This window comes from Pseudonaja textilis, chromosome Z (genome assembly GCF_049901715.1).
Source record: "Pseudonaja textilis isolate UNSWEBS1 chromosome Z, rPseTex1.2, whole genome shotgun sequence".
NCBI lineage: Eukaryota > Metazoa > Chordata > Lepidosauria > Squamata > Elapidae > Pseudonaja > Pseudonaja textilis.
In genome coordinates, this window is record NC_142008.1 from 75,753,868 (window position 1) to 75,898,046 (window position 144,179).

Sequence of the window (144,179 nt, forward strand, 5' to 3'; positions counted from 1 at the left end):
GGCCTCAAATTAAAAAAAAGAAAAATGTGCCATTGCCACTAGACAGGTGGACTTTCTGGGTTATAAAATTGACGCCTCAGGCATTCACCCCCTGGAGTCCAAGGTTAAGGCAATTCACGAGGCACCCACTCCAACCTCCAAAGCGGAACTACAGGCCTTCTTGGGGCTCTTGAATTTTTACGCATTGTTCCTGCCCCATAAAGCATCTGTGGCGGAACCCCTGCACAGACTTTTGGATAAAAAATCACCTTGGCATTGGGGTCACAAGGAAGACTCAGCTTTTCGCGCAGTCAAATCACTACTCACGTCGGAGGCGGTCCTTATTCAGTTTGACCCCAACCTTCCATTAGTGCTAGCAGCAGACGCATCCCCTTTTGGAATTGGGGCAGTGTTAAGCCACAGGTTCCCCAATGGCTCCGAGGCACCCATCGCTTTTTTTTCCAGGACGCTCTCTGCAACAGAGCGCAACTATAGCCAAATCGATAAGGAAGCTTTAGCAGCTGTCGCAGCTGTGAAGAAATTCCATGAATTTCTTTTTGGCCACTTTTTCGAGCTGGTCACGGATCATAAGCCTCTCCTGGGCCTACTCGCAGGTGACAAACAGACCCCTCAAGTCCTGTCTCCTAGAATGACGAGGTGGACTCTTTTCCTAGCGGCATACTCGTATAGACTCGTACACCGTCCAGGTAAAACATTGTCTCACGCAGACGCCCTCAGCCGCTGCCCCCTGCCGGCTCCAGCTGAGGATCCTGCCCCAGTCCACGCTATTTTTGAGGTCAACCAACTGGACCTCCCCATCACTGCCCTAGACATTGCTGTCAAATCCAAGGCAGACAAAACGATCGCCCAGGTACTGGACTGGGTGAGGAGGGGCTGGCCGGGCAGTGATGTTGAAACCAAATTCACGCCTTTTAAGACCCGCCTACAGGAGTTATCCAGTTTGCAGGGATGTTTGCTGTAGGGCACACGAGTGGTCATCCCGACCTCACTGCGTACCCGAGTTCTGGAGGCGCTGCACGAGGGCCACCCTGGCATCGTTAGGATGAAGGCATTAGCGCGGCTACCGTATGGTGGCCGGGCCTCGACGATGACATCATCAGATGGGTAAGCTCCTGCCATCCCTGCCAGGAATCCCGTCCATCCTCCAATTGCCACACCCACCAAGTGGGAAAGCGCCAGCGCACCTTGGTCCAGGATCCACATCGACCTAGCGGGCCCGATGCACGGCAAAATGTTCCTGGTGGTCGTGGACTCTTACTCTAAGTGGATTGATGTAGCACAACTATCCACAACCACCACGCAAGCGGTTACCAAGGTATTAACTCGCCTGTTCGTAACGCACGGGCTTCCAGACTCAATTGTTTCCGACAATGGCCCCCAGTTCGCATCGGCCGAGTTCAGTCGCTTCGCTGCCAACCTGGGCATCCACCACATCTTCACGGCTCCCTTTCATCCTGCCAGTAACGGATTGGCAGAAAGAGCCGTTAGGACCACCAAAGAAGCCCTAGTTAGGTTCAGCAAGGAAGACTGGCACCACAGACTCTCCCGTTTCTTGCTGAGCCAGCACTCAACCCCGTGCACAGTCACTAATAAGTCCCCGGCTGAACTCCTGATGGGTAGACGCCTGCGGACTGTATTGGACAGGCTTCACCCACGTTACTGCCCTGACTCTCCCCTCGCTTCCACGTCGGGGGTTAGGCATTTTGTCTTACAGGAACCCGTGTTCGCGAGGAACTTCGCTGGAGACCCTCTGTGGATCCCGGGCGAGATCGTGGCCATCACCGGGCCCAGGTCGTATCGAGTCAGACTGGAGGATGGCCGGGTCTGGAGAAGGCACCTGGATCAGCTGCGGAGACGCCAAGGCACTCACATCAGCAGTGACTCATGGTTGCAGACCGGTGCGAGGCTCCAGCATCAACCCCACATCAGCACCAATCCTGGGGACCTGTTAATGCCTGCAGCCGAGTCGGAAAGCTCGGACACGAATCATGACCACCAGATGGCCGACCAGTCCGAACCAGCCAACGGAAGCACGTCCCCAATAACCAGTCCTACAAGTCCTGAACCGGCACTGACCGAGGAACACGCTCGTGACATCCCACCGGTCCCACCTTCCCTTGCAGACTCTGAACTACCAGACAACTCCCCAGAGTTGCGCCGCTCTGGGCGCCAGCACAAGCCTCCCGCGTATCTTAAAGACTATGCGTGTTCGCATCTGGGGGGAAGGGGTGTTATGTCCCTGGAACATGGAGAAGTTCCCACCCAGGTCCGTTCGTGCTGCGGGGGCGGTTGCCCCCTCTCATTGGTCGGTTCTCCCCAGCAGCCAGCTATAAAAGCAGGCTGCGGGGTCCGACCAGTTGCTGATCGCTGCGAGCCAGTTCCAGGCTTGGCAAGCACGTTCAGTCCTTTATTATTCTAATAAAGTATTTGTTGCATCCATGCCCTGGTTCAGCCTCTCATTTCCCGAACCTAACACCTGCTATCGAGTTGCCATGGGCAGGAGGGGGGAGAATTTGTGCAGCAGCACAGCAGCCATGACCAGAGGCACATTCCACGCATACTTTTCTCAAGACTGTATCCCAGAGGCGTGATCTCTACAGCCCGCGAAGGTGCTCTATTGGAGAATTATTTATGACACACCCTGAAGGGAGGAGGGAAACAGAGTCATAGTTGAGCTGTAAATTACATGAGGTAGAGCTGACTTACTTGGGTATGTTGCTTCTAATAAATAGTTTTTTTGAAAATTGGCTTGAAGCTCATGGTTTACTTAGGGCATCCATCAGAACCCTGACACCTAAAACCACTTGTAGTCAATGACTCCAAGAATCCACAAACTCTTAACATCTTAACCAACTTACTTCCAGTTGTGTGAAAGACAAACAAGAAATCTTTGGTTATCGTTCTCACCTTTGAGGACCTGTTCTTTTAACATTTTGCCTTGGAAGTGGGAATGTATTCATGAAAATGTCTGCAGGTGTCCATGAGTCCACAGTTACAATCTCATATATGAGGAAAATAAGGATACTATCCAAAGTTTACTGGATTGCTTTTTCTGGAAGATGGAGAAAAGAGCCATCTCATTTCTGGCAGAATAAGCTGATACCATCACCATCAATTTTTACTGCAAACTTGCCACTTATGTAAGGTAAGAATTCTACATGTTTGTGTTTTTACACTAGTTAGAATTCGTGAAAAAATTGTGAACAGCTGCTCAGAATATTTGTAAGTATAGTAATATTTGTAGGTTGAATTTTGATCATCATAAATGAAGTATTTCAGCAGTTTGCCAAATCTTATGGCACATTACGTTATGTATAGTAATTTACCCAATGTTACTACAATACAATTTAAATAAAACTGACAAAAAATAAGCTCAGACTGTAGATGCACAGGAGTGGGATCCAACCGGTGTAACTACTGGTTCAGTGATTTACAATTTGCTGTGCATATGTGTGTGTGAATCATCGTCAGCTTGCTGCCTGGACAGCTTAGCAGTGCTGTGCGTGGGTGCACAGCGGTTGAAAATGCACTTTTTTCCTGCTTTTTCAACTGCAGCTGTGCTGCGCAAAGCAGCTGAAGTTGAAAAACCAGGAAATAAAGGTCAGGTAAGAGCCTGGGCAGGCCAAAACAGCAGCAGACAGAACCGGTTCTATGTCTGTTGCTTTTCAGAGCTACCGGTTCTACGGTGCTGGACAGAATTGGTAGAATCCCACCCTTGTATGAACAGCCAAGAAAATGAACCCAAATTGGAACTGCCTCCTTGAAATTTAACTTGAAAAACAATTTAATTCCAAATGAACCGTTTTATGTCTTTGAGAAACAAGTTACTTTTAGAATCTAAACATTACATGTAGGAATCAGAAAAGTATTAATTTATAAATAATTGTGAAATGAAATGCAGCTGAATGAACATGAAGAAATCTCATTGATTGGAGAGGTGAACAAGGACAATGTTTTTTCATTGATAAATATTTGAAGATATCTTGCATTAAAATGCTAATGATTCAGAAAGAGTTACTTGGAACTCCATACCATAGTACACAAGAAAGCCTGATATTCAGAGTGCTGTTTGTGAATAGTGGAAGTCTAATAACAAGATCTATTGAAACATATTTATAAAGTTACTTTTTAAAATCTGGAATGAGTGGTGAAAGTTCATAGAGAATCCAGACATTTCAAAAGGCATGAATTGTACAAATTTTGGAAGATAAAATCCTGAAGTTGTTGGAATCTTCCTCAGAATTTCTCACACCGATGGAGCTAAACACATGTAGACCTTGTATTCATATTGGATTTATATACTGCTTCTCCAATGCTTGCTGCATCACTCAGTCTGATTTAAGAAAATGATTTTGATCTTAGCAACAGGATTTTTGTTGATTAATGCTCCCTGTTTTTGCCTTTTATATGCAACACTAATCAACATAATATATATAAATGGATATTTTATGGAGCAAATAGTCCTGAATGGAAGAACTCCAAGTATTAAAAAGAGTCATTAAAAACCAACAATACTATGTTATACTATTTTTATATCTAGTAAAATTCTTGAATATAGCTTTGCTCATTCGTCTTGGAAAATTTTAACATTTCTAAAGAATTTCTAGTGCTCCTTAAATCATTTGTTATGTTTTTCCTCATATCCCATTTATGTACTGTGTCATTTTCCCAAAATCGAAATAAGGTTATTTTTACCAATGCTTTCCTTGATTTTGTTAGAGTTTTAAATAACCTGTTTTTATTGTGAAGATAATCTGATATGACTTGGTAAAGTATTGTGTTTTCTTTAAGCAAACAAGTAAATTGGCAAAAGCGAGGAAGACTTGGCAAGATAGGCTATATAAATTCCCTTATTTTAACTATACAGCATTAAATGATTCTATTTATATGTATCCTCAATTCACTTCACGAGAACTTACTTCCTAATAAACTCAGTTGTTATAATTTTTAAATATGCATCTCTGGAATTATATGTCACTGATTTACTTTTGCCCATACTCTTTACTTGAATCACTGTTGAGGCTTTGGAAGGCAGATTTGAATTTAATTGACTTTGCTGATATAATGCACAATGTTAAAGGCATTGTTCTGACCCAAGCCTCAAACCAAACAATGATAAATGCAAAACCATTTTAATGCTTCTCTGTGAATTCTGTTCATTCACAGTAAAAACGCTATTAAAACTAATTATCCCAGATAAGAACAAGCCTTGCCAAGGTTATGCAAGGCTGCCAAGAACACTAGATTAAATTGCAAGGAAATATTCAAAACCAAAAGTCTCCAAACACAAACCAGGATAGTACAAACTTCCACAAGACTTGAAGTGCAAGAACTTCTTTGCTTCCTGCAAAGAATCTCACCTTTGAGAGCTGGCTTTTATCCACTAAGGGAAGGGCCATCACCTTGCAGCTTTACTCCCAACTCCGTGCTGCTGCAGCTGCTCTTTCCTTTGAGCAGTCCTGCGTGCACGTGCGCTGAGCACAGGCTCCGTGGGGTCCTCTGCATCACTGCTGCCAGCCTCCATAAGTTCTGAAGGTAGCACTTTTCTCTCTGACAGTCCTGGCCCTATCCCTGCATCACACGCAGGCCCCTCATACGAGTCCTGAATCAAATATGGTCTGAAGCAAATCTGACAAGTGCCAAATTTGAAGTCTATAAATTTATATAGGATGCAGTTTAAGGAAGTATTTATTAAAAGTAAATAACAATCTCTCACTTTACTTCAAAGAATTTTGTTATCTATTATTTTTGCTGAGGAAAACAGTTAATCCCCAATAAATTTTATAAAAATGTGCAAAATTACAGCAGATTCTCGGTAAGGCTAAGATGGCATAGCTTGGAGTTCTGTAAAAATATATATCCCCAATTCTTATTCATGCCTTTGCTGGAAAAAACACAACACAAAAAAGAGTAGTATCACAGAATCTGTGATCATCTGGGGTGTGGCACAAAAGCAACAAAGTCACAAAAGTAGGTAAATCATCGGCTGGAGAAAAAACTCTTCCAAGAACAGTCTTTAAAGGGAAGAAATTCAGTCTAAACCCAAAGTAAATATAAATTATAAATAAAAACCAACACAAACCACACTGCAGCAATTAACGAGACAGAGCAAGGTAAGGGCAGGATAAGGATAATTGCAGGATAATTGTTATCCAAAAGATAACAAAACACACACAGTTGGGACGCCAGAACCCAGATAAGCCTTGAGAAATAGAGATAATGCACGCTTTGCTTCCAGCAACTTTGCTGTGCGTAGTTTGCCTTTTTAAACAGTTTTCCCAGCTGCAGCTAAGAAAGGGGATCAAGGCCCTTTCCTCCCCTGTAAACCACATAACTCACATTGTTCCCTTCTCTGTTCCTCCCTGTGTGCCCTAGGATGAAGAGGGGGTGGCCCTGGGTCTTCCTCTGAATGCCCAGCCAGACTGTGCCCTTCCCCAGTTTCTTCCACAGCCACCAGATCCACACTCCCACTCCCTGTCAGCTACTCAACCTCCCCCTCGGAATCAGATTCTAACAGAGGCATGACAGAATCGTAGAACTAGAAAGGACCATGGAAATTTTCAGAGTGCTTGCAGTGTGACTACTATTGTGAGACAACCCAGGAGCAAAACACAGAACACAGAGGCTTTGTCTTTTAATAGTGGTTTATGTACAAGACAGCTATATACATACATATACACGGTAGGCAAATACCTGGCAAGTAATCAATCTTCTTCACTTTTCACGGAGAATCACAATGGAGACACAACACATGGAGACGAAGAGATACACCCTCTCATGGCCTCCTACATATAGATAGCTTCTTAAAGTGGTAAAACCCTGTGGACCCATCCTTAGTCTTAAAGCAGCAATAACTATGCTGATTCATTCTCATTGCAACAGCCATACAGCAGCTGGTCAGCTATTAAATTTCAATACCTTGCCAGAAATCTTCTAGCCAGGCCCCTACCCCTCTGCCCCCCCCAAGACAGGAGTCTTTATCACACCCCAAATCATCCAATCTTTCTTGAAAATCTCCAGCAATAGAGTACCAACAACTCCAGGAACCAGGCTGTTCCATTGACCAATTGTTCTCAGTTTCAGGAAATTTCTCCTTAGTTTCAGATTGGAGCTCCACCTGATGAGATATCATCCATTGCTTCTTGTTCTGCTATCAGTTGCTTTGAAGAATAAATCATTCTTCTCCATGTCAGCCTTTCAAGTATTGGGAAATGGCTATCATGACACCCAAGCCTTCTCTTTAATAAGCTTAACATACCTAGTTCCACTAGCTCTCCTTATCTTCTGTGTTGCTCTTCTCTGCATTCTTTCCAGGGTCTTAGCATCTTTTTCACATGGTCTGGATATAATATTGCTAGTGCAGTATAGAGCAGTTGTGATCTTAATGCTGTTTTCCTGTTGATGCAGCCTAGAACTGCACTGACTTTTTTGGCCATTGAAGCAAACTGCTCACTCATACTTAAGCAGTGGTCCATCAGGACATCTAGATCCCTGTCACTGGAACTACTGTTGAGCCAGGTATTGACTATTCTATAATTGTGCCTTTGGTTTATCCTACCTAAGAGCAGAACCTTATTGTTCTTACCATTGAACTGCATCTTGTTGGTTAGGATTCAGTGATCAAGTCTGTTAATACCCTTCTAAATCTCAAGTCTGCCTTCCAAAGGCTTAGCAATACTCTCCAGCTTAGTATCATCCACAAATTTGATAAGCACCTCTTCAATCCCCTCCTGTAGGCTTTTTATGAAGTTGTTGAAGTGTACAAGATAGAACCCTGAGGGACTTAAACTTGGTGAAAGGTAGAAAGTCTAATATTTATGTGTCAGTAGATCTCTAGGAATTGGTGGTCTGTTTAACTTATTCCACTCTTAAACTATGGTTGTTGCCTGAGATCAGGAAGGACAATATTAGAACATGGAGCCATGAAAGCAGTGTAGATTTAAGGGTTCCAGATATTTTCATTGTGTCATTAATCCTAAAATATTACACATGAAATCCATATTTTGCAATTAAACATAGAAGGCTTAAGTAGAAATAAATATGAGTACCTAAGGGGCCTGGCCATAGATAATAGGATAGATGTTACAACACTACAAGAAATTCAGTTGACTGATGAGGAACAGATTAAAGCCTGAGGGAAGATCCCAGGATAAAAATAGTAGTTGACATAAAATCTAATGTTCATGGCTCCATAATGTATTTCTATCACAATATTAAAGAATAAAGGATTATTAATTGTTTCCAAAAATATAACATCGAAAATATCACTATTGAAATATCAGGAATAATGATCATGGCAAGTTACAAACCTCCCAGGAGTAAGCCTACCACTGCCAACCCTGGACCACCAAGGAGTATATACAGATGATTTTAATAGTCACCATGCTGGGGATATAACAACAAGAATGAGACTGGGGAAACATTAGCAAATAGGATAGAGCAGAATAAGATTCACCTAACTTATGATGTCAAAGATTTGAAAAACCTCCGTTCTGCAAGATGACAAAATGAAACAGCTCCAATACCAGGTTTGAAGACTAGATTTAAAAAATATCCGATAAGTTTATGGTCAACCGCTTTTCCATTGCTACTAAGTTAATTGTATGGATATGTCAATATATTTGCAAGGGATTAAGCTCATCAAAAGAATTCATATTATTTTTTATTAATCAAACGAGGTTAATATATGAATTGGAGTATCTGTGGTAGGAGAATGGAAAGGAAAAAGTCTCCTTATGCAGGATGGTTGGAGCACACTATTTTTAGACTTGAGGTACTACCACTATGAAACACAACAAACAGAACTAATTAGAGAAGAACATGATTTATGAAGAATTTATCAATCCAGGTAGTCCTCTCTTAATGATTATTCATTTAGTGACAGTTCAAAAGTTCGATGATACTGAACAAAGGAATTACAACCTATGCGCAGTTACAGCTGCTGCCAGCCTTCATTGCAGTAACTTTACAAGTGGCTGCAGGTATGTTGCAACTCCTCTCACTTACTTTTCCCTCTACCCATCTATGCCCTTAAATGCTGAAGAAGTTGCAATGGCACAGCACAAAGTTGCTATGTCTCTCTGAGAGCCAAATTCCCAGGAAGCCTTCACAACAGCTGCCCACATGAAGTTTGGAGTGTCAGGGTAGATTTAAGAGCTGATCAGCTGATGCAACGATGGGAATGAGTCAGAAGGTTTTTTTAACCTTTAAGAGCCTGTACAATAATAAGAGGCCCTGTTATTGTGTCTCTCTCTTGCTGTGTGTTCTTCCCTGCTGTAATTGCTGCTGCTTCTTTGACCTCTGCCTATAGCACACATTATATAATATATATTCTTTTGTAGATAAAACCACTATTTATTACAAACCTCTATTTGATATTATTCTCCTGGATTGTCTCACATAATAAAGCTATGCATACTCTGACACTAAACTCCTGGAAGTTTCCAAGGGTGTGAAGGAACCATCACATCCCCCATGAAACTCTGAAGGCCTGGGAAACTGCAGCCCAGGGCAGGGCTGGAGCATTGAAGATGTTTTTGTGGTGAAAAGAAGAGAGATTTGTCCCTTCCCTTTCCCAAGGCTCTGAAGCTCTCTCAAGGCTACACAGAACACCCACAATTCCAAAAGGAAAAGTTTCAGCTGCCTTTCATTCTCCTTTTTCTTATTCTTCCCCTTCCCTTTTCTCTTTTCTTCTCCACTTCCCCCTTCTCCTCCTCCTCCTCCTCTTCCTCTTGGCACACCTTATAATCTTGATGGTTTTAAGAAGTTTCACTGTGACTTTTGTGAGTTAAAACCATCAAGCACATATTCTTAGAGGAGATTAGTTTCATGGGACCATTTCTACTTCCATAGGAACCAAGATAGTGATACCTTAGCAGATTCTAGTTAACACAGATAATCTCAATTATTATATGGGTTGATGTATAAGAACTCAAGATTCAAATTATGCAAAGTAATGATAAATTTTATTTTAAAAAATTGACATACTCAATAATGCCATTCATTTTCCACATTTGTACCTTACATTGCAGTGCCCATATTTTATCTTCTGGCTTAAATTAATATTAGAAACGTGCAATTTAATGCAATTATTGCAAGAGCAATAAAATATGCCTACTTTCTCCTGCCCCTACAGGTAGTCCTCAAGTTAGAATATTTATTCAGTGACTGTTTGAAGTTGTGATGGCGTTGAACAAAGAGACATCACTGGTCCTTGAAATTCCAGCCATTGCAGTACTCTCCATGAACAAAATCAGACTCTTGGCATCAGAAAGGTGACAAGTTATTTGGATAAACCTTCCTCTTGGCCTTTCTTTGCATTTACCATACCCTCCTTTTCCCTTTACTTGCTTACATCTACCAACATTCTTCTTTGCCTCCCTGTGCTTCTAACCTAGGCATGGACCCACCAACACTTTCATTCCTGGCCTCCCTGAGCTTGTGTTATATTGTAACATTCCTTTCCCCAAGTCATTCATAGCCTATATGGGGCTTTCCAGGCCCTCCTTACCTGGAACTTTTGGATTCCCTCAATTCCTTACTTAACAACCTGGGTGTTATGACAATTGGGATTGGCTAGGTTGCCATCGCTCGGTGATGTTATCACATGATGTCATATTTTACGACCCCATCACTGAGTGATAGCAATACTGGTCCCAACTGCTATCACTGGGGACTACTATTATAGGTTTTTACAAAGCATCTAAGTCATTTTTCTCAAATTGCTCAATGTTTGGGTTAGGACTAGTTATATCCCCCAGGGCATCATTGTTAGTTTCCTATTCCTGATATGGAAATTGTGCTAATGTTCTGGCCTTAAATCAGCAAATTTTAAGTATGGTAACTGAAGTATTTAAGCTTCAGTTGACTTCTTAAGTAAATCAAACAGAAGTCTACACAAGGTGGCAGGCTTGTTTCTTTTTTTCTTTACTTAATACAGCTTGTCCTACTTGTTTCAATAGGAATAGTGAACTTTGTATGTTGTCCAATATATTATTTTGAAAACTTTTATTCCTTTAATGAATGGAAAAAAATATTAAAAATCATATTTCAGAAAAATTTTCAAACAACAAAATTCTCCCCTCCCTTACTGCAATTCAGTAATGAAAAAATATTCTATTGAAAGATCAACATTAAGATAATTTCATATTGAATTAATCTATTTAAAGTTCATTTTACAAAATTAAATGCATTAAATATATTTAATTTCTTAAATATATAAGAAAATTAGTGTTTGAACTACATATTAAATATTTGCCATCTAAAAAATAACTTCAGCACATCTTTCCAATCTGTCAACAAAAAGCCAGTCCATAGTTAAAGAATGACCACAAATCATCAATCCACAAATGTCAGATTTTAGTTCTCGTACAGAAGATTTTTTCCACTGAAGTAAAATTCTTTGGGTATTTCTTTTTTACAAAAATGATAAAAACATTCAAAGTTTGAGGCATAGAGCAATGTCATATGAACATATTTCAATCTTATCTTTACAATATCTTAGAAGGATTAAAGTAAAAACAGGATCATGATGGAATAGTACAAAATATGTAAATTATGACCCATCCAAAATATTATTACCCATCCAAAATATACTTCTGATATATCAAAATTTAAAACCAATTCCATTGTTCATCTGTTTTCAATGGATTATACAGAAAGTTTATCAAACTCATTCAGATCGATTTAATAATGAGATCTTATCAATTTTGGTAAGGAAAACTGTTAACCATGAGTGGCATTAAATATCTTCCATGTACAACAATAGTTGGTGCTCAGCTCCAGCTACCTTAATGTCCCAAATATCCTTTGGTTGTTCAGCAAAACAAGCCAAAGACCATTGCTTGTAACTGATCCACAAAAATAGGAGATATCAAACTTTTTTCTGTTAAAATCCATAACTGCTAACAGTAATCCATTATGGGTGCTTTGTAGCTTACTAAAGGTGATGAAGTCAGAATTCAACATATATTGTAGCTAGGCATTTTCTCTAATATTTGAATACTTTTTCTTGACTCATTTTTTCTTTTTTCCTTTATATATATATATTCCTTCTAGGAAAGATAATGTAGATTTGTTCTTGCCAAAGATCTGAATTGAAATTTTTGAAATGAAACCAAGATTCACATATTGCCATTTCTGCTACAAACAGGACTATCTATTAAATAATTTGTTAGTAAAGTTGAAACTTGAGTGTGTCCATATAGCCAAAAAATATTTTGGTTAACAGCTTCTCATGGCAATAATTATACTTGTCATGCCCTTGTCACCGAGCAGTTGACAGGGAGTGGGAGTTTGGCTCCGTTGGCTGTGGAAGAAACTAGGGAAGGGCAAAGTCTGCCTGGGTAGAACAGGGGAGAGATAGAGCAAGGGAGAGGGGATTCAGAGGAGGACCCAGGCCCATCCCTTCTTCATCCTAGAGCACACAGGGAGGAACGGAGAAGGGAGCAACGTGAGTTGCATGGTTTACGGGGGAGGAAAGGGCCCTGATACCCTTGATTAATTGCAACTGGGAACACAGTGTTTAAAAAGGGAAGCTGTGCACAGCAAGTTGTTGGGAGCAAATCATGAATTATCTGGTTGTGTTGAAGCTTATCTGAGTTCCTGGCATCTTCCCAACTGTGTGTGTTTTGCTGTGCTTTCCAGTCTGCAATTCCTTCTCCTGCCTGTCAAGTTAATTACTGCAGCCTGGTTTGTTTGTTTTTTTAGTTATAGTTTGTATGTACTTTGTTTTCAGACTGAATTTCCTCCACTTAAAGACTGTTCCTGGGACAGTTTTTCTCCAGCCAAAGGTAACCTGGACATTGGGGGCAAAGTTGGACATAATAAAGGGACTCTTTTTGCTTATTTGACCGTGTTGCCTTTGTGCCACACCTCAGATCATCACAATACTTGACTGAGGTTTACCTTTTACAAAATAATTGCAATTGATTTTCTCAGAACTGAAGCTAAAACAAAAAACTAATAAAAAATCTGTCCATATATTGCCCTGCTGCTTACAGTCAATTCTCCCAAATATTGAAAAATCAGTCATGTTAGTTCAGTGTTATGACCAAGGCTTCCTGAGACAGTAATAATCACACACTGTTCCCAAAACCCTTTTTTTATTTCAACGGCTGTGAATTATATGCATTCACAGCATGTAATGAGTCCCAAACAGTTTATAAATAGTTCAGCAGAAGTCTGCCACAGTCTTTCAGGATAAGGCTGATAAGCACCCACCTATATGCCCCTTGAAATGTTGTTAATGACTAATTGCCAATTAGCTGTACAAGGTCAAACAGAGCACAAAGTCAACATGGAGCTTCAGATTTTAAACCAACCAGCACGAACAAAGTTGCTTCCTGCAAAGGCTCATGTCCCTTTGCTCCTCCTTTATGTTCCCCTTATGGGAGGGGGAGATCATCTCCAAGCCTTACTCTTTTGTCTTGCCTTCTGGCAGCTCTGCACAAGAGTGCACTGGGAACGGGTTCCCCCTATTCCTCTGCTTCACTGATGTCAGATTCTGGTGGTTCCGGAGTCCGCACATAACTCTCAGATAGCCCTGGTCCCATCTTTGTGTCAGACGCAGATGCCTCATCCAATCCTTCCCCAGACTTTAGGACTGGCCCATGTTCCTCCCCACTGTCCAACTCTGTTACCAGGTCCGCAGGCCACTGGCAGATCATAACACTTTGGAATTCTGGGAGTTGAGGTCCACTAATCTTAAACTTGCCAAGTTTGAAGACCCTTGGTCTAGTGTAGGAGTCAGCAACCTTAAACACTTGAAGATCCATTTGGACCCATTTCCCACAGAAAATACTGGAAGCCACAAAACTCTTTCAACATCTAAAATGAAAATAGCACTGACTGGTAAAACTTATCATTTTTACCTTTATGCTTTGTATAAAAAAACCATGGTGTGTTGCATTTATGAAACTGCTATGGAAAAAATGACTTTTTGTTTCTGTATGCATGATCCAACTCATCCTGGGAACCTTTTTTTTGAACTATTACCATCCAGCAGACGGTACAGGATAATAAAAACAAGGACAAATAGGCTGAAAAAAAGCTTCAATTCCAAAGCAGTAACTCTATTGAATTCTACTGTACAGTGCAATATTAATGCAATATCAGGGTTTTCATTTCAGTGTATAGAATGTGAAGGATGTGTGTTTGTGTTTATTCATAGTCATATGTACACTGAAGATGGCATTTGATTTTGTTTTATGAGGTGCAATGACAACAAACTAAACTAAACTAAACTAAACTTTGAGGGCAAGATAGTAGCGGCACCATACCTTCCCTGCTTGATTGAATGAGATGGAATGATATGATGGGATGAAGTCAGTTCCAAAAGTAGCCTGGCATTATGTCGCGCAGAGCTTTATAGCTGATAACCAACACCTTGATTTGGACCTAGAAGCAAACTGGCACCGACTGCAGCTCATGGAGCAAAGATGTTATATGTGTCCTTCTTTGGGTCCCCAGTAGGATTTGCATGGCTGAATTCTGCACCAGCTGAAGCTTCCACTTTCCATCTTTAGCTTGAATAAGTCATAAAGGAAGCATGTTACAATGTCACCAAGATAATTCTGGAATTTTTGAAATTAGCTTCAACAAATGAAAAATCAATACCGTAGAAAAATTATATATGATAAAAATCTTTAAATATGATGCAACAGTAAAGAACTGTTTAGGTTCTTTAACAATCTAATACCGGTGGTTTTTCACAGTAATTCTGGGAGTTTCTCATAGCAATCTGTGGCTTTAAACCTCTCTCTATTTTAAGCTTAAGTTTACATATTACAGTTAACAAAGGAATAATGTAATAATGTCACTCCAACAAATGAGAGAGAGAGAGCAGAGACAGGGAGAAAAAGTAAATCTTCAAAAGAAAGAACAATCCATGATTACAATGACCAACATGTATTTTCAGAAAGAATCCAGTATCACCATAATGATACCCAAGACAATGAAGTGAAAGCATCTAGCTACTAGAATTGTCTGGCAAAATTTTATTTTAACCTCTGTATTGCCAAATTAATGTTTTATTAATTACTGGTTTTTGCAAAACTGTATATAATTAGTTTCCAAACAAGGTGGGTGAGAACTGTTTTTACTTTATTATCAAGAGAAGATTATAGCATAAGGATGACAATGAACTTTAGTAGGCAAATATCATTTAAATCATCTAAGTAACAAAACATGGAATTTTAAAAGGCAGCTGAAGAAGATAATGAAATTATTACAGTACCATCATTAACATTATTAAAAAACTAAGACCTAGGTTCAGTCCAAATAAATGTGACGTATTGAATTAGAACTCACAAGATTAAAGCATAGTGGGAACATCCCATTTACCATAATAGGCAATCAAATTCCCTGAGCCCCTTAGACACTTTCCTCTTCTGAAGCAGTTGCAGTGTGCTCAGATATAGCAATCACTATGAAAAGCTGTCAAGAAAAAAATCTAAAAAATTAAACTACAGATCTTATGGAATGTTTATAGATTATATTTTAAAATTACTAAACAGAAATAAAAAGGAAAGTAAATAATAGATTACCGGTAACTCAAGTTGCTAAAAAAGAAAGCAAGAAGAAGAAAGTTTATGAGTCCAAAAATAATCAAGGCTCTGTAATCCGGGAAGAAGGCGGAGCGTCCTTGCTGACAAACTGTAGATCGCAACCCTCTGCGGCTATGCTCCATGCTGTTTCATTGGAGAGCCCTGATCATTACGATTAGGGGATGAAGCTGCCTTGGAGGGGCGGCGGGGTAAGGGGAAGCTGCAAGCCAGATTGAGGGGAGCTGCATCTCCCCTCCTGGGCTTGGTCTTTTTCTCACCGAAGACGACTGCAGCAGTGGTTTAAAATGGCCACCCTGAAGAGGAGGACTCAGCTGGATTAAACTTTGTGCAGGAGAGAAGAAAGAGGTGGATAACATCTGAACCGGGACAACTGGGCAATACGATTAAACAAAAGTACCCTGGGATTAAGGTAACATGGAATTTTTAAGAAAAGAAAAGTGAGCAGCGAAATTACAAAGGGACAGGAAAAAAAATAAGAAAATATTTTTGACAGCTAAGCGGGGCTTTGAACCAGGAAAGGAAGAAGCTGGAACTAAAGATTTAACTAAATTGGACTAAAATATTTTGGCAATAAACAGGCATAAAATAAAGCTGGACTTAAGATTGTCAAAAAATAATAATAATAAAGTTTACAAATTGGAGACTGGACTGTGCTGGAATATTGAGGTTCGAAAAACCTTAAACAAAAAAATAGGGGGAAAAGGTGAGGACTTTGTATAATGGAGAGTGCCACCTCTTGACAAAAACTTGAGCTGAAACAAAAGGGAAAGCATCCTGTTTCTGAATGAACTTGTGTGGATATAATACTAAAGAAATATTGAAACAAAGTAAGAATCTTAGCAAGTGAAAGCAAACCAGAATAAAGAAAAAAGCAAGGAAAGACTGACTGTGGGATTGATTGATGTTTTTGGTATAGACCCTGGGCTGGAATAATTGAGAAAATTGAAAGAAGAAAGAAGGAAAGTAAAAGTGGTTTTTTTGTGGACTTTTAACGATAAAAAAATACAAGAGTATTTATGTAATGATGATATCTTTTCGGGAATTAAAAATGGAACTTAAAAATATGAGAGAATTACTATAGGAAAGAGGCGAATCACTTTGCTCTGTGTTAGAAAAAATGGAAATGGCGATTGAAGAACAAGAAAGAGCTTCAGAGGAGGAGGAGTCGACTCAAGGAGAAGACATTTTAAATAGACAATTAATACAAAGAACACTACAAAGAAGTGGGGAAGGAAGGAAGGTTTAAAAGTTGACATTTAAGAAGGCAATCAAAAGGGGGAATACCTGTGAAGTCGGGAAAGGCAGAAAGACCCAGCAGAAAAGGGGAAAGGAAGATATTAAGAAAGAGAGGGATATAAACTGGAATGAGAAAAGATATGGGGAAAAGAGGGGGAAGAGAAGCAGTAAGAAACAGGTGCATGAAATAAAGAAATACGGAAATAGTAAAATGTTGAAAATAAATTGTTTTTTCAGATATAATGGCTGATGAATTAAAAAAGGGATTCTGCAGGGTGACAAGGGGTAATAAGAATATTTCTGCAATTAAAAATATTTAGGAAATAGGGTAATATAGATATTGATAACTATTATTAAAAAATCAAGGGAGGAAAATATGCTGCGGAATCCAAATGAAAAGATGTAATGATTATTATTGTAACTTCTTAAAAATAATGGTTTATTGGGAACCAAGATAGGGAATAAAGGTATATTTTAATCATTGAGGTGTCACACTCAAAGCAGTAAAAGGGGGGAAACCTATACTTGTTTTTTTCTTTAGTGTTAAAATTTGTATTAATCTAGAATTTATAAAAAGAATGTGTAATGGAAAGGAAATATGACAGACTAACAAACCAACTAAATTAATAAGTTAATATAGAATATTAAAAGCAAGGAGACATTGGTAACCTTTTTTATCATCATCATCATCATCATTATTATTATTATTAGGCAAACACATTGTTTATCTTTATTTTTAAAATAAATATTAAAGGATTATATTTGAAATAATTGAAATGAAGCAAAAAGATGTTTTGATTGAGATTAATGAAAGAGGCTAGAATTAATGTGTTTGTTTCTCTGCTTGCTGAAAATTTGGAATGGAAAAGGTAATAATAGAATTAAGTATGCATATATGAATGTATAATTGCTGTCATATTTGTATGTAAAGATGATGACCTGGAACTATGTTGTCCACTAAAAAGAGATTTTTGTTTTTAATGTGAAAAACTGAATAAAATTTGTTAAAAAAAGGCTCTGTAATCCAAAATAAAGTATATAGTTGAATTTACTAAGAAAGGGAAACAATATCCAAAAACCTTGCTCTGCAACATTTGAGATGCAGAAAACTTGAAAATCAAAACCAGAATAGCAAGTTGCAAACAAATCAGATTTATCTACAAATCACCCTGAATAGACTCAATAGGTAAACAGTGGAGTTCAAAGAAAGCAGTCTGTTATTCTTTAAGACAATTACTTCAGTGTCATCACTATACTTACACTTAGTGGAGTGGCTTCCTAGTAAAATGGACTGTAAGCAAATCCTACTGACATTCAGGAAGTCTAAAATTCCAACATGCTTTTTAAGTTGTATATTTCATAATATTTCCACAGCATTTATTTTGTGAAACACAGATCTCACTTTTTGAATCACGGCATCAAGATGCTGCCAAAATGAGAATCAAGGAGTGCATGCTAATGCCACTAGTTACAAAGATAATAAACTAACCCTATCCTTGGGAGAAGCTTATTCAGACAAACAATTTCAGGCAGAGAGAAGAGAGATTACAGCTGAACTTCTGGAAGCAGAATTAACAGGCACTTTTGGAACCTTGCCAAGCTATGAACAGAAAATTTTACTGAAAAGTTAGAGGATCTTATGCAACTTGAATCACTGTACACAAGACATCTGCACCACAAATTGACCTGGTCTTTGTGCCCTGTACAGATGGCTACAAAAGCAGTACTAATACTATTACTCTTCAACACCCCTCAAAGATAGGCAACTAGAAAGACAACTAGTTTGTGTCACGGAAGATTTGAATACACCACCAGGGAATGCAAATTAATTCACACATATTGCAGAGATTCAGGATAAAAATGTACTTGATTCCACCTTCACTTAAAGGGAAATTGGATATCTACAATAGGCTGTTCTACTGCGGCAGTGGGCAATGCAGGAGCTGTCAGATATAAACCCCAATATTTCCCAAAAGCACCTATATCAAAATTTTTGTCTGCCCAAACTGAATGATATTCAAGTAATACTACTTCAATGTCTTTCATTTCTCAGAACATAGTATGGTGGAAATTCAGAAGTAGAGATCCTTCATTTTTGTCATATATCTGCAGCATTGTTTTTTCCCCCAGGAAACATGATTGCTTTTACTTTTTTGTTACATTGCCACAGTGTCTGATTAGTTCTTCTCCATTCATGCTAAGTGAAAATCTCGGCAACCAGCAATAATCATCAACCGTTAGAGAGGGACTGGACAAGTCTTTTTATTCAGTAATAATAAATGAAAGAGAAGAATAAGGGCATTTGTATAATAAATGCCTAGCTAGAAGCAGTTATCTGAAAGCTCAAACTAACACTGTACCTTGTTTCTTGTATTTTTCCAGTGATAACTTTGTTTAGGGTTGAAAAGAATAAAATTTCCCTTCTTACTTACAAAATATACTACTGATTCTTTTGTTATTATCTATTTTGAGTCATCCTGAAAGACATGAATGCTTCTAAAAATTGTGTTTACATTTTGTTTTTGTTTTAGGCATGGTCTCTTTTTAATTTTTGAACCTGTTCACTTTTGAGTTAATCAGTTAAAAGATTGATTTAGGAATTGTTTAGTCTCCAAATCATTCATCCTGATCTAGTAATTAGGTCAGAATCTCTGATTACTATGATGCTTTTCCCAAGATTAAAGTTACCCATTTTCTTTTCTTAAATTGTCTTGTTACTTCATGATAAATGAATTAATATATTCATTTAAAATGAAAGGCTAGCACCTTGAAAAATATTCATTGAATAAAAATCTAGGTCCTGTACATGATATGAGATAGGATTCTGATATTTCTCATCAAATTTAATCCTAAATATGATTCCTATCAAGCTGAGTTTTATGATTAACAGCTGTGATGTTAGTCTATTACCATGTAAAGATTTTTTACCACCTAAATTGCATGTAATTCTGCAATAATTTAAATTGATACTCAATTTAATTTCTGCTGTGAAAATCTGCTCTGGTATATGGTATATATAAAAGCCTCAAGTTGGTCAAGAACGTATGAACACAATTATATAAAATAGCTATGGATATAGTTATTTTATACAACTGTGTTCTTATGTTCTTGACCAGCTTGAGGCTATCTTAAGTTGAAGAAGTTGAAGTTAGCAAGTTGAAGAAGTTGAAGTTAGCAATTCTCCAATTTTCATCTTTCAATTTCTCTCAGTTATAATTATTAGAAATAATATGTTCAATCTTAATTATAGTTGTAGAACAGTATAAGAAAGATGGGGTACAATTTAAAACACTTAAAAACATTAAAATAAAATTACAGTTAAAAACATAAAAACACAGAGACTATTTTAGTATGAAATAGATACAAACTCTTGATTTTGGTTAATGTATTTTTATATGCACATGTGTGCATTTAAAATAAATACATAAAGGAATAATATATTTGTTACTTTTGTATCTTTACAGAGATGTGTATTGTTATTGCATTATTATTCTATATTGTTACAGATTACCTATCTCTTTACAGCTGAGATATTAAGGAGACTTCTTTCTGAGTTACTCTGCTCACTTAGCTAAATGCTATGCCCTCTCTTATCTGAAATTCCCTAAGCAGCATTTCTTCCTCCTGTCTCCCCAAAAAATTTCCAAATACCATTACATCATGTAAGTCAAAACTCGTAATTTGGAATGGAATGCCCAATATTAAAAATGACGGCTGGCATTATCAGTCCTTTCATCAACTTCTGGAACAGGCTATATATTAAAAATGAGTGGCTTCAGCAGTTCATGAAAACATTACACAACTTTGGCAGTTTGTTAGCTCGCAGAAGGGGAATGCTGTTTGCCATTTTTAATAACACACAGCCCATTTGTAAATATGTTTTTTATAAATCAATGATTTATAATGATATAAATCATTATAAATCATATAATGACTGCCTGTGTTTAACGATAACTCAACAAATCAATACAGATGATATTCAAGTCTTAAATTATGATCTACCTTTCTAATATTTAATTGTTCATAAAAGCATTCACAGTACATTTAGAATGATGATTATTCAAAGCACATACCAATGCAGACAATGATTCAGAAACTTTATATGTGCTCACATACTGTATCTGGAACAAGTTGCTAAATCAAAAAATGTTTTAATAAAATATTCTGCCATTTTGCAGTTGTAAATAATCTACTGCTTTTTCACTAATCTGTATCTGTACTTCTTAACATTGATACTCATTTTGTTACATAGGGTCCAGTGTTCAAGAAGAGGATCTCAGCCTGGACAATGATCTAAGAAAGATCTGAACCCAGAGAAGAGATAAGGGTAGAGAAAGCATCTCAGAAAGGACATACACCAGAAAATACACCAGAAACACCAGAAAATGAAGGCAGAGGGTGGGGAAAATGTTTTCATACTTGCAAGGTTTGTACAGTAAATTTATAATAAAAATAGTATGAATATTCTTGATTTGGTTTTCTATCTGGGACTCCTAGAAGGAAAGACATAATTCAAACTCTTCTTACAGTAATTCAGATGGTTTAAAAACATAATTGGTAATAAATTAATCCAAAAATATTAATGCCCAAATAACTCAATTTACAAAAAAAGGATTTATCTGTACTTTTCAAACTGGGATTATCCCAGATTGTAAATCTGTAATTTTGCTTTTATTCCAATATCTTTTTGTTATGTTGCACAAACATCAATAAAGGAATAGAACTATTGTTAAACCTGGAAACATGCCACTGCCATGGTATAAAAGAGCTCATAACAAATCAATCATGCCCCCCATTTTAACATGATTATTTGGATTTAATCTATCTATCTGTCTGCCTATCTGTCTGTCTGTCTGCCTGTCTGTCTATCTATCTATTTATCATCTATCTATCTATCTAATATATGTATGTATGTATGTATGTATACACACACACACACACACACGTAATAAAACTGAAAATCAGAAAATTAAAACTCTCATAATTGCAATTTACTTGAAAAAATTTTATGGGTTGATTCTTCCCATAAAAATAATCTTAATATATTATCAATCTTCTTAAAATATCATAAAGTAATTAAAGTTATAAATTGTATATACAGGTTGTCCTTTGTTAGCAACCATTTGTTAAGTGACGATTACTGAACAAGGACATTTAGCTGACCCTTGAAGTTGCGGCTATGTTGCAGTGTCCCTAAAGTCATGTGATAGAATGTGGATGCTTGGTAAACAGCTCACATGATAGTTGCAGTGTCCCATGGTCACATGATCAACATTTGTGTCCTTCACTGTCAGATTCCAACAAGCAAAATCAATGACAAAACTGGCAGAAGTCCTAAAAGAGCTGTCATGTGACATTGCTCTAACAACAGTACAGGCTTCATGAAAGAACTGCAGTTAGAACTGCTGGAACTACTGTTGTCACCAGTAGTGGTTTGCTTGTTAAAATTTTTTAATAACTGGTTCTCTGGCTGGGTAGGTGTGGCCGGTTGATCATGTGACTGGGTAGGTGACATCACTCATCACACCCAGCCCTGCCTCTTCACCACTCGCCTCAAAGGCAGAGGTAGAATTCAGCCAGTTGGGACTAATCCTACCACTAGCTGGTCCTGCCCCTGCCCATTTTTTTCGCTGTTTTTAGGCCATTTTTCGGGGCCAGCTAGTGGTGGGATTTGCCAGTTCGCCGAACTGCACAGAAGAACCAGCAGCAAAACCGGCAGCAGCCAACATCTAGTTGTCATATGACATCACACTTTACGACTATGTTGCTTAGCAACAGAGTTCCTGGTCCCTATTATTATTATTATTATTAACTCAGAACCAACTGTACAGCAATTTTAATTTACAGACAGTGTGAAGTATGATGAAGCAGCAGCAAAGATTGCAAACCTGGCATATAAACACTGAATAGATCTTCCAATTTTTAAGGCAAAGGAATGAAGTCCTTTGTGTATGTGGGAAATGGGCTGGGTTTTTTATCTAAATAGTTATTGTTTATAATTATTTATTAAAATTTTATCCCTTAAATATTGTTATTGAAATGTTAAATACAAAGGTGCTTTGTATTTGCTTTACTAATCCTACAATATGTAGAACTTAGTACAGTATCAGGTACAAGAAATCAGGAACCAGCATTATTCAAATGAGCACATGCTTATTCCATGCTGATGACGTGGTTGACCCCTCCCTCAGGCTCAGCCTGGTTATCTATTATATAACGTATAATTAAATAGCTTAAATATTCAGGGATAGCTTAATACCCATGCAATTGTAACTAGAGTAGTTCTGTGTCCTATTTTACAAAGCATAAGACCTTCATTTGAAGAGTTCTTCAGTCTAAGTGTAATTTAAAAATAAAGGAACAATTAAAGAAAAGGAGAACTTGGCTCTCAAAGCTCTGACAGTAAATTGTGTAGACACAGAGTACTTGATTACTCATTTCTCCTCTGTTGAGATGTATTTTGTCTTGAAATAATTATAGTGATTAATTTTAAAATTATAGCAACATATTAGTATATGTTGATATAATTAACATATACAAATTGAAATGAAATTATATATGTTTTTTGAGACGGGGTGCAGTGATGCATTTCTCCTTTTCTCAGAAAAAAAGTAAATAGAAAAAAGCCACTTTAAGACTTGGCACAACAGAAAGGATATATTAATGTATAAATCTCACAAGGTATGTTACAAGATATTTTGGGGAAAGTGTCTCAAGGGAAGGATTGAAAGAAATATGAAAATGAAGATTACAACTCAATGTATTCCTCAGCTAGCAATATTTAAGCTGCTTGAATTTTAGAGCAAATGCAGAATTCCTTTTTAAGAAAGACACAAACAATATAATATACTATCTGAGCTCTTGATTTGAGTAATTCTCAAGAAATTGAACATAAAAAATTACTTAATCTTTTAAATAGATTCTGAAGTCAATAAAATCTTATCTCTTTATACAGATACTTTCACCTGATGGTAAGAAAAGCTGAAGTAAGTAAGTTATATAGCTAAGCCAGAATTATTTAGAGTATGGGTGGCCAACTTGTGTTGTCACATTGCAGTCACGTGACATACCACAACTGTTTTCCCCTTTGTGGAGCTGGGGTGGATGTGACCTGCCTGTGATGCATCCAACCCACGGACCGCCAGTTTGGTACCCCTGATTTAGAGGTTACTTCAATCTCTAATGATTCTGAGCTGTTTACAACAAAATGTTCCAATCTCTAAGAGTAGAGATATCCTTTATTTATTTTTTTAAAAACTGTCTCAAAATTAAGTTCTCTAGAATTTGTGAAAATGCAAACTCTAAGTTATTCATAACATGAACAGTCACACTGACAAAAGTTCACACGAGAACCAATTCAAATTACTTAAAAGCAAGCAAGGTGTAGTGATAAAGACACTGAACTCAATGTAGAATACTATGAAAACCATGTTCAGGTCTGTTCTCAGCTATGGAGACTCACTGCCAATCCAATCAACAGGCCTCATAGCCACTACCTCCAGAACTTCGGCCTTTGTTAGATACTGTTGGAAGAAATATTCTTCTGGGTTCAGTTCCAAATAGGAAAGAAAGACACCGGAAACATGTTTGGAAAGTGGACAGGATCACATGCCTTAGGTGAAGAAAGAAGGAAAAGGGCTGAGATGCTGAGAGTCCCTTAGTTATATAACCTCTGTTGGGTCCTACCTTAGTGTTTCCTGTTCCTGTGCAAGAAATGTATCCCATTGGCTGTCAGACTCCCAGGGGCGGGGTGGGGTAGGCTTTGTCTGGACCACATGGCTTCACCTGAGTGCTGGCTGATGCAATCTACCCAGGCCAGGTGGTGACATGAGCCTTTGTTATATAGAATACTCTGGCCCACACATTAACAAAGGTGGGAGTGAACTTCTGCTTTTGAGTTTCTACTTCTCTTTTTAGGGGAAATATTCTGCCTTTTAAATATTTCCTAGGATATTTCATTTTTCTAGGAGATGGGTGGGTGCTAACTTCCTACACTACAAATCATCTGATTGGTGTGCCAGATATTTCTTTATAGCCTACTATTATTTTTAATAAATTCTTAATTTATTATCAGTGTTGCTTTTTTCTCTGCAAGTTGTGCAGGCTTGCTTTACGCTTTACTTATTTACTATATATCCATGGACATCATGCACTCAGGAGCTTGTTATATGTCAAAAGCTAGCAACACTTGCCCTTTTCTCTTTTTCCATGCATAATCATTAACTACATAATTTGTTTGATTTAGTAGTCCCCCCAGAGTAAATAGCCTACTTCCTCTATTGAATGCATCCTAGGAGGCCCAAATCAAACTCATCCAGAATAAAGCCCATAACTATTATACAATAAATGATCATGAAAAAGGTTCATCCTGTTGAAAAATGCTTCTTTTCAGCAAAGCAAGCTCTGCAGCAATCTTGCCTCATTCCAGGATTCAAAAAAACTTCTAAAGCAAGCAATAATTTTAGCCAATCCTTCCTTTGTGCATTAAATACAAGAAAATGAACTTCAATTTTATTAGAATTAAATTTCTTAAGATTCCACCCCCCCCCATACTTTTTCTTTTCCCTTGGTTTTGAGATCAACACAGAGAAGAAACTATGAATACCAGTGACCAGTACAGTAGTAGGGAGGCTTACCCAGTTCTTAAATGTATTTTAGCAGTGTGAAACTAAAGTAATATTGATTTGTGTAACTGGCTTTTGAAGTATTCTGGGCTGCTCTTGCTTATTCTGAGTAACTGCTGCTACAGAATAAGGATATAGCCCTGCAAGCATAGCTTAGATTTTTTACTTTATTTCTTAGTTCTTTATTTAAGAAATAGACAATTTCTCCTCAAAATCAATTTATTATCATAGTGGCTTTTCTTAGGAAAAAAAGTAAAGCTTGGAAACAAAGTATTGAATACGTTTTCACATGTGAAAAATCAAAATTAAACTCTGTCTCTCTCACACAGACACACAAAGCAGACATTGAGGTTGAGACAAGAATAGTTGGGCTTCTGTTTTCAAGCCTGATTATTCATGATGTAAAATGATGAAAAGAATAATAATAAAATCCCCCTCCTGCTTTCTTTTATATGCTACAGCATTTTGTTATGATTAATTGGTGCTGTCAACTTGTACTCAGCCAGCTGTTATAAAATTGTCTGTGGGTGCTCTGTGCCTGCTCATTTATCCTGTGCAGTAAAAGGCATCCATTATGATAAATTGTGATGCTATCAGGAGTGTGTTGGCCACCTGCTTTATCTAAGCTATCCAGGGAAAAGTTTCTCTTACCTGAGCTCCTGGAAGCTCCTAAAAGCTAGGTAAGGAGGTAGGGTACACAGCAGTTTGTTCAAGAGAGATAGTTAAAGTAAATAAAATAAAACAGAGTTCCATTGATCAAGAAGTGTTCCAAAAATATAGAGAGGAATTAAAGAAGCGGACAGAACGTAAAAAAGAAGAGTGGCGGATTTGGCCAGAAGGCGGGGGAAAAAAGAAAGGCAAGAAAGGGGCATTCCACCAGCTGCCCCACCCCCAAGGCCCGAGTTCTGGGAGGCCACCCTAATCCCGTCCTGGCAGTGCTTGCCGGTAGCATCAGGCTGCACTATCTTTTCCCTGGAGCGTCCGGGGATATCTCCTCCTGCTCCTGCTCCTCTTCAAACCAGGCTTGGGAGGAGGAACGCAGGAAACAATGGCACTCCGAGCTGAGTGGTGGCGGTGGCTTCTTATATGTCCGCGGAGGAAGGGGGTGGAGCAGGAGGGTTGGATTTTGTGCAGACCGAGATGCTTGGCAGCCCAAGTTCCCGCTCAGGACTTCATACGGTAGAGCGAAGATCGGTTCTCCACTAGCGAGAGTGCCGAATAAAAGATCTGACAGAGGCTGCTCTGAAAGGGCCTCATGCGCGTTGCCTTCGCCTCAGACTGCCGGCTGTGTTGCCTCGTGCTGCCGAAATATTCGGGATGGAGCGTCGTGCCTTGCGATTGGCCCAACTTTTCCTCTTTGTGCTATGGGGTAAGTACCTAACGCTACAGTTCCCGGGTTATATCTATCGTATTGTCAAGGAGACTCTTGAAAGGAACATTTGGCTACGCTCGTGAATAGTATGCTCAAGGTACGCTTGAAAGGCATGATTTGCTTTGCAGTAAGTCCTTTAGGAGGAAAAAAGCAAACAAAAACCAAGCCGGAGTTTATCAGAAAACTCACTTTGTTTCTCTAAAGACTGATTATGAAATAGCAAATCAATAATATAGCTAAAAGTTTGATATTATTCAGGAGCAGGAAGGAAAAACCAGGTTTTGAGGGAGACAACCACTCTCCTAGCATCTTGCTTGAAGCCCCTATCGGCAGTGTTTATACACAGCCACAAGCCCAATTCTCAAATGCTAGAAGATTTGTAGGTTGATAAGCTTAGTGTGAAGAGGACCATCTATTTTTTGGATGCCCTTTATACTATGATTTATCTTGGCTTCCTGTGAAGAACAATTACAGATCTTATGAGTTTCTGAAACCAGAGGTATGAATTACTTTTAATGAGTAAGGACCCCATTTTAAATTATTTTAGAACCTGAGAGCTGCAAAGTGAATTTGGCCTCATTATGCATGTTTCTGTGCTCAGATTATTTTGGTTTTCTTGGGTCCTTTTAAATATAATTTGTTTATTTTGGCGTTTGCAGTCTTTTGAATGTGGTTCCTACTCATAATGGCACTAAATGCTGCATTCAGTGTTTTACATTTGTGGTTGTAGCTGCTCCAAAGGCTGCAAAAGAGAAATTTGGGGCCACATGCAGTTCTAGGATCATATATTTCCCACCCTTTCCCAAAGAGATTCAGCAGGATCACTTTGGGTGTTGTGGAAAAAAAAAAAGATAAACTTCATTTTGCCCCACTGTGTGCAGTCTGCAGCAATTTTCTTAGCACATAAGATTTCAATCCACTTCATCACATGAAGGGTATAAGTAGCATATTTTTAAGAGTAACTGATTTACATACATGTAACAGTGAAGCTGTATCTGTTATACACAGTTACATACTATGTTGACTAGCTCAATGAGATCAGTATGCTTGGAAATCCAGCTGTTACCTGACCCCAGTAGTATCTCTGCATTGGAACATTGTGTGTGAGAGAGAGATGATTAACATTTCATTTCATAATAGAAATATTTTAAGTTTGAAAGAAGGAATTTTCAAATACAATCCATTCCCCCTTTTCCTTGTGAGAGCAAACATCTGTTGCAAAAATAATTTCCTTGCAAATGAGACTTTGTTTAGTCCAGATTTTCGCCTCTCCTTATCTTCTCCATTCTCTATTATTAGTTAGCTCCAGTCGGAGATTTTTGTTTTCACCTAAAAACTTGATAATGATGTAACTATCATGGAGTGGACTCCTCTGCCATATAGCAGATGTTGAGCAAGGCAAACCTGAAACATAATAAAATGAAATATGAATTTAAATAAACTTGCAGATACTAGGATACATCTATAATAGGTTTAAATAGGTATTGAAGAACATAATCATCAATTTACTTTAAAAAAATATTTGTGATATGGAAATGACAGTCACATATCTAAAGCCATAGGGAACTGCCTACAATATGGTAATTAAGACTAAAAGGTCACAAGTAGAGTTTGGGTAATTGTTGGTTGGAATGCGAGCCACTTGAATGAATGAATAAATAAATAAATAAAATAAATAAATAAATCTTGAGTTGGATAAGCATCATGATGCTTATAGCCATCAGTATATGAACATTTCCTTCCTGGAGTGGGTTGCTGAATTTTTAAATTTCATTTTATTTATTTAGAACAGGTTGCTTTAGTGGAAACATTCAAAATGAAGAGCTGGCCTTTAGCCACTTGACATCTTTATACTGTAGAAAAAATCTTTGAAAATAAAAATAGAAGGTAGGCAAAAGACAATGTTTTGCTCTGAAACATGCTTAGCTACCAAAAAAGAAAACTCAAAGAAGGAATAGATGCTGTTGCCAGTCAGTGTGACATAGGAAGATTTTCATATAGTAGTCAGGCAAGCAAGGAGGACCCTGGATTACATGAAGCAGTAAATGTGAGATGGTACCAAGGAAACAGGAATATCAATGGGAAAGGCTGGGAGGCGATCTGGGATAAAGGAGGAGGATGCAGGTTTTAGAAAAATAATAAGATAGTTCAGTGGAAGTATTAGAGAACTTGAAGAAATGTAGTAGTGCATGAATGAGACTGAGTTTTAATACTGGTTCCTGAATGTAATAATAGATAAAATGAACTGAGTGAGAGAGACTGAATTTGGGAAGGGGAAAAAAGGAGTGAAGGTCATAATTATATATTGAATTTTTCTTTTAATGCCAGTAAGACATATATATATTTACAAAGCCAATAAACAAATATATATTCAGGGATTTAGGAAAATCTGTTTTTTTCCCTCCAACTTTTTATTTGGATTCCATTAGATGTTTTGCAGGAGTTGAAGAAGGATTGATGATTCTTCAGAAGATTATCTGACTTCAACCACACCATTCTGCCTTTCTATGAAATTTGTGCTTTCTGACTGGATTTTACAGCCCTCTAACAAATGGATTTTTTGAATAATGTTATATTACTTTCAAAAAGATAGATATTCCCAAACATTCTAGAAAATCTATCAATTTAGCAAATGAATTTAGAAATATGTAGAGATCTAAAATTAATAATACTCCATTTGCATATTTTGCCTGTTTTACCCCAGTTCTTAATTTAGATCTGTTAATAGACTATGCACGGGATACAATAACTTCCAGAGATATTCTGAACAAATAGGGCTTTAGGGTGGCTTCTGCCCTTGGCTGTCTTTTGTGTCCTGATCAGTGCACACTTGAGGACTTCATAGCAATGGAATTAATTAAATTAATGGAATGGAATTAAAATGGAATTAATTTTGCTAGTTGGATGAGATCTGTGTAACTTGTACATATTTTAATTTTGTATTTTATATTTTATGTCATATGACAATGTCATATTCATATGCCTTATTTTAATTGTGATGCTTCTGACAGGAATAAACAAGCAAAATGAAACCTTTTAAGTACAGATACACCATGCATCATCACACAACAGTGAGACTTAACTAAAAAAAAGTTACCTTCTCAGGAAAGTTATTGGCTAAGTTGGAAGGGGACTAAGACATTTAGGTGCTGACAATTGGTCGCCTCCACTTTGCTCCCAATCACTCACTTCAGCTTATGCAGCTTTTCTCTTCCACTGGACCTCCTCTAGTGATTCTCAGTGGACAATGGGTCCCTGACCTTCCAGCCCCAGCCCTTCGTTCCAAGGAGGAGACAGGACTCTGGGCAAAAAGGGAACCAGTGGAACTCCATCACTGTGGAGATGGAGCCAAGACTGCTCCATCAGATCACATTGGATCCTGACTGTAATCTGAAGGACGCTTCCATTCTGGCCCGTCTTCCTTTTGCTGCTGTGGCTGCTATAGACAGCTTACAGAGCTGGGCCGGTGCCTTTCACCAAGACATAGTAACAGGAAATGGCAAAGGAAGGAGGGAAGTGTTTGTCACCACCAATGTTCAATCCAGGAAACCCCAGAGACCATTCCTCTCTAGAACTGTATGCAAGCAACTAGCCACACTATTGACTCTCTCCAGCAAGGAGGAGCCCTGAAATGGGCAAGCCTGACATGGAGCTTGAGAAGGGGAAGATGATTCCCAAGTCCGTTGCAGACAAAGACCCTTTGACAAATCCTGGGAAGCAGTAGTAAAGTGATTTTTAAATGCAAGTGCCTCCTTTTTCTCCTCATACTGGATTTATAATTAGGTCTTGTTCCCTCCAAAGTCCTTCCAGACAATTTGCTTTGAAGAAAAACAAAACAGGGAGCAATCCAGTATTTTGTGTCAAACTTCTAAGTAATACATCCCCAGTAACAAGAAGTCAAATGTAGGCATATTCTTCAAAGATCATTTTATTAGGAATATATCAAATTGGCAAGGTCTTGGTGTAAATCCGGAAAATAATAAGAATAAGAAATGGCTACACTAAGACATGGCTACTACACCTATGCCAGTTTCAGGGTCGACATTCTGGATATATCCAGGATTGGAAGGAAACCTTGTTTTAGGACTAGATCAGGGATGCAAAACCCTGGAGCATTGCTAGAGCGCACACAGAAGCAATTTCCTTCCATAATGCTTTGCTGAGATTTAGAGAGCCTCTGAATTTTTTCTGGGTAGAAAGTTAGGCTGAAGCCTGCCCTGCTTGCCTCAGGCTTTGCTCTCCCCTAGCAGCATGAGTGCCAAATGGATCCCCAAATGTAGCAACAATGGCTTGCTGCAATTTAAAGGTAGGAAAACTCTCCTAATTGAAGCACCCCTCCATGGCCCTTGCAATCGCTTCTGCACGCCACTGCAACTGCCACCAGTTGCCTGGCGCACTTCCCCTTAGCCCCCCTGTTATGGTGCACTTTTCCATAGCCTACTGCTGATTGTTCACTCCTGCCCGCAGCAGATTGGCTGGCAGCTTCTTGTCCCATGCAGTGAAAGACCCGGGTCAAACAATGCCTGAAGGAATAGGCTGTGCTGAAGAGTTGAAAGTGGAGGATCAGGGGGGCATTGGTTATGGAAAATCACCGGGGGAGGGATAGTGAAGGGGGAAAGTTGGCTGTGAATCAGCTGGGGGCAAAATGGTGTGGCCAATGGTTGGCGCATAAATGTTCCATTCTGGTTGGAAGAGGCTAGGGTAACAATTGTTTCTTAATAGTAATACTACAGTCATATACAGCTTCACAGTGCTTTACAGCCCTCTAAGCAGTTTACAGAGTCAGCATATTACCCCAAACAACCTGGGTCCTCATTTTACTAACCTCCGAAAGATGGAAGTCTGAGTCAACCTGCATTTGTCTGAACCCAGAAGAGGAAGTGTATATTATAAAATATATAATAGAAGCCTGTTATAGGAAAAGATTTTCCTTATTTATAATGAATTCTCTCACTTTTCTTTAATCTCTGTACTTGCATTAGTTTAGAATTTAATCTGTCCTGGTTCTGTTAATTTAATTACAAAATTTAAATATGATATAATTCATCAGATTCACCAAAAACTATTTTCGGGACAAGAATAGATGAAAGTGTTTTTTGCAGCCATGGAGCAGTTTTCTTTACCACTTGAGTAATTATATAGCCTGCATACTTATTAAGCTTTACACTGAAAAACTATCATATCATGGGTTATTTCCATCGACATTTCAGGTTTTTTCTCCCTAGAGAGTAATCATTATAATAGGAACTCCCATATTAAAAGGACATATGTGATATGGCTTGGTAGTTCATACAAGCAAAGATTTCTTACAGAAAATACAAAAATAATTTTGTTATATGAATGATCAAACTTATTTCCTTTACCGTAAGAGAGGTGAGGTAAACATAGGGCAAATAGTGAAAGTCTGTAAATGAACAGAATAATGTAATCCCTTACATTTCCAGAAATGGTTAGAAATAGTGACAATTCTTTTTAAGTACTTACTAAGCATGTTTATAAATACAGTATCACTAGGTTTGGATAGTGATATGAATTTAAAGAATCTGTTCCAAATTTTGCATTTTGGTGAAATATGGAAAGTTTCATTATAACTTCTTGAATGGAAGGGTCCAGAAGCATATATTAATAGATGCATACTGATATTGTTATAAATACTTGTTTCTACAGATGATTATTGTAGAAAAATATAGCAAAATTAAAATATCAAAATGAAATGGCTAATGACAAATGTAGAGAAAATGACTTTCAAACTTGCAGAAATTTAAGAATAGAGGCTCAAAAGTATTAAATTTTTATGGGCATGAGAAATATTTTTTTTAAATTTTTGTCAGATTTTCTTAATCTTTTCTAAATAGTTAGCACTTTAATATTTTCATCATTTTCATTGTGGCTTAAAACTTGTGTGTTATGTATAGTTCTATTTTTATTTAACTGGGGCTTTAAAAATGAAAATATCTTCAAAAGGCATTTGCATATGTTTAGTCAAAACTGGATGTGTGCATGAAATGGAACATGTGTTTTGTTTCAAACTTACAGGTTTCAAAAGTTACATTCAAAAATTTTGTCTGCTTATTTACAGTATTTATTTTATCAAAGTTCTAGGCCATAAACAAGTTAAAAGCTTAAATCGAATAAAGCTAAACACATTTGGTAACAAATCTCCTCAAAGTAAATATATATAGTACAGAAAACCAAGTTTTGTAATTTAATGATAAATTGGATTTTGCAGTTTAGGACTGATAATCTCAATTTAGCCTTCCTTGGACTAGCAGTCATTTGCTCTATTGACTGAGCCAACTAAACAACCTTCCTTCTCCTGGACAAAACACCAAAAACTGGCCCAAATTGAGGCTGGTGCGCTTAAGACTGTCAGAAAAATCCTGTACCAAAATTAGGGTCTTGGCTATTGCTGGATGAGTGCATATTAACAGGCTTAGTTTTCTTTTTCCTGGGAGCAGTGTCATCTTCTAGACTGCAAGTAGATCATCAGCATGGACAATCATCACTTAATTTTGGATCATATAGACTGGCAAATAGAAATGCTTTTCTGCTCAGGAGTTTTAGCTATTGCATGATTCCCATATGAAGTTGGGTGGCCAAGATTTCCCCATCTCCAAGATTTTCCAATCTTTTCTGGAGTTCACCTGAGGTTTTCTTTGTCAATGTAAGAAAAGAACTAACAGTAGGAGCTGCGCCCCTATGTCTCTCTCTCTCTCTCTCTCCCTCTATGTATTTGAGAATTTTATTGCAAAAAGAATGACAAGTTTGCATTCCAAGGATAGGATAGGAAGTAGTAGTGAGGAGTAGTATGACTAAGTGGATTCCCCCTGTTATGCTCAATATGTGTTATTCCAGAAGTCATTTAAACAATGCATTGAAACAAGATGCAGTTCTACAGTGGGGACATCCTGAAAGATTAGGTGTTAAATTAATTGGTGTTTCATTTGTTGATTCATTCATTTCATTTGGTATTTCATGTGATGTTGATCTAGTGTTTCACATTCTGGTAGAAATAATCAGATATCTTGTGATACTTCTCTGTGAAATCTCTGGTAGCATTTTGCTGTTTGTTCAGCTAAAATTTGTGCTGACCATCTTAAGACCAAGATTTTTGTACACGTAGTTTTTTTTTATAGCTGATGCCAATAAACTACCCCTGAATGGGTACCATTCAATTATTAAGTTCACTTGATTGTCTAGACATCTAATTCTCAGTTACACAATTGATGACAGCACTCCTGGCAGCAGTTGCATAAGTCATGTCAAACAGTATATCGAGGCCACCATACCACCATATGCTGCATCCTTAAATGCTGCATCCTTCCTCAACCCTCAGCCACCATGATGCCAGCTGGTAGTCTTATTGATGATTCGGAAAGCAGGCATGGCCTCCTTCCCTTAAACAGTAAACTTTGACACTGTCTTCCTCTGATAAACTGGTCTTATTCTCACAATTATGACTTGCTCAGATGTGTGGGGATATGGTTTAAGGACTGAGCCTACCTAGCCTCAGCTGGATAGAGAAGGAGATTAGCCCGAAAGGAAAAAGAAAAAGAATGCTTGCTTGTGTATCTACCAAATGGGAGAACTGTCTACTTATACTCAAAGTGAATTGGAGGAATTCATTTCCTCAGATAAGTAAACAGGCTTTATTTGATTAGGGATAGAGAATTGGTTTTTTTTTTAGGTTAAATGTTATTTTAAATTAAAAAGAGAGCTGGTTTGAAAGAGAGTAGAACATGATTATGTATTGGGATGTGGGATTTATCCAGAGGTGGTATTCAGCAGGTTCTTACCAGTTCTGGAGAACCGATAGTGGAAATTTTGAGTAGTTCAGAGAACCGGCAAATACCAGCTCTGACTAGCCCTGCCCCCTTCTATTCTTTGCCTCCCAAGTCCCAGCTGACTGGCTGGGTCTTCTTTTGTTGCCCTGCACAGGAGAATGGAGCTGGAAAGCAGGTTAATGGAGTGGGGAGGGAATGGAGATTTTGCAGTATCCTTCCTCTGCCACGCCTACCAAGCCATGCCCACCAAGCCACGTCACGCCTATCAAGCCACGCCCACAGAATCAGTAGTAAAACGTTTTGAAGCCTACCACTGGATTTATCCTATCTATTTTTCTTTCTCACTAAATCTATCACCCAATCTAATAAACCAGTTTAGCATAACATAGTTTCTTAGAATTCCACTTTAATTTAGGGCCTTTTCAGAATAACCACATTTTAAAATCACCTTAAATCATGCATTTAGGAAGCAAATATTCTGACCTTATAAATGATCAGTGCTGCATAGAATATCCATTATCGGTCTTTGTTATTGAGAGTTAGTGGGAAAAGGGATAAACCCAAGAAGCAGTCAGAGTAATAATAGTAATAATAATGGTTTATTGATTGATTAGTCTTGTGACCTATATTATGTACACAGTACATAGTGTAATTTTAGAATAATATACCGTGTTTCTCATATAATAAGTCTGGGTCTTATTTTTTTTTTGAGCCCCGAAAAAATGACTAGGCCGTCTTTTTGGGGGTCACTTAATTTCCCCCCCCCCTTGCATCTTCGGGCGGGTGGGCGGTGATGGCTTGGATGTTGACCTCGGCGTTGGTGGGGCGCTTCATATTGGGGTCAACGCAGGCAGCACCATATCCGGCTGTGCAACAAAAGTACTTCCTAACGGCAAGCCCCCCCCCATTCCCCCCATTTTGCATGTTTTAATATAGGCCTTAATTTGGGGGGAGGGGCTTAATTTCATTTCATGCCTATAAAACATGCTGGGACTTCCTATTGGGGGAGGCCATATTGTTGGAGAAACAGAGTACATAGGAGAAGATAAAAATAAAATACAAATATGTTAATACAAAGAGACAGTAATCAGAAAAATGAACCTCCCTTACAGGATACTCCAGTTAGTTCAATATATAGATGATAAGTATTAAGCCTATTGGGAGCATATAGTTGACAGTCAAACAAACTATGAGAATATTTTCAATGCCCGGGGTATTGCATATGCAAGTTCTTTCAAAATATGGCAGATGATAGAAGCAGCCATATTTGGCCATAATTCATAATTTGCTCTAGAAGTGGCCTTTCTTAAAGATTGCATCAGATTCAATGACAGGTACTTTTCAGGTTGAAAAATAGTTTTATTTTCAGCCAACCAATTTAGGGATATGTTTTTACCCAATATCTGTTTGAACACTAATGTGTGGGATTTTCTGTTTAAAAATTTTCTTTGCTTGGGAGGCCATTGACAGTAAATGTCAGGAGAAAACCCCATGTTGTGAAATAACTGAACAGGAATTGATCCTTGAATTGGGCTGGACCATATTTATCTGTTCTGTGAAGGTTATTTTGTAAAGTTAGCAAAGCATATATACAAAGGGGAAATAAATATGAAAGTTTAAACTCAAGACTTTATCACTTTGTATATACAAAGTTTTCCTGCAGTTTTACCCAATTTGATGGCTCTCAAATGTGTTGGACTGAATTTTTTATAAGGACCTCTCAACCTGGCATCAGGTTGGGTAGCATTATTTTATAAGACCTTTCCTTCTGAAAAATGTTCTAATGTGCCTTGAAAAATGAGTCTGATGAAAAAATTATTGGGTGTAAACTGGCTGTATATTCAGTTTACACATTATTTATTTACTAAATTTATATGCCACTCTTTTTTGCAATTAGAGGAAACTGTGTGGCTTTAAAATGTAATAAAACAGATATAAAACAACTATATACTGGTAGTTTATATATATATTTTCTGTGGTGATATATTTTGGCAGTTGAATATTTTACTTTTACCCAATTGTCATCATATCATTGAATTTACTGATATTCATTTGGATATGTCAGATAAAGTAATCACTATTTTTCCTCTTATTACTACAGATAGTCCTTGACTTGCAACAGTTTATTTAGTGACATTGTAAAAAATGAATTATGACCATTTTTCACACATTCAACCATTGCAAAATCCCCATGGTCATGTAATCAAATTCAGGTGCTTGGCAACTGTCTTATACAGGTGAAACTTGAAAAATTAGAATGTCATGCAAAAGTTCATTTATTTCAGTAATGCAACTTAAAAGTTGAAACTAATATATGAGATAGACTCATTACATGCAAAGCAAGATAGTTCAAGCCATGATTTGTCATAATTGAGATGATTATGGCTTACACCTCATGAAAACCCCAAATCCACAATCTCAGAAAATTAGAATATTGCGAAAAGGTTCAATATTCTAGGCTCAAAGTGTCCCACTCTAATCAGCTAATTAAGCCATAACACCTGCAAAGGGTTCCTGAGCCTTTAAATGGTCTCTCAGTCTGGTTCAGTAGGAAGCATAATCATGGGAAAGACTGCTGACCTGATAGTTGTGCAGAAAACCATCATTGATACCCTCCATAAGGAGGGAAAGCCTCAAAAGGTAATTGCAAAAGAAGTTGGATAGTCCCAAAGTGCTTTATCAAAGCACATTAATAGAAAGTTATGTGGAAGGGAAAAGTGTGGAAGAAAAAGGTGCACAAACAGCAGGGATGACCGCAGCCTGGAGAGGATGATCAGGAAAAGGCCATTCAAAAATGTTGGGGATTTTCACAAGGAGTGGACTGAGGCTGGAGTCAGTGCATCAAGAGCCACAACATACAGAAGGATCCTGGACATGGGCTTCAAATTTCGTATTCCTTTTGTCAAAGCACTCCTGAACAATAAATAGTGTCAGAAGCGTCTTACCTGGGCTAAAGAAAAACAGAACTGGTCTGTTGCTCAGTGGTCCAAAATCCTCTTTTCTGATGAGAGCTACTTTTGCATCTCATTTGGAAACCAAGGACCCAGAGTCTGGAGGAAGAATGGAGAGGCACACACTGCAAGATGCTTGAAGTCCAGTGTGAAGTTTCCACAGTCTGTGTTGATTTGGGGAGCCATGTCATCTGCTGGTTTTGGTCCACTGTGCTTCATTAAGTCCAGGGTCAACGCAGCCATCTACCAGGAGATTTTGGAGCACTTCATGCTTCCTTCCGCAGACAAGTTTTATGGGGATGCTGACTTCATTTTCCAGCAGGATTTGGCACCTGTGCACACTGCCAAAAGCACCAAAACCTGGTTCAATGACCGTGGGATTACTGTGCTTGATTGGCCAGCAAACTCGCCTGACCTGAACCCCATAGAGAAGCTATGGGGCATTGCCAAGAGAAAGATAAGAGACATGAGACAGAACAATGCAGAAGAGCTGAGGCAGTAATTGCTGCAAAAGGGGCCCAAACTAAGTACTGAATTCATATGCATGCTTATACTTTTCAGAGGTCCGATATTGTTCTATGTACAATCCTTGTTTTATTGATTGCATGTAATATTCTAATTGTGGATTTGAGATTGTGGGTTTGGGGTTTTCATGAGCTGTAAGCCATAATCATCACAATTATGACAAATCACGGCTTGATCTATCTTGCTTTGCATGTAATGAATCTATCTCGCATATTAGTTTCACCTTTTAAGTTGCATTATTGAAATAAATGAACTTTTGCATGATATTCTAATTTTTTGAGTTTCACCTGTATTTATCACAGTTGCTGTGTCCCAGGGTCATGTGATCCCGTTTTGCCATATTCATATCCAAGTCAATGGGGGAAGCCAACCGTATTACTAACTTAATTTCAGTGATTCACTTAACAACTGTGATAAAAGTTGTAAAATGGAATATAACTCACTTAACAAATGTTTCACTTAGCAGCATAAATTTTGAGCTCAGTTATGGTCATGAGTCGAGCATTAGCTGTATATTGTTTAAAGATTTTATGGTTTCTTTAACAAAAGAAAGAAAAGATTGACAATTGCCATAAAACAGTAAACAAGACTCAGAAAAGATAGCAAGACCTTAAGGATTTCTTTTAACTTATTGCCTGCCAATCTATTTAGGAGCAGCAATGGATTAAGAAAAGCCAGTTTGGTTTATTCATTAGGCACAGAGGTATCTGGGTGGCCTTGAGCTATTCTTTCTCAGTCCTAGAAAGCAGGCAGTGGTGAACCACTTCTAAAATCTTGCCAAGAAAACGACAAGGACTTGTCCAAGCAATCTCCAGGAGACAACACTGACTTGAAGGTGTGCATGTTCACAAACACACAGATGCACACACACACACGGACACACACGGATTATGTAGATATAAACTATCCACAATTCCTGATGTGCTAAATTCATTAGTGAAAAAAAAGTTTTGCTCCTATAATTGCCAAAAGAATGGAATTTCCTCCAATCCTGTTGTTAAATCTGCAGACTGTCTCCCATGGAAAGAAATGACTGATATCTTCATTGGCTACTTTTTTTCATATCCTTTTTCTGAAGCCCACTTTCAAGCTGAACACAAAAGTAATACTTTAAGAAATTGTCTTAATGAGAACACTTGGTTTTCAATCATATGAATTGTTAAGAATAATGTTAATTAGTATTTCTTTTTTAAAGTATCCATGGCCATTTTTTAAGATTGAAGTCTGCATATTCTAGGAGTTTTTATTTGATTCTTTCAGTAAGACTATTTTTAATGCATTTCCTGTTATTTGTACTATTAAGACTATTTTATTTTTCCACACAAAAAATACCTAAGAAATATCATGGGACTTCCAGTTTGAGCTTCTTTGGCGACAGACCGAAATCTGCAATCGTGCACGGTTTTGATCCATACTTGCTGCCAGAGTGCCCTGAGCCGGCTGGATTCGGGGCAAAGGCACTGCGTAGAGGTGGTGAAGAGGGGGGAAACCACCAGCAGGGTCGAGAAGAGCCGCATCTCTCCTCCCCAGCTGGCCATTACTCCCTTTCCCAAAGGCGGTTGCAGCGGTGGTCAGAAATGGCCACCTCAAAGAAGTACTCGACTGGAAAAGAGGAAAATAAAAAGAGAAAGTTTTGGTTGACCGGGTTGAACTGAGAAAGCAATAACATAAGATACCCTGGAATTTGAACTATAAAGAATAACATTGTTCCCAAAGAAGATTTTGAAGCAGTGAAGGAGAGAAGGAAGGGAAAGAATTTGGCTTTTTTTTTCTTTCCTTCCTCATATTGACAGCTAAGAGATTTAAGTAAGAAACTGACAAAAATTTACTTTGACATCAATAGGCATTCAAACTGAAAATAAAATGTCAAAGGGATAACAAAGACTTTCGGATGTTCAAAAATCCTTAAAAGAAGGAAAGGAGAGTAAAGGAAAAAATAAAAGGGCGGGATCTAGAAAAATGGAGGAGACTGCCTGGAAGTAAAAGGAATTTACAATGAAACTTCAACAAGATTCCTAAAAGATACTTTCTAACTGAAACTTTGTAACAAGATAATAGAACCCCAGGAAGAGAAAGTGGAAAAAAGAAGCAAGAAGAAACAGTTTTGGATTATTTGGATTACTTGGTGATTTTTGGATTTTTGGTTATTGGATTTAAATGACTAAAAACAATTGGGTGATTGTTTAAAAGTGTTAAAAGTGGCATCACTCTTGGAAGAACTGAAAATGGAACTTAAAAAACAGAAAGAAGATGCACAAGAAGGAAGAAGGGTTTTTGGCTTCATATTTCAATTTTTAGAAATGGAGATCTGGAACTATGAGAAACACAAGAAACGCTTGTAGAACAAGAAGGTTGGGACAAAGCAGAAGCCATCTTTAATGACCAAGTAATTTTATGTGGGGAAAAAAGGAAAGGGGGGAAAGAGAGTGAAAAGTTTAAGATTTGAAAAAACAACCCAAAAAAAGAATAGTTTGAAAAGTAATTACAATACTAGGAAGAAACAGAAGAGAGGATTACAGAAGAGAGAATTAGAATTAGAGAGACAAGGGGTCCAAAAGGGAGGGGGGAAGAAGAGAGGGAAGAAGGAAAGGAAGAGAAATTATGAAGGACAGAAACAAGATATAGAGAAACAGGGAAAATGTACAAGGATTAAAGGTATAAGCCTATTTAGAAGACATAGAGATAATGGGTGAAAATTTAATTGAAAGAGGGATTCTGCAAAGGTACATAAGATAGTATTGTTATATTAGAAATAGAAATAAACTTAGAAGATATGAAACAAGTGTGATTAAAATGATCGATAAAATACTTATTGTAATGGAATAGAATGTTAATAAATAAATGAAATAAAGAGAATGAGAGAATGAAATTAGAAGAGGATGGGAACATTTTAATTATTATTAATGATTTATAAAAATTTAAGTGAAGAGAAATATGAAAGAAATATGGAAAAAATTATGGAAATATTAAAAGTGTTCCTGAGGAAGTATGATATTCAATTGAAAAGAAATGTTAAAGATGTTAAAGATTGTAACTAACAATGATAGAGCTGAATTGAAATAGAATAAGTGTTTTATTTACTATTGTTATATATATTTTTTCTCTTTAAGAACATAGTGTGTATTTTAAGAATGTACCAAGCAGAATTCGATTTGAAGTTATGTGTTATATTGAATGTTGTAATTGTAAAGGTATAAATTAAAGTTTAAATAAGAGTTGAATGGGCAAAATTAAAAGATACAAAGGTGTCATACTCCAATCAGTAACTACAGGGGAAAATTTGTTTAATGAGAAAAGAAAATATGAAATTGAAACAAGACAGACAAAAGTATAAATATAATGATTAGACAGACATTGAAACAGAAAAAGATATATAATTGAATTTAGATAGGTATGAGATAATTAAAAACAAAGTTAAGAAAACTAGGGGAGGAGAAAAATTACAGAGAAAATGTTAAAATAGTAATAAGATATGGAACAGAACACAAAGACGAATATGAAATTTGAGTTTGTGTCTGTACAGGATCAAGCTATTCTCAAAAAAAGATGTTTTATATGTATGATGTTTTGTGAAAACCAAAATAAAATTTATATTAAAAAAAAAATCATGATCCCAGTACATAAATATAATATAAAGAAAGAGTAAATTAAATCAAATGAGGAAATGTCTCATGTACATCAATTGAGAAATCAGGTCAAAACCTTACCTGTAATGAATAAAGCCAAGCCCTTTGTAATTAAAAACAGTATTTAAAAAAAAATTTTTAGAGAGTTTCTGGAGAAGAAGTTTAAACCCTTAAGAAAAAGTTATAAAGATTGGAGATTGCCTATTTCGTGTCCTTGCCAAATGTTCTTCAGAAAACAGAGCTCTCTTTAGGATTCTAATGAGTTTGTTGATATGGGAGAAGACAGTCTTTAAATTGATCTCTAGTGGTTCACATTTTATATCTCATATGGTATCTTAATCAACAGCTTGAATTGTGTCCTAAAATAGAGTGGATACCAGTGAAGATGTTACAGCATAAAAATTGCACAGTGTTTGAAAGGCAGCCATTTCCAAATGCTCTTTTAGAAGTACTATGGAATACATAATCTAAAAATTAGTGTCTAGGTTCGTTTACTGCACCATACTATAATATGATTTGTTGAGTCTTATAATTAAGATAACAGCAGGGGTGGGATTCTGCCAGTTTGCACCTATTCGCTAGAACTAGTTGTTAACATTCTAAGCAGTTTGCAGAACTGGTTGTTAGAAGAAATTACTGGCCTAATCCTGTAAGGAAGGCAGGAAGGAAACATTCTGGTGTTGCTTACAGAAACTGCTTCTCCATTAACCCTTATTACATTCTTGGCAGTACTAGACTTCCTGTCTCAGGAGCCTCTCTGGAGTTTTCTTTCCCTCTTTTGCTGGTACTTTGCTTGTGTGGAGTGACCATTCAAAGTTACAATGGCACTGAAAAAAGTGACTTATGATCCTTTTTCACACTTACGACTGTTGCAGCATCCCCACAGTCATGAGAGGCCAGGCGAGGTGATGCATGCCTCAATGTGATATTGAGTTGGCCACGCCCAGCAATAACATGACCACCAAGCCACATCCACCCAGTCACATGACCACCAAGCCATGGCCACCAACTAAGCCACACACACAGAACTTGTTAAAAAATTCGAATCCCACTCCGGATAACAGTATTTAATTATCATCAATAGACTGATCTTCCATAAAAGTCTGTAATATCTGTAATCTAGTTCTTGGCTTTCATGGAAGTTGAATGCATTTCTGTTTCAGTTTCTACAAACAGTGAGAAAAATCCTGGGTGAACCAATGAAATAGGGCATCTTTATATATACTGAGTGCTTCTGTGTCTTGTCCTAATCGCACAACCCTGGAGTTTTTTATGACTGTTATCCTTACTGCTAGCTATCATTTGGAGACATCTTTGCTCAACCTAAACATTTCAGTGGGATTGTTTGGAAAAGAAGAATTATATTTTTTTTTCATATTCTATAATTTTTATCAAATTGTTTAATGTTTGTCTTTCTCTTTTACAGTTCCTCATGTGAATAGGACTCTCTGCAATGTTTTTTTTGTTCAGAGATTCTTTATATACCCTTTTCTGCTGCCTTAATAAAAATTAAAGGACTCAGGTAAAAAAATGAGATGGAAATAAAACTGACTAAGGCAGAGGAAGCCACAATCAAAAGATGAAAGGCAGAGTGTCTATACCAAAATAGCTCTTCAGTATTAAAATATTTTCTATGGAGTATCTTGGTAAATTATTCTGTTTTTATTTTCCTTTTCTAATACCTGTAAAAGAGGTCTGAAGTAAAATTTTGGATCCTGGAGATAAAAGATAATGCAGAGTAGAAAGACTAACACTACCTTCCATAATTTTATTCTTATCTGTCCCTCATCTATTTCGTTGTGTCATTGAGTCAGATAATAGTCAGAGAATATTTGACCACACAAAGATGGAAAAATAGAAAACCAGTGAAGTTAATAATATAAGAACAATTTTCCAACGACTTCCAGCAGAGTTTCTTAAGATAAAAAAATAGTATATGGAAAAACTAAATCACGTTGCCATACAATATATACGCTGCATGTATTCACCCCATCACAAGTACCCAATATAAATAATCCTCTTCTAATGACTGGCATGTTTAATGACCAAAATTATGATAGTGATAAAAGAATAGCTTTATGACCGATTGCAGTCCTCCCCAGTCAAGATTTGAACATTTTGTAACTGATGGGCATTCATGTCAACCTCAGCATCCCACAGTTGAGTGATTGTCATTTGCATGCTTCCTAGGTGGTTTCTGACAAGCAGAGTCAATAGAGAAACTTGCTGCAAAATCATATGACGAGTTTTAATCATATGATGTCTTTCATCACTTAGTGATGAAATTGCTGGTTCTAACTGAAGGCTACCTGTATGTGCATCCCCAGATTCAAGGGCTAGATATAGCTGATTTATATTTATGCATTTAACTTTAAGCCAACTAAGTATGATATTTTGAATCAACTAATGATTTTTGTGTGTGTTAGCTAATAAGCTATAATTTCATTACTGGAGATACTAAAAAGCTTTGTCAGATCTATTATTTACAGTAAATGAAAAGAGCTGGCATATTTAACTGCAAAAATAAATCTTCACTAACTTAAATTCATGCCTCACTCTCATCTAAGGAATTTTAGCAATTTCTTTAATCTCACTCTATTCATTTTACTTATATGTTTTCATAGCAGTCTAAATAAAACAGTTTAGTGGTCTAATGCAAAGAAATATATTTTTGATAGAAAAAGTGAAGTGAATAGTACAGATAGTCCTCAGTTTAAAACAGTTCATTTAGTGACCATTTGAAGTTACAACAGCTCTGAAAAAAGTGACTTTTGACTATTTTTCACACTTAGGATTGTTAGCATCCCCATGATCACATAATTTACATTTGGATGCTTGACAACTGGTTCAAATTTATAATGTGTACAGCGTCCCTGAGTCATGCAATCTCCTTTTGCAAGCTTCTGACAAGCAAAGTCAATGCAAAAGCCAGATTCATTTAACAACCGTATTACTAATTTAAAAACTGCAATGATTCACTTAACAAATATGGCAAGAAAAGTCGTAAAATGGGACAAAACTTAGCAAATGTATCATTTAGCAACATAAATTTTGCAAGATGGATAAGTTAATGGTATTACTATGCTGTGATATGTTTACTAAGATTATTAGTATGACTTTGGTTATTGTTGTATCTTTACTTAAAATTAACTGCCCAGACAACACGCTGTTCCGATAGACATGGCATTTTTTATGTTCTTTAAAAGGAAAATGTATCAGTAAAACATATATTTTAAAAAAGGAACATTGACCAGCAGCTAAAAATATCTCTGATCTGGAGCCTCATTGAGAAATGAACAACACCAGTTCCATTGGAAAGGAGCAAAAATCATTGGCCATACCAACACCTGCCACACTTGTGAATTTAGATCTCATGCAGTTTGCAAACCGAGCAAATAGATCAACAGATGATGCTGTTAATATGGCTCTGCATTACATCCTACAACACCTAGAATCTCCAAATACCTATGCAAGGGTTCTCTTTGTAGACTTTAGTTCACCATTCAATACCATCATTCCAGACATTCTTCTAACTAAACTAAACCAGCTAGTGGTAACTGAACATAGTTGTAAGTGGATCATAAACTTCCTAACAGACAGGAAGCAGCAGGTGAAACTAGGCAGAATAACATCTGATACCTGCACAATTAGCACAGCTCCCTTCCCCAAGGCTATGTTTTCTCCTCTTTTCCCTATCTACCAATGACTGCATCTCAAACGAACCATCTGTTAAAATACTGAAGTTTGCAGATGATACAACAGTGATTGTCTCATTTGAGACAATGACGAATCCGCATACAGATGGGAGATTGTACAACTTGCCTCGTGGTGGTAGCCGGAACTGGAACTGAACACACTCAAAACCATAGAAATGGTGGTAGACTTTAAGAGAAACCCTCCTATATTACTATCTCCTGCAATACTAGACAACACAGAGACCTTCAAATTTCTAGGTTCTATCATATCACAAGACCTAAAATGGAGACCTAATATAAAAAATGTCATTAAAAAGCACAACAAAGTATGTTCTTTCTGTACCAACTCAAAAAGCTCAAACTGCCCAAGGAGCTGCTGATACAATTCTACAGGGGAATTATTGAATCTGTCATCTGCACCTCTATAACTGTCTGGTTTGGTTCTGCAACCCAACAAGACAGACACAGACTTCAGAGGATAACAAGGATTGCAGAAAAAACAATTACTACCAACCTGTCTTTCATTAAGGACCTGTATACTGTATGAGTCAAAAAGAGGGCTGTGAAAATATTTACAGACCCCTCACATCCTGGACATAAACTGTTTCAACTCCTACCCTCAAAATGACGCTATAGAGCACTGCACACCAGAACAACTAGACAGAAGGACAGTTTTTCTCCCTTTGCCATCACTGCTAAACAAATAATTCCCTCAACACTGTCCAACTATTTACAAAGTCTGCATTACTATTATTATTAATCTTCTCATCACTCCTTATCACCCATCCCCTCTCCCTTGTGACTGTATGATTGTAACTTTGTAGCTTGTATTCTTATGATTTATATTGAATGTTTCCTATGATTTGATTACTTATTGTACCTATGACTATTATTAAGCGTTGTACCTGATGATTCTTGACTCTTGACAAATGTATCTTTTATGTACACTGAGAGCATTTGCACCAAGACAAATTCCTTGTGTGTCCAATAAAGAATTCTGTTCTATTCTGTTCCATTCCGTTCTGTTCCGTTCTTTATTGAAGCCTGGTATTCTACTAAAGGAGCAATTAACAAGCATACTGATTTAGATCCAATATGTGAATATGTAAGAATCCAGATTATTCAAATAACCATTCAACAAAAGAACCAATCAGCTGCTCAGAATTTAAATATAGCTCCTAACAAATAACCAGTCATACAACCAACTGACCACACTGGCACACAAGACATATATATTCTAAAAAAGAATAGAGCAAGAAAATCCTGTCCATTTTCTGGTAAGAAAATGTTCAGAAACTACATTAAAACAAGTTTGGAGAGCAAAATATTGCCAAAATCTAAAGCCCGAGTTAAAAGTATTTTCAATTATTTATTTTTTAATACTGTATAATATTCATTGCACTGTACTTATTTTTACTCACTTATATTTATTTTAGAAACTCTTTAGTACCAGGAAATAATTGTGAAAACTGGTGCTCTGAAAATCATGAAGGATGATCATGCTTGAGATGAAAAGAAAATGTTTGAAGATCGTATGGTATAATAAGCAGAATTCAAATTTCAGGTTCATTTAGTTAATGGCAATATTATAGATAACATTTATTTTCCCCTACAAAAATGAAAACAATAACCTTTCTTCAATATCTTCCCCTCCTTCCTCAAATTTGAAAATCTTGCTAGAGTGCCAAATCCTCTTGCCTTTGCGGTCAATGTTACGTTCTATGCTTGAAGCCAAAGAAAATGACCATCTAGAAAAACATTTAAATTTTCATATGCAGTATTTCTGGAAAAACAGTTATTGTCTGTGGTCCTTCTGTCAAACAGACGTTATATCACATCTAGTTATAGTTGTAATACTATAGAAATAGTAGTTGTTTTGTATTGTTCCAGATATAGTAACCTGTGGATATTTGATGCTTTGTTTATTTTCATTCTTAATGCTTAGTGGCAATAGCACTTAGACTTATATACCACTTCACATTTGCTTTACAGCCCTCTCTGACCTATTTACAGAATCAGCATATTGGCCCCACCAATCTGGGTCCCCATTTTACTGACCTTGGAAGGATGGAAGGCTGAGTCAATCTTAGCCTGGTGAGATTTGAACTGACAAATTGTAGGCAATTCTATATTAAACAACTTTATTGTAAACCAGATTACCAAATTTGAAACAATTAAATGCTACCAATTGTTTTTAGTAGTAATATTTCTTTATTGTTAGTTTCAATCAAAACAGTTAAACAACGAGTTTTCATATGTATGATAATATGTCCTGTCCATTATAAATGGACTTAAAAATATTTTCGAACAAATAATAAGAAATGTATGGTTTTAATATATAATAGTATCCCATGCAGTTAAATGCTGTTTTGGTATTAAATCCTGATGGTTTCAAGACTTAATATACTTTAATTGGCTGAATACGTCTGTATGTGTATGTATATCTGTATATCTGTATACATACACACACTGTATAATAAAGGACAAGATTTGTAAGAAAGTCATTAGCAGAGAAAGATTGGACCAGCCAAGCTCCAGAGTTTTGTGAAATACAAATTTATCCCTTAGATTAAGGGATCCAGATCTTATTTTGCTTTCTTGTTTTAGCCTCCAACCAGGAAAATCTAGATCTTTAATTTCAGTTTTTGATATCAGTTTTTATCTTAATTTCTTCTCCCCTAATTTCTCAAAAACAGACACACTCACACTCACAACATGATGAGCACATAACAACTGTTAAAATTAATAAGGAATAGCAACTTAACGAGAAATTAGAAACAGAAATAATCACAAGGGTATTCTTAATTTTCTATTTCTCTGGAAAACTAGTTGGCTTGTTCAGCGGTCGCCAACCCATGGGCAGTGAGAAAATTTTGGTGGGCCGCAGAGAAATCTCACCCCCAGAGCACCCCACAAAGCAATTAATCCAGGCTGCGCAGAAACACAAGGCTGCACCGCCCACATGGCCTCCCACTCACTCCTTACCTGGTAAACTTGCCTGGTAAATTGCTATTTTTCCTTTTTCCGACCATCATCTGTTCTGCTGTGCCAGGAGATTTACATTAGCTAGGAAGCAGGAAATGGCTGAATTTCTTGCTTTCTAGCTAGTTGTTAGATCTTCGGCTCAGCACAGCTGAACCTCCTTTAGCACTGAAGGTTTGCTTGCAAGCAAACTCAGGGCAGACCACGGCAAGCAAATTTGAGAGACTGAGCTAGCCCATGGCATATAGATAGATCACTGAATGATTCTGTGAGCAACTCTGCCTGCTTTGCCTGATTTTGGGTAAAAGTTGCTCTTTTTTATAAAAAAAATCAATATATAAATATTTATAATATTTACATACAAGCCATGCCAAGCCAATCACATGACTACCAAGCCACACCCACAAATTAGGCCACACCCACAAAACTGGTTAGTGGTCCCTGGGATCTAAAATTATGAGTTTGGTGGTCCCTGACGTCCAAAAGGTTGGTGATCCCTAGGCTAGTTTATTGAGAGTTAATTGAAGGATCTGGGAGCAATGAATTTATGAGGTTAGTAGGGGATAGAAAAAGAACAGCCAAATTTTCTGGCATCTTCCTAATCCCTGCAACGCCATGCAATGTGAATTATGATATATATCATTTTGGAAGGGCAGGAGTATGTAGATAGCCCTAACCTCCAAAGAGAGAATATTGTAGAGGGCGGGAAGCACAGCTGAAAAACTATTCTCCTGGACTTTGCCAGCCAAAATTGTTTGGTAAACAATATCCAAAATAGACGTCTTTTTCTGGGTGGGTTAGTTCTCTCAGGATGAGATAGCTTTTCAGATACCCTAGATCCCATGTCAATACTGACTTTAAAAGTAATGACCAACTTTGAATTGGACCTGAAAGCAATCTGGTAGCCAGTACAGCTTTTGTAACCACTGTGTCGAATCTTGCACCTGAAGAGCCTTCAGAACTGTCCGTGCTGCTGCATTCTGTTGTAATGGTAGCCCTTGTAGAGGGAATTGCAGTTTTACAGTTGACTGTTACTGGGGAGGGGAGAAAATATGTGGAATATCCAATGAAGGTCCCTTCATCATAGATCTAGACTAACTCTTGCTATTTGGCTTTTTCCCAACGGGGTTTTGTAAATTAGTGAGCATAGTTTATTATTCATTAACCTTGAGTATTAGTGTTAAACTTGGAGTTGTCAAATTCCATTCAAATTTTTTTTTTCAAAAGAGGATGCCAAGGCTTGGATTTTCCGAACTCCCATATTTCTCCTGATTTTCTTCACTTGTAAAAACCATATTAAACTTATATTGCATCTTAGCCACATCTTTGTCCCAGGTAAAGAAAGGAGACTCTTTAACAACTCATCTATTGATAATTGGACTGAACAATCAGATTTGATTCTGGCAAGGCATTGCCTGAATATATTCAGGTCTATGTAGTTCTTAGTAGTGGTTTCCTGCCACTACTTTGTAATAAATCCATCCTTCATAGTTATAGAACTCCTGGATTTGAACATGAATTCATGGTACTATATGAGCACACCAACTAGATCAGCCGAACATAGTTTAATCCAGCATTTTGCTCCTCATAACATAATATTGTAGAACATAATTCTTCTGTTGTACAATATTCACAAACAGTAGGTGGAGATAATCTCTTCTAGTATCATCTTCTCTGGTAAGTGGTTTTTGGAGACATGTTATATCCAACCAGAACGGAGTCTCTAAGACTAATAATCCTTGCTATATCTTTTGTTAGAAAAAAATATCCAGTCCTTTAAAGCTGTTCAAGTTAGTAGCTATTGCTCCTTTGTCCCAGAGTTTTGAGAAAAGAGGGGAAACTCCAGTAAAGTGTAATACTCCCAGCAATACATACTGCTTTTACCACCACAAGGATTAAAAATGAAATGCTAAGATTCCTAGAAGCATGTGCTTTCCAGCTACCTTATTTTCTATCCTTTAATGAAACTGAGGTACATACAGTTGCCTTGTACATTGATCCATTGGTTTACATCATCAGATTTATTTTCTTTACTGTTCCATTTCATTATTTTCATTGTTTCCTTGTTCTTGGATGACTAACTCCCTATTACTCACATATTTGTGCAAATTACATGTTCATTGCAATATATTAAAAATGGCTTCTGTTTATAAGGTAAAGATAAAGGTTCCCTTCACACATATGTGCTAGTCGTTGCTGGCTCATCTTCGTTACAAAGCTGAAGAGCCAGTGCTGTCCAAAGACGGCTCCATGGTCATGTGGCCGGCATGACTAAATGCCGAAGGGGCATGGAACACTGTTATCTTCCCACCAAAGTGGTCCCTATTTTTCTACTTGCATTTTTACATGTTTTCGAATTGCTAGGTTGACAGAAGCAGGGACAAGTAATGGGAGCTCACTTCATTATGCAGTGCTAGGGATTCAAACTGCCAACCTTTCTGATTGACAAGCTCAGCATCTTAGCTACTGAGCCACCCCGTCATTTTTATACCAGCATCCTTGTTTCATCTCATGTTAATTATTCTACTCTGAATTTCATTTGTTTTGTTTCTTTTGCCTTATCATACTACATTAGTATTGTTTTCCCAACTGTTTTCACAACAAGCAGATTTGCTTTCAAAAGTCAAATAATATCAGATCATTATTTAATGAACAAAACAAATCTTCTAGACAGAACACAGTTATTTTTATTTTTAAATAAATGAGTGCATTGTTTTATTATAGTGAAATAATTACCTTTGTATATTTTAAAAAAATCAATGGAAGTTATTCTTTGTTTTCTTTTTCTTTTTGGAACATGAGTGAACAATTTATAGCACATAAGATACATAGTTTATGAAGTATGAAGCAGCAGTTTCTTCCAAGAGATTTTTTCCAAAGATCAGGAATGTATGGATGCATAAATCATTATTGGCACTTTCTTCTGTCTTCTGTCTAAAAATTATTTCATAAATCTAGCTTTCCTTCATGTATCTCTGACAACTGTGAGAGCAAATCAAGCACCAAAGGGCTAAACAATGTGACACATAAAATACATACTGAACATTTTGTCTTTAGAGTTTTTATTTTTTACTGTAAAAAGTAAGCATGTTAATTTTGATCTGACAAGTCCTTCCTGCATCAGGAGAAACTTAATTTCTTTTGTCCTAACATATTTGATTGTTCATATTTATCTCCTTAGCAAGAATACATTTTTAAAAATCTCATATTTGATCTTAATATGTAATCTCTTACATATTAAAACATGTTTAATTTGGTTGCTGAATTAACCAATTCTAGGATTGCAAAAAGCAGCAGTTGCAAAATAAATAAATAAATAAAAAATCAATGCATAAAATGGTGTTGGATGTCACAACACATTAAGCTACAGAAAATGAATAAAATTTAACTTTAATGAAGGTACATTCTTACAATCCTTTGGAAACTGCCTTTTCCAAATTCCATGAGGTTTGACGGAAGCTTGATAAATTGTTATGGTTTTTGACAGCTCTGACTCAAAAGGCTGACATGCATCTCAATATAAGTTGAGATACCCTCAATTGTATAATCTGATGTATAATCAGTAGCATTCTTATACTGTCCTCTACACATAACTGAATGCTTACCCATTAAGTTCATGGAAATAGGAATCCTGCTAGCTTAAAGTTCTTATCTTTTTAGAGGGCATGCTTGTTTATTTCTGGTTGATACTAATTTCATTTTTGTTAGGCTATTTGGCATTGGGCTAAATATTGTATCTTCCAGCGCATTTCACTAGTTTGATACCATAGATATTTTGTGGGTTGGAACCAGCTGGGTGCACATAGTTCTCCTTAAAATCTGTACGATTTAGATTTAAAACGATGTCATTAGATGATTAGTTTAATGTATTTTACAGTAATATTTTAGAATAATAGCATTCTAATATATACTTCCTTTATTTTTTTCCCCAGCTAATAGCCTAATAACAATTGGATTATCAGGTAAGAAGCTTGGTATTTTCTATCTGTATTATTCTTTTTCATTGTTTCTCTTTTTAAAAAGGCAGTCCTTAAAAGATTGATTTCTGACACCTTTATTCAAAGTATATATATTACACATAACTAGAATAAAATATAAAAAACATGATGCTGCTGGGAATTAAATTTCAATATTTACAAGGACTGCCTCATATATGACTGTTTGGAGAAAAATCAGAGAAAAATGAGAAAAATCAACACAATTTTATAAGTTGCAGTAACTTTCATTTTTCTTTGAATATTTAGCTTAATAAATTGATACTGTATTTCTCTAAGGAAAATATATTCAGCAGCAATATTTTAAATGAATAGTGGTCAATTTTCTTCATGCAGATTTTATATTTGCTTAACTGAGGTGTAAATAAATAAATAAAACTCTGAAGTGATAGTCAAACTGACTAAGCAGATGCTTTTATTATAGACACAAAGCAAGTATCTCTCAGCAAATCCTATCTCAGGTCCTGGCATCTGCAGAGGTGGTATTCAGAGGGTTCTGACCAGTTCTGGAAAACTGGTAGTGGAAATTTTGAGTAGTTTGGAGAATCGGCAAATACCACCTCTGACTGGAGATTTTACAGTATCCTTCTCCTGCCATGCTCACCAAGCCACGCCCACAGAATTGGTAGTAAAGAAAATTTGAATCCCACTACTGGGCATCTGCTATTAATTCCTATGAGAAAATAGAAATATGTAGCAAAAAGGAGAAAAAAAAAAGCAGCACTGGATACTACCATGTTTCCCCCCCCAAATAAGACCTATTTAGAAAATAAAAAATAAGGTAAGTGCAATTAAGCTTAGTTAGTTCCTTTATCTTTATCTTTATACATATACTTGTCTAAGTTTGAAGTTATCTTATTATAATAAATTATGTCCAACAAGGCTATTCAAATAACTGTGCCCTACAAGGCTGCTCAAGTTGCTGTAAGTATTGCTGCTCAACTGTGCTATTCATTCGCACAATACTCATGCTGTCAACACAGATGATCAGGTTGTGTTAGAGTGGCCTGGGAAACACTCACAGCATCCCTACTCCAACAAGAGTCATCTCAAAATTCGGGCTCTCAGTTCATTCCAGTCTTCTCTTTATACGCAACTTGTTTACTCAAAATCCATGTATATAGTATGTATTCCCCCAGCCATGTCAGGAACTTTACATCCTCACTGTTTGTTCCAAGACTCCATTACATTCCATACACCCACTGTACTTGTTATGACCAACAATAAATCATTCATACATATACTCAACATCTTTCCTTATCAATAGTGCACACATTCCAGCAATGTGAATTTCCCAGTGAGTTCATGAAAAGCCTAACTATAGTTGTATTACTGGTTATCTATATTTATAACTTATATTTGTGATATATTCATAACATATAACATAAAATATGTTACAGCTGCACTGGCAGCAGACGGAGACAGAGGCCCAGGGGGAAGGCAGGCAATCCAGACGTGCCACATAGACTGTGGCAAAACTAAGAATTGATGGTCTGGAACAGGCAAGCTGGCCATGGGAGGCTTAACTTTGCGCAGTGGCATCAGTAGCAGAGACAGAGGCACGTGTGTGTGTGAAAGCAGGTGATCAGAACATGCTGCATGTGCTGCAGAAAAACCAAGAGTTGATGGGCCCGGCTAGCTGGCTGTGGGAGGCTTGCCTTCGTGTCTCTTGGCTTCCTTGCTGCCCACACGGAGCGTCAGGATTGTCTGTCTTGCCCCCCCCATGCCTTTGCCTCCATCTGATGTCACCACCGCCACACAAAGATGAGCCTCCTGCAGCTGCCTGCTGGCTCAAGCCCATTGATTCTCAGCTTTCAGTGTCTGGATTGCTTGCCTTTCCTCCTGTACCTCTGCCTTCATCTGCTGCCGGTACTGCTAAGATGAGCCTCCTGCTGTGCCTGCCCACTCCGGCCCACTGACTTTCAGCTTTCCCGTGGCCAGTGGTGGGATTCAAAATTTTTAACTACCAGTTCTGTGGGCATGGCAGGGGAAGGATGCTGTAAAGTCTCCAGTCAGAAGTGGTATTTGCCGGTTCTCTGAACCACTCAAAATTTCTGCTACCAGTTCTCCAGAACTGGTCAGAACCTGCTGAATGCCATCTCTGCCTGTGGCCCACATGGTGCATCCAGATCGGGTGCCTCCCCCTCTGTCTGCTGCTTGGGTAATCAACTCACCTGCATTATGTGGCCTGCACAGTCTTCTGAGAGACTGGTGGGCTGTAGCTGCTGCCGGACACCATCACCTCTTATTCACATGCTGGGGTTGGCGCACCCAGCCAGGCTAATCACCTTGATATTGTGTTTCCCTGAAAATAAGCCCTAATGCGTCTTTTGGAGCAAAAGAAAATATAAAACCAAGTCTTACTTGGGGGGAAACATAGTATCTGTCAAAATCTAATCCCTTTTCTTGATTAATCATCCATACCTCAGGTCCCATCAGTGCACAGATTAAGTTACAATTTCTTACAGTTTTCATTTAGTTCTTTATTTCTTGCTACAAAAGATTCTAGTGAATACAGCTTGACTGAGAAAAGATAAACACGGTCAAACCTGGTTAGTATATTCCTTGGCTGTAGACTATGGGCCTTAGAATAGACTGGGAAGTTGAAAAAAAAATCTCAAAGTAAACTACTTTCTAACTCTTAACCCTAAAAGCTGTATTCAGCCTGACAGAAACTTTATTTGTTATTTAATACCTGTTGTTCCTATATGACAAATCTAAATTTATTTGGATCAATCACACTTTAATATAATATTTAGTATAATAAAAATGATGCTTTTGTGAAGAAACCAAATGATATATAATATATATAATATATATATATATATATATATATATATATATATATATATATATATATATATATATATATATATATATATATATATATATATATATATATATACATACATACACATACTCCTAGAGTAATGAACTTACTTCAGTGATGCTTAAATAATATTAATATTAAAAACAATGGGAAATGGAATGTAAAATTTATTGTTAAACATTGTGGTTGTTAATGAGTCTCCTGTGACAATACTCGATTTTATAATTATTATTATTATATTTTGCTGTGATCATTAACAAATCACCCATGGTTGTTAAGCAAGACATAATATGACCACAATTTGTGACTTCCTTCCAGCTTCCCCATTGACTTGATTTTTGCCTGGTTGGGAAGGTCACAAATAGTAATCAGCTGCCATGGTTGGAAATCCAGACTGGCTGCCAACATCCAGATTGCTATCCTATGATTTCAGGGAGCAATAGAATGATTCTAAGTGTGAGGACTGGTTGTAAGTCATTTTTCTATACTGTCATAATTTGAACAGTTGTTAAACAAATAATAAATAAGCGAAGATCTCCTGTAAAAGTTTTAGGGCTTCACAATATCTAGCTAATGTCATGTCTAAGGTATAAGATATGTGAGCATTCCAGGAATTACATCCACTGCAAATCAGACCTCTGAGGCAATCCGATTCCTCAAAGAACAATTTTTATTGGAAATACCATCCTGCTACAATCTGGTGAAAAGCCAGTTCTGAATCTTCCTGGGCTTTTCACAACCTTAAAAGAAAAAGTTTCCAGTCTTTTCAAAACAATAAATCACATTGTTCAATCTGAATACTAGCTGGTTGCTTGGTTACAACTCTCTCCTCCTCCTGGGGTTGGCCAGCTGCTGGAATGCCTCTGATTTACCAGAGAGCTATTCTATTTTGTCTACCAAATTCCTTCTATTACTCCCCCCTTCATCTCCATACTGTGTCAGCCCAAAATTTAGCTACGGGCCTGACAAGATATTTAATAGTTAAATAGTCTACTTTGATTGGAACTTTGTTTTGATGTATATATTTATAAATCTTCACGTTTTTCCAAAGTGGGCCATAATCATGTTTTGTTGCTGACTTGTTTGTCAACTGACTTTTGTTGATCAGAACTTTTCTGTTTTCTAGGTGCACAACAGCAGATCATCTGCAATGAATCCTTCATGCTACAGAACTTGCCAGTGTGTGGAAAATCCTTTGAAGAGATGATGCACAAAGTGGATTCTACAAAATGGTGCAATCTTACAGAGTTTATACTGTAAGCTTCTGACTGAATTTATATAGTAAGATTTATAATTTGATGTGGGAAAATACTCGCTATCAAAAATGATTATAATATAGCCTTAATTGCACAAAGCACAAGCTATTAGAATGTGTGGAACTTCTAGATGCAATAACAATAGCAATAGCTCTTACACTTATATAAAAGTGTGGTTTACAAACTCAACATATTTCCACCAACAATCTGGGTCCTCATTTTACTGACCTCAGAAAGATAGAAGACTGAGTCAACTCTGAGCCAGTCAGGATCAAACTTCAGGCTATGGGCAGAGTTAGCCTGCAGTACTGCATTCTAACCACTGTACTACCACAACTCTACCACATGTCTGCTCAGAGATAAGCCCCTTTGACTATAGCTTAGGAACTGTTGAAGGAACTATAGCACTAGTTCTGGCATATCTGCTCAGCAGTTTTCTATTCAGCTGTTCCCTTTTCCTGACTTATGAACCTATAGCAAAACCTCTCCATTATGTACAACCATTCTGTATTATATTTTGGGTTTTGGTTAAATTTAACAAGAAATGGTATATGCTAATACTTTAAGGAACAATACAAATGATCAGAATTTTCAGAAGAATAGCCTGAATAAATAGTTGGAAACTGGCTTACCATTGCATATGGATCTGATTTACCAAAGTTTATCTGACTTCAGCTACAACCAGAGGGACTTATCTCTGAGTCACCTCTTTCCTGTAATAATTCTCTCATATTTTTAAGTTCCATTTTTTTATTCTCAAAGAGATATCATCATTACACACTCTTATATTTTAGGATTGTTAAAGTCCACAAAGAAAAACACGTTTACTTTCCTTCTTTCTTCTTTCAGTTTTCTAAAGTTCTCAGTTATTCCAGCCCAGGGTCTATACCAAAAACATCAATCAATCCCACAGTCAGTCTTTCCTTGCTTTTTCCTTTATTCTGGTTCTGCTTTCACTTTCTAAGATTCTTCGTTTCAATATTTCTTTAATGTTATATCCATCCAAGTTCAAGTTTCCGTTTTGTTTGAGCTCAAGTTTTTGTCAAAAGGTGGCACTCTCTATTATACAAAGTCTTCACCTTTTTCCCCTATTTTTTTATTTAGGATTTTTTGAACTTCAATATTCCAGCACAGTCCAGTCTCCAATTTGTAAACTTTATTATTATTATTTTTTGACAATCTTAAGTCCAGCTTTATTTTATGCCTGTTTATTGCCAAAATATTTTAGTCCAATTTAGTTAAATCTTTAGTTCCAGCTTCTTCCTTTCCCGGTTCGAAGCCCCACTTAGCTGTCAAAAATATATATATTTTTTTTCCTGTCCCTTTGTAATTTTGCTGTTCACTTTTCTTTTCTTAAAAATTCCATATTACCTTAATCCCAGGGTACTTTTGTTTAGTCGTATTGCCCAGTTGTCCTGGTTCAGATGTTATCCACCTCTTTCTTCCCTCCTGCACAAATCTTAATCCAGCTGAATCCTCCTCTTCGGGGTGGCTATTTTAAACCACCGCTGCAGTCATCTTTGGTGGGAAAAAGACCAAGCCCAGTTGGGGAGATGTGGCTCCCCTCAACCTGGCTTGTGCCTTCCCTTTACTCCGCCGCCCCTCCAAGGCAGCTTCAGCCTCTAATCATAATGATCGGGGCTCTCCAACGAAAGACCATGGACCATAGCCGCAGAGAGTCACGATCTATGGTCTGTCAGTGAGGAGGCTCCGCCTTCTTCCTGAATTTGGACATAGTTTTTTGTGCTATCTATTAGGAACAGATCCAAAACCTTTAATGAAAGAGCGTTATTAGGCTCCTAGAGATCTTTGATGGATTAATTGTAAGTAGGAAGCAAAGAGATTCAACTGACCAACTTTTGGTAAGATAAGAATTGGAAAAATGAGCTTGAACACCAAAAGCAATAAAAGAGACTGTAATAAAATATGTGCCATTGGCTCAGCAGCAGTCTACTAAAAGAATATTATTAAATCAACATCAAGGTGTGGAACTAAATCTTACACTATGTATGGCAGAAGATGGTTTATAAAAGTTATTGAAATAGTAGTGGGAAATTTAATTTATTATCCTGTATATCCAGACCAAGGAATCTGTTTAATTTCTTGCAGAGTTCTATGAAAGTTGAGTAGTATTTGAAAACCAGATTGAGGTCACAGAAAAAAGATCTTTTTCCAAGAGGAAATGAATCTATATGTTAAAGTGAGTTGAACCAGTAACTTTCCTCCAAGTTTTCTCTCAAGAAAATTTTTACAAAGTTCTAGCCAAAGTTGCAACCAAGAAAATGCATTTAGGGTAGAGTAAGGAACTCTGGAAAAATTCTACTGATATTGATTGAATTGCTTCTATGTATGATGAATCACAGAATAAAAATAAGCACAAAGTTGACTCCAAGTAACAGTAAGCCCAGCAATTTGCATTAAATATTTAAAGTAAAGATTAAACTACAGCTGATAAATTTGATGTGCTGGCAGACTTTGGAAGCCAGCCTATATGATATACACAGAAGACTGAAAGAAATTTATGCATTTAAATCCCTTTACCTATTTGACTGGGAAGTTGATAATTTTCCTCTTATACTAGTAGTATCTCTTCATGAAAACTAAGAAAAAAAGTACGAATAGATCTTAATGAAGTTTGCTTAATTGATTTATAGGGTAACTCTGGGTGACTTACATTTACATGTAATTTAAAAGATAAAAAGTTAAGAACAAACATTAAAACCAAAGACACATGGCAGAGGGCAGGGGCGGAGTGTGGGGGAGGTGGGATCTTTTATTACTGAATCAACGACCTCCATTGCACTTAAGGCCTCCACTGGGGCCTTAAGCCAGCTGGCAAAACAACATCTTTAGGACATTACGAAAAGATAGGAGGACTGGGGGTAAGGTGTTCCAGAGGGCAGGAGCAACAGCAGAGAAGGCCCTCCTCATGGACACTGCCAATGAAAATAATTGGGCTGATGGGACCTTTAGCATGCATCCACTGATGGCCAGAGTGGTACGGGCCAATCCCAGTGGCATGAGACAGTCCCTCAAGTAATTTAGACCCATGCCATAAAGAGCTTTAAAAGTGATCACCGACACGTTGAATTGCACCTGTAAGCAGATTGGTAACCAAGGCAGCTCATGAAATAGTGATGTGACAGGTGCTATTCTTGTGCCCCCGCCAATAACTATGCTGCTACACTCTGCACCAACTGTAGCTTCTGAATGGTCTTTAAGGGTAGCCCCATGTAGAGTGCATTACAATAGTTCAGTCATGAGAGACTGAAGTCATGAGTCATTAGAGACTGAACAATTGAGCACAGGGAATCCTTATCCAGGAAAGGCCACAAATGGAGCACAACACAAAGTTGTGCTCCAGTGGTCAAACAGGAATCATAAGCCCAGGAGAACCCCCAAGTTGCAGACCAGATCTTTCTGGAGCAGTACCACCCCATCCAGAGTCATAGATGACAAAGTCCCAGATCCTGGAGCCCTGTGTATCCAAAGCCATTCAGTCATATCAAGGTTCAGTTGAAATATGTTCTCCCTCATTTAGGCCTCCCCAGCCTCCAGGCATTGTGTGGGCAGCAGCCACAGCATCACTTGGGTAACCAAGAGTGGAAATATATAGTGTACAATATATACCTCGACCTGTGGTGATGGATGATCTCACCCAGCATGTTCATATGGTGTTGAATAAAAGAGTGGAGAAAGTACTGAGCCCTACAGTATACTACAGAGTAGCAGCTGAGGGCTGTACCTCTCACTCCCTATCAATACTGATTTATAGGGAGAAAGGAGCTAAGCCAGCGCAGAACTGTGCCATCCATCTCCATCCCCTGTACCAAAAGGATATCATGGCCAATGGTATTGAAAGTATCTGAGAGGTCAAGGAGAGTAAGAATGGCTCCACTAGCCTATGTCACTTTTGCCAGAGATCACCAACAAGCATGACCAATGCCGTTTCCATCCCATAACTATGAATTCTGACTAAAAGGTGTCCAGATAGTCTATTTCATCCAGGATCCTTTGCAACTGCCAGGTCACCACCTTTTCATTGATTGATTGATTAGCCCTTGGGCCATATCAAAGTGCAGAGTTCTAAAACAAATTATTACTAAAATTTGATAAAAGCAATTTAAAATGGAATTGGAATAAAATATGAATTAAAATGAAATATGATATATTTTTTTTATTTTGAATATAAATAATACAATCGTAATACATATAAATCTAAATACAAAAAAGGAAAAAAATACAAATAGTACAGAGCACTGCCCTGAAACCTCCCCCCCCCTTATATTTCTTAAATAACTTAAACAATTTAAAGATATACAATATATTCCAATTGTGCCCTTACCCTTCCAAAACAACATATATTCTTGAGTAGGTTTATTCCCTTTGCCTTCCACCAACACTGGTTTTATAAAATCCTCCCATATTTCATTATACAGTAATTGTTTACTTTAATCATCTCTTTTAAAAATTTAATTTCTATTGTTAACTTATCATTTGTTTCCATACTCCCAATTTCATTATACCATTCATTTCTTTAAATATCCCAATTTCATCTCCAATATTTAGCCATCACTAATCTAGCTGCCACTATCAAATTTACAATCAATTCCTTTTTCATTTCACCAGCAACAGTAATGTGATCCTTGGTGACATATCTAAATTTACATTCAAAGTGCTCTAATTTCCCTAAAAACCATGTCCCATACTTTTTGTGCACTATCATAATCCCACCTCATATCTTTATATGTTCCAACCTCTTTCTCACACTTCCAACAAATATTTGTATATTTAATATCTATTTGATTTAATTTACATAGTGTTAAGTACCAGCTCCATATCACTTCATATCCATTTTCCTTAACTGTAACTGACATATTCTTACATACTTTTCTATTCCAAATATTTTTCCAGTCATTATCATATATTTCTCCTAAATCTGATTCCCAAATTAATTTTAAATCTTTTGTCTGCTCTTCTAATTCAGTTAATATTCTATATACTTTCCCAATTCTTTCTTTACCTATATATTCTTAATTCACCTCATATTTTTTATAATCATTTCAAATTTTGTTAACTCTATCTTTCTCCTTGAATCTTTCTTCCATTTTTTTATCCATTTCTCTAATTGTATTAAATTCAACCAATTTAATTTAATATCTGATAAAACATTCTTTAGTTGTGTTACATTTTTTATCTTGTTGTCTAGCCTTCCCATTTATGTCACCCCTGCAATCTATCCCAATCAGTCCCATATACGCAGATCTCACATTTGCTTAAGTCCTGTGCTGTGTTAAATGTTATTTTCAAATTCTGGCCACACATAAGGTAAGTTTTTTTGATATGGGGATCACAACGGGTCATTCATTTGACCAAGGTACCTGTCTCCCACTCTCTTATACAGGCAACAGTCAAATAGGATGTGAGCCAGGTCTTCTTCCTCTGCTGTTCGACAAATGCAGAGATGTCCGTTGTAGGATATAGAATGGAATCTCCCATATCTGACCATTGTGTTAAGCTGTTTGAATCTCGCTTGCGGAAATATCTCCGTAAGATGTTTTGGTAGTTGTAACTTCAAATAGCTGTCTATTTGAGTAGTTTGTTTGTGTTTGCTCAGCCATTTCAAGCTATCCACCTTACTAGGGATAGCTATATCATTTTGTGTTTCTATATCCTTAATTCTTTGGGTAGCTCTTTTTTTAAATCATTCTCTTGTTATACAAGATACAAGAAGGTCACAGCTTCTTACAAAATTTGTTAGTTTGGTGATCCAGGAGATTTATGGTTGTAATTTTATTTGCTCTAGGAGACATAACTTGAGGAGTCTATCAGTCTCCATTTCATTGACTTGTTCCAGTAGCTATATGGTCTAATTTTGGATAGTGCATGAATTGTGTGAATTCCCAATTCAGCTCTAACTGCTTGAGCAGATGTTCTTAAAACTACACCCAAAATACATCTCAAATACTGGGACTGTGTTGGTTCTAGTACTGTGGTTGAGTATAGACCCCAAACCTCTGCTCCATACAAGAACATAAGGGTAATTGTATACTTTAATTAATGGGACTAGGGATCCTGGATAACTATGGTTTTTTAATTTAAGCAGTAAATTCAAAATGAACTTTTGGTCTAAGTGTACTCAGTTGATGATGGCAAGCCCAAGATCCAGTCTTGGAAAAAGTTATGCCTAAATATACAAAGGTGCTAACCTGTTCAATTGGTTCACTGTCTAATTGCCATCTATATCTCCGATGATGTTTTCCAAACCTCATGATTTTTTATTTAGATTTACTAATGGTTAGGGAGTTATCCTGACAATAAGAACTGAATCTTCTTAATAGCCTATATAATCTTACTTGTGAATGCGATAATAAAATCATATCATCATATCATCAGCATAGAGCAATGTTAGAGTATGTATTTAGGGTGACAGTGAATTACATGTCTCAGAATCGGCTACACACAGGTCATACCATCATGTTAGCTCCTAATAAATCTGTTGTAAATTTTGAAGCTTGGCTTGAAGCTCATGATTTAATTAGGGCCACTTTGGCAATTAGTTGGTTCAAGACAAAGCAGCTATCCATGGTGGGTTGGCTTTGCCTAAAATCTGCTTGTTCTTCTGCAAGGATATGGTTTTCCTCTAACCAGATTTCAATTCTATTTAAAAGGAACGTAGCATATATATTTTTGCTACAATGTCTATCAGACTGATGGGCCTATAATTACTAGGATTCTTTTTATTTCCTTTTTTATATATGGAGACAACTATTGCCACCTTCCACCCATTTGGTATGTGGCAGGTGTTATTTATGTGTGTAAAAAGACCTGCTGATATTGGACCACACCAATTGGGGAATTTCTTAAATAATTTTGCTGGTAAAACTTTATTGATTTTTAAGCTTTTAATGATGGATTGTATCTCCTTTTCCAAGACTGGGGGCCAAGGGGGAGGAATTCTAGAGTTTACTAAATCATTGCTTAAAGACAGGTTCTCTACAGGTTCCATGGAAGTAAACAAACACTGATAATCTCCCAGTCATCAGCAGAGATTGGTATATCAAATGCAGATCTCTGTTCCTTTAGGACACTTGCTACAGAGTGCTAAAATATTACTGAGTTATGACTTTTGGCAGCCAACTGAAATTCTGACTAGATTGAAATGGCAAAACTTTTTTCTTTAATTTTATATTGTTTTAATATTCCCTTTGAAGTCTTTATTCTTGGAAGTCTCTAGCTGTGGCAGCAGTTTGTTGGGCTGCAAGTTAGGAGAAGTGGATTAAACCTTAGAAATGCACTAGTAGTGAACAATGGTTGTTGATTAGAGCTCATCTTTCTCAAGGGCAGCAGAGTTAACTGGATTCAAACTGTTCAAAATTCAGGTTTTAAAGTGATAGTGTCCTCTTGGGAAAAGCAATCCAGAAGTGGAATAGCTTTTTCTAAGCATAATACCTGTTATAGGAAGAATTGAGAAGGATCTCAGAAAAGGCTTCATTTTAAGAAGCATGCTAGAGACATGTAGCTTGCTTAAAAGCCAGCAAAATTCACCTGCAGTCCTTTCTGGCTGGCAGCCATTAACTGTATGGATACGTGCATGGAAATAAAGTGTAGGATTATCTAGAAATAAAAAACTAAAACATACAAAAAAATTTGTGTCACTGTCATCTAAATCATTGTGTTTATGAAAATATGAATAACTGCAATGAATAATAGTAATTAAGATTGATAAAAATTGGGGGACTAACAACAGTCCTTGACTAACAACAGTTCATTTAGTGACCATTCAAAGTTACAATGGTACAGAAAAAGTGACCTATGGCCATTTTTCACACTTATGCTTGTTGCAGCATCCCCTGGTCACATGATCAAAATCCGGGTGCTTGGCAACTGACTCACATGTATGTGGACTGCAGTGTCCCAAGGTCATGTGAACACCTTTTGCAACCTTTTGACAAGCAAAGTCAATGGGGAAAACAGACTCACTTAAGAACTGTGTTACTAATTTAACAACTGCAGTGATTCATTTAACAAATGTGGCAAGAAAAGTTGTAAAATGGGGCAAAACTCACTTAACAACTATCTTGCTTAGCAACATAAATTTTGGAGTCAATTGTGGTCTTAAGTTGAGATTATTAGCAGTGATGGTTTCAGAAACTATTTTTAGGCCGAATCGATTATAACAAAACAATAACAGTTTGAATGTGCCAAATGTTAGCTTTAAAGCTTGTTAGCACCTGTTTTCTCCTGTCCTACTTCACATATAAGAGTTATGAAATACTATTGACCTCATGAAAACTGTTAGGTACTTATCTCTTCTATTTTGCCTCTTATGACTTTTAATGACAGAAAGTTTAGTATAGATAGATTATAAATAATTTATTATTTATAGAATGTACTTGATTGAAATATATAAATTTTCTGCAAACTAGGCTGCAGAAAATTTTTGGAATTTATATAATGATGCAGTTTTATTTTTGAAGAAAAAGGTTTTCTTTAGAGTATATAGGCTCATAAAAAAACTAGTATCTATGAATATTTAAACTCAAGAAAGTAATTTTATATAAGATGCTTAAAAATAGTTGACTGATTATTATGTGCCATCAAGTTATTGTTGATTGTTAGCAACCATACTGATAGATTGACTCCATAAAATTTAAATATTGGATTATTTGTATTACCATTTTCTTCGGGTATTTGCTCTGATACGATTTTGTTACATTGAAAAAAATGTTCCCTATCTCCAAAATTAAATATTAATTTCTATTTTATCCTAAAATGCAATCCTGTCACAGGTTTCTGTATTACTCTATGATGATGTCAATATGACATGTACAATATGACAATGTTGTGCAGATGATCCCCACAGTACCGTAGATTCCTACAAACCATCTCTATTGATTCATAAGGCACCTTTATTAAAAGCCAGTCATGTTTGCTGAAAACCCTCAAGATTTATTCAGCAGCTTTTGAACTAGACACCATTTTTCTTCCAGCTCTTTCAGTTCACTGCTCTTTAATAATTTTTAGGGGATAGCTTTTTTTAGTCTGCTCTGCTGTAATAGAAGTGAATCTTATGAGGCTTACAGTGGTTAATAGTCCACAAAAGCTAATGCCATAATAAATACATTATCTTTAAGCTGCCTGAGATACTTCATTGCTTTTAATCCATGTGTTATCAGCCAGCAACTTTTTCTCTTGCTGAGAAAGGGGGGGAAAGTTACAACCTTCACATGTGACTTTTGTTTTCACTACCAGAATTTAGGAACAGTTGCAAAATTACTAGAAAAGAAGTCTTGCAGTGATAGCTGTCAAATACTGTGAGTCATCTGAAGGTTTTGGGAAATGAGAAAACTTCCCCACAGGCTACTATGGGAGATTTTCTAGATATTATCTATTTTTAATGCAGCAGTTGTTCCATCTTTGGCCCAGTACTCTTCAATAACTTCAGAAATTACTTAGATGAAGAAATTGAAGGTGAAATCATTAAATTTGCAGATGACACAGAGCTGGCAGGAATAGCCAACATCCCAGAAGACAAGCTCAGGATTCAAAAAGATCTTGGCAGACTTGAACAACGGGCCCCATCCAACAAAATGAAATTTAATATGGAGAAAAGCAAAGTTTTACACTTTGGCAGGAAAAACCAAAGGTACAAATATAGATTAGGTGAAGCTTGGCTCAAAAACAATAACAGTGTTGGAGTCCTAGTAGAGTAGAGGGAAGAACAAGAAACAGTGGATAGAAACAAATCAAGGAGAGAAGAAACTTTTTAACAGTGAGAATAATTAACCAGTGCAACAGCTTGCCATCAGAAGTTGGGGTGCTTCATCACTGGAGGTTTTTAAGAAGAGACTGAACAATCACTGATCTGAAATGATACAGGGTCTCCTGCTTGAGCAGGGTTGGACTAGAAGACCTTGAAGGTTCCTTCCAGCTCTATTCTGATTGACTGAAAACTCAAATTTTATACTTTTAACTGATAAGTCATAGTATTGTTATTTAGTTAGCCACAGATAACCATCAATGAAAGCTAAATTTACATCAAAAGCCAGGTATGCAATAATCTAGCCCACCCTGCCTGCTTAAATGCAAACAAAAACCTAGCTGATAGATTAAAAATTCAGATACATTCTTTTTTCTATGTCCATCATGTTCTCCTAAGCTAATCAAACTGAATACCCTACCTGACAGAGTTGAAAACATACAATCACTCACTCACTCAATAGAAGAATGCTTAGCAACACGTTTTAAAACAACTATACAAGCAAGCCTAATTTCTCGTGAAAAAAAAATACAGCACAGATAAGTGAGTACCTATCAGCTCAAAATCAAATCCCACAACAACCACAACCACTACCTCTACTACAGTCACAACTACAACCAAAATAACCACCAAACCACAGCCATAAGCAATTACTATCCCTTCAAATAATTCCACAAATAATATCTCCTTACTCATCAGAGACACCATGGAACGTGAAAAGAAACGTCCAAATGCCATCTTATTTGGTCTCGAAGACACCAACGAATCAGATGACATCACCAAAGTTCATGATATAAGCAACTCTAATACAACAAACATCTCTCCTGAAGATATCACTGAAATAACCAGAGATGGCCATGGGTACAAATACAATGACAGCTCTGTGGCCTCAAGATTTTGTAGAGTTGTATGCAAAAGAATCCAGCAAACGCATATTCATTCAGACAATAAATGCCATTGCAAAAACTAATCCCAACCACAAAAAACTTCGCTCAAGACCAGACTTTTCCATACTGCAAAGAATCCGCTCCCATGAACTCCGTGCAGAACTCAAAAACCATCTAGACAATGGAGAAAAGGATCTATACATTGACTACAGAGCTGATTGCATCAAAAGAAAGCCACACAACCCACAACTCCACATCCAACCCCACTCCATCCAGTCCAACATCATTCAAAACTAGGCATGCACGCCCCTAACTACCTCTATTCCAACCACAACTGGCCTTAAATGCAAGCTACTCAATGCAAGAAGCCTTGTAAATAAAATACCCGAATTTCTCCTCTTACTAAATTAGGCTAAATTCGACATTGTATTTATCTGTGAAACATGGCTCAATGCATCTCTCCCTGACTCCATTACCACAGTAAGAGATTATCATTTTTACCGATCAGATCATGAAATCCATAGAGGAGGTGGTGTTGCTATCTTTTATAAAAAGTCCCTACATCTAAAAAACATCCAAGTTACCCAGGAGCTTGCTATTCCTGAGACCATTGTCTGCGAACTGTCCTTAAATATCACATTTCGGTTCTTACTATGTTATAGAGCCCCTGATTATGACATCGAACATGTAAATAAGATAAATACACTACTAACATGGGCAGCATCCTACCCACACACTTTTATCTTTCTTGGTGACTTCAATGTACCTCATATTAACTGGACCCTTAACGAATGTACAACTGAACCCACACATGCAACCTTCTACAATGTAGTAACAAATCTGGGCCTAGAAGAACTAGTAATCAACAACTCTAGACTTAACAACTTCCTCGATCTCATCTTCTGCAATAGTTTGAATTCAATTTACAGAATACAAATTAAAGAACCCTTTTCCAACAGTGACCACAACATGATTGACTTTTGTCTCAATATATGTCCACACAAAAATCACAACGATGAAATCCCCAATTATAACTTCAGAAAAGGCAACTATGATCTTGTAAACAACGATCTCTCATCCTTGATTGGCAATTTCTAGTCTCTGGATGCAATACTGTTGAAGACCATTACAACATATTTTTACTTGAAGTCAAAAGAATCATCAAACTATATGTACCATTAACATCTTCCGAAACCAGAAAAAACAAATTACCCAAAACAATAAGGAAGCTTCAATCTGAAAAGAAATAACTTCGGCAGAAAAACAAATCTGGTCATGTTGCCAACTTCAAAAGCCGATGCAAAAATGTATGCCACCAGATAAAAACTGAATGCACCAATTATCACATGAAACAAGAAGAAAACCTTCTATGCACCAATTCCACCCGCGCTTTCTACAATTTTATAAACAACAAACTAAAAGATTCAAGGTCCATCCCACCCCTGAAAGGACCTAATGGTAAAGACTGCAATGACGACACTATTAAGCCAACTTCTTTAACACCTTCTTTGGCTCAGTATTTGTAAAAAGCAATGGATCATGCCCAGTATTTCCTAGTCAAACCACAGACAACTACAATGATCTAATACATATCAATTTTACAGAAGACATTGTTGAAAAAGCACTGCGCAATATAAAACCATCTCTATCTATTGGACCAGATGGAATATATGCCTACTTCTTAAAAAGAACTACCCACTGCCATAGCTGAACCTCTAAGCATAATCTTTGAAAAATCTTTCAGGACCAGCTCCTTGCTAAAACTATGGTCACAAGCCACAGTCATCCCCATCTTCGAAAAGGGAGACCCCAGCCTAGTTGAAGATTACAGACCAATCTCTTAATGCTTTGTCACCTGTAAAGTCATTGAATCAATTATTAACCAATCCATCAACCTTCACTTAGAAACAAACAACCTACTCTCTAATAGACAATTTAGTTTTAGGAAAAAACTATCATGTAATCTGCAACTCTTACACTGCAAAAATATATGGACTACACAACTCGATCAGGGTAAAGCAGTAGACGCAATCTACATAGACTTCTGTAAAGCCTTTGATTCAGTGGTACACGACAAACTACTCCTAAAACTAAAATCTTATGGTATCTCTGGACACCTGCATAACTGGATAGAAGCATTCCTGTCAAACAGACAACAAATGGTCAAAATTGGGAGCGTCCTATCAAATTCTGTACCTGTCAACAGTGGTGTCCCCCAAGGCAGTGTTCTAGGACCAACTCTTTTCATACTCTACGTAAATGACTTCTGTGATCATATTAAGAGCAACTGTGTTCTCTTCGCTGATGATGTAAAGCTATTCCACACTACAGACAATACTGGTACCCTTCAAAAGACCTCGACTATATATCAGAATGGTCAAACAAATGTCAACTTCAAATCTCAACAAATAAATGATCTGTCCTACATATTGGCAAAAAAAATATATCAGAAAATAAAATACAGGCTGAATAATAAAGACCTTGTTGATGATCCAATTATCATCTTGTTGATGATCTGTCAAGGATCTTGGAGTACTCATCTCAAATGACCTAAGTGCTAGAGCCCACTGTAACTACATAGCCAAAAAGGTGTTAAGAGTTGTTAACCTAAACTTATGTAGCTTTTTCTCTGGTAATATTACACTACTAACTAGAGCATACAAACCTTTTGCTAGACCAATACTCAAATACAGCTCATCAGTCTGGGACTCACATTACATATCTGATATTAATACAGTTGAGAAAGTCCAGAAATATTTCACAAGAAGAGTTCTCTACTCCTCTACTTGTTGCATAATACATTATGCTACCAAACTCGAAATTCTAGACCTAGAAAACCTAGAACTATGCTGCCTTCGGTCCGTTCTAAGTATAGTATATAAAATCATACATTGCAATGTCCTACCTGTCAATGAATACTTCAGCTTCAACCATAACAACACTAGAGCAAACAATAGATACAAACTCAAGATTAATCACACCAAACTTGATTGCAGGAAATACGACTTCAGCAACAGAGTGGTCAATGTCTGGAATACTCTACCTGATTCTGTGGTTTCTTCCCCAAACCCCCAAAACTTTAACCTTAGACTGTCTACTATTGACCTCACCCCTTTCCTAAGAGGTCTTTAGGGGGCATGCATAAGCGCACCAATGTGCCTACCATCCCTGTCCTATTGTTTCTTTTATTTTTTTTTATTTTTCTTATATGTATCCATGTATTCATAACTATGTTTTTAACTTATACCTTTTATCTTGTAAGCAATTGATAAATAAAAATAAATAAATAAAAATAAAATAAATAAAAAGATATCACTTGTTTCAGTTGAATTCAGTGTACTGTTTGCAACCAAACTAGAGCTCACAGATAGAAAATTACTTAAACTATTTTCCCACTGCTGAGCTCTATTTTTCCACAGAAAGAAAGCCTTCCTTTTATCCTTAGCATCATTTGTTTGTATCCCACTTTTATTATTTTTACAAATAGCTTGAAGCAGAAAGCTAATCCAACACACCTTCCTCCTATTTTTCCCACAAGTGGACTGAGAGTGACTGGCCTAAGGTCATCCAGCTGATTTTCATGGCTAAGGCAGAACTAGAACTCACAATCTCCAGCTTTTTACCCTGGAGTCTTTATTGGCTCTTTAATTTGGAAAAGATTAAGAAAAGTGATTGGTAGATTCCCCCAGTTTAATTATCCTCCCAACAAGTGTTTCCCACTGGTGGAAAAACAGTCACCAATTTTGCTCATGTGTGGTAGGTTTAGAGGAGAGTAAGCAGGTGTCTGGAAAACTGCATGTCTTGGAAGATGGTGCAAGTTATCCAATTACCAGGATGTGCAGAATCCTTCCTTGCACTGTCCGGAATCCTTGCTTGAGGGAAATAGGTAGTCTAGAACTCAAAATATAAACAAACAAACAAGTAAATAATGCAGGCATAGAAATGGCACATCAGGTGAAAAACAACTGATAACTGAGTTCCATTTTGAAGTTGTGCTGCAACTAGTGAGTCCAGTGCTATCTTGGTGGACAGAAAGACCTTGAAAGATAGCCACAGGGCAAGAATACAGTAAACAAAATAAAGCCATCCTCCCCAGTATTAAAACTACCGGTAATAAAAATATAAATATATGCAAAAAGCTTGTTAGCAGAAGCAGTAAAAAAAACTTATACTCAGTGGTGATAGAAACTAACGTGGTGATAGAAACTAGCTGGCAGTACCTGGTTCTCTTCTCCAATTTAAATCAAGTATTTTATGCTCTAGAATAATTGCTCTCAAGATAGCATTAATCCTGCTGTGTAAACATAAATTTAATGATTTTTTGAAATGACACTAAGCCTATTTTCATGACAAACCATGGAAACCAGTTCCCAGCATCTGGAAGGAAAAGGGCATCCTTCCAGTGGCATAAAGTGGCCAATTGTTGTTGGGTGAAGTTGTATTATATAACTATATTGTTAATAAAGCCTGCTAGATTGTAACTACTGCCAAATTGTCTCAAATATACTTTAGGTTGATGTAGGCTGTGAACCAGAGGCAATATAATGAGACCATAAGTCAAAGAAAATGTTACCAGGTTGTGTTGTTGCATTGAAAAAAATAAGCCCTATATTAGAAAACATAGATAAGCCCTATATTAGAAAACATAGTTTAAAAATTCATTAGCTAAACACTTCTTAAATGAAAAAAATACTAATGCCTCCCTCCTTTAGTGGTTAAACATTTCTGCAGAAAGACACAACTTTTTGCCATACACATATTATTTCCCCTCCATAGTCTGAGTTAAATTTGGAAACTATTAATGTTATTTTATACTTTCATTAGTTTATAATGATGAAAAATAAATTATATATGCCTGGGCAAAAGATAAGTCTTTTAGTTACCAAAGAATGATACAGCTGAATGGCTGTTCTGCTTTTTTTCTGATCACTTGATATTTTCTAAGAAAGAAAGGAAACGATAAATATTTTCCAGGTGGTTGCTCTCAATCTTTAAAAGTACTGAAAAGCCATTTAATCCAGAAGATGACAAATTTGCTGAGGTGAAACAGAGTGGTTTTATATAGGAACTCTGAGGAAGGTCATATTTTTGGACATTTCAGTTCAATTCTCTTTGCACTAAAAGATAAAAATAGCCGAAGTTTCAAACCATTTTCCTAACGAAACTGGAATAAGCTGCTATTTTTAGTACTTGCCAGATACTTTATTTTGTACAGGGGCAAAATGATATATTAACTTTTATTTTATTATGTTTTAGAAGAATATATTTGTACTGTACAATAAGAAAGTTTTAGCACCAGATAAGGGGAAATCAAAGTTAGGAATGTTCCAATAAGGAAATACTTTTTCTTGGACAATTTTAATTGGTGTTTGCTTTAACTTTTAACTTCCATTGTAAGTATATCTAAAATTCTTTAAACTGAAGAAAATTTATTGAAAGAATTTAATGACAAATATTCTTATTGATCTAAGAATAAATTCTGCCCGAAGAACCTATTGCCAAATAAATATAATTAAATGTGAAATGTTGGTGAAATTCATTCTGTAAGAAATCTGTTAAATACTGCCTTGACTTACCATGCTGCATAGTTAATACTAAAATGGTTTGTAGTAGGTGTGGATTAAGAGATATACGGAAATTGAAGTGAGAGCTATATTATTGAATTAATATTATTCTGTGTGTCTAATGGTTACTTAATTTTTGTTACTTTTGTATTCAAATTTTCAGGAATAATTTTGCTTTCATTAATTGAGGAGTATTATTCTCTATTAATTATCAATGAAGTATTATTAATGGAGAAGTAGCTTATGCCTTTTGTCTTACATGAATCCTAAGTACACTAAATTAATTTAATCCATATCACAAAAGGAGGAAAGAAATATAATTTGAATTGCTTAAAGTCAGAATGGTTGGTAATGAATGTTTTAAACAGAAATATAAAAGGTTTTTTTTAAATAAAAAACTTATGAACTAATTTCATGATCTTAAACTTCTGGTAGCTTAAAAATGATTAAGTTTCATTTTCAAAATGTAGGACTCCTACCTCTGGAACACTGAAAGTAAAAATGTTTAGTTACATTAGGTTGATTTGCGGGATATTATGATTTCATTCCATGAGAAAAGAAATCAGCCGAAGATTGTACATTAAATTCTGTTTTGTCCTAGCTGGTAAAATTCTTCAGTACTATGGAAAAGTATTTAGGATGTTGATTGATTTTATGATAAGTACTGTAAGCTGGAAAGTACAATAAATATTTGAGTCAAATTAGACAATTGTGAATTGTAAAGTACAATTATAAATAGATTAGAAACAAACATTCTTCTTCCTAGGCCTATTATTGCAGCTGTTTCTGGCTTTTCAGAGTAATTTTGAATGTCCAAGCAGTTCTCTAAGCACAAGAAAACAGTGTATTTTTCATCCCCAAGTACCCCTTCATGAAATGCATTTAAAATTATTTACATTCTCTTGGTTAAAACTTATTATATTTCTTTCTACCCAATTTGCATAGCTATTATTTAGCAGTATAGCATATAGAGTATATATGCTAATACTTAACAATGTTCTTTAAAATTTCTCTTTTTAAAAAATACTATTTTCGGTTGTAAACTTAGGAATTGGAAGGCAAGTTCATTTATTCCCCCCTTTTTTTAAAAAAAGGAGCTTATGCATTTTCTCAGTAGCAGTGGTTTCTACTGCTCCTGGGAATTTAGTGCCCTTTATCATTATTCTCTGGCTAACAGCCAGCTGCCATATCCTGTTAATTTTTTTCTGCCTTTCTTTAGGAAGTGCCTACTGTTGAGAAACACATCACATAGGAAAGCACATTGCTCTTTTAGTGTGTTTTTTCACATCATGGTTAGAAATTGTGAGATTTAAAAAATGTAGTCAGACTGTCTGGGTCCAATTCCAAAGAGGATAATCATAGCCATAAATTGGAAAAAACTAAAATAGCTGATATACTTGATAATGTTCCCTTTGGAATTTGAGTTGTAATGGATTTTTTTCATCAATTCGTCTTTAAACTGATGTGGGACATGCTTATGCTTGAATAAAGCTAGTAAGCTTGCTCTACTTTTGGAATTATTTTTAGGTGCTACAATAATAATGATACTTCTCTCTTAAAAGATGTAACTGATTGAATTAAACTGTTATGGTGCTGAATATATAAATAAAAAATTCCATGTTATGTGGATAAGAGGTGGCTTGTTTGTGATTAGAGAGTAAATATTTTATTTCAACTTTTACATGCCTCTATTTTATTATCCCATACTAATTGCTTACTAATAGAGTTCTCAATTGCAGTGTACGTAACAACTGAGTATAGTTTAAAAGTGAAAGGAATATTACAGAAATCATCTGGGGTTATGGAATTAGATGAAGTTATGATTTAGAGCCATCCTTCAGGTTTTGAAAGATAGTTTTCAGGAGTTCATTTATGATGGCACCCATATAAAATTCATAGGAATTAACTGAGGCATGGTTTTAATCTATAAGCAGTTCTCATATAGTAGGGGGAAATTTATGAAAAGCTGTAACCACAGAGGTAAATATCTAATGATATAGTTTAGTGCATTCAAAGGTACTATTTTAGAAATTCTTTAAAAATCTGAAGAATTTCAGGTTCATTATTTCCATATTGCTTATTGCCTGAAAGACTCTATTATGAAGCAGAAACCAAAACAATTATAGCATGCGATTTTAAGTGATCTTGAATGTCCACAAATACCCCAAATTAGCAAATGTTTAAAAAGTGGTATCACTACCATCACCTCCCCTCCTCCTCACTTCCCTACTACTACTAAATATCACCACCACCACTCTTCCCTACTACTACTCTCTTCCCTACTACTCTCCTCCTCTCTTCCCCTCCTCCTCTCTTCCCTACTACTACTAAGTATCACCACCACCACCTCCCCTCCTCTCTTCCCTACCCCTACTAATTCTTTTCTTAATTTTCCAGGTATTTGTCTATCTTTTTTTCTTTGTCTGCCTGCCTGCCTGCCTGCCTGCCTGCTTGTCTGTATGTCTAATATCCATTATTTTGTTACTACACCCCCCCACACACACACACATGGAGAAAGAATTACAATAAATTGAGTTTTTAAATATTAAATAATTAGCTTATAATTGAAACCAATATCATACAACCAATATTTTGGGTGAGTGATAGTAGTTATTTTTGTAATGTTCAATTTAATGTGTTATGTTTATAATGTTTACATTCTAAATTGAAATTAAGAGTTATCATTTTTTCAGTTCTTTATTTTCAATACTTCAAGCTATCTGAGTAATAGAATGTTGATAAGCTTTAATTATATGGAGATCATATACCTACATATTAACATATCACTGTACTGAAACAAAGAAAGTTCATTCCTGCTAGGAATGTAAGTCACCTAACAGTTATTTGGGTTGAAAATATATAAACTAGGACAGACATTTTAATACTATGCCTTTAAGAGAATACTAAAACTGTAATTGGGTGTGGTTTCTCAAACGGCCATAAGATGGAGCCAGAAATCTGGGTTGTTTAGTCTCAGTCTCTCTGTTCCTTTCTGTTGGAGAGAGTTGCCGTTCCTCCTAATGACTGTTACTAATAGTTGATGTAAGTCTGTTACTGAACTGTTTTTTGATACTGGACTTTGATATTTGGATTATCCCTGAACTGAAAACTGACTGCCCTACCTGTGAATGACTTGGAATGCTTATCTTGGACTGTGCTTAAACGTTTATTGGAAGTAAAAACCTACATTTACTGTACAGTGTATCTGTGTGCTGTGTGTGTGTTATTCAACATTACTCTCACTACGTCTCCCTGTATGCACTCATTCTCCTAACGGGGAATTACCTCAACACTGGTTATAGGCCCAGGCCATACCAGGCTCAGATAACTGAGAGTTAGTGTGAATGCACAGTACTGTATACAGACAGATGTTTACTGTTTAATTGTGGTTTACTGTCCTGGTAAAGATGGCACAAGACACTTCAACAAGCCTATCACTGATAACCCTGTTGGATGGAACAAACTATGTTTCCTGGTCTATGAAATGCAGTCTACTTCTGTGTAGAGAAGGGTTATGGACTGTAGTTCAAGATCCACTGGATGTAAATGCTTGGGATCCAGAAAATGAGGACTGTTGTAGAGCGGCGGCAGATATGAGACGGACACAGGCTCGACTTTTAAAGGCTTTATTCACTTGAATAAAGGGTTGCTGCAGCTGCCGGAGTAACTGGCAGTCAACTGGCGGCAACAGCTGATGCCGTTTGACAGCTCCTTTTATAGCCGGCTGTCAAACGGCATCAGCCAATGGGAGCGGTCGGCGCTTCCGCACGGGCGGCGGACCGGAGTGAGGACTGCCGTCAGTCTATGAACACAACACTCCTTTCCCCTGGCCAGGAGCATGCGTAGTCCTGCAGCCGGGTAGGCCGCCTTCGCTCACGGCTGGATCGCCGCAGTCCTGGGGACTCGCTTGCTTGCAAGGAGTCTCTTGCCTCTGGGGTTTCGCTTGAAGCTGCAGGAGGTCGACGTTGGTCTTCTGACGCCCTTGCTCAAGTGTCCGGCTGCTGACCAGGTAGGTCCCTCTGATCAGCTTGCCACGGGAACGGCTTGCGGTTTGGCGGGTAGACCAGATAATCTGTCGGGGAACCATTCGCAATTGCTGGGTAGACCGGTTTGCTCGGCGGGTAGGCCTCAGCATTTGGCTGGTAGACTGGTGCATCTGGCGGGCCCTGGGAGTCAACGGCAGCTCTTTCCCAACATCTTCTTAGCTGGTTTATGTGCCGGTGCCATACTCGACCGTCCTCCAGGGGGATCCTGTAGGACTTGGGCCCTGTAATTGAAACTATTTGCCCTGGCATCCATAGAGGGTTCTCTGCATAATTCCTGGCATAAACCAGGTCTTGCAGGGTGAATCCCCTGGCATGGCTGTCAGAGCCTAGAGGGGTGCCAGGGGCATAATGGGGGTGCAACGTGTCCAGTGTGATCCTAAGGCGTCTGCCCATTAAAAGTTCTGCAGGGGACTTGGTGGTGGTGGTGCATGGAGTTGTATGCTGGGTGAGCAAGTAAGTGGACAGTTTGGAGTGCCAATCTACTTGGCCAAACCTTACCAAGGCTTCCTTTACAGACCTAACAGCCCTCTCAGCCATCCCATTGCTTGCAGGGTGAAATGGGACAGTGAGGGCATGCCTTATGCCCAGGTTGGCTGCGAAAACTTCAAACTCACAAGAGGTGAACTGGGGGCCATTATCAGATATCAAAGTGTCAGGGAGGCCATGCGTGACAAACAGTCTGGTCAGGGCTCTTGTGACAGCCAGCGTAGTTGTGGAGGGAAGCAAGGCTATGTCAATCCATTTAGAGAACGAGTCTACTATGACTAAAAAAGTCCGCCCGTGCACTGGGCCAGCCAGGTCAATATGCAGTTGGGACCAAGGGGCCCCAGCATCTTCCCACTGGGTAGGGGCAGCTGCTGGTGGTGCTGATCTAGTCGCCTGGCATGGCTGGCACGTGCTTACCCAGTTGGAGATTCGGGCATCCATGCCTGGCCACCACACGTAGCTGTGGGCCAGAGCCTTCATTCTTACGATGCCTGGGTGGCCTTCGTGCAGGGCTTTTAAAATTGGCTCCTGTAGTGTAGTGGGGATGACCACTCTTGTTCCCCATAGTAAGCAACCCTGTAGTGAAGATAACTCTTGCCTGCGGATCTTGAATGGTATCAATTCAGGGATGCACTGAATTGCAGGCCACCCCCTCCCCACCCAGTCCAGGACTTGGGAGATTACCTTGTCCCTTCTGGAGTGGGCAACAATATCCTCGGCTGAGATGGACAGGTTGAGTTCGTTGCAATCAAGAATGGCGTGGATGGGCGCGGGGTCTTCTACTGGTACCGGTAGAGGGCATCTGCTGAGGGCATCTGCATGGCACAGGTTCTTTCCCGGGCAAGGTACCAGCTTATATGAGTAGGTGGCTAGGAACAGGGTCCATCTGGTCATCCGCAGGATAGTACCTGTGGGGTTTGCTTGTCTCCTGCTAAAAGGCCTAAAAGTGGCTTGTGATCTGTTATAAGCTCAAAGTAATGACCATAAAGGAATTCGTGAAATTTTTTGATAGCAGCAACTGCAGCCAAGGCTTCCTTATCAATTTGACTATAGTTTCTTTCTGCTGTAGAGAAGGTTCTTGAGAAGAAGGCAATTGGAGCCTCAGAGCCATTTGGCAGCCTATGGCTGAGTACTGCCCCCACGCCAAAGGGGGAAGCGTCTGCAGCCAAAACCAGGGGAAGCTGTTGGTTAAATTGAATTAGCACTGCATTTGAAGTTAGCAGGGATTTGACTGCCTGGAAGGCATTAGCTTCTCTTTGTCCTCAGTGCCAGGGAGCTTGCTTATCTAAGAGTCTATGTAAAGGTTCAGCTATGGAAGCCTTGTGAGGGAGGAAAGCTGCGTAGAAATTCAGAAGCCCTAAGAAAGCTTGTAGTTCTGTCTTGTTGGAGGGTGTGGGTGCCTCATGGATGGCCCTGACTTTTGATTCTATAGGATGTATTCCACAGGTGTCAATTCAATACCCTAGGAAGTCCACTTGCTTAGTGGCAATGGTGCACTTGTCTTTCTTGAGTTTTAACTCATGCTGCCTGAAGCGGTCAAGAACTGACCTGACCCTAAGCAATAATTGTGTTTTGTTGGTGGCAGAGACCAAAATGTAATCAAAATATGGGACTACGCCTGGTAGTCCTTGGAGAATCCTCTCCATAAGAGACTGAAAGATCGCAGGGACCACACTAACTCCAAATTGTAAACGCTTACACCTAAAAGCGCCCCTGTGGGTAACTATTGTCTGCAAATCAGCAGTATGTTTGTCTACAGGAAACTGCTGATATGCTTGTGACATATCTAGCTTTGCGAAAATTGTACCTGGCTTAAAGGAGTGCAACAGGTGTTGGATTACGGGGACTGGGTATGCACTCATTTGGAGGAAACGATTGAGGGACATTTTATAGTCTGCACAGATTCGCACGCTGCCGTCTTTTTTAAGAGGGGTGACTATGGGTGTCTCCCATTTTGCAAAATCTACTTGCTCTAGTACCCCTTGCTTAATTAGCTTGTCTAGTTCCAAATCCAATTTAGGGTGAATGGCAAAAGGGACTTTGCGGGCCCACATCAAATGAGATAGGGGTACCGGAGTAACACCCTAGCTCATCACTAAAAACATCAGCGTAGTCCCTAAATAGGGTATCTACTTCAGTAGTCACAGCAGAGTGAATCCCAGTTATACTAAGGTCAAGATCAGGGAACCAATCTAACCCAAGCAAGCTAGGAAGGGCACCATCTACCACCACCAGAGGCAAGTGGCCTCTAAAGTTCTGGAATTGAATTAGTGATAGTCTCGAAGAGTCAGGTGGCAGTTGAGCAGCTTCTTCTTGGACAGGGTAGGGAGCAGCTTCTTTAGGGTGGCCCATGAGATGATAGAAAGGGCAGACCCGGTATCCACCTCCATCTGGCAGGGCTTACCTTCTAAAAAGACAAAAATACTTACTTTGTTAGACCCCGGGGTGGTATTGTCTGCGTAGTAACAGGTGTAGCAATCTTCAACTTGCCTTTGGAAGGAGGAAGTGGCTTGAGGTCTTTGTGGGAAGGTTTTTTCAGCTTGGCATACCTTAGCTAGGTGGCCTTTTTCTGGCAGTTCAGGCAGATGGCATTTCTGAATCTGCATGCTGACCTGTGCCCCCCCACCGCTCAGACAATTGGGTTGCTGTCTGGCTGCTGGGTTGGTGTTTTTCCTTGGCATCTCGGGAGGGGATCTTGGTTGTCTGAGACGGTTTACATCAAGCGGTTCCTCATCTAGGGAAACCTCATCGAAATGAATGGTAGAGCTCCCTTGTCTCATGGGGTTCCCTTGAATCTCGGCTGCTGACAGCTCAGACAGTTCAGCAGCCTGAGCTTCTTCTATGGCTAAGGCTACAGTTAAGTCCTTTTTTGCTAGCAATTGCCTCTGGAGCTTTAGGTCTCTAACCCCTCCTACAATTTGATCAAGAAGCATATCTTCCAGGTAATCTCTAAACCCTCAGTGTATGGCAGCTGATCTTAAAAATTATTTATCTACCAATGGCAACTTCTCTGTTTCCCTTTCCGCTCCCAGAAGAGTATGATTGTTTTTTTCTATTTGTGAGCCTATAGCCTTGACTTGAAAATTCATTCTTTTTCTCAATTTGGTTTCTGAAATTAAACTTCCATATGTGCTCAGATTTTTAACTGGAAAAAAATAATTCTACATATTTCTCCGGCTGACTATGGAGCAGAACATTAAGATAAGTGTCATAGGTACTTTTACATTTTGTCCAGATCTCTTATAGAGTCTGTGAAGAAGCTTGTGCATGCTAATAAATCATGTACATCTTTAAGTCTTTTACTGTAGAATTGTATATCTCTCAACCTTTTCCATATTTTCTATAATTTCTGTTACTCTTCATATGCATAAATATGCTGTCACTTACAGAGATTATATCTTTTATGATTGGTAATATGACATCAAATTACTGTCAGATCAACCAGATAGATTTTTTTAATGATAAGAATTATAATGATAAAAATGATAAGTTTTAAAATTTACATACCATCTTATCTGTCCCTAAACTGGCCCTTCAGGTCTTCCTACAATATACCCATTGCTATTGTAACTGAATCCATTTATCTTGCTTTAGTCACTCTCTTCTCTTTCCTCCTTCAGTAGAGGCTTATCCAGATCCCTATCCTGTCATGTCCTATTCCTTTGTGGTTTTCTTATATGCAGCATTTCATTTTGTGTGTTTCTTTCAGAAATTACTTGTTTTGATCCTTAGGTCAACCACAGCAATTTTCATTTAAAAGGGATATTTTCTATGTTTGTATCATCAGTTTAACACAATCACACCCGTGCCTAGTTCATAGCCAAATGTATATTAGATCTGAAAGGCATGTTACTTAAGACTGGCTTAAATAATATGCCTTGCAGATCTAATAGTCCCCATAACCAAAATCTCCCTTGATTTTTTAAAAAAATCTTCCTACTAGTTGGGCCCATAAATCAATCTACGCAGAGCAAAATAAAAACAATAGAGCAATTAATTATTGTTTTCTGAAAACTGCTGTTTCTTTAAAAAAATATTATGAAATTATTAGAAGAACCAAAATATACAATTCAGGTGTACTCATAGTAAAAAGATAAAAAACTATATAATCTTCTAGACTTTGTAACCTTGATATAGCATTTCTTACTAGAGGAGAGAGAAGAAAATTATGTAGAAAAAAACACGATTGTAAATGATGACAGCTAAAACTCTCACCAATTAAAGGGATGTTAGGTGATATAAAAGCAGGAATGTAAAGGATTTAAAAAATAGAATTTCTATACTAACTTTTCATTCCTACTGCCCTTTTATATCATCTGGGATACATTAGGATAGAAAACTTTTTATTCTTTTTTTTATATATATATATTTAAAATTTAATATACAACAAATCCATTCCATTTCAATCGTGCATGATTAGGTGCATATTTCAGTTATTTAACCATTAATAATGTTCTTCTTATCAAACTTAACAATACAACAATAATCACATTCTTATGTAAATAATATAAATGCAATTCAATATATCTATTATTTTAATTTCTCTTATTACTCTATAAGTACATCCAGTCCCTTTTAATTTGTTCTATTTTATATCCATTGATAAAACAAATCCCATACTATATAACATTCAGATTATTCTTTTTCTTTAATTTCTGGTGTCAGTCTATTCATTTTTGCATATCCAAATATTTTTTCAATTATTTTTCACTCTATCTGTATCCAAAAAAATTTGCCCATGCTATCATCATTTCTTTAACTTGTTCTTCCTCCAACTTGACACCTAATAAATAACAGTATAATCTTTTAATCAATTTATCATCTGTTCCTGTTAATATTTTGTTCAATTCTGTCAGCTCTTTATTAATCCTTTCATCTTTAATATCTTTTTCATATCTTGTTTGTATATGCATATACTGTATGAATACCATTGTATTAGGCTAGGCAATAAGATATGAAACTGAAGTTTCACCAACCCTCAAAATTCACTGAATCTCTAAATAAGAGAGCTCATTAGAGGAAAGGTTGTAAGGGAATAAAACAAGGCTGCTATAGCAAGGCTGCTATAGCTAAAGATAGTGGAGTAAAAAATGTCAATAGATGGAGAAAGTAATTTGATGGTTAAAGAACGTTGGATGACAAATGGATCAGATGTGAGAAACACCTTTAGAGGCTCATATCACCTTCACTTCACTGCATGGTTCCTGTTGATCAAAAGCAGACTACTACTCCTGCTTTAATTATCATCTTCTGGGGGATTTTAAATAAACTTAATAAATATACATATTTTTCAAATGATTTTTTTGTATTACAAATAAGTATCATGACTTGATCTGATATGTAAATTCTTTACATATAATGAAAGTAAATACAGTATATGGAGATGCAGGTACATAGTCTTAAATAATTATTATAGAGAATATTATAGTGAATCTGAGAGTTATCTTATACATTGGGGATTGAATAATATGCTTTATTTCAGACTTAACATTTCTGTGAATGTTCAAAACACAAAAAATTCTTGTTGGTTTTAAAAAAAACCTTGTTCTTTTCTTCTAGTTGGAATCTAATACTTTTCTGATACTATTAACTGAAGAAAAACAAATTGTGCTAAAATATTTTATATAAGGATTATATATTGTGCTTGAAAACCACATAAGTTTTGACACATAGCCTAGTGTTTTTGTTTCTGTACCCTCAACTTAATATGATATTGATAATAAAAATGGTTTGCAAAACATACAATTAATTAAGTGAAAAAAATTAAATGACTGCATGAATCAAAATCTAAACATTTAAATGAAAGTATTGTTGGTGTAGGAGTACTCTTCCTTTTTTTAAACAAAGTTTAGCTACTGTCATATTCATATAATAAAATGTACCTTTAAAAATATTTATATAATTAACAGAATAACAGGCCTGGAAGGTCTTCTAGTCAAGCAAGACTCTCTGCCAGGAGTCCCTTTTACTCTGTCCATAGACTGGCACTGTTCTGTGGCCCAAGTGAGCAAAGCCCAATCCATGCAAGTGCAGGATCCAGGCAGTATCTGAAACCACACCATCCCCAGTCCTTGATAAAAAACACTCTTCACAGAACAAGTCCCTGGCACCCAAAAGGTGCTGTCTATATTATTTTAGACAAATGCCTTCTTAAAAACCTCCAGTGATAAGACTACCACAATTTTTGGAGGCAAGTTGTTCCACTGATTCATTGTTCTATCAAGAAATTGCTCCTTATTTCTAGGTTCTTCTCTCCTTGATTAGTTTCCATCCATTGTTTCTGTCTTACTTTCAGGTGCTTTGAAAAAAAGGTTGACCATTTCTTCTTTGTCATAACTCCTTGATATTGGAAGATTGCTATGATGCCATCTCTATTCCTTTTTTTTTCATTAAACTAGACATATACCTAATTCCTGCAACTGTTTTTCATATGTTTTAGCTTCCAGTCTCTTAATCATCTTTGCTGCTCTTTTCTGAATTCTTTCTAGAGTCTCAACATCTTTTTTATAACTGTGGCGACTAAAATTGGATGCAATATTCCAAGTGTGGTCTTATCAAGGCATTATAAAGTGATATTAACATTTCACTTAATCTTGATTCTATCCTTCTGATAAATACAGCTTAGGACTGTGTTAGCTTTTTTGGCAGCTGTGACACATTGATGGCTGTTCTTTGAGTTAATTAAGATTCTGCATATTTGTAATGATTATAAAAACAAATGCTTTACAGTAATTCTTCATGTCAATACTTATTTAAACAATATAAGCTGAAGATATAAGGAAAACAGTTTTGCTAGCATCTGAATAAAAGACTGCATGTTTCATTTGGCCCAGACTGGGTGGTGCCAGTAGTCTCCTGCTTGCTGCTGGTTGTCTGATTTGAATGAACAGCTTCAGGGATTGGGATATGAAGGCAGCATTGGGAGCCAATCAACTTGGAGCTTGCAATTCAGCCCAATGAGACAAATTAAACAAGCTGAGTTGATTGCTGCCATGTCCCAATCCCAGAAGCAAACCAGCCAGCCAACAGCAAACAGAATGCTGCTGGCGTCACCCAGTCTGAGTCCAAACAAACCCTGCAGGACCGTTATAGTAATGAAATGAAGCCTACAAATTTTTACAGTTTGAACTGGTCATATTTAGGCTTTCTTCTAAGAACAGATACAAATTAAATATATTAGTCAATACTCTTGACATTTATCTCAAAATGAAATGCAAAAGCCAGATATGAATTAACAACGATTTCCAAACTATATCTTTGGATAAAAGTAACTACTTTATATCCAGATGTGGAAGATTTTCACATCCCCAAAATTGTAATACTTCACAGCAAAGTATTATTATTTTGTTTAGATTCAGCTCATTCTTACAATAGATATCATGCTATTTCCTAAGGAGGTAATAAAATAAATGTATCACTAGTGTATTGACACAACTCATCATTAAATTTCTTTATGATACTTCTGAGTAGTTAATATAAATTTTAAAAAGCATTTTAGGAATTATTGCAAAGATTTCTGGAACATGCATTTGGGTAAGTGTAATAAACATAAATTCTTACAATTCTAGATTTATCATTTAAATGCAAATGTTGATTCCTCATTGTGGTTGAAAGAAATTGCAGGTGAGTAGCATGTTGGTTGGCCAAAACCTAGAGAAGTCTGTGTAGGATTTCTAATATCTGAGAATGGACCTTTAACCATAGTTGCTATTCCTTTAATGACAATTATTTAATAAATCTCTTGATTATTTACTATTGGTCTTTTTTGTCTTTTTGATTACTTTTTTCTTTAAATTGTATGAAAATTTGAGTAGAGACATTACAAAATATCAGTAAACTCTGAGGAAATTCTGAATTGCATTTTCTTACTTTCTATTTCAGTTGTGGCAGTAGAGGTTCCTTCTTCTTCTTCAATTGTTAGCATGGATTATTAAAACATCGGGCCAGGCAATCATGTGGCACTGCAAAAACTGCCCATGCCTTCTATTTAATGCTACTTCCCACAAAAAATAGAGAAAAGGGAAAAGATTTAAAAAGCACCATGATGTAAAGGGTTCTTCTTCCCTGCATAAAAGCAACTGCAGTAAGAGTACTGTGAGCCAGGGATGGGAAACTTATCTTTCCTATTTTTAAAAATTAGGCTTTTAAAATATTGCATACTTTTTTTTAAAAAAAATAATGCTTTTACCCTTATTGTCAGAAGGGGAAATTTAAATGGCCAAATTTAAGAAAATATATAAATGAAAGTTTCTCATACATCAAACAAATGGCTGTTGACACCTTGGGATTTTGGTGGTTTATGCTTCATACATCTCGTCAGATTGCTACAGTGAACCAAAAACTGGAAACAATGATATGGAAAATAGCTTCAACTCTCTTTTCTCCAAAGATACTCAATTGCTACCATACATTATTCAGTTTAACTTAATGTTAAGATTAAACATTCCTCTATTGCAGGGGCCCCCAACCCCAGGCCACAGCCCCCTACCAGGCTGTGGCCTATTCGGAATTGAATCGAACTGAGTGACTGGTTGGAGTGTGCCTATGCATGCGCACAGCACAACTTGCGTGAGTGGGGGCTGGAGGGCACTCACGTGAGCACGTCGGCGTATCGTCAGTCAAGCTGCACACATGTGTGGTGACCCACCACTCGTGTAAGGGATGTGTGTGTGCATGTGCATGTGCATCAGCCTGCTACTTATGCAGGCCAGTTCCCACCCAGCTTGGCTGTCTAGCTGCAAAGTTTGGGGATCACTGCTCTATTATATTTCTTTTCATATCTTTATTACAGAAAACACGAAACAACTTATTTTTAAAGAGACAACATGGTAAAAAAGAGACACTCAGTAGAGGAGTGCTGTTTGTCTCCTATGCACTTTCAAATTAAACTAAAGCTGTGCAGGTGACAACATTAGAGAGACATAATGGCTGTCTCTATGGGATCAGCTCAAGAGGACAGAATAAGATGTCATGCTGAAATGAATTGAAATATCTCGGAAAAAGAAGCAAAAGGGGGAATGACTTGTGCCTTTCTTTCATTCTCTTTTCTTTCTCTACCATTACAACGCAATTATCACTGAACCACAGCCTTTCTGGGAATATTTTTGGTACTTCCCATTCTTTTTTTCTTATCCTCAGAGCTAGTTTGGTATACTAGTTAAGGCACCAGACTAGAGGTCAGGAGACAGACTTATTGTCTCCCCCTTAGATACGAAGCTCACTGAATAACTCTGAGCAGTCATTCTCTGTTAGTCCCGGAAGCAGGCAATGGCGTAATGGAACCTTGTTAAAAAAAATTGCAGGGCAGACAGTTGCTAAGAGTCAACATTGACTCTTATGTGCACATGAATGCACGTGCACACACATGTATTGCTGCATGCGTGCACATACATATTGTAATGGTAATGATTACCTCAAAGATACCCTGTGCCTAAGTGAAATCCTAAAACTAGGACTGCATCATAAATTACTATATTCTGGTGATAAATTATAGTAGTTCACATATGATTTGGGAACAAAACTAATAAAGAGCACAGAAGTGATTAGGACTGTGTGGGCAGAGCTAAAAGTAATGAATTGGCTTCCATGCAACTAGCCATGTACATCATGTGTGCCTAGGAACTAAGGAAATTTAAAGCACTTAATTTAAAGCACTTAATCTGTATAAAATCTGAGAGATGACAGCTAACCAAACACATTTTCAAGTTGCAATTAACAGTATTGTTTCCTAAGGAGGATTTAGTTATCTCATTTTTCCTTATTTCATAGCACTTAACAAGACTTTGGCATGAAGACAACACAGTAAAAACACCATGCAGTTATTAATACAGACAAATGTTTTAGCTTATAATTTTTTAAAACCCTAACTCCCACATAAAACTAATTCTTCAGCCAGAAGTAATCTCAATGATAAACAATGTTGGCTGCATTTTTAAGAGGAAATCCCAGAGGAAAAATAAAATCCTTCTGAAAACATGTTGTTTTCAAGTACAGTTAAATCACTTCTGCTTCTAAGAATGTCCAGATTTTAAATTGCTTTTTTATACAGAACAATTTAATTCTGCTGCAACAGCTAATGTCATGGAAGTGAATCCTTTTAAATTGGTTTCTAAAGTGTTTACTCATTAAGATTAAACAACAGAGTAATTTTTGCAAAAATGGGAGGACAAGGTATTCTGTAAAAGAGAAGTTTGTGACTCAGGAACGTGCTAACACCTAAAAAAAGAGAGAGCTAGTGCTAATTTCAGTACAGTAAGGTTTTCTCTCTCTCTTCTTTATGAAATCCATTGGCAATCTAGCTCTCTCCAAAAGCAAATACAATGATCTTGCTATGCATGTTTCGAAATTTACTTGGAAGGAATGCTCCAACAATTTCCAAAAGTGCAGCCCTTTTCTAAAACAGATATATTTTCAGATTTCTGTGCCTGAAGAAAAATTCAGCTGCTTTTTGTCAAATACTAATATGTTAATGCGATGCTTAAAGTAACCACTACTGCTTTTAAGACTTTTGCCTTGATATTAAAATCAGATAGGAAAATAAATATCTCCATAGCCAGCCACACCTGAGCAGAAAACCTGACTGACCACTAGTGTGTAGCAAAGGAATATATTTTGTACCCCAGGTAATGTGGCAAACTAATTTTTCACATTTTTTTAAAGTTTGAAATTTTTTACAGTATTTAATAATTTAAGGTTAAGTATTTAACCTGTCCCCAAAAAACTAGAAGAGACAATAACTGATTTCTTCCATTTGTTTTCCTGTGGCAGAGATACTAGTAAAAACTAACAAGGTCACAGCTGAGCACCCTACCAGTATTCTTAACTAATCTACAGGTAGTCCTTGGTTTACAAGCACAATTGGGACCAGAATTTTTGTTGTGAAGCAAGATGGTTGTTAAGTGAGTTGTGCCAATTTTTTTGACTTTTGCCATGGTTGTTAATCAATAAGCAGTTCCTAAGTGAATCAAACAAGTAAATCTGGTTTCTTCCATTGCCTTTGTTTGCTGGAAGATAACTGGGAAGATTGCAAATGGCAATTATGTGACCTGGGATAATTGTAAATACATGATGGTTATCAAGTGCATGAATGTAATCATTGGAAAGTTGTGACAGTTGTAAGTATGAGGACCAGTTTTAAGTCACTTTTTTCAGTGTCACTGTAATGTTGAACTAAGACTAAACCGGATGTTGGTAACCCGTGCCTCTGGAGCTGCATGCGGTTCTTTGGGCCCTCTGCTGCAGCTCCTTGTTGGATGATCCACCACTGGCTGGCCCCATCCTTCACTCTCCCCTTTCAGTCACTCCTCACCTGGCCTGAGAAGGTAAGGGCGAAGGTGGCGGATGGATACTTACTCTATATTCTAGAGCCAAGTGCCCCTGTACTTGCCTCTTCTTCCAGCCCTTATTGGTATTGCATGAACCTTGGTCAGTTGGGGAGATGTGCAACTTGCTGTCAGCCCCAAGACACTGGCCTGTCCCGGCTGCAGCTGATGCTGCTGCCTCCATTGCCTGCTCGCTGCTCTTGCAGTGCCTTGGGCAGCACACTTAAATTTAGCACACTTCCCAATGGGGGAGACGGCATCCCCTCCTCCTCCTGGAGCCCATTACGATGCAGTGCATCAGCTGCAGCTGGGTCAGACCAGTGTCTTGGGCATGTCTCCCCGAGTGAACGAGGTGCATGCAGCAGCAACAAGGGCTAGAAGAAGAGGCAAGTACAGGGGCGCTTGGTTCCCACTCTGGAATATGGAGTGAGTTTCCATCTGCCACCGTCGCCCTTACCTTCTCAGGCGAGGAGTAATTGGAAGGGAGGGCGAGGAGTGGGGCCAGCCAGTAGTGGGTTCAGCTGACAGGAAGCCACAACAGGGGGATGAAAGAACTTCATTTTTCTGGGAACCTGAAATGACTCTTGATTTAAATCATATGGTAAAAAGCACCCAAAAAAGAAGAAAGAACAACATCAGCAAAAAAAGAAAGAACCCAACCCTCGCCTGTTTTTGGAAATTGTTCACGTGGGCACACACACACACACACACACACAGACAAGAGAGAGAGAAAAAATGAGAGAAATAAGAGAGAGAAATATAAAGATTAGAGAGAGAGAGATGAGAGAGAAAAAGATAAGAGAGAAGGAGATGAGAGAGAGAGAGAGAGAAAGGGAGAAAGAGAAAAAGAGAAACAGAAAGAGATGAGAGAGAGAGAGGAAGAAAGAAAGTGAGAGAGGTGATAGGGAGAAAGAGATAGAAAGGGAGAAAGATGATGAAGAGAGAGAGAAAGAGGAAGGGGGAGAGATGAGAGGGAGAGAGTTGAGAGGGAGAGAGAGAGATGAGAAAGAGAAAGAGAGGAGAGAGATGAGAGAAAGAGAGAGACACACACGTACAGAGATATCTGTTTCCCAGAGAAAAGAAAATACCGGGAACCACAAAACCTGGATAGGCTAGCTGGGGGGGTATCATGTGACTGGGTGGGAGTGAGGGATGTTGAGTTGGCCATACCCACCCAGTTTTTTGGGTTCCCGGTGTTTTCTGTGGGAAGTGGGTCCAAATGGCTCGTTGAGCATTTAAGGTTTTAGACCCCTGGTCTAAACAAATGATTGTATAAAATTGTATAAGGCTATTTCTCAAAGGCCTTTTCATTCTAGTGAGTATTTATTTATTATTGAATATAAACTTTATATCTTGTATTTCATTTTACTAATATATAGTGCAAAAAATATTAATATATTATCATAAGTAAATTCTGATATGAGTAGAATAAGGATAAGGAAAATGTAAAGAAATAAGTTGTGGCTACATGTGGCTGGCAAAATAATTTTTTCTGGCCCTTCTCACCATTTGGTTGCTTTGCTCTAGGTACTACTTTGTAGCAGTTGCTATATTTGAATCTCAGCAAAAATGATTTGTTAGCTTTTTTGTTTTTGTTATTGTTCTTTTCAGTTGTGTTTTATTATCAGAGACTTCCTGGACAAATTGTTTTCTTAGCAAGTTCTTGCAAAAAAGTTTTTCTCTCCCCGAAGTGGTTTACATTTCTCCTTTCTAAGGCTGAGAGAAAGAGACTAGTCCAAAGTCACCCAGCTGGTTTTATGCTCAAGGCAGGATTAGAATTCCCACTGTCCCAGTTTCTAGCCTGATGCCTTAATCACTACACCATGACTTGATTATTCTCATGCCAAACTTCCCATTAAGTATACATTGAGACTGGTTAGGAAATAGATTTCATGTTGCTTGTTTTGCCCACAAGGATAAAATAATTTTTGCAGGAAGGAGGGGAAAATCATACATTTTCATTCTTGATTTAAAGTTGGAAATATAAATATAGATCATCCCAAATAATGTAGAGCAGTATCACTGAAAATCTGTTTTTGAAAAACTGATTTGCAAAACAATTTTTATTAGACCATTTTTATAAATACATCTGCTTTGTTCACTATTTTTTACAAAAACAGATGTTAACTGCAGATATTTATAACAAAAGAAATGTATTTGACAATCTGCTGATGATAATTCTGTCAACAAAATTACAATAAGTAAGGTTTTAAGATTTTTGAACAATCCAATGTTAACATTTTTATTGTCTCAGTATATCCTTCCTGACTTACACCTGCAAGGATACTAGGAGTGTAAACATTTTGTCAAAAAGAAAAATAAAGTATTAAGTACATCTTCTGTTGAGTTTTATATCAAGCTTCTGGCAAATAGGTAGAGATTAAAGGCACATCTGTGACAACATTGCAAAACTATTTTTACAATGACCACACTGTTTTATCCATCAACTAATAACTACAACAGTGTCCTGTTCTAATATACCAGTGGGCTTAATTAAGCCACAAGCAGTACAGGGGAATAATATAAAATTAATTAGATAGCAAAAACATGGAAGCCCAAGGGCAAGTTTGTAAACTACTCTAAATAAGGAGGGAATAAGGGAATAAACAACTACTGATCTACCAACTTTGGGACAAATCTATCAATTTTTTTTTATTTTATTTTTTTGAAAATTTTATTTGGGTTTTCACAAAAACAAAATACAAATAAAACATGTTTTTTGAAAATAGCATGGTCCCAGGTTATCACTTCTTCATACAGACACAAAACTCAATTTCATGCTCATTTTTATATTCTATTCCTTATCTTATTACCATTTTATATTTTCTACGTAGTTTTTCCCCTCTTCTAATTTTCTCAACTTTGTTTTAATTATCTCAATTCAAATAATTACATTTATACTTTTGTCTGTCCTGTTACAATTTCACATTATCTTTTCTTATTAAGCAATTTTTTCCCTGTAGTTACCAATTAGAGTATGATACCTTTATATCCTTTAATTTTATCCATTCAAGCTTTTATTTAAGCTTCAATGTATAGCTTTAAGATTATAACATTCAATATAATACATAACTTCCAACTGAATTCTTAAAATAGACACTATATTCTTAAAAAGAAATATATATATATATATGTAAATAAAACACATTCCATTCCAATTCAATTCTATCATTAATATGCATTAAAATCTTAACATTTCTTTTCAGTTGAATAACATACTTCCTTGGGAACACTTATAAACTTTCCATAGTTAATTCTTTTCCCCCCCATATTTCTCACTTATATTTTTATAAATCATTACTAATAATTAAAAATGTTCCTTTTTAATTCTCTCAATCATTTTAATTCATTTATTTATTAACAAACATTCCACTGCATTACAATAAATATTTTATCCATCATCATATTTTCTAAAGTTATTTCTATTTGTAATATAACAAAGCTATCTTATGTACCTTTGCAGAATCCCTTCTACAATTAAATTTTCACCCATTATCTCTAAACAAACTTATGGTTACAATCCTTATATCTTTTCCCTGTTTCTCCATTTCTTGTTTCTGTCTTTTACAACTTCTTTTCCTTGCCTTCTTCCTCCTCTTCTTCTCCCTCCCCTTTTTACCCCCTCGTCTCTCTACTTCTAACTCTCTCATCTGTAATCCCCTCTTCTGTTGCTTTCTAATATTATGCTTATCTTTCAAATTGTTCTTCTTCTTTTTGGTTGGTTTTTTCTAATCTTAAACCTTTCACTTTCGTTCTCCCCTTTTCTCCCCCCGCCCACTTAAAATTATTTGATCATTAAAGATGGCTTCTTCTTTGTCCCAATCTTCTTGTTCTGCAAGCGTTTCTTGTTGCTTCTCATAGTTCCAGATCTCCATTTCTAAGAATTGAAACACGAAGCCAAAATAACTTCTCCCTTCTTGTGCATCTTTTTTCCATTTTTTAAGTTCCGTTTTCAGTTCTTCTAAGAGTGATACCATTTTAAAAACTTTTAAACAACCACCCAGTTAATTTTAGTCATCTAGATGCAAAAACCCAAAATCACCAAGTAATCCAAATAATCCAATAATCCAAATAAAGGCTGTTTCTGCTTGCTTCTTTTTTCCACTTTTTCTTCCTGGGGTTCTATTATTTTGTTACCAAGTTTCCATTAAAATGTATCTTTGAGGAATCTTGTTAAAATTTCACTGTAAGTTCCTTTTAATTACAGTTCCATTCCTTAATTCCAGGCAGTCTCCTCCATTTTTCCAGATCCTGTCCTTCTATTCTTTTTTTTTCTCCTTTCCAGCTTTTAAAAAACGTTTAAATGTCCAGAAATCTTTATTTATCCCTTTGACTTTTATTTTCAGCTTAGATGCCTATTAATGTCAAAGTGGGGTTTTTTTTCAGTTTCTTGCTTAAGTCTCTTAGCTGTCAGTATAAGGAAGGGAAGAAAAAAAACACTAATCCTTTCCCTTCTCTTTCTCCTTCGCAGCTTCAAAATCTTCTTTGGGAACAATGTTGTTAAGTTTAAATTCCATATTCGTTGTTTTTGCTGTTTGACCTGGTCAACCAAAACTTTCTCTTCTTATCTTCCTCCTTCATATTTTATGAAGGAGCTGATTTTCTTCCAGCTGAAAAAATATAAGACTTTTTTCAAGAATGTATATATATATATGCTTAATCTCACAAAATAAATTAAGAAAATGATGGATTTTCAAATCAAACCAATAGGCTAACAAACAGGGAAAAAAATTCTTTCTATTGGAATAGAAAGATATGTTTATGTAGATAGTTTAAGGTACTTTTTATACATATTCATACACTATATCTATCTTTAGATATCTTTAGATAGGTAGATAGGGATAGATAGGCAAAGCAAATTTAATAAAAGTGAAATATCTAGAAAAGTAAAAGAGAAGTAGAGGAGGAGGAGGAGGAAGATTTTCAAGTCAAGTCTATGGGTTCACAAATAGTGGGAACAGAAAAGGAAACAGACGCTGCTATTAGCAGAGAAATAACTTTAAAGAGACTGTAATAGGAATGAGCTTTATTTATTTATTTCAGTACAGTGATATGTATATGATCTATATATAATTAAAGATTATCAACATTCTATTACTCAGCTTGAAGTATTGAAAATAAAAAAATTGAAAGAAAAACTATAAATATTAATTTCAGTTTAGAATGTAAATATTATAAGCATAAATTTATTTGGCTTTTTAACAGTTAAACTGAATAACGAGTTGGAAGGGACCTTGTAAATCTTCTAATTCATCCCCCTGCTCAAGCAGGAAATCCTATAACATTTTAGACAAATAATTGTCCAATCTCTTTTTAAAAACCTCCGTTGCTGGACCACCCACAATTTCCGAAGTCAAGTTGTCCCACAGAATAATTGTTCTAGTTGTCAAGAAATTTCTCCTTAATTCTAGGTTGGTTCTCTCCTTGATTAGTTTCCATCCATTACTTCTTATCCTAACTTCAGGTGATTTGGAGAATAAATTAATCCCCTCTTCTTTGTGGCATCCCTTTCGATATTGAAACACTACTATTGTGTCACCCCTAGTGCTTCTTTTCATTAAACTAGTCATTCCAATTCCAGCAACAATTCTTCATACATTTTAGCTCTCAGCTCCCTACTTGTTGTTCTTCTCTGCACTTTTTCAACATTGTTTTTACATTGTAGCAACCAAGACTAAGTGCAATAGTGTGGTCTTACAAAATGGTACTAACACTTCATGGGATCTTGGTTCAATTCCTCTGTTAATGAAAGGAAGGAATATTTCTGATGTTCCCTGCCAAGTTCCCACAAGGAAATTCAATACTGAAGCTGGCTAATAGTCAGATGTTGCTTCCGCTTCAATTGCTTTTTTGCCCATTTGTTTCTCTGCTTAGGTAAGAAATATTTCTGAAATGATGATTAAACAGGAGTGAAGTAGTAGACAATAAAATCAATCTAAGAGATTCAAATAATAATAAATCTATAATCTTAGGACATGAGGTTGTTGCATATAATTTTCTCTACTGATAATCCTGAAAGTGAAGCATAGCATAATTTGAATGGCTCAAATGATATTAAGATAAGAAGTAAAATCTTCTCTTTTCATAATTTAAAATTACATGCTGTAAAGTGTATCATGCAGATTTCAATAACATTAAAAAAAGGATCTTTTCTCATTCAAAGATGCGTGCCTACAGCAATAGAATGAATATTTTTTGTTATACATTTCAGATTCATAGTTATTATATTTGCTATAATATTTAATAAATTGCTTTATAATGGCAAAAATTAAATTAGAAGATATTTAGCATGATTGGTGCTATATTTAGGTATTTCTCCTTTTTATTATAAGCAATAAGTCATTAAATTGGTGTGGAGAGGAAAGATTGGAAGAAACGAGATACATGACAAAAAGTTCTTGGGAAGTGTGACACTGGTGTACATACTAGCACTGGTATTTGTATCTTTGGTCTTGAAAGAGTTACAGTAAGTGTAATGTGGTGAGCAAAGATGGTTGCATAATCACAGTCAGTAACAATAATATTCTATTATTAGAAAGCTAATAGGGATTTTTCTGAGAATGTTGATTTTAGCAACTCCTCCTAAGTGAATTCCTAAAGTGCTTTATTTAGATTTTAGAAACAAATCCATATATATGATTTATAGTTAAACCTTTTGAACAGTTATATTATTATGCATGCCATAGGCCAAATCCAAGCATCTAGTGAATTGTTCATGTTATTATACTCTTTATGAGCATTTCTGTTGGTTTTCCATGCAAAAAGCATATAAACAAGTTTAAGTTACTATATACAGTAAAATATTATTTTAAGCAATCATATGCATGTTGAAATTAGTGGAGATTAAAGAGCAATTTTATATGTCATACTTTAGAATACTCGTATAGGTTTGTCCCTTAATCTCAGCCAACTCAACTAATTTCAGTACAGCAAGTCCTACTGGCTTCAACGAGTATATAAACACAATAAATGAAATTTGAATGTAAATCCTAATAAAATCACCAGGACTAAACTGTGCCCATCTAGATTAGATATGGGAGCTATATAAACAACTTTTCTAGTTTATTTTTTCCATATCAAAAGCAACCAGATTGGTCTCTCTTCCTGCCTCTTCCTCTCCCTCTGCCCCTCCTTCCTTCTCTCTTACTCCCTCCCTCCCTCTCTCTTACTCCCTCCCTCTCTCTTTGACAGGTGTGTATGAAGGAGCCATATTCAATTCCTTTCTACCCTCCACTCCATGTACTTTTCTCACATAGAAAAATATGGTAAAACCATATTTTGCATCAGTGAAATAAGACTGATTATTCATATGTATATATAATCACACGTATGCCATGATGTCTGAGGCATATGATTCATATATAATGAATCACACATCATAATCCGAGTTGTATAGTTCCTGTTTCAGTTTTATTGAAAAAAAAAATACAGGCATTTTTCATTTAGTGCCTAGCTTGGACAATGGCCATTTGCAATATGTTGGTGATAAAAAAAGTAAAATTGCCTTGAGAAATAGATTGCTTTTTTCTCTTCCCTCCACCCCCAGAGTAGAGAAATTGCAGAGGGATTTCAACAGAGCGAGCTGTTTGCTTTTCTACACAGTGATTGCACTGGCAGTGCGAAAGACACAGGAGAGATTGCTTCCATTTTTCCTCCCCTCTCCTCCCCCGAGAAGAGATTGGAGAGGAAGATATTCCAAGAGAGTACTATAAGCTGTTTGTATAACACCCTTGCAATTCCCAATCCAATTACATCATATTGATTGTGATGGTGATCATGTGACTGAGGGATGCTGAAAAGGTGTATAATTGATGACTCTTATCTCCTTCCAGACAGAAAGTACAGTTACAGTGTGACTTCCCACTTAGTGATTATTTTGCTTAGCAGTTCCTATTAGGGTCATTACTCAAGGATACTAATAAAAAGCTACTGCATCTTTTTATGGTCATTTATTGAGGACCACCTGTAAAAAACTACTGCAACTTATATTTTAGGAGCAGAATCTTTGATATTAAAACTTGTTGAACTTAGGTGTACATTAAATTAGAAGGAAAGAAAAAAATAGTTTTCAGCAGTGTTTTGAGAATGTATTTCTTATTTTCATATTATTTCCTTTTCAGGTATTACAACAACTTTATTCTCTGTACAGAACACAAAGTTTCAACAGCAAAGTGCTTTTGGCCTAACCCACTGGCTGAAGGTTTCATCACTGGAATCCATAGACAATTCTTTACAAACTGTACCTCAGATAAAGTGCATTGGGAAGATCCTCCTGATAAAATTCTGGTTCCTTTGATTTTCATTCCAATTCTTCTGACAGTTGCCATGGTTGGTTTAGTGGTATGGTGTAGCAAAAGAAGTGATATTTTGGTATAACTCAGCATTCATCACCATGTTTTTCTTTTTTTTAATTGAGAATGGAATAGAAATATTATTTGTACTGTATATCTACATGTACTTGTGTGTATGTGTAGGTATACACAGACAGACACATACATATAAAGACAATTTTGGCAAGCAGAACCTACATTCTTCTGTAGCTACACATATCTAGTATAAACATTACTTCTCCAGCAGTATAGACATTGTTCTGAACAAAAGTGTGGCTCATGACCATAACTCTGTAATGAATAGAAACTGAAAACAATATCTGAATCTGCTATATACAATGGAAGTTTGTGGCTTTTAAATTCAAGAATGAATCTCAGCTGTTCAATAATTTTTTTAAAGATGATACTATATGTGAACTGTAGATTTGAAATGTATGCACATGTATTCTGAACAATCATATTTATGGTAGGGGTTGTTTTGGAATTAAATGTGAAAATTAAGAATATTTAAGTGTGAACTTTGGGATTTAAATAGACTGTCCTTGCCAAAGATATATAGCATGCATATACATGTGCAGCAAAGTGAAACACTGTGAATAATGAATGATCAAAGAATTGTCACGATTATTCTGGCTCTTCTACAAATTAGTAAAGAAACATGTCCTTGAATGTTCACATCCTGGACTGGAAATCTGCAGATTGGTCTCTTGAAAGGATATAGTTTTCTTTTGCAAAGCTGCAAAGAGAATGAGAGGAAATTGGTCAACCAGAAATCTATTCAAGTGTTAAAGGAACTGTTACATTCGTCTCTGTGTTTTTAAACTGGTAATTTTAAGACAATTTTCCTTCCTTTTTCCATAGCCTTTTTAAATTTCTGATATGCTTTAAATGGTCAGATTTCATAGGAAGAAAATATGGCAATCATTTTAATACTAACCCATTTCAGATTTTGCATATTGAAATATAATTTATATGTTAGATGTTTTGAATTTCCACCCAGATATAGAAGAATTTCCACCCACATATAGAATAAATTAGTTTAGCAAATATCTTAGACGTTTTCAGGAGCTATACCTCCAGTAAAATGCACAAGATAAACAACTTAAATTCTTATAGAAAACCTCAGATTTTCTAATCCGAAGTCTTCTGTAACATCAAAATTATATTATATAATAGTGCAAACATCTTCAATTAGAAATATTTTGTCTTTATACCTGCATAATTAAATAACACTAGACAGTTTATCAATGATCTGATATTCATCAACATATCTACCATTTTGGGGACCTCTTTTGGATGTTATTAGTATGCCACCTGATTCTTATCTTGGTCATCTATTACCTGCTATATTTAAAAAATGAGATAAGATAGAGATCACCAAGTGTTCCCGTGTAATCTATCTTCAATGGGGTTTGTATATGCTTTTAAAATATGCCTTCAGAAATTTTCTATCAATTAGGGAACTTCTTGAATTAAAAAAAAGAAATTGAGGCAGGGAACCTAATCAAACTATTCATGTTATCTAAAAGATCTAAGAAACTAGAACCACACTGTAATTTATTACTTATAAGTACAGTGTTGAATCAAACACTATGGTTTTATGGATGGCATAAAAACAGGATGTAAAGGATATAAATTTACCAGGTGTGATACTATTATATATAATGTATATCTTATTAAAATCGCATTATTTTGTTAAAATGTTGAAAATCTGAACAAATTTATACTTGTAAACATTGTATTGTTATAATGCAACTTTACATTTAAAAAAATCAAATTGAATTTATTGTTAAAATTAATATTTCTTAAAATGAAAATTTCATTTAAATTTTAGCTGTTACTAAAGGAAGAAACAGACAAGGACTATGACGTTTTTGAAAATGTATATGATAGATCAATGAATCTAAGGCTAACAATGGCCATTCAGAGATGATATATCTGGCCAGAAGATAAATGTAGGAGTCCATATCTACCCCATAGAAATTTGCTTATTATGACAGAACCAAAATCAGCTTGGCTTTTGATCTGCTTCTGTGGAGTTTTTAAATTCTTAATGCAGGTATAAATTGCATCATGTTTTTAATTATGTTGCATTGTTTTGTTCTCTAACTTCTGTAATTAGCAAAAAATTACTCATTGAGTGGTAATATTGTAAGGATGGAAATAGGAAGTTTAAGTGCTTTATAGTTTCTCTTCCCATGCTTATTTCTGATTCTTAGAAGTGAACATTCAGATTTGGGAAATCCAATCAGTTACATAGGGAAGAAACCCTGCTTATTTACATTTTTTATCTTTCTTCTGAAGTTTTCAAGTCATTCTAAATCCATGCAGAATTAAACATGAAGAAAGCAGTTTTGATATAATTTCATAGCTTTATAAGTTTGTTTTGGACAAATCCATCTTATGTGAGATAAGCGATGAAATAATAAATGTTAATAGGCTATTTATGATTATATAATCTTACTTTCTTAGTTCAAATCATACAAAACAACAAGATGATGTTTGGACTGCTAAATCAGCTTTCAGTAATATTAAAATTATATTACAATTATGATACAAGATAGTAAAACCTCCTTCCCCAACAAACATTTTCATTTGTTTCATGATTCTTACTTTCCTCAATGGACATGAAGATTTAGGCCGCATAATAAATATTTCCACCTAGTTGTGGAAATAATTTTTGTTCTTGAGTTAACAAGCTGTTTAAGATATGTTCCACTGGATCATCCAAGAGTTATAATCATCCAAGAGTTCTGTTTGCTCCTCTGAATAAAGCAGAGCTCCAAGTTCACATGTCTTACTCAACGAGCAACATGGGCTTTTTGATAATCTAGCCTATAATATTTGGCATTTACTGTAATAAAATAAAGTGATATGACATATACAGTATATCCTTTCAGAAAGAATTACTCAATCCCTGTGATAGATAATGCCTTTTTCTGATTAATCTGTGACAGCATATTTTAAGAGTTAAAATTCTTGAGAGATCTTATATAGAACCTCAACCAGTGGTGGGTTGTAAAGTAGGTTCAGTGGACGTGCCACCGGTTCAGTGGACATGGTTTGGTGGGCACTCTTTGCACACACACGCACACTTTGCGTACATGTGTGTGCCAAACACACATTTTGCGCACGTGCAAAGGTTTTCCTACTCATCTGCAATCTTGCACTCCCCGTAGCTTCAGCAGTTGACGCGGCAATTTGTGCCGTGCAAAGCAACTGCACTTCAAAAGCAGGGAATAAAGGTCAGTATGAGAGCCCGGGCGGGCAAGTGGGCCAATAGCAAGTCCTCAGAGAGAACTGGTTTGGTCTCTGCTGATCTTCAGCACCAGAACCAGGCCGAACCGGTAGAATAGCACCACCGCCCTCAACTCTACATAACACTATATCTGTAGCTTTGCAGATGTATCTACTCCCAATGCAATTCTTATGAAACCAATTGTGTCACAACAATATATGATGAAGAAATTGTTTTTACTCTTTTAGATGCATCCAGAATAAAATCTAGCTTCACTGAATTCTATAGAACTTAAATAAATTACATCTAACAACTCTTTTTGATTTGAGTGTGTTAACTCTCAATACCCAAATTATATATAAAAACAATTCAGAAGTATCCCTCAATCTTTTTTCACATAATTTATTTTGTTTCTCTTTGTCATTTTGCTCAACCCTTATAGTACTCATTTCAAAGTTTCCCTATATGCAGTGGTGGGATCCAACTAATTTAACAACTGGTTCATCCTAAAGATCAGTTGGGTGTGGCTGGAGGGGTGTCATGTGACTGAGTGGGTGTCACCAACTTGATGTTATGGGTGGCACAGGTGGGCCAAAGTGGCGGTGGCTGGACCCGTAGACCTTCCTTGAGGCAGCAACAGCAATGGTGATTCTGCAACACCTCATCTCTTGCTGAGTCTTGCTGCCCAACAGTCAGGGTTATTAAAAAGGTTTTTGCAACAGGAAATGAGCGGTTACTTCTGGCCTTTGTTGGTACAGCTGGGCACATGACCCCTCTCTGAGTCACTGGCCAGCAGCCGCCATCACTCTTTCAATGTAAGCCTGCAGCTGCTGGTCTTTTTCAGCATGAGAAACCTGCAGCCACCACTTTTGCTGGCATGAAGGGCCTGTGGCAGCCATCTCTTTGCTGGCCAGAACCGATCTGGGAGTGGCAGCTTCAAGCTTCTCGCACTGGCAAAGATTGATGACTGTAGGCTTCTCGCACCAGCAAAGAGTGGCAGCTCTGCAAATATTGGTGTCTGGAGGATTCTCATGCCAGCAAAGAGATGGCAGCTGCAGGCTTCTTGGTGGGTGGACATGGTGAGGTTCAGCCACTTTTCAGGCCCTCCTCTGGTCTGTTGCCTGCTAGACCTCCACTGCTTCAAGTCCTGCATCCAGACCACGACAAGGGCACATGCCACTTCCAGTCCAGCCCGGTCAGTGGATGGACAAGCGGTTGGCCCTCATGGGAGGCATTTTCTTTCAGGCCTTGCACCCGGAAGGCCCTGCGAAAACTGAACCTGGGCCTAAAGGTGACCGAGCCTCACCATCTGAATTCTCGCCCCCTGCTGAAGCAGTCCTTCGGCTTAGCGCAGCAAGCCTGGAGTGGATCTTCCCCACCATCAGCCTTATCTTCTAGCTCATGGGGCTGTCACCATTCTCACAGTGGTGACCTGGCATGTGGGGGGGAGGGGGGCAGAGAAGGCCAGAGCCAGGAACTGGCATGTCCCTCGACCAGAACCAAAGAACAAGAGTGCAGCATGCAGGCGAAAGTGTGGTGAGAGCCAGGCCCGAAAGGCAGCCTGTCCTCCCGAAGGCAGCCCTTCTGTCAATGCTATTGGTTAGTTCTGTTTGGAAGTGTTGCTTTCCATAATAAAAAAGAGCTTTGGGTGATTTGATGGAAAGCTAAAAGAAATTTTCAGGAATACAACATAGCAGCAACATTTTAAATGAAAGGTTTTTGAGATGCCCAAAGAAGATACATTCTGAAGACAAAGGCACACTGAGTTATACTGTACATTGAAACATGCATGTAATGACTACTGTGGGAATCACTATAATGATTTCATAAAACAGCTGCTTTGCAAAGACTGCATTACTTATATAAAATAATAATATATAATAATGTATAAAATAACTATAACTATGCATTACTGCTTTGGAAATAAATGTTTCATATAATTTTTTTAATAAATAGTCTGGAAAACCATGTTTTCTAGAATCCATATTAAAATGACTTGCACAATACTGGCTTTCTCAAACATTCTAATGGTGTCACAGATTACTTTACAAACTAATCAATATTAATCCTGATTATCAATACAGGAGTTTCTTATGAATTTTTTTAAAAAATAATTAAGACTGTTGGTGCATACCAACTGGAATCATTTCTACAGTTGAATGAAAAAAATAACCTGTTTTCAAATGCATATGCACATATTCCTAATAACGATAAAATGCTTTCAGCATAAAGCCTAAACAGAAATTATCGTTCAAGGACCATTGAAAAACCTGATTGGCAACATAAAAGGCCTGACTTTACTCAGCCTTATAGAAGCAGGATAGTGGAAGCTAAGTGTGCTCTCTGACACTAGGATGATGGATAGGCACCCATTTGCGTACAGCTGTTGACGTCAATGAGAGAAACAGAAAGTGCATCAGCAGAGAAATCCTGTTTTCAGCTACAGGATGAAATTATGTTAGACCATTAAATCTTTAAACAAGATTATTGTTTTGCATATCCTTTTCAGACACTAGGAAACTATGCAATCATATGGGATTTTGAATAACTGTAATGTCTTTATGCCTAGCCAATAGACATTACGTTTTTTTAGTAGGAATTCAGATTTGATAATCTTGCAAGGTAAATAATAATTTATATTCTTGCATTTACAAACCAAGTTATAACCAAAGGACATTTAGGTTGTGGAAATTATCTGTTACTTTTAATGATAATGATAATAAGAACAAAAAGTGCAGAAAAGAAAAAGAAAGCACAAATGTTTTACTTTTAACAATCCTGATCTTTAATCCTTTAGGTAATATCCTAGAATTTGATTTCTTGTCAATGTTTTCTTTGTGTCTTTTCCCAAAATTTCTTCAAAGCTTAGACAAGCATGTTTTGCAAACCCAATATAGGAATATTATTCAGGTTACTTTCCTGGTTTGTTATTGTATATCCCTTATCAAGATAAATAATTTTTTTATATGCCCCATATGGTATCTTTTTCCATATTGTAACATGCCATTTTAAAATACACTTTCAGATAAGTCTCAATCTTGTCATGAAAAAAATATCATTTTATAATATCTTTCAACTGTACCATCTATCTAATTTATGGGTTTGTTGTTCAAAAATATCATTCAATATATCCACTGTTATGATATTTTGCTTCATTCTGTATTAGTAAGTCAGATTTAAGTGTTCTTTAATAGAAATCTTTAGTTCCTTTGGTTTCCTGCAGTGTTCCACTCTCAAAGTCTTATCCAACCATGTTTTTAAGATACTTTAAAACAAAAGCATGCCAATGGAAACCATTCTTACATAATTCCAAAATATTTCAAATCAGCTAGATCCTTAACCCATTTGTAACTTTCCAAAGACAAAGTTGTAATCACCCTTTTGTTGTTTATTCTAAAAGAAATTTGTTGAAATCCTTAATATATACTTTGCTAAGGATTGAAGGAAACTCACCTTGTGCTTTATAACGTTGATTCAAAGGTTTCCAATAGCTGAAAAGCAATTACATAACCAATTTCCAAAAGTTATAGGAAAAGTATATACACAAACCCAGCATCCTTTTGAGGGCACTGACTTTCCTCATCTAAACCTCTAAACCCACTGCTGTCTAATGAGCTCACATGGGGAACAACTCTGGGTGATCTCAAGTGCTCTCATTGTCAGAAAAAAATTATGAAGAGGCAGTCTATTGATTGGTTCTTTATTCTGTTATGGTAATGGATCTTCAATTTGCCATTTCTGCCAACAGAAATCTGAAGTCCAAAGCTGGATATTCTGGATATTAACAATAAAATAAAGAAAGAAGTAGTGATAAGTAGGAGATAGATAATTGTCAAACAAATCAGAGGAGTTGTATAATAGAGATGGGCAAAGTTTTTTTAAAGTAGTTCTTGGCAAAAGACCCACTGTTTTCAATTGCAGGTTAAAGTGAGAAACAATACAGAAGAAAAGGAAAGAACCTATTCTCACTACTAATGGTAAATCCTACATACCATAAATTATTGTAAAATTCCTCTTTGGAATTCCCTTCTATTTAAGAGGGAAGAATTTGAGGCCATTGATACACTTTAATAGAAAGAGGCAGCGTTAACTCATTTCATGATTGGTTTGTATTCCATTCTTTTTTTTTTTTTTCCAGAGTGGGAATTCCCTTCCTCAGTTTCTTCTCCAGCTTCCCTGAAATACTATTTCAGAAGGCAGGGGGGCTACTGTGAACAGTGGGACTTGTCACAGATTATAGATAGAAAAAAGCACTGACAGAAATTCCTTCCTTTATACTAACAGAATAGTAATTTAGAAATCTAGCTAGTATCACTAAGACATCTAGTCTTTGCAAGATTTATGCACACACACACACACACACACACACACACAAACACACACACACACAAACACACACACACACATGTTTGCTGCCCATCTCATTGTGAGGTGATACGTATAGCTATTGTATAATTATTTTGTTTGCTTCCCATCTCATGTTAAGCTCTCATAGCTGCAATGGTGAATTGCATAGCCTTGCCAATTCCATGACTAAATAAATAATTAACTTCTTGGGATGGGCAGGTGAGGGAGAGCATTTAATCTTAAGCACCTACATTAAAAAAAAAAATTCTAGGACCTCTTTCTACATTATCTTGCATGTCAAGACATTAAGAGAACCAGTAATGGAACGAGGGCAGAATAAAGGTTGGAAAAAGAACAGGCTGCTGGGCATGCAACCACTAGATATGTTAATGGATGGTTTTCCTATAACAGTACAATGACATTTCTGCTTTATTTATTTTATTAAGAAAAAAAAGCTGTACCTAAATTCCGGAAAAAGCACGTAGCACTCAGAATCATAAGGCTAATATACCTGTGAACCAATCAATACACAATGCATTCCATTTGGATATGTCCAGGATGATACTAATATTGTAGCTGTGAGAGTAGGCTAAAGTACTTACATGGGAGCTTTACCCACGTTTAATACCTTCTGGAATTTTATTTTTTATAAATTACTGAAATAGTGATGGTATCTCAAAGGATGACTATCAAAATGCATTGAGGTCAGTTTTCTTAATAGGTTTCTTATGAAATGAATGAAAAAATAAAATTGGTGGATTAGTAATGGAGTAAGGGTTCCTCATCACATTCTGTATGTGAAGCAGGGTGATTGCTAAATAATATTTCACTTCATCATTTCTCCTTTGGAAACCAAAGATCCCAGTGGGGAAAGTGGGGGAGAAAAGTGCTGTGTCATATGTGTAAGCAAGATCTAGATTGTTGCTTTTTGAATTGAAATGTTCCGTGTTTCTTAAACTATGCTCTATTTGAGAGCTTCCGCTATGACTCTCATACAATTGATGGAAAGATACAATGACAGGAAGTTATGTCTAAATTTTCAACAACTGTGCCTGAAATATAACAACATAGTCAGTGTGCACTCCAGAGATAACAATAAAAAAATTAAGATTCACCAAGTACCTATCTTCCTAATCTAGAAGCATTTATTTTGGCATGGAATTATTAGGAAATCAAATCCACTGTAAAAAAAAAATTGAGTATTCTCCTGCTAATACTTTTTGTCCTCTATTTTTCATTCCTAAAATCTGAAAATGAAAAGTAGCTCATGATTATTGCCCTGTAATTCCTGAAAATTCAGGTAAAGTAGCTTTGACTTCTAATAAAGAAAAATAAATGCTTGCAGCCATAATGAATTGAGAGGATAAATTAATGCTTCAAAGAAGAAATGCTCTTTAGAATAGAATAGAATAGAATAGAATAGAATAGAATAGAATAGAATAGAATAGAATAGAATAGAATTCTTTACTGGCCAAGTGTGATTGGACGCACAAGGAATTTGTCTTGGTGCATGTGCTCTCAGTGTACATAGAAAATATACATTCATCAAGAATCATCAGGTACAACCCTTAATAATAGTCATAGGGTACAATAAGCAATCAAATCATACTAGGAAACAGTCAAAAAATTGTTAAGATACAAGCAACAAAGTTACGGTCATACAGTCATAAGTGGAGGAGATGGGTGAAAGGAAGGGAGGATTAATAGTAATAGTGATAGTAATGCAGACTTAGTAAACAGTTTGACAGTGTTGAGGGAATTATTTGTTTAGCAGAGTGATGGCATTCGGGAAAAAACTGTTCCTGTGTCTAGTTGTTCTGGTGTGCAGTGCTCTATAGCATCATTTTAATAGTTCAATTCATTAAATTGACACTTCAGTTAGTATTGGAAAAGAGATATATGTATTTTCTGCTGTTCTCATACAATGATTCCTACATATTTCAGAAATAATCTGCATGTGGATAGAGGTAAGATCACTATGCATCTTGCTTGCTGAGCTCCTTATTTATGTGATTTTAAAGAATGTATTAATCTAAATACTGCCTATTCCCTAAATAAACTGGATTATGAAAGCACAGTAAATCACTAGGAATGTCTCCTGAAAAGGAAATACAACTTTGAAATGGGTACCTTGGAGGTCAGTATTGCTCAAGGGAAATAGAGGTTATGAACCTGAATTGGAGACAATGACATTTTAAATAATACAGGAACCTTCCACAAATAGTATTTTAGAAAACACAGTTAAAACTCAGTGTAATCTATACTTCTGCATTTATCTCCAAGAGTTTTTCCATAAGGCTTACTTTTAACTCCTATCAAGCATGATGGATATAGACAAATCTGATATTTATATGCAGCCTGGAAACTGGGTTGGAAGATTATCACTTTCCACTAATCCACAGAAAGCATTAAAATGTGCCTTTGCTCTTCAGTTGGAGTGTATCCAAGATTTTATGGAGTTCAAAGGAATTTTACAACTGTGGCTGAACCTTATATCTGCACTTTTTATAACTTTCTGTTGAAAGCATTGTGGTCATACTATACAGGTGGAGAATAAAAGGAGGGCCTTTTATAGAAACTCACTCATGAATTGAATGAGATAATTTGAGAGTATTTCTATTCCTAATCACAGAGCTTAACATATAATACATGGTTCCCAACCTTTTGAGAATCAGGGACCGGTCCTGTGAAAAAAATGTAGGGAAAGGGGAAAATGGTTTCACGTGTTACCGCAACCACACATTCATAGATGAAGCTTCACTCTCACTTGTGTGTCCCAGTTCCTAACAGGCTGTGGACCAATACAGCTTGGGGGTTGGGAACCCCTGATGTAAAAGGGGAAACAGTCTTTCAATAAATTTTAAATCCTAAAGATTGAATCAGAAGTATTATCAGCATTATAATTAGGTTAAAGTTAATTCATGTAACTATTGCATATCTTAAACTTCATTTTATCTTTCAAATCCTAGGCAACTAGTAAACCATTATATTTGATTCCCAGGATCAGTGACTGCTCATTAGAAAGAAAGTATGACTAAAGTAAATATTTTTAGAGGTTTGTAAATGTTTTTATGGTGACTCAGTTGTTCAGTGACAGTTTCAGCTTCCTCAATGTCATTTGGATGCAGTTAAGAAAACTTTTAAAACAGGCTGCTTATCACTAATTCTGATTCCAATTGTTGCCTTTCATGATTATTAAGAAATTTCTTTCTGGTGAGATTTTTACATCCATATATTTATTTGTGTAAAATGCTATGCAGAAAATCATACAGGAACTTAGAATTACATGGCACTGCAAAAAGCAAGAAGAATGAAAGGGTTTGGCTTGTCTTCTTGTCACAAGCTTTTCTTTGTTGATACTATTGTCCTGGAATCTAAGGGCAGAAATGATAGGAATATCTTTCAAATTAATTTACATTTTTGTGTTAATAATTTTCCTTCTTGAACTTTTGAATGTTGGTAAATGCAGCTTCTCATACAGATGAAAGAAGAATGAAAAACTCTTTTAATACAAATATTAAAAATAAAGAAATGCTGTGCCCTTTCACATTTAATCTGCTTTATGTTTCCATTTTTATCTAGAGAAAAGAAAGAAATGAGGGTATGAATAAAAATCCTTCAATCAAAGCAGAATATAGTTGCATTGTTGCAAGATAAGGAGGAACATTAACTTGAAACTACTAATATAATAAATAATGTAAATAGGAGAAAGTTACTCTAGCCAAGATAGTAAATGTCAAAATTATATTCCACAGACTTTTTTCAAAAGGCACCTGGATTACTTTTTCCTTGAGGATGAAGAACAAAACATTTCATTTCTCATCCAAGAAACTTCATCAGTTGTAATGGTGGGAAGAAATCACCATTGGTTTGGAAGAGAAACAAAACATTATTTTTTCTTCCTCAAGGAAAAAACAGTCCAGTTGCCTTTTGAAAAAACATCTTTGAGACAACTATGACCTGGATAACTGAGAATCTGCACAGACATTCATGGAGCTAACTTTTCTATAAATTCAGTTCCAACAGACTGACTTGTTCAATTTGTGTAACTGTCATTTATATGTCTATTGAAATTCACAGTCATCCAGGTCATGGTTATCCCAAAGGTGCTTTTTCAAAAGGCAACTAGACTTTCCTTGAAGACGTTTTACTTTTAATCCAAGAAATTTCTTCAGTTATTTGTTTGTTTGTTTAATATAGTGCTAAGGCAATAAATTTTTAATAAGTCTCAGCAAGAAACAAATCCAGGTGCTGCTTTGGAATAAATGTGATATTTTTAACTTACCCATCATGGAAATATAGATTATAAGGAAAGAGATTCGAATGAAAAGCCTACAGCTATGCTATTTGTTCTGTCTATGCTTTTTCAGGGATGTTGGCTGGGGGTATAAGCTGCAAAGTAATATTTTTTGTTAGATCGGGGTGGATCGGTTCCCAGAGAGACACGAGACCATAGTAACTTTCAGCTCTTTATTTGTGTTCAGTTCAGTACAAGAAAACTGGAGCTGCGGCAAACCTTCATATAGGGATTGCTCACGGCTCAGCGGCCAATGGCAGTGCTTTGAATCTCCCACGATCGCCTCGGCCAATTGCAGTAGATTCCCAGCGCGCCAATCACAGCCACTGAGTCAACCAATCCAGTTGCGGTCCGTGTGGACCAATCAGGTGTCAGGATTTGGAGTATGCTAATATAGCACATTTTAGATAGAAATGTGGGGTCTATTTGTTGCCTTTGAAACTGAATTCCACTGAGACATGTTATTTCTTAGAGCATTTTAATTAATTTATTAAATTAACTGTTGTTTAAATATTGTATTACTATTTGTAAAGTACTGAGCTGTATTGTAATATAACATTATATAAAAAATTAAATAGGGGGTGATGGCTCAGCAGTTAAAGATGTTGAACCTGAGTTCAAGATACAAATGCCATACAACAGGATGAGCTCCCATTAATAGCTCCAACTCCTGCCCACCTAGCAGTTCGAAAGCATACAAATGTAAGTAGATAAATAGGTACAGTTCTGTGGGAAGTAACTGCATTTCATATGCCTCATTATATAATCAGGCTGTTCACCTAACTATGGAAATATTTTGGGAAAACACTGGCTCCCTCAGCTAAGAAACAGTGATAAGTACCACCCCGTAGAGTCAGACATGATGGGACAGGGAAGCCTTTAGCTTTACTTAAAAATTTAAATAAATAGAACTATTTAAGTAAATAAAGAGGTATAAATTATGCATGAAGTTAAAGAGAACTGAGTTCAGATTTAATTAAAATTGTATTTTGTTTGATTTTGTTATAAAATATAACCTATACTTGTTTTTGTGCCAGTTTATGAACTTTCAATAAGAAAACAGCACACTTGTGCAGTATATGGACTTATATTATGTGTATTTATTGTCAAGTTATACATTCTTGAAAATCTTCTGAAGGAAGCAGTGATAAGCTTTTAGGTAGGTATGGCAATAAGATATTGAAATAACATTTTTTCCTGTTGGCATCCATCAAACTGTAAACATTTATTCTGTTCCAAAGAAAAAAATAAAACCATAATTTGAACATTGATAAAGATTAACATGGTTTTGGAAAATATAAGATATGAATATATGAATAAATATATTTATTATAAATATTTGGAAAGTGAAACCTTGAAATACAGTAACATAACCTTGCACTTGAGACCAGTTACTTTTTCTTAACCAAACCAACTTCATACACTGGTTTTGAAGATAATGCGGTAAATTATTTCCCAGTATCTTAAGGAAAAGTGTAAAATACAAAGGCTAATCTTTTTAATATTTCAGTCATATTCCTTCTAATATTTACACATTAAATGTCATTTCCCCAACCAATGCTTCTGCATGCAATATTTTTTTTTAATTTCAGAAGGGATTGCATAATTGGAAATAATGCACACTCCCAAAGATAAATGGAATCCTATATGTAGATTAGTTCAGATGGACTTTCTCTTGAAAATGCAAACCAAAGATTTATTTTCACTTGTATTATAGTTATGATAGGGGTAACCCAATCCCTAGTCTGTGGACCGGCACTGGTCCATGGCATGCCAGCAACTGCCTCACAAGTGATGTCCCCATTCGTGGGATGCAGGCAACTTGTGAAACCATGCCCCCTCCAGTGCACAGAAAAATGTCTCTCCACAGAACCGGTCCCAGATACCCAAAAGGTTGGGTGCCATTGTCTTAGTGATTAAAGTTACTTATCAGTATTTGTGGCACCTTTTGGAAAAACCCTTATAGGTACTCCATCAAAATCCAAAGTGAACTTTGAACATCTGTAGACTTTGCAGACATTCACAGAGAATTAAATCAATTAAATAATATTTTCTCCTCTTTTAATATTCTTATCATTAATGGTCTTAGCTCACTGAATGTGAAAGCTAATGGTCTCTCCTAGAAATTTAAATATTTTGTTTCCTGACATTCACTTCCAGGACCAATATTTGCATGTGATGGCAGGATCTATAAAATTGTCAATGGCTCCAGAATTGTCAAAGTATGATATCTAAGGGTAAATAGAAAGCATAACAGGCTGGATCAAATGCTGTATCTCTGTACCCCACTTAACTGTCATGTTTCCCTCCCTAAGCGTCTGTAGTGAATGGCAGCATTGTTTTCCAGAAAACCCGACATGAGTATCCAGAGCATTTAGTAGTAGAATGCCTTTGTAATCCACACATATGATGTAACACATTAAATTCTCAGTGGGGAAATTTAGCAGGCTAAGCCCATGTACAATGTCCTGAAGTTCCACTGCATATACAAGACCTTTGATATGTTGGCTTGCTCTTCAGTCAAAACTGAGGTTCTTTAGATGTACTGGCTCAATATCTTAAGGATTTTGCTATGAATGGAGGGAAAAGTAGTGGATGGTATGAGTGACTTTTAAAGATCTATTTTCCAATTAAATGTGCTAATTTCTTCTCTATAATGATGGATTAGAGTAGAGTTAATCTAATCTGGAATGTGATAATTTGATAGAGTAGCCCTACACTGAAGAGTAGACTGTTTAGCACTGGTGGCTAACCTTTTTGGGCTCCTGTGCTGAAAATTGCATGTGCTCATGTACCAGCACCCAGAAGGCAATGCATGCAGGCCCTCCCACACCCCTGTGCATGCGTACATGACCCCTCCCTGTGTGCCGTGCATCTCTGTGCATACATGTGAGACCTCCCTGTGCATGCTGTGTGTCTCTGCATACGCATGAACTCTCTGTGCACCATGTGTCTGTGCATGTGCGCAAGACCCCTGTGCATACCCTGCATCTCTGTGAATGCACAAGCATCTCCCACATACTCCATACCCCCGCGCATGCACGCCTGATACCAACAATCAGCTGGAGGGTGGGTGGTGTGCACGCATGCACAGTGGAGCTCTTCCAGGCGGCCTCTCGCATGCTAGCAGAAGTGGCTTTCTGTGCCACTTCTGGCATGTGGGCCATAGGTTTGCCACCACGGCTCTATAGTGTAGGGCTATTCTATCACATCATATCCCCAAATTTACCAGATATGCAGTTTAAATTGACTACTTAAAGCTACTTCATTCTGATATACATCCTGATATACATCCTGAACTATATATAGGTCTGGACTTACTTTGTCAGGAGTAGCTCGATCCTCTTACCTTACTTGGAATATATATAGTATATGCAGTTTTCTTTAAATTCTGACCCAATGTATTTCAGATTTTATGTAGATTGATATAAAATCTAATAATTTACAATCATTAAATGATTTATTTTCTGCAGAAACAGCAATATATTTAAGAGTGGCATTGAGTTAAGGAAATCAGAGATCTAATAATACAAAAAGAAATATTTTTTTAAAAAAATAAAATTTCATATGGATTTTTTCTAGGACCTTTTTATTAACTCTGCCAATAATCTGTATTAGTCTTCAAGAATAAATGACTGGAGATAGAGTCATAGGCTGGAGATAGAGTGAGACATACAGTTACCTGTTTCCACCATGCATTTTAAATTTGTGCACCAGAAATTAGAATAGAATAAAATGGAACAGAACAGAAAAAGGATAGAGCAGAGTAGAGCAGAGCAGAGTAGAGTAGAAGATAGGACAGGAAAGGAGAGGACAAGAAAGGAGAGAATACTTTATTTGTCAAGTGTGATTGGACACATTTCTGTCTGTGGTGCAGAATATCTCTTAATGTGCGTGCAAAGCAAGATAACAAAACACCATCATCATCATCAACATCAACAACAACAACAACAACAATAATATTTTGACTTGTTGCATAACCTAGTCAAGGTAGCTGCTCCACCAAATACATAAATGAGTCTGGAAAATCTTGAGATCAAAGCTGAATGGAGGAAATATTATAAAGGCAATTAACACATGGGCAGTGCCTATAATATGATGCTCAGCTGGAATAATTGATTGGACACAGGTAGAACTTGATAACTTGGTTCAAAAGACAAGAAAACTAATGACAAAAATGATATTGATCAATTGTACTTGCCATATCTCAGGATGGCAGAGGAGTCTTGCAGGTGGAACAAACTGGAAAAGAAAAAACATGACAATTACATTTAAAAGAAAAAGAGCCTCAATTGAAGGAGGCAAACAAGGAAAACCTCTTGAAAACAAGATTGAAAGCAGGATATTGAAATGAAACAGCTGAGCATTGAGTTTCTAACTGAAAAAACAAGCCTATGTACAGTCAATAATTGAAAGATATTGAAAAAAAGGTAGATACAAAGCTAATATGGAGCTGGTTGAGATCAAGACTGCTGAAGAAAGGAACTGAAGGCTTCATTTTGTCTGCCCAAGAACAAGCTTTGCAGGCCAATTCCATGAAAGCAAAAATTTAACATGTCAATAACAACCAGAAATTGTCACTTATGCAATGAAAAGAAGATACAGTGAATCATCTTATCAGTGGCTGCAGAAAATCTGATTATCTACAATGTCATGATCGAATTGCCAAAATCATACATACATTGGCAGCTTTGCCAGAAATTTGGGTTCGAATGTAGCAAAAATCACTGGGAATACCAAACTGACAAAGTTCTTCAAAATGAGCAAGTCAAGATCTAAACAGACAGACATCTGGGCCACATCATTATTATGGAAAAGAAAAAAGTCTAGTTCATTGATATTGCAATACCAGGTGATGCATGAAATGAGGAGAAAAAACTAGAAAAACAAAAAACAAAATACCATGATTTGCAAGTTGAAATTTAGTGATTATGGAGGAAGAAATCAATGGTTGAACCAATAGTAATAAAAGCCCTTGGAGCAAAACCCAAAGGGCTACCTAGATACATGGAAATTTTGAACTTATTAAACTTGAATATCCTGACTTCACAAAACAACAACAACAACCACCTCAACTTACTTCGAACTCCCTATATACTCACACGCTACCTTAACAGCTCTTATGTCTTTGGTTAGGATGGACAGTTAAGTTTTTACTGATCCCAGACTATGAATTGAATTGAAGATTAACAATAACAATAGTATCAATAAGATGGAATAGTAAAAAAAATAAGGATAATAATTGATGGACTGCCACAATGAAGAGGGGATCAACCTATTTTTCAAAGCACTAGAAAGCAAGACAAGAAACAATGGCTGGAAACTAATAAAGGAGAGGAGCAATCTAGAACTAAGGAGAAATTTCCTAACAGTGAGAACAATTAACCAGTGGAATGGCTTGCCTTCAGAGGTTGTGGGTACTTCATCACTGAAGGTTTTTAAGAAAAGACTGGACCGCCACTTGTCTAAAATTATATAGGTGTTAAGTTTGAGCAATGAGAGGCTGAACCAGAGCATGAGTGCAACAATACTTTATTAAATAATAAAGGGCTGACCGTGCTTGCCAAGCCTGGAACTGGCTCGCAGCAATCAGCAACTGGTTGGACTTCGCAGCCTGCTTTTATAGCAGGCTGCTGGAGGGAACCAACCAATGAGGATGGGGAAAGAAACGCCCACACAAAGTTAGTGGACCTGAGTGAGAACTCCTAGAGTCCTCAGGACATAACACCCTTCCCCCAGATGCGAACATGCATAGTCTTTGAGGTAGACCGGGTTTGTGTTGGCGCCCGGAACGGCGCAGTTCTGGCCCATGGTCTGTCTGATCGGTACCAGTCTGTGACGGTTGAACCGGCATAGTGTCGCCGACGCGCTCTCTGGCTTGGGCATCCTCGGGAACCACAGGGTTGGTTACGGGGTCGAACTCTCGTGGGTTGGATCAGGTTGGTCAACTCTCTGGGCGCTGTTGTCCGAGTGTGGACTGACCGGAACGACTGCTGGTGCAGACTGGGCGTTGGGTACGATGAGGCTGAGCGGCGGATGAGGCAGATTTCCCTCGACTGGTGACTCTGGATTCTGGCTGGCAAGGGTGTTGAGGCGCCTTCTTAGCTGGTCTATGTGTCTCCTCCAGACGCGACCATCCTCCAGCCTGACCCTATACGATCTCGGCCCAGTGACGGCGATGACCTCGCCTGGAATCCATACTGGCTCCTGTAACGTAAAATGTCTAACCCCCGAAGTAGAAGCGAGGGGAGAGTCAGGGCAATATTGTGGGTGCAGTCTGTCCAATACAGTCCTCAGGCACCGGCCCATCAGGAGTTCCGCTGGGGACTTATTGGTGACTGAACAGGGGGTTGAGTGCTGGCTCATCAGGAACCGTGATAGTTTGTGATGCCGGTCATCCTTGCCAAACCTAGCGAGGGCCTCTTTGGTGGTCCTGACGGCTCTTTCAGCCAACCCATTACTGGCAGGGTGAAATGGGGCTGTGAAAATGTGGCGAATGCCCAGGTTGGCGGCAAAACGGCTGAATTCTACTGATGCGAACTGTGGGCCATTATCGGAGACAATGGAGTCGGGTAGCCCGTGTGTAACGAACAGGCGTGTTAACACGTTGGTGATTGCTAGTGTGGTGGTTGTGGATAGCTGTGCCACGTCAATCCATTTGGAATAAGCGTCCACGACCACTAGGAACATCTTCCCATGCACGGGGCCGGCCAGATCGATATGGATTCTAGACCAAGGGGCGTTGGCGCTCTCCCATCTGGTAGGGGTGGCGATGGGGGGAGCAGGACGGGATTCCTGGCAAATGCTGCAGGAACTTACCCAATTGACAATGTCCTCGTCTAGACCCGGCCACCACACGTAGCTGCGTGCTAATGCCTTCATTCTCACGATGCCGGGTGTCCTCGTGCAACGCTTCCATGACTCGTGTCCGCAGCGAGGTCGGAATGACCACTCGAGAGTGCCCCACAGAAGACAACCCTGCAAACTGGACAGCTCCTGCATGCGAGTCTTAAAGGGTGCGAATTTGTTATCAACGTTACCGCCTCGGCCACCCCCTCCTCACCCAATCGAGCACTTGGGCGAGCGTTTGGTCTGCCTTGGTTTTAGTGGCTATGTCAAGGGCGGTGATGGGCAGGTCCAGCTGGGTGATCTCGAAAATGGCGTTGACAGGAGCTGGGTCTTCCGCCGGAGCGGGTAAGGGGCAGCGACTAAGAGCGTCGGCGTGATAGCGTTTTGCCCGGCGGTGAATAAGTTTGTATGAGTAGGCCGCTAGGAAAAGTGTCCACCTTGTCATCCTAGGGGAAAGGACTTGAGGGGTCTGTTTGTCCTCGGCCAGTAGGCCCAGGAGGGGCTTATGGTTTGTGACCAGTTCAAGGAATGGCCAAACAGGAACTCGTGAAACTTTTTCACGGCCGCAACAGCTGCTAGGGCTTCCTTGTCGATCTGGCTGTAATTTCGCTCCGTGGCCGAGAGCGTCCTGGAGAAAAAGGCGATGGGGGCTTCGCGCCATTGGGGAGTCTGTGACTCAGGACTGCCCCAATTCCAAAAGGGGATGCGTCTGCTGCCAGTACTAAAGGAAGGTTGGGGTCGAATTGGATAAGCACTGCCTCTGACGTAAGTAGTGATTTGTGGCGTTGAACGCCTGGTCTTCTTTGGGCCCCCAGTGCCACGGTGACTTTTTGTCTAATAATCTGTGTAGGGGTTCGGCTACCGAGGCTTTGTGGGGCAAGAAAGATGCGTAAAGTTCAGCAGCCCCAAGAAAGCTTGTAATTCCGTTTTGGAGGTTGGTGGGGGCTTCGTGGATTGCCCTAACCTTGGACTCCAGGGGGTGAATGCCAGAGGTGTCAATTTTATAACCCAGAAAGTCCACCTGTCTAGTGGCAATGGCGCATTTTTCTTTTTTTTAACTTGAGGCCATGCTGTCTGAACCTCTCTAACACTGCTCGCACTCTCTGGAAGAGTTGGGGTCTGTCCCTGGCCGAGACTAAGATGTCATCGAAGTAGGGTACTACACCAGGGAGGCCCTGCAAAATCCGGCTCCATGAGGGATTGAAAAATACCTGGGGCAACACTTACGCCAAATTGGAGACGCTTGCATCGGAAAGCACCCCTGTGAGTTACGATGGTCTGAAGTTCCGCTGTTTGGTTATCAACAGGGAACTGCTGATATGCTTGAGACATGTCCAATTTTGCAAAAATACTGCCCGGCTCGAATGTGTGTAATAAGTGCTGAATGACGGGCACAGGGTATGCGCTGACTTGTAAATATTTATTGATTGTTGTCTTGTAGTCCGAGCAAATTCTCAGGCTACCATCTTTTTGAGGGTGTGACAATGGGCGCCTCCCACCTGGCGAAATCTGTTGGCTCAATGACCCCTTGTTTTAATAATTTATCCAATTCAGCGTCTAGTTTTGGCCGAATAGCAAATGGAACTCTGCGTGGTTTTAGCCTGATTGGGACTGCCTGGGGGTCAACGGAGAATGAGATGGGGGTTCCCTTATAACACCCCAGCTCCTCGCTGAACACGCTGCGTAGTGTCAGCTAATAAGGAGTCAGTGTCTGAGGTTGAGACAGCATGGACTCCTGTTAGCCCTAGGCCGAGGTGGGAAACCAATCGAGCCCCAATAAGGTGGGTAGATTGCTGTTAACTACCACTAGAGGTAGGTGACCTTTAAAAGCTCTAAAACTGACAAAGAACTTGCCTCTGCCGATCACGGGAATGGCCTTCCCCTGGTAGTCCTTCAGGGCCGAACTGGCATCTCTGAAGCCGGGTAGTAGATATGCTGGGGTGGAGTCTCTTGAGGGTGTTCCACGAGATTATTGAGAGCGCTGACCCTGTGTCAACCTCCATGTGGCACGGTTTACCTTCTAGGGAAACGGAAAGAGAAATTTTACTCACAGTGTGGCAAGCACGCTTGGCAAGGCGGTGCGTGCGACAGTTTAATACTTGCCTCTGTGGTCCCGAGTGCGAGGAAGGGGTCTGTGTGCAGCGCTTTGGGGGCTTGGCAGACTCTCGCGATGTGCCCTTCTTATGGCAGTTGTTGCAGGTGGCTCCTCTAAACTTGCAGGTAGCCCTTTGATGCGATCCCCACAGGCTAGGCACAGCGTGATGTGCCTGGGTGGACCAGTGTTTTCTTGTTTGGCCCTTACCTGCGACCGTCTCATCGTTGGTGAGGCGGTGGACTTCGTTTTCATCACTGATGGGTTCCTCTGCTACCACCTCCTCGGAGTGAACTGGGAGTGATGTCAGCTTGGCGCTAGGGCCCTGGATTTCGGTGGCTGATGTTGTTGCCAACTCGGCTGCCAAGGCTTCCTCGACTGCTTGTGCGAGGTTGAGGTCTTTCTTTGCGAGAAGTCGCCTTTGCAGGTGGAGGTCCTTGACCCCGCAGACTAATTGCTCGAGGAGCATGTCCTCTAGGTAGGTTCCAAACCCACAATGCAGTGCTGCTGTTCTGAGAGCGGCCATATATTGATTGATGGTCTCCTTGCTCGATTGCTTCCTCATACGGAAGGTGAATCTTCTGGCAATCTGTGAGGGCCTGGGGGAATAGTGGTTAGTGAGAATTTCAAGTAACTCTGACCACGGAACGTTTTTCAACTCACGAGGAGCCACGAGCGCTGCGGCCGTATCGTAGACGGTGGCCCCGCAGTAGATTAGGAAATACGATTTTTTCCGATGCTCCCCCGCATCCGCCAGGCCAACTGCATCGATATAATGATTGAAGCGGTTCTTATACGATTCCCACTTCTCCTCGTCTGGTTTAAACGCCGGGAAGACTGGATTGGAACTCATGGTGCTGGAACCGGTTGAATAACCTGAGGAAAAAATCTCTCTGGGGCAGCAGACAATGTTTAGGGCCCGTGGTGGGCGAGTGATTTCAGCTCGGGAGAGGCTGTTTTAAATCCTCTCTTTCTCTCTGGGTTAACCACATTAGACTGTTAGCCGTTGATGGCGTTTGGGTACGCGCCTGAGTGGGCGTCAGTGACTGGCTACAGTGCTGTGCTGTACCTTTTGGGTTTGAAATTCAAATGACAACCGTTTGAATTTCGCGCCTGATACTGAGCGGCTGCGGCTCGCAGCGCTTCACTTTCCCTGTAGCTGGGCTAACAAGCGGCTACAGACGCTTCTAACTTTCTATTCTGACCGCTCTCTCTGGCTGCGGATCAGCGTTTGCTCTTTTTGTTTGCTCTTTTTGTTAGCTGACCGCTCTCTCTGGCTGCGGATCAGCGTTCCTTATCGCCCGGCCGATCGCTCTCTCTGGGCTGCGGATCGGCGGCTAGTGACTCAGCGGTTGCATGGTGCTACTGGTAGCCATCCCATCCTCGTCGCCAGTGTTAAGTTTGAGCAATGAGAGGCTGAACCAGAGCATGAGTGCAACAATACTTTATTAAATAATAAAGGGCTGACCGTGCTTGCCAAGCCTGAAACTGGCTCGCAGCAATCAGCAACTGGTTGGACTTCGCAGCCTGCTTTTATAGCAGGCTGCTGGAGGGAACCAACCAATGAGGATGGGGAAAGAAACGCCCACACAAAGTGAGTGGACCTGAGTGAGAACTCCTAGAGTCCTCAGGACATAACAATAGGATTTTCTGCTTGAATAGAGGATTGGACAAGATGATCTCTAAGATCCCTTCTATCTCTATTATTCTGTATTCTAATAATAATACCATGTAACATTGGTAAAATGACATTAGACAATACTCTGAGAATTAGGTGTTCAGCAGAGTGATAGCATGAGGGGAAAACCCCAACCCTTTGTTCTGCCTATTTAAATAGTTCTAATGTTAAGTATCTATTTCAAATCCTGGGAGATTATAGACCCGAAAACTTGAAGGACTTTATTGCTGATACTGTGCTGTCAAATCTAGTCAAAGATGGCAGAAAACAAGGGTTTCTCCTAAACATCCACTCCCACCTCTATAGTTTTAAGCACATTCAGCTCCAAATTGTTCCGGCTGCATCACAGGGTCAGTTGTTCAACTTCCCATCTATTTGCAGACTCATCACTGTCTGTAATGAAACCAATGACTGTTGTATTATTTGCACACTTCAGTACTTTAACAGATGGATCCCTAGCAATGAAGTCATTGATAACAAGCAGAGAAGATCAGTGGATAGAGCACACAGCTCTGAGATACACTGTGCTAATTGCTTGGGTATTAGTTTTAATTTTCCTTAGCTCCTCCTGTTGCTTCCTGTCTATCAAAAAGCTATAACTAACAAGTATGGAAAGGCACAAGTAGCTGAATCAGTTTAGAGTGAAGAATTTCTGGAATGATGGTATTGAATATTGAGCTGAAGTCTACAAAAAGGACTCATCAGGGCTTGGAGCTTTTCCAATCATTTGTCTATGAAACAGACTCACACATCTTCTTCTAAGATTATCAGAGGTGGGGAACCTAGAGGGATATGTGTAGGAGATTTGGCTACTGTTGGTGTATCAGAGATAAGGAAGGTAGCAGCAGATGACTATGATTTCCTCTCAAACCTATAATAGAAGACATTCTGTTATAGCCACTGATGTTCTTCAGGCTTCTCCATAAAGTTGCTGATTCATTAGCTGAGAACTGATGTCTCAGCTATTGTATTCTGATCTCCCTTGTAGTTCATTCCTGGCCTGATTGTACAAAATTCCATCATCTTTCCTATAGACCTTCTCTTTGGCATGACATAACTGCTTAAGCTTAGTTGTGAACAAGATTTATTTTTCTATATATTGAAAGCTAGGCACGCATGTCTTCACAAAGCTAACATAATGTCACACTATCAGTGAATTCATCCAAGTCTGCTGAAGCAGCTTCAAAAACACTCCCATCTGTACAACCAAACCAAGCCTGTAGCTATAACTTCGCTTGCTCAGTCCAAGACTTCATTATTTGGTCAAAGGCTTTGCAATGTTAAGTTTCTGCTTGTAGGTGGGGATGAGATGGATCATACAACAAGTTGGAAGGGACCTTGGAGGTCAATCCTCCGCTCAAGCAGAAGACCCTACACCATTTCAGACAAATGCATGTCCAGTCTCTTTCAATTATTCTGAATAATTGCAAAAAATAGATCTGTTTCACTGCATTAGTCTTTGTAATCATTTCATCACAGTATATTCAATGAGATATGTGAAAATCACTCACTCAAGCTTTGTGTGGTATGAAGGTCAAAATAACAAAAGGAGTACATTTTGTCTTCTAAATTAAGATGGCATTTGAATCTGCATACAAATTGATCATTATATTTGTTCACTGAAAGGTTTCATCAAAGTTGTACGCTCAATAAATAATTATGAAGTTTTCGTTCTTAAATAAAACCAGAGGTATTTCACAAGAACCTGGAAGGGATGTAAAGTAGCCCTGTTGAAATAAAGCAATAGCTTTGATCTGAATGGAAGAGAAATGATATTGGAATAAAGAGTATATTGAGGTAGTTTGGAAATGCCCATCTTAAATGTTTCTAGAAAAATAAACTAACATGAACATTATGCTTGAAAATATAAATTTATTATTCTGTTTTATGATCCATCTCATCCCCACCCACAGGTAGAAACATAAAACCATTTATATTTATAAAAAATATAAATATAAATGAAAATATAAATTTTAACAATGCAGATGCTATGAAGACCTGCCTAAAATCTGTATCACAATTGTCATCCCAGATTCCATGGCACTTTTATGTGAAATTCAGCATTATTATTGTCCTCTTGTTATTGCTTTGAATAATAACTTTACATTCTGTGTAACATTTAATTATAGGTCAATTTTCTATTCTGATTTGAATTTTTTTTTTTTCCCTCACCTCAAGTGGAAATTGATTGGCAAGGCACTATATTTTTAAGATTTATCATAGCTATTTGTCAACTATTTTACAGAAAAAAATATATGGTGAAATAAATAAGATGTTATAAAAAGTGGTTATTTATATGGTTTTTAATAATATGACATTTACTTCACCATATATTATTTTCCTCTTTTATAACTAAGTAGAAAATTCAGAGAAGTTAGGAAATAATGAATTTTTCTTTCATTAACATCACATTAGCTGTCTTTAATTAAAATCAGTTCTAGGCAATAATGTTGTTGTTGTTAGTTGCAAATCGACCCATCATGACTCCGTTCCTCCAGGCCTTCCTGACCTCTATCATCTTCTGGAGTCCATTTAAGCTCACACCTACTGCTTCCGTTATTCCATCCAGCCACCTCATTCTTTGTTGTCCCATTCTTCTATTGCCCACAATCTTTCCCAGCATTAGGCTCTTCGCCAGTGAGTCCTTCCTTCTCATTAGGTGGCCAAAGTATTTGAACTATTCACACTTTTGTTGGCAAGGTGATGTCTCTGCGTTTTAGTATGCTGTCTAGATGTGCCATAGCTTACCTCCCCAGGAGAAGGCATCTTTTAATTTCTTGGCTGAAGTCTCCATCTGCATTAATTCTGGAGCCCAGGAAATTAAAATCTGTCACTACCTCTATTTCTTCCCCATTTATTTGCCAGGAATTGAGAGGACCAGACGCCATGATCTTAGTTTTCTTAATGATGAGTTTCAAGCCAACTTTTGCACTCTTTTTCTTCACCCGCATCAAGAGGCTCTTTATTTCCTCTTCACTTTCTGCCATTAGAGTGGTATCATCTGCATATCTGATGTTGTTTATATAAGAATAAATATTGAAAAGTCTTTCTAGACAGTTTCACCATTGGTAGTCTAATTATGAATGTTGCATCAAGGGCAGCTGAAAATTAGACCTATTCTAGTACAATAAAACAAGATATTAAAATAGTACAAAGTTACAGACGTTAAACCTATACTATATAACAGCTGAAATACACTATTTTTTTAATTTTTCTTATATGTATCCATTTCATGTATTCATAACTATGTTTATACTTATACCTGTTGTGTTATAATTGCTTGACAAAATAAAATAAATAAATAAATGACACAGCAGAATGATTTCAATCAAAATCCTTGGCAAGATTATATGTTTTAGCTGAAACTAGTCTTGAAACCTAAATTTGAAAGCTATTTAGATTTTGGGATATCTGAAGAAAAAGGGAGTTCCATATTCTCTTTTTTACGTTAAGAATATTAATTTGGAGCATCTGAACAGGTATCTTTCCTTTCCCACAAATTTGATTTCTATATCATGTTACTAGTTGTAGTTAGATATAAGCAATATGCCATTTTTATTTATTTAATTTTATTTCTGATATTTCTATACAACCACAATTACATAGCTCTAGATACAAATTAAAATAAATTATATAACCAATCAAGCCATAGAAATATAATTCATGAATATAATTCTTAAAAAATCAGCAAAAGTTAACCTAGTTCATTACCAATTGAATAAGGTAAATGTAAATTTCCAAAGGCCTCTCAGAAAGGCCATTTTTTCAGCACTTTCCAAAAATGCAAATTTGGTCTTGCAGAGGATTTATTCCACAATGAATGGGAACAAAATGGGAAACATTACTTCTCTTCCCAAAATGAGGAACATCATTTGGTGAGATAATTCTAGACCAGCCAGAATTATCTTGAAGGAAACAGTTTCATAAGTACTCTTTAGTACTGGTAAAGTACTATGCTCTTTATCAGTAGGGCTTTTAAAATTAAAACCAGCATCTTGACTTTATTCAGAAACTTATAAGAAGACAAGGCAGCATCTGCAAAATAAGTCTAAATGAGCTTGTACCTTTCAGAAAGTGGCTGCTATATTTCACATCTATTGGAGTTCTAGATATAGGTCATGCAGAATATATTGCTATAATCTAGCTTGGACTGACTACTATTCATGATCTTCATGATCTGTAAACCATGATCATCTCAATTATGACAACTATCATAAGCTTGAACTATCTTGCTTTGCATGTAATGAATGTAATGTAATGAATGTAATGAATCTATCTCACATATTAGTTTCACCTTTTAAGTTGCATTACTGAAATAAATGAACTTTTGCACTATATTCTAATTTTTTGAGTTTCACCTGTAGATGTAGTACCATTAAGGATGACTCCTTGAGTACAGTTTGTCAGCCAGTTACAAATCCATCTGGTGGTGATCCTGTATATCCCACATTTTTCTAGTTTACCAAAAAGTAGGTTATTGTCAAATGCCTTGCTGAAATCTAACTATATTATGTCCACAGCATTTTACTGATCTACTAATTTAGTCACTTTGTAAAAGAATGAAATAAGATTGGTTTGGCATGATCTGACTTTTAGTTATCACTTCATTTATTTCTAGATAGTCGCAGATTTGTTTTTGGTTATCTTTTCTAATATCTTCCAAGGTATTCATGTTAGGCCAATTGGTCTGTAGTTTCATTGGTCTGTTTTTTTCTCCTTTTTTGAAGATGGGAACCACATCAGCTCTTTTCCAAACCCAAGGTAATTCCCTGTTGTTCCAGGATTTTTCAAAGATATGGTACAATGATTTTGAAATAACACCTGCCAGTTCCCTCAGAACTCTAGGGTGTAATCCATCAAGTCCCAGGGATTTATATTCATCAAGATCAGAGAACTGGAAATGGTTAGATATTTCCTTGTTCGTTTATTTTTTCTAGTCTGTATTATACAATTAGGTTTTTGACAGGTTGGGCAATAGTTTCTTTTTGTGTGAAGATTTATGAGTTAAGCAGTTCTGCTTTCTCTTTGCTACCTGTCACTTCCTTGCCATCTTCTCTGTTAAATGAACCTTGACTTTTTTCTTGTTATATACATACATACATACATACATACATACATATATATACATATATATGTGTGTGTGTGTGTGTGTGTGTGTGTGTGTATGGATCTTTGGTTATTGGGGTTTTCTCCCGCAACGTTTCGATGAAGTCTCATTCATCATCTTCAGGCTTGTGTCTTCAGCTCTGTGCTTCTCAGAGTGATCATCGAAACGTTGCCTAGATACTTCCAACCTTACGCGGGAGAAAACTCGAATAACCAAAGATCCACATACTAAGAATATATATATATATATATATATATATATATATATATATGGATCTTTGGTTGTTGGGTTTTCTCCGCGTAAGATTCGAAGTATCTAGGCAGCGTTTCGATGATGAATGAGACTTCATCGAACGTGCTGCCTAGATACTTCGAATCTTACGCGGAGAAAACTCAGTCAACTCAAAGATCCACTATAAACACCTGAGAACCTCAGAAAACAAATATATATATATATGTTTTCTTAAGTTTTCATGGTACTTATATGTATGGCATTCAGCTTTGTTCAGGTATTGCTACAACTTTAAAAGCACAACTACAATGATGTGGGAAAATACCGAACAAAGCTGAATGCCATATATATATATATATATGGCATTCAGCTTTGTTTGGGTATTTATATATATATTTATATAAAGTTTGTTTTCTGAGGTTCTTGCGGGTATTTGTATGTGGATCTTTGGTTATTTGGGTTTTCTCCCGCATAAGGTTGGAAGTATCAAGGCAACGTTTCGATGAAGTCTCATTCATCATCTTCAGGCTTGTGTCTTCGGCTCTGTGCTTCTCAGAGTAATGTGAGCTTGCAGCTGCTTCTTCCTTTTAACTGCTAGTGGGGGTGTGACTTGATTGGGTGGGGGCTTGGCTGTGTTCTGATTGGGTGGGGGTGTGTTCTCATTGGTTGGGGGTTTGGCTGTGTTCTGATTGGTTGGGGGTGTGTTCTTTTCATGTGGGGGCTTGGTTGTGCTCAGGTTAGTCTTAGTTGCTGGGGGATTTGAGCTGGTGAGCTGTGATCCTGCTGTTTAGCTTTACGTTCGTGGTTGTGCTGCATCTTCATGGTGGGCGTCAGTTCGCTTCATGTATGGGTCGGAGGGGTTTGAAGCGGGTAGTGATGCACCTGCAGTGCGGCTTCTGGTCCGTGGTCATGTCTCATCTTCTGTGTGGGTGAGTCTGCTTTCTACGTGGAAGTGTGGTGGTAGCATCTTGTGTGGCCCTCGTGGGTGTGGGTCTGGTGTCATTCTTCATGTTAGGTACTCGTCTGTTCATGAGGGCGGGTTTCCAAATGGCTGGTAGGCGGGAGGTGTCATCTCGTTTATTCATGCTGTGTGGGTGTTTTTCTATCTCTATGGCTTCTCTGATTATTCTGTTGTTGAAGTATTCGGTTTTGGCGATAGTTCTGGTATTTTTAAAGTCAATCTCATGTCCTGTGGCTTTGAGGTGTTGGACCAGGGAAGAGGTCGGTTCTTCTTTTTTGATTGAATTCTTGTGTTCTTCAATGCATGCACTTATTCTTCTGTTAGTTTGTCTGATGTATGTGGCGGGATAGGCAGTGCAAGGGATACTCCTTGGTTTTCTAACTCGATTTTGTCTTTAGAGTTTCTTAGGATGGTGGATATTTTTCTGTTTGTGCAGAATGCTGTTTTAATGTTGTGTTTTTGGAGGATCTTGCTGATTTTGCCTGTAGTGCCTTTTATATATGGGAGGAGGGCTTTGCCATTCTTGTTCTCTGTCTTGGATTTTGGTTGGGGTTTCTTTTTGGATTAGGTGGGTAATCTTCTTTCTTTGGAATCCATTGGCTGTTAGTACGTTAGTGAGAGTGTGTAGTTCGGTTTTTAGGTGTTGTTCGTCGGCTAAGCATTTTGTTCTGGAGATGAGTGCCACAACAATAGAACTCAGAAGGTCATCATACAGCCCATGACCAAGGTCATTATGACCCAGGAGATTATAGCACAGACTCAGGATGTCAAAACAATAGAACTCAGAAGGTCATCACACAGCCCATTACCTAGGTCATTACAACACAGAAGGCTGATAGATATAGGAAGGGCTTGGGCCTGGGTCTGATGAGGGGGATTGGTGGTGGTGTCCCATGTTATTTTGGGTCCTGTGTTGGTTTTTGTGGCTGGGACTCGTTTGTTGGTGAGAGCTAGCTTCCAGATGTCTGGTAGGTGGGAGGTATTGTCCCGTCTATTCATGTTATGGGGGTGTTTCTCTATCTCGATGGCTTCCCTGATTATTCTCTTGCTGGAGTGTTCAGTGTTGGATATTAATTTGGTTCCTTCGAAATTAATTTCATGTCCTGTGGCTTTAAGGTGCTGGAAGAGGGAGGAAGTATTTTCTTCTCTTCTGACTGCGTTTTTGTGTTTTGCGATGCGTGCATTTATTTTCCTGTTGGTTTATCCAATGTATGTGGCTGGGCAATTGTTGCATGGTATTTCATAAACTCCTTGGTTTTCTAGCTGGATTTTGTCTTTGGGGTTTCTTAGGATGTTGGCTATTTTTTGGTGAGTGCCGAAGGCTTTCCTGATATTGTGTTTGTGGAGAATTTTGCTGATTTTGTCTGTGGTGCCTTTGATGTAGGGGAGGAGTGCAATACTGTTGTCTTGTTCTGTGTCTTGGTTTTTTGGAGGTATCTCTTTTCAGATTAGATTGGTGATAGTGTTTCTTTGGAATCCATTGGAAATTAATACGTTAGTGAGGGTGTGTAGTTCTGTTCTCAGGTGGTCTTTGTCAGCTAGGCATTTGGTTCTGGAGATGAGGGTCTTGGCTACGGAGTTGATCTGTGCAGGGTGATGATGGGATTGTGCATTTAGGTAGCAGTTGGTGTGTGTTTTTTTCCAGTAGATGGTGTGTCCTAGGGAGCCATTGGGTTTTTTGTAAATTAGGATATCCAGGAAGGGAAGTTGATTGTTGGTTTCTGTTTCCACGGTGAATTGTATTTTGGGGTGTAGGTTGTTAAGATGTGTGAGGAAGTTATCCAGGTTTTCTTTCCCATGTGACCAAATTACGAAAGTGTCATCTACATATCTGAGCCAGAGTTTGGGTTTGTGTTCAGATTTGTCTAGAGCATTGATTTCAAAGTGTTCCATGTATAGGTTAGCAATGATGGGTGAGAGGGGTGATCCCATGGGTGCTCCTTCTATCTGTTTGTATCTTTGTCCACTGTGGATGAAGTATGTGTTGTTTAGGCAGTGTTTGGTCACATCTAGGATGTGTTTGGGGGGATTGTATTTGTTTTGGATGGCTGTCAAGGCTTCTTTGATGGGTACTTGGGTGAAGAGGGATATGACATCGAAGCTCACGAATAGGTTGCTGGGTTGTACGTTTTGTTTCTTTATTGTTTCTATGAAGTGGAAGGAGTTTTGTATGTGTGAGGTGATGGATTCTGTGTAGGGCTGGAGTTGTTTGGTGAGAAATTTGGCAAGATTTTGTAGAGGTGAGCCTATGGAGCTGACTATGGCTCTCAGTGGTATTCCTTCTTTGTGTATCTTGGGGAGGCCATAGAACTTGGCTCCAGAGGTGGTGGAGGAGGCTGGGGAAGGGCAGAGGCTGGCTGAGCAGTCAGAGGAGGATCCAGGCCCATCTCTTATCCATTCTAGGTCATGCAGGGAGGAGAGGATCAGGGAAAAGCAAGGTCTACTCAAGAGGAGATTACCATGATCCTCCTCGTGGCTTGCAGGTGGGAGCTATGTATATAAGTTTGCAACTGCGCAGTTAGAATTGCTGAAGTCAATTAGTGTTCACCTTGAAAGAGGCTTATCTTTGCTGGTATTCTTCCCATGGACTTTTCTCGGTTATTTTCCTGGAGTTTATAATTAGTTATCTTGGTTTGCTTCAGAACTCTCATCAATGCAGTTTGTTTTGGTTTTCTGTTTGCCTCATTATTTACTTTTGTGACTTTAAACTGTGCCTAATAAAACAGTGAAGTTAAGTTGATATATATATATATATATATACATATATATATATATGTTGAAAGAACATTTGTTTGACAATTATATTTGACTTTTGTTACAAGTCTTTGTTCCTTCTGAGCCTTTGCTTTCCTGACTTCCTATTCTCATTGTCTGCTGATATTCTGCATTAGTTATGTGTCCTTCTTTCCAATTTTTGTACTTGTCCTTTTCGTCTTTCAGTTTATCAGAGAGATCTTTGTATAAGCTATTCTGTTTCTTCTTGGGTTTCTTGTTTTTCTTTTTCATTGGTATTGTTTTGGACTAGGCTTTTATGATAATATTTTTAGAGTTTCCCATGCTTCTTGAGTTGTTTTCCCCTTTAGGACTTTCATCTATGGACTTTTTCTTAGGCTTTCTTTGAATTTGTTAAAATCAGCTTTTTTAAAGTTTAAGACATTGGTTGTATTATGTTCTGTTTGTGTTTGCATTATATTGAATTCCTGTATGACGTGGTTACTCTCACCCAAGATTCTGGCATCTTCAACTCCCTCTATCACTTCTTCTCTATTAGTAAGAATTAAGTTCACTGTAGCTTTTCTTCTAGTTCTTTCTTCTACCTTTTGGATGACATAATTGTTAGCTAGGTTGGTTAAGAATCTGTTTGATCTCCCACTTGCTGCAGAGTTTGTTTCCTAGTTGATGTCAGGATAGTTAAAGTCTCCCATTACTACTGTGGTGTGTTTTTTACATACATTTGTTAGTTGTTTAGTAAAATCTTCATCTATTTTTTATGCTTGGTTGGGTGATCTGAAGTGTACTCCTATAACAATGTCATTCTTTTTTCCTTTGATATTGACCCATATGGGTTCTAGGAGGTTGTCATCCTTGGATTTGTAGATTTCTGTAGAGATGTAGTGATCTTTTATGTATAATTCAACTCCACCTTCTCTTTTGTTAGGTCTGTTTCTTTTGAATTTTGGAGTTTCAATTTTGAATTTTAATTTCTGTGAAATACTTGCTCTATTGTTTGATCATGCTTCTGGCATTTCCTTCAAGTTGAAACCAAATAATAAAAGACAACAAGGTCAACTGCATTGGCTATGAATCAAAGGAAAATCTCTGTAAGTCTCCAAAACTACGCTAGGAGGCTTTATGGATATTTCAGGATGTCACAGATGCAGCTTTCTGTAAAAATGTTCCCATTTCTCTGTAAATTTTAGTATGTGATGGTGGGAAAAATGCAATGGAATTAAGTTTCATTATTATTGGGAATGTCCAATATTAGTTTCAGTCCATGAAATTATCATTAGTTTTGAAAATCAAAAAATTAACAAAAGACTAAGTATTGCAATATCTATCCATATAATCAGTCTAATAAATAAACAAATACATAAATAAGATAAATAAATAAAATGTACCTTTGTTCCATTCAGCAACTCAAGAGTGCTCCCTTTCACAATGCTTATTCCAGTTTTCCAATCCTATTTCCCATTTTTGTTTTCTCTCTTATGTTTGATATCTCAGAAATATGCTCATTCATTGCTGGGTGAAGGTAAAACATCTCTTGAACCAGACATCAATTCAAAAAGATGAACATCTAATTAAAAATGACCTAAACTGAATATTATTTAATAGAAAATCAGGAGGATGTGGATTAGACAAATTTAGGAATAATGGGTGGGTAAGACTTTAATTCATTGGAGAATTGTAAGAGCAAATTGATACTGAGCAACTGTATATAATCTTGTATGAAAAACTGATGGCTATGGTTAGGAATTTATATTTATATAGATAGTCACATTAAAGCAATCTAAAGAGATGGACATCCAGATAGATAGATAGAAAGATATTCTGAAGCTCAACCCAGATCTCTTTAGCAGATCATGACAATGATAGACAACCTGGCAATAGTTCTTTTTCCATTCTGTTTTCTCATTTTGCAGTGTTTTCTTTGTGATACTTCAGCATTTTGTACATTTGTGATATTAATATCCATTGCATAATGTGGAATGCATTAGTATTGGTTATGTTATATAATACAGCTGAGAGTTTGCTTGCAACTCTTGCATGTTCAGTTATCTAATAAAAAAAAATAGATTAGAACCAAGTAATAACAAATAATTTGTAGAATGTAAAAGTTGTCATCAAAATGCTAGTAAGTAATAATTACAAGCAAATAAAGAAATAAATTATAAGTGAACCTTCAATCCTAAATATAGTATCCCCACTCAAATTAGTGGAGTTTTCTTCTTAGTTATGCAAATAGAATGGAATGCTTCAAAATTTCCAGAACAACAACAGAAAACCTCCTCACATATGAGAAGCTTATCTAACAGATCAGGATATTAAAGAAAAAAAGATGGACCAATGAACCTCACATATAATGCGAGTTTAGTCTTTAGGTGCAATTTGCTCATTGCTATTTGTGAAAATGTAATCTAAATGGTGGTCACAAAGTGAAAATCAGTAATATTACTATAATTGTGGCCAAAAGCAGAACCACCTGTATTTTTAAATAAAAATTGCATATCACTTTAGCTGTAAAAATGTTCTTATTTAGCTTTGAATTATTATAAATGAAATTCACAGGTATTCTAAGTATTCAATGTCATACTAATAAAACCACTTGGCTTTCTTGCACTTTCTTTGAAGAACTAATTTTGCTCCTTATTGCATCGTTTCAGCTCAGGAAAGAACAATCCAACTGGGTCTCATTTTTGAGATTGCTTTTCTAATAGCACTATTCAGATTGGTTCAAATAATACATTGGCCATATGGGATTGAAGTGCCTTTGGCTAAATGGAGGCTTGTGATGTATCTCAGTTTTCTGGGTTCAGAAGAATACTCTGTTACAAAATGAATGGTAATAGTACAGAAACAATTACTACAGGCACAAAATGGTCAGTGAAAAATTGTCTTCCTTTCAGTCTGGACTTGAGGATTTGAGGAATTTGAAGAAATTCACAAGTGAAGCTTTTTATATACTGATGGCAAAATCTTATTCCTCCACTATTGGAAAAAGAAAGAAAAGAAAACAAGCAGAAGTTCATGGGAACTAGTAGATAATTTTAGTGATTTCTGTAGCTCTCAGTTACATACTATATCTCTTTCTAGGGAATGATCTTTGATTTTCTCTCTCTCCTTTTATATACAAGATAAGTCTACTGGTCATTACTCATATTAGGTCCATTGAAGACGCAGTTACCACTATGTGAATTTAATTTAATTTTATTTGATTACTTTGGGATTTTTTTTACTTATATGTGATATTGACATCTGCAAGTTTCAGATCAATTGTTTCATAGCATAAAAATTGATGCTACAGCTAACAAAGTTACAAAAAAAGTTCCCCTAAAACAACAGATATACTCTTAATCTAAGTTATTTAGTTGTACTTATGATCTAAGAAAATCACAAATAGATATCAATACTATGAAGAAAAAGAAAGAAATATGCATAATAAATAATGTAAGGAAGATCCCAAATGAATTCTATAAAGCATAGCTATTGGTAGAAATTTGCAACCTTCTTGCAACTTTGAAATGGGTCAGATAAAAAGAAAGTTTTAAACTCTTCAGATGTGCTATTCAGTCGGTTCGCACTGGATCGGGCGAACTGGTAGGAAGAATTTGGCATGGGTCGCTGAACCGGCCATGTCCCCGACCCAGTCGCTTGGTCTCCGCTTGCTCGCTTGTGCTGGCCACCTGATGCTCGCTCGCCCAGCCCACTCACCTGCCACTCGCCCCACCCAGTCACTCCCCCCCTCCTGGGTTCTCATGGCTTGCCATTCTAGCCTTCCCACATGGTGCCTGAGCCCCAAATGAGCAGCCCTGATCTTCCTGCTCACAGGTAAGCCTGTGAGTTGCACTAGCAACTATCATCCCTACCATCCCCAGACTTTTCCGGGCTTTCTTTCCCGTCCCCAGACTTTTCCGGACCTTCCTGTCCCTGAGCTTGGCTGGCTGGCTAAGCCGGCTGGCTGGCTAAGCTGGCGTGCTCCTATCTCATGAGGCACTTTCCCAGCTTTCCCTAGCATGTGGCAGCTGTGGGGCAGCGAGGGTGGGTGGATGTTCCAACTGGGGTTGCTGAAAATTGCGCACTGCATGTGCAGCCCCAGCTGGAACATCCATCCACCCTGTCCTGCTGGCTGCAAGAAAGCAAGCTGCTGCTGGAGGTCTTTGGGAGAGCGCGCTGCTGACTGGAGCTGCTCGTGGGTTCATTTAGTTCTTCCCAAACCAGGTGTGTACATGTGTGTGTGTGCGTGCGTGTGTGAAAGAGAGAGAGAGAGATCAGAAAGAAAGAGAGAGAGAGAAAGAAATGAAAGAAAAAGAAATAGGAAGAGAGTGGTGTGTGTGTGTGTGTGTGTGTGTGTGAGAGAGAGAGAGAGAGAGAGAGAGGGGGGCTAGAGTAGTGGGGAGAAGTCTTTGTAAGAGCGCACCACCCTCTTTCTTCCTTTTCTCACTCCCCCACTGCTGACTGGAGCTGCCCGTGAGTTCACTCAGCTCTTCCCAGACCAGGTGTGTGTGTGTTTGTGTGTGTGTATGTGTGTGAGAAAGAGAGAGATCAGAAAGAAAGAGAGAGAAAGAAATTAAAGAAAGAAAAAGGAATAGGAAGACAGTGGTGTGTGTGTGTGAGAAAGAGACATAGAGAGAAACGGCTGGAGTGGGGGGAGGTCTTTGGGAGAGTGTGCTGTCCATTTTCTTCCTTTTCTCGCTGCCCTGCTGCTGACTGGAGCGGGTTCATTTAGTTCATCCCAGAGTGGATTGTTAATAGTTGCTTTTGAAGGATGGCTGTTTGGAATTGCTCCAAGGAAAACTGTTTGAAAGAGCAGAATTATCCATGCTTTCTGCAGGTTTCTTTTGTGAAGCTTCATTCCATTTCAGTGGATCAATTCTTTAGGGAAGACAGTGCCCTCAGACCTCTCTGCCACTTAATATGCAAGCTGATTGGGGTTGGAAGCTCTTGGAATATTTGTGGAATATTTGGAATATTTGTGGAATATTTGTGGAAACTCTTATCCTTGCAATAAGGTTGTCTCCATAGGTCACATGGCAGAAGAGATCCAGATATCAGTTTAAGAAGCCCATCCTCCACTTTACAAGGAAAGCCCTGGGGAGCTGCTTCCCCTCCATTCGGACCCTCCCAGCCTCTGGGCACTCCCTGCGTGGGAATTGCCTGCATGGCCTTGCCTGACCAATCAGGGAGAATTAGAGGGATTTGTCTGCTCCCTGTGAATCTTAGACTGACCTTTGTCTGATCAATCAGATCTTTTCTTATCGCCTTAAAATAGAATTTTCAAAGAGATCCTATTTGCAATTAGGAGCCATTCTGACACCTAAACACTGATAACCAATTGATCAGCAATCTGTGTGGTTGGAGAGTAGAGCAGCTTCCAGGGGTTCCTCTTCCTAGAAACCTAGAAGTCCGTACCCCCACTTATTCCCCCTTCTTGGGCCTGGATGAACAGGTGTGTGTGTGTTTGTGTGTGTGTGAGAGAGAGAGAGAGAGAAAGAGAGAGAGAAAGAGAGAGAGAGATCAGAAAGAAAGAGAGAAAGAAACAAAAGAAAGAAAAAAGTAGGAAGGTAGAGAAAGAGAGAAAATTCTTTGCTATTATTTTTAATTGTTCCATTATTTATCATGTATTAATATTTTACAGTGACCCTACACCTAAAGTGATTTTACTGCCTTTTTTGCCCAGGGCTACCACATATTTTTCAGGGGTTTACATGCATCCAAAGAGCATAAATATGTGTGTGTTTATTTTGTACATCAGGTTGCATAAGTCCAGCTTAATATGCTCTTCCTAGTATGTGATGTTTTGTATTGAAGAGAATAATAATAATAAATAAAGAAATGTAGTAGAGAATTACTCTATAGGCATTTGTTATCTTGCTGTTGTAAAAAAAGATTTCTTTAACCTTTCACTTGTTGTAAAACAATTATAAACACATGCCTGCAATCAGTTACATCCCTCTCCTATTAAGACACATAATTGTCCCATCTAAATCAATCTGAATCCATCTGTTTTCCTGGATGATACATTTCAGCCCAGCATCACCCCTTGGGAATGAAACGGACTTCTCTGGGAATGTAACGTACCTCCATTTGGAGGAATCCACACCTTTGAAGTATGTTGTTAATAGGCTCCTTAAGTGGTCAATTGTGATCAATTAGATGAACAATAGGAGAAGAGAATCTTAAAAGATATAAGGTATAAAAGGTTTAACTTTGATCAAAGAATAAAAGTCTGCTTTATTTAATTTGCAAGCCTCTGTTTAAATCTTTGCTTTGGTTCATTTTTAGCTTGCCAGGCCTTACAATATACATACAGAGAAAGAAGCACTTTTTTGATCTTTGACTTTTAGACTTGCTGTCAAACATCAGCCATAATAATTACTGTTTTGAAAAATATGCAGATTGTATTACACAATTGGCTATTTTATATGTGAAATTATGAAATAAATTTGAGTAGAGGTCCTCAGAAAGTGTCAGCATAACATCAGTAATTCTGTCTATCAAACATTCAATCCATTTTCAGAGCCTCTTAACCAGAGGTGGCATTCAGCAGGTTCTGACCAGTTCTGAAGAATCGGTAGCAGAAATTTTGAGTAGTTTGGAGGACCGGCAAACACCACCTCTGACTGGCCCCACCCACATCTATTCTCTGCCTCCTGAGTCCCAACTGATTGGCTGGGTCTTCTTTGGTTGCACAGGAGAACAGAGCTGGAAAGCAGGTTAGTGGGATAGGGAGGGAATGGACATTTTGCACTATCCTTCCCCTGACACACCTACCAAGCCATGTCATGCCACCCCCCCTAAGCCACCCCCACAGAATCAGTAGTAAAAAAAATTGAATCCTGCCACTGCTCTTAACATAGTGAAAGAATTTAAGGTTTCCTTCAGAAGACATTCTAAAGAAATTCAGAAATTTATAGAAAAATAAGCTTTTAACAGGCATATATCAAACTAACCTGATATTGTATCATTAAAGGTATTTTTTTGGAGAGCCAAAATTGCATTCACACAATTCATCACTGGCTGCCAAAATAATGTACTAAGTAAACAAAAAGAAGATAAGTCTTACTCCTATGGGACTTGTCCTACATGTCCTGTGGGGCATGTAGTTAGCCCCACAATAGATTCCAAGTAAGGAGGAGAGGCAAAAAATGTCTCTTGGAGTCTACATCTTCCTGGCCCAATCCATTTTCTTTGATATCAGGCATTCCCCAGAGTCTGGGCATGTCTTTATTTGCTTTTCTTTTTAAGGGGCCAAATTGATGTTTCAAACTGTTACAGGATTCATTTCACCTTCTAAAACTCCCTAAAACTCTCCCAGAATGGGCCATGATGCACTTTATTTTGGGAGTGCAGTCCTGAAAAGTGTCATTCAAAACCTGATATGGTTTTCAAGCTAGTGTATAATCTCTATCATATCATATATCATATCATATCATATCATATCATATCATATCGTATCATATCATATCATATCATGTAAGTAAGGATTATGCAATTTTCTCATCACTGTCAATTGTTGTGTCCCCCTCATTACATCAAATTTGTATTACTGCCCTAAACAGAACACAAACAAGTATGCTGCTTCACCTCTTCTGTATTGCCAGGTGAACAAATAGCAACCGCAAGGAGGAAAAGTAGCAGATCTTATAGAGTTCACGAACCTACGCTGAATCTCCTAAACAGCTGTGGTCCTCAGACATTACTGGTAGGTCAAGCCTATTCTCATACCATAGCTACGTGCTCATCATTTTCCTGGGGAATTAGAATGGTAGATTAGATTGCCCACACCACTTTGCAGCAATTCAGTAATTTGCAGTATTATTTGTAAAAGGAGAGTATTTCCATTTCAATTATATTTGTCCTCAGGGGTTTGGGGATGAGTGGTGATATGGTTATCTTCTTTATTTTATAAACTTCAAAGGTTTGAGTGTATGTTAATATATTCATCTGTAGAAAACTGCACAAAAATATATTTGATAAAAGTAATAGAAATTTGATTCCCTAGAAATCTCTGCCCTGAAAGAGGATAAGAGACAGGGAAGCCAGCTGCTGGAGCATGCTGCAGCAGCTCCTCTTGGTTTTATTTTATTTTATCAACTTTTTGTACTCCCATTAGATCCTTTTTATTTTTAAAATAATTTTTTTTGGAGAAGATAGCAGCGTAGACCACAACACAGACAAAAGTTTTTGTTTTGCTGAGGACTAACAAGGCATGGGGAAAACAAAGAAGTGCCCTGGCACTAGCCCAGGATCTCTCCCACCAGTGACAACTGCAAAACAACCAAGAATTGAGGAGTACTTTGCTGGCAAGAGATCTGTAAGTAAAACTAACCCACCCTCCATTTCCAACAATCTTGAGAAGTTAGAACGAGACTTGCAAAGAGATCTGACAAAACAGCAGATATTAGATTTTCCCAATCTAGTGGGGGAAGAGCAAAATGACTGCCAGATTTTTTCACAAACAACTAAGCCAGTTACAGCTGATATGGAGACTGTGATAAAGAATAAAAAGGTTAACAATAAACTAATTCAAAGTGAGGAGAGCCTTCTGTGGGAGAATACAACAGAGTTTATGGCAAAGCAATGCCTTCTCACAGCACAAATGGTTGTCTCAATATTTGAACAATTAATAACGATCCAACACAAGGTAGAGACACTAAGAAAAGATATCGCTGTCTTTCTGCAAGCACAGCATCGAGCTACAGACCCCACCACCAATGTTCTTACAGCAGACCTGGGTAAATCCCATATTCAGGATAAGGAAGAAGAAAAAGAGCAAAGACCCAGGGAAACAGTTAAAAACCTGTTAAAAATTGGCAGCCCTCTCAGAAAAACAGCCCTTCTCCAGACAAGGCAACAAGAGGAGTAGGTATCAATAGAGAAGTTTCATTGGAAGCCAGGAAAGCATCTCCCCTACAATCACATCGCTCATTGCAAACACAACAGATTGCTTTTAGAATCCGTATGAACAAACTTAATTATGGACACTGGAATACTAAGAGTGCTATACTAAATTCCCTAAGTCAGCTTCTTCACTGCCACTGGGGACAGATTGATCTTTGTGCTGTGGAGTGGCTTCCTGAGGTCCCAAATTGGAAGTGGATACTCCTGTCTTTCAAGCAGTCCACCATAGTGCTAATGCTGTTTAAGATGAAGGCACATTTAGCCTCTTTTCAAATCTTTCCCATCAGAATTTTCTATGAGGAAAAGGTTAATTGTTAACATGTGAGCTCCCACAGCTGCTGTCTCTTCTGCATTCTCAACCTTGGGAAAAAGAGAGAAAGAAAGTGGGAGTCAGCCAGCCTTGGTTGGTGAAGATGTACTTAACAGCACAGAAACAGGCCTCATTGATGCTTTTGGTGCTTCTCCCCAAAAAAGAACAAGATAACATATTATTCAAGTTAGAAAATTTAAAAAAATGTTTGTTGGTCACAATGGACACTGCTGAGCCACTTATAGATCTGGAGTCCCCAATAATTGAGACTCTTACTTCTCCCACAGAGGGCAAGGGATTGCATGAATATGAGATGGAAAACAGAAGCCAAGATACACAGGGAACACTAGAGGCTCCACTAGAGATGGAGATAATATCATCCTTATGTGTATATCCTATGACACCTTCAGCACCATAGCAAGAGATTGGACGAGGTCCCACAACAGTACTACCATCTCAAAGTCGAATGAAGCATGACCTAATAAACCCTTGGCCTATACCTAGACAAGGAGGACAGGAATGGCAAGCTCTGTTAGCTGGTGCTAAGGCCCTTTATTCTGAACAGTTTTCTCAGGAGTCTACACAGAATTCAGATGGGTCTCCCCTCCTTTTAGAGAAAGCCAATTTCATGCACGATGACACCTCAGTCCACTACAACAACCCTACAACTTCCCTTTGTGTAAATCAAATTTCCTGATGAGTGGCAAAAGATGATCCCCTCTCCATTATAACCTGGAATATAGTGGGTTGGACTGTCCCATCAAAAGACCAACTCTTTTTTGACTACATATCACAATTTGACATCCTCTTCATACAGGAAACCTGGACCCCCGCAGAGATACAGTTAGATGGTTATTGGACCAACTCTATCCCGGCTGCCCCAAGTAAGCTGGGTGGGAGAGCTAAATGGGTATTGTGACATTAGTTAATACAGCCCTGTAATTTAAATGTGTATCATTGCCACCTTTTCAGCCATGGGTTGTGACTACCTTACTTTTATGGAGATTTTGCTTTTTAATATCTACATTCCTCCACTCAATAAGAAGGATTTGATCAACAAGATTTGGGCTGGCATAGAAGATTTTATCCTTGGCTGTTCAAACAAATACCCCACAGCAGCAATAATTATTGGAGGGGACTTAAATGCTAGGATGGGTGTAAACGATCAAGCATTATTTAATCAATTTAAGATCCATTATGATGAGAACGTACCAGAAGAACTCCTGCATTCCAGACAATTTAAAGACCCTAAAGCAAATTGGACAGGTTTGTGTGTAAGACAGATGACTTTACATTTGGATCTTTGTATCCTTAATGGTTCCACAAAAGGCATCTACCCAGCAAAATATACTTATCGGGGAGCAGGAAGAAAATCTCCAGTTGATTATTTGATAATATCATATGACCTCCAGGCATTCTTGCAGAAGATGGAGGTAGACTCACAACTGAAAAGCGATCACAATTCAATAATCCTTACTCTTACATTACATCAGAAATTTCTAAGGACTGGTTCAATCTACCTACGCAGGCTAGAGAGCCAAAGTACCCAGATAAAAATTAAATGGACTGAGAAAAATGCAAAGGAAGTTACTAAATGGATGTTAGTGCCAGAAACAATAGAACTTCCTACATCTCTACTAAGAAATAAGTTTGAAGGATTATACTTAGAGGGGTTTGAAACTTTAATTTCAAATTTGAAATTGGTTCTCATTAACAAAATACTAGCTCAATCCAAAAAACTGATTTTAAAGAATAAAAAATGGTTTGATAGAGATTGTGCACGACTGAAAAGGACATATAACAAAGAGTATAGGAAAAGTAAAAATGCCCCTTCTGAGGATCACACTCACTACCTAAAGCAGTTGAAGGCACAATATAAGACTGCTAAAAGAAAAGAAAAGTGTGGCTCTGAAGGAGTCTTGGCATAGATTAATTGCAGCAATCAAGACAAAAAATACATCTCTTTTCTGGTACATTACTAGAGGATTGGGGAAATCCCCCCTACTCCCAAATAATCAGGTACTGATTCATGCCTGGGAAGAATATTTTAGAGAGCTATATACAGACCCTGACTATGTAACTAAGAAGAGCCAAATTAGTTTGGACCAAACTCCTTACTGGCCCCCGGTTACACCAGGAGAGATATCCCAGTTGATCGGAACCCTCAAGGCTAATAAGGCACCAGGTGCTGATAATTTCCTGGCAGAAATAATTTTTAAAAAGCCAGTTGGTGGACTGCACTTTTAGCATCTCTGTTTACATTTATAGGTAAAACAGGCTGTAGATTGGGATTTAGATTGGGGATTAGCAATTATCATACCAATTTATAAAAAAGGTAACAGAAATGACCCAGGCAATTATAGACCTATTATCCTTCTGAGTGTTATTAGTAAATTGTATGCCAAACACCTAAACTATAAACTTCAGGATTGGCAAATTTCTGGGGGGATAATCAAAGATGAGCAAAGCTGGTTTTAGAGAAGGAAGATCTATGCTACTTCACCATCTGGTTCAAAAATACACGAATAAAAAAAAACCCCTCTTTTCATGGCCTTCCTTGATTTTAAACAGGCCTTCAATTCAATATCCAGGAACACTCTCTGGGAGAAATTAAAATGCACTACATCGATAAATGCCTCCTTTTCCTCATACAAAAATTGTATGCTAATTCCACCTTGAAAGTGAGGGGTAATCCTCAAGGGACTTTAACTGGCCCAGTAAGAATACAAAAAGGGGTATGGCAGGGTTGCACCCTATCCCCTTCCTTTTAACTTCTACTGTAACCATCTGATCAACCTCTTACAGAATCCTGATTTACATCCTCCTAACATACAACAACGTAAAATTCTGATTCTCCTATATGGCGACGATGTTGCTATAATTTCACAAACTCCCATGGGACTGAAGACAGCAATTATGGCAACACTTGATTATTGTAGACGGAATAAGCTGGTCCTTAACTTTGATAAATGAAAAGTTTTAGTTTTTGCTAAAAGACCTAGACAATACTCCTGGAAAATAGAAGGGTAAAGTTTAGAACAGGTTAGGACATTCAGATACCTTGGGGTGATTTTCCACTCGCAAGGGACATGGAAGGCACACCTGGACCACACATTGCAAGCAACCTATAGATCCTCAAATGCAATTAAACATTTTTTTTACATCGGTGGAGGGCAATTAGTATCTGCGGCCTTAAAACTTTTTGAGGCCAAAATATTGGCACAACTTCTATATGGGTTGTGACAGGAATCCTTGCAAAAAAAAAAAAAAAAGACTTGCTAGAACCTATACAAACCAAATTCCTGCAAACCATCTTAGCTGCACCCAAAGAAACTCCAAATGCCCAGGTAGGAATTGAGATAGGAATGCCTCAAATTCAGGTAAGAGCCTGGAAGATGATGATCATTCATTGGCTAAAAATGCATTTCTTCCTGAGGGACTGACCCCGCTAGTACTACCTGATAACTACCTCTCCCCCTGGAAACAGGCAATGGACTACAAGCTGGGCTTCTATGGGCTCTCACCAGTATTCTTAATGTCCCTAGGCTTTGACCAAGCAAAGCAAGTAGTAATCAATAGAATGAAGGACATGAAATTTCAAGAAGAACTAAATAGGTTGGCTCACCACAGCGGGGACAGAATCAAACAGGGAATGTGGGAATCGGCAAGATATTTAATTGATCCGATCTTCCCAAAACAAAGAATAGCATTCTTCAGAGCCAGATTTAATATTCTCCCATCAGCACTCCTTCAGGGAAGGTATAAGAAAACACCAGTAGCAGAACGGGTATGTGGTAAAGGAGAAGACATCTTCAATGTCCCACATGTTTTATTATACTGTGAGTTATACAGAGTTTATAAGTCATTGTATATTCTCCCCTTACTAGAAAGATTGCCAGGAATGGCAGACAATTTTTATGTAGACTTTCTCCTCCAGGATTCAAGCCCAGCTATTAGGCGTGCAGTGGCAAAATTCTGTGCTGCTGCAATGTCTACTAGAAAAAAATTGGTTACAGAATTATAGCTGTCAATTTGTGACAATTTTTGGAGATAGAACAATCTTTGGAAAGTGATATTTATATACATACTTATTGGCTCTCAACTCATATAAATCAGGGAGTGTCCCTAACTGTTTGAGAACATGTATTTTCTTAACAGATGTTTTTATCTACTATTAATGTATTATATAATGTGTCGGTAATACCAACTTGTGAAGCTTCTGTTTTGTTTTCTATTGAAACATCATTCATGGGAGGTATATATTTCAGGGCAGGGAAGAATATAATTTTATTACGGTCTTAGAACAGCAATAGACCGTAATAAAGTTATATTCTTCCCTGCCCTGAAATATATACCTCCCATGAATGATGTTTCAATAGAAAACAAAACAGAAGCTTCATGAGCTGGTTAAATTGCGCAGTGTTGTACTACAGGAGAAAAACCTCTATTTGCAGCTCCCCGTGGTGCTCTGACAATATTCTCAAGCTTGTAGTATATTGCAAGGTTTATTTAATATATATATATCTTTGCCCTCAAGCTACAAAACTGTTGCTGACTGAGATATTTTTCAACATTATTTGGGAAAAATGAACAACCTATTTTCACAACTCATGAACAAATATAAAATCATTTGTGGAATTATTTTTGTATATAACAAATTACATCTATCTAACAGCAGTGGACTAATATGTGATGATGAATTCACTCTTGTTGGACTGGTATTTCTGGCTCCTTTTAAAGAGGCACAGGCTGTCACTTCCTCATGAAGCTACTATCACTGGATCCCACCATTCTAGACAATTTTTCTTCATTAATCTTCACCTTCCCTCTTCACCTGGACCCTTTTTAATCAGGTTTCAGGTCTAGATATAAGGATAGAAATAACATTGGTTGTGCTCATGGATGATCTTTGGCAGGAGAGGGATGGAGACTTTTGTTCAGTCTTGTGCTGTGTGCCAGTTGTGCCCATTCCTGAGTAGGGCATGTCAATTTTTTCAACTTTCAATTTTCAAACATTAGGGGTGCTCAAACATTGTGATATGCCATGTACAGATATTTTGGTTACCACCTCTTATCCTTGGAGTAAAGTGGGCATTCATGTGTTGGACCTGTACAACAAACGTACGCACTTACACTCAATGACTTTTCCTCTTACTTGAAAAGAACTACTTAGCCACATATCAGGACTGATGCCAGTGTCAGCACATTTACAATTAATGCCCAACAGTTTGTGGGCTACCTTGCTTCAACATTTTGGTAGTCTTGTGCCATTAAACACATGCTTCTCTGTGCCTCTTCCTGCTGTTTCTGAGGCTTATGGGAAGATAAACTATCATTTGGATCAATTTACACATGCTGCTAGGACTTGTAAATAGTCAAGGGGGAGGTTAGAAAGCCCAGGGAGGTTTCTCTGTACCAATGGGCCCAGTAGCTGACTGAGGCCCCATGGCTCACAATAGATTTTTCACCCTATGAGGTACTGTCACATACCATTTAATGACCCATGCAATTGCTTAATGACAGCAAGTGGAAGTATGACATCTCACTTAATGATCACTTCAATCACTCTTCAAAGATTCCAGTCTAAATTGTGGTCATAAGTCAATGACTACCTGTAAATGATAATTTCTTCTGAGTCCTGAATTAAAAACCCAGTGGGAAAGGATACGATGTGCATAAAATGTACAGCAAAATAATAGACCACACATATTTTCATCCTATATGGAGTTGAATAGTGACATCTGGAACAATGGCGTGATATGGATGGAATGAAAAAACAAATTGAGTATTTGGAATATTTTAAAATGTTGTGCATATGCAGAAATTTTGGATATGCTTGGTACATTGTAACATTTGATATTGTAGGTCTTCTTTAGAGAGAAATCTTTTTTATATAATTGGTCCCTTCAATAAATGTTTCCTTCACCTACAAAAATGTTTTCCATAATTCTGAGAACAAACCCTGAGAATATTATAGCACCAGTTGAAAATGAGAGGAAAGGAACAACTCATGCTTTGGATTATTATGTTACATCTCAGGAAACCTAAATGATTTAAGATTTTTTTTTTAAAAAAACCTGAGTATTATAAAAACTTTCAAATAAAAATTACCTTAATGGCAGTAGTCTATTTCTTACCATACTGGAAGAAGGAGGATTTACTCCTAAATGATAATTTATTCAGTCTTTCAAGTGCAAAGAATGTATGATTATTCCATTTTAAATAAGGTTGGACTGAATTACATATGGTGAAAGAAAAGCAAGATGTTAGTCAGATTGAAAATAAATATAATAACATTCCATACAGTTTCAAGCCCTGAGTTTTTGACCTCTTGTAATTAATATGAACATATTATCACCTAATTATGGTATTTAGTTTACTATGTGTCTTTTCAAAACAGAAAGATCTGTGACAAAGTCCAATGTTCATGTTGCTTTTTTTTCATCCTACATTCATTCAGAAGTAAGAAACCCCTACATACTCATTATTACTGAAGAAAAGCAATTTGTGGCATCCCTCTGCATGTAATTGGACTACCCCCTAGCTAGGGTTCCTTGCTCATGAGAACAGAGAGACAGGAGACTTCCCGTCCTAATCCACATAAATTA

The 144,179-nt window shown here is 37.5% G+C and overlaps 2 protein-coding genes across 2 annotated transcripts; both read left to right on the forward strand.

Moving 5' to 3' along the window:
- The first annotated feature begins 26,360 nt into the window (after positions 1-26,360).
- On the forward strand, positions 26,361-99,282 carry RAMP3 (receptor activity modifying protein 3). Its single transcript, XM_026702316.2, has 4 exons — positions 26,361-26,795; positions 52,294-52,323; positions 56,313-56,442; positions 96,630-99,282. The coding sequence occupies exons 1-4, from the start codon at positions 26,744-26,746 to the stop codon at positions 96,883-96,885; spliced, it is 468 nt and encodes a 155-aa protein (XP_026558101.1). The 5' UTR covers positions 26,361-26,743; the 3' UTR covers positions 96,886-99,282.
- LOC148124097 (uncharacterized) lies at positions 61,907-68,342 on the forward strand. The gene is given in 3 exon segments (XM_087915903.1): positions 61,907-61,991; positions 67,574-68,167; positions 68,170-68,342. Coding segments are annotated over 3 exon segments (852 nt in total).
- Positions 99,283-144,179: the final 44,897 nt, after the last annotated feature.

Bases quoted from the DNA above. Each gene is read 5' to 3' on its own strand.
- RAMP3 (XM_026702316.2), top strand. From the start codon at position 26,744: ATGGAGCGTCGTGCCTTGCGATTGGCCCAACTTTTCCTCTTTGTGCTA. The intron at 52,324-56,312 runs GTAAGAAGCTTG...TCTGTTTTCTAG, and splicing joins AATAACAATTGGATTATCAG to GTGCACAACAGCAGATCATC. The intron at 56,443-96,629 runs GTAAGCTTCTGA...TTTCCTTTTCAG, and splicing joins AATCTTACAGAGTTTATACT to GTATTACAACAACTTTATTC.